At 32.0% G+C, this 113,822-nt stretch overlaps 4 protein-coding genes and 1 long non-coding RNA gene across 12 annotated transcripts; 4 read left to right on the top strand and 1 right to left on the bottom strand.

The window, feature by feature from the left end:
• Positions 1-15,513: 15,513 nt before the first annotated feature.
• Positions 15,514-18,753, top strand: LOC143073451 (cAMP-regulated phosphoprotein 19-like). The gene is made up of 3 exons (XM_076249011.1): positions 15,514-15,668; positions 17,255-17,353; positions 17,956-18,753. Exons 1-3 carry the CDS (start codon positions 15,594-15,596, stop codon positions 18,145-18,147), a joined length of 366 nt encoding a protein of 121 aa, XP_076105126.1. The 5' UTR covers positions 15,514-15,593; the 3' UTR covers positions 18,148-18,753.
• An 8,883-nt stretch (positions 18,754-27,636) lies between these two features.
• Positions 27,637-58,049, top strand: LOC143073449 (sorting nexin-2-like). 2 transcript variants are annotated; one of them, XM_076249009.1, is made up of 13 exons: positions 27,637-27,735; positions 31,533-31,562; positions 33,107-33,188; positions 34,283-34,506; positions 35,286-35,387; positions 35,949-36,090; positions 36,487-36,565; positions 36,934-37,126; positions 42,242-42,335; positions 43,552-43,757; positions 44,363-44,506; positions 52,413-52,565; positions 54,195-58,049. In XM_076249009.1, the coding sequence occupies exons 1-13, from the start codon at positions 27,655-27,657 to the stop codon at positions 54,243-54,245; spliced, it is 1,581 nt and encodes a 526-aa protein (XP_076105124.1). In that variant the 5' UTR covers positions 27,637-27,654; the 3' UTR covers positions 54,246-58,049. The 2 variants fall into 2 exon arrangements, with proteins under 2 accessions (XP_076105124.1, XP_076105125.1); XM_076249010.1 differs by lacking the exon at positions 31,533-31,562 and having other exon boundaries at positions 27,638-27,735.
• A 1,292-nt stretch (positions 58,050-59,341) lies between these two features.
• LOC143073450 (uncharacterized) lies at positions 59,342-67,949 on the bottom strand. The gene is made up of 3 exons (XR_012977503.1): positions 67,683-67,949; positions 65,932-66,104; positions 59,342-59,590 (listed from the first exon to the last, which is right to left on the bottom strand). It is a non-coding gene; the product is annotated as an uncharacterized LOC143073450 (long non-coding RNA).
• Positions 67,950-67,962: 13 nt separating this feature from the next.
• Positions 67,963-81,344, top strand: LOC143073447 (long-chain fatty acid transport protein 2-like). Of its 6 annotated transcripts, none has more exons than XM_076249004.1 (11): positions 67,963-68,065; positions 71,031-71,455; positions 72,261-72,371; positions 72,907-73,119; positions 73,349-73,508; positions 74,320-74,440; positions 75,336-75,527; positions 76,478-76,577; positions 77,235-77,433; positions 77,771-77,868; positions 79,529-81,344. In XM_076249004.1, exons 2-11 carry the CDS (start codon positions 71,083-71,085, stop codon positions 79,837-79,839), a joined length of 1,878 nt encoding a protein of 625 aa, XP_076105119.1. In that variant the 5' UTR covers positions 67,963-68,065; positions 71,031-71,082; the 3' UTR covers positions 79,840-81,344. The 6 variants fall into 6 exon arrangements, with proteins under 6 accessions (XP_076105119.1, XP_076105120.1, XP_076105123.1 ...); XM_076249005.1 differs by lacking the exon at positions 67,963-68,065 and adding an exon at positions 70,135-70,165; XM_076249008.1 differs by lacking the exon at positions 67,963-68,065 and adding an exon at positions 70,180-70,320.
• A 12,949-nt stretch (positions 81,345-94,293) lies between these two features.
• LOC143073446 (uncharacterized) lies at positions 94,294-109,166 on the top strand. 2 transcript variants are annotated; one of them, XM_076249000.1, is made up of 8 exons: positions 94,294-94,966; positions 95,485-95,557; positions 96,508-96,627; positions 104,352-104,399; positions 104,913-105,215; positions 106,425-106,517; positions 106,920-106,950; positions 107,742-109,166. In XM_076249000.1, the coding sequence occupies exons 1-8, from the start codon at positions 94,298-94,300 to the stop codon at positions 108,673-108,675; spliced, it is 2,271 nt and encodes a 756-aa protein (XP_076105115.1). In that variant the 5' UTR covers positions 94,294-94,297; the 3' UTR covers positions 108,676-109,166. The 2 variants fall into 2 exon arrangements, with proteins under 2 accessions (XP_076105115.1, XP_076105116.1); XM_076249001.1 differs by lacking the exon at positions 106,920-106,950.
• Positions 109,167-113,822: the final 4,656 nt, after the last annotated feature.

Raw genomic sequence — 113,822 nt, 5'->3', positions numbered from 1 at the left:
TAAGATTATAATACAAATGTTGATTGGTGTATCCCTATTTTTTACATTTTTACCTATTATGTCTGATTGTTTTGTTCACAGATGGTTGTCAATATAATGGAATTTGATGCGACTGTCATGCAAGTGAGAGGTTTAGCTAGCTATTAAAACAGGTTTAATCCACAATTTTCTACATTAGAAAATGTCTGTACCAAGTCAGGAATATGATAGTTGTTATCCATTCGTTTGATGTGTTTGAGCTTTTGATTTATCCATTTGATTAGGGACTATCCGTTTTGATTTTTGAGATCATAATTTTTTATAATTTTACTTTTTCTTTTAAAAAGTGATAATCAATGCATGATTACTTATATACTTGATATACTACAATCAGGTAATCAGATCTTTAAAATAAAAGGAAAACAATATATATCAGATCAAATGAAGGATAACAGTACTGCAAAATAACAAATGACAGTATAAAAACATTTAAAAAAAGTCACAAACCTAAAAGGAATATACGTTTTCTGGTCTTGCTACAACAACCGTATGGTATATACTCACTCATATAAGTCGCATACATACGTAAAAACTTGTTGTCAGAAGTATTAATCAGCCATTTAAATATGCAGCAATGTTACAAAAATAAAGTATTGGCTTGTGACAAAATAAAACTTGGCTGGGTAATCATACAGACGGGATCCAAATTTACAAGAGTGGATGAAAGGGTACATTTAGGGTACGTTTAATCATTTAGAATGCAAAGAGCAAAACGCCATCAATCATTAAAAAAAACAGGTTCATTCCAAATACTCTGGTTACACTTAGCATACATGGTCCCCAAGTTCGAACCTGGGCATTGGTATCGTTAGTTATAACTGGTAAAACAAACCAAGGTATTTTCTACCTATGTACTTATATTGATTATGAGGGTCGGTTGAAAACAAAACTATACGACGAAAGAGATGATTTTGACTTCCCAATTTTCAATTTAGACCAAGAGTTCCAAATGGTGAAGTTGAAATCATCACTTTGTAAATTTTACGGACGCCATCACGGGTTTGTTGACCGTTGTGGAACATCCGTTTCACAGATGATATCGGATATGTTCCTTATGTCGTAGCGACAATCCCGGTCCCTATTCACGAAAGTGACCTACCGAGTATAATTGTAATAATTGTAATTGTAATTTGAAATAATATGAGCAACGCGACGGGTGTCGCGTGTTGAGCGGGATCTGCTTACCCTTCAGGGACACCCGAGATCAGCACTAGTTGTTAGTGGTGTTTGTGTTGATGTTGTATACCCTATTTGTGACATTTGTACCTATTGTGTCTGTTTGTTTTGTTCACACATCGTTGTCAAGATAATGGAATGTGTTGCGACTGTCATACAAGTGAGAGGTTTAGGGCTATATAACCAGGTTCAACCCACCATTTTCACATTTGGAAAGGGATTACTATAAGTTGTAATAACTTGTTTCCCAATCCACTTTAAATCAATATGTTTAAACTAACCCCGCTGCATGTATGTGCCTATCTCAAGTCAGGAAACAATGAGACAACTCTAAATCCAAGTCACAATGTATAAAACGTTAACAGTTATAAGCCAAAGTATGGCCTTCAACACGGAACCTTGGTTCACACCGAACTGCAAGCTTTTAAGAATCTCAAAAATACTAATATTTATAAAAAGTTAACAATTATAGGTCGAAGTACGTCCTTCAACACAGAGCCTTGGCTCACACCGAACAATTATCATGTTGTAAAGAGACTTTACGGAAACACTTGCATGATGAATTATATAATTTGATATCAAGTCTAATATGTTTTGCAAGCAACATGCAATATGTATATTACTCAATGAGATATAAAGATTTACTATTTATAACAAGCAACATGCAATATAAAAATAACACATTAATGTATCTTTAATTATGTCATTTACACATTTCCTCACATCAAACAGATCAAAGACATACTGGATTTAATCATCAAGTCGCTCCGAAATACAGTTACTGTTAGTGTAGTTGCTTTGAACACTTGGTTTTTTTTTTCTTCTCAATATTTTTAATTTCCAAAACGTTATTATATTGGTGTTTATTTAGTTGTAAACTTGTAAATTAGTTTATAATGGATGGATGCATGTGTGTTTTAAACCACGTGCTAAACGGCCGTGCAGCAAAGTATCAATTTCAAAGTATTTTTTGTTTGACCCGGATAGGATATAACTAATTACCTTCCGCGGAAAAGTTGGGCACACTACTAGAAGACAGACGGGTGGGTTTCTGTTCATATAACAAACCAGCACTTAGCTTGTTTTACAACATATATATATATATATATATATATATATTGAACAATTATGTTGATACAAATGATTCTTCTTCACTGAAGTGGTTTGCTCATTAAAGCTAATTCTCTACCTTATAAATCTTTCATTTAATGACTGTCATAGATCAATAGTGTAGGAAGGTGCCTTTAGGTCTAACACCATAATTATGTCAAATATTGACTATGTACATCTTTGGCATATAATCGTTGAATTAGATATAGTTAGGGTTAATTCTATACAATAAGCTGAAAGTAACTAATGCGGCTATCTAACAGACACTCGAACAAACTAAAGGTAATATACAAAGCAACAAGATTAATTATTTCTTAAAGTTACTACCGTAGATTTCAGACAATGGCAAGGACGATTGTAGGAAATTTATGTCGATGATAATCCCAGAAAAGGACCGGTTGTTTTATTCCTATTCCAATTTTCCTAGCAAAATTTGAAACAAATGCTTTTTGAATTTTGGTATCTTGTTGATGATGAAATGTTGTTCCGAAATTATGTTTGGCTTTAAGTTGATACTTTATGGCGATTCCGTGCGTTTTGGTATTTCCTTTTTAATTCTTGGTATGTTTTTCTGATGGCACAGTTGAATTTAAGAATAATTTTGAAATATCAACATACGACAAAAAGACGATTTGAATTCAGTCTGTTTGGGATTTCAGCTTACTCAATATGCAGAATATTTCTCCAAACTTGTATCTTTCTATGCTATAATTTTTTTTCAGTGTGTTTTTGCTTACATTAAAGCTACTCGTGTTCTTGGTGGTGGGGATAATGACAACTTATCATGCTTACATTAAAGCTACTGGTGTTCTTGGTGGTGGGGATAATGACAACTTATCATGCTTACATTAAAGCTACTGGTGTTCTTGGTGGTGGGGATAGTGACAACTTATCATGCTTACATTAAAGCTACTGGTGTTCTTGGTGGTGGGGATAATGACAACTTATCATGCTTACATTAAAGCTACTGGTGTTCTTGGTGGTGGGGATAGTGACAACTTATCATGCTTACATTAAAGCTACTCGTGTTCTTGGTGGTGGGGATAGTGACAACTTATCAGTGTAATGCTATACTTGTTCGTGTAATTCCGTTATGAAACTGTTGATATGTATACCCCTTCTATAGGATGTTGACAACTATATTTTGTTATAATAACCTTGCCAAGAATTTAATATGACTCAGCCATAAAATAAAAATATTGCAATTAATTTCAAATAAGTGCCCTTAAATTATTAATGATATCACAACAAGTGAAATTTTGCAATTAAAATCTGATTTAGTACTGGTTATAACGTGTCATTCCAATCATCGAATGCACTGATTGTTGTTTTATTGCAAGTTGTATAATTCTAGCCTTTGATCGAATATGATAGACAGGAACGTTTTCCGGATAGAATTCCTGCTAATGACATTTCAAATAAATTGTAATGTGGTTATAATTATACAAATGAAATGTCAGCGGTTTCGAATCAGACATGATGAGATATGGTCACTGAACAATAAACATTCAGTTGAGGGTAATAGGTCCAAATAGTTGGACCAACATGCACATGCAGAGACACGTATAGTTGCTTGTGTACTTCAGTCCTATACATTTATTATTTCTGTCTCATGTTCAGCAAACAAAGTTTTTTTTCATAAGGAAGCAAAACTGCAGCATAACTGAATGACGTTGTCTTTGACCATTCTTTTCCAAACATGCCAAGATAAAATACAAAATGGTCTTGGCTTGAATCTTAATTTTTATCTTAAATTTAAATGATTGATTGATTGATTTTTGTTTTACTTCTGTTCATGCATAGTGAGGACATAAAAGAAAAATAAACCCATGGCAGTATGTGGGTTATACAAAGTAGGGTACAGGGTCATCCTATGAACCACTCAATGGGATGTTTTAAATGTTTTTTACGTTCAGATGTGTGTGAACGAGGATGTTCGGATCGGTTATTGTTGCTTGTCAATCCCAAACAGTCAAACGACCGTCTCTTTGACTGTTGCTGTTACTGTTTGATGGAAATGTCTATCGATTACCATTTGTGTATACCCTAGCTGCCTCTTGGAGTTAAACAAAATCACCATATATGACGCACACTGATATATCTAATGATCTGATATAACATTTTTAAACAAAAAGTGTTTCGGTTGCAATTTTTATGTCCCGTTTATGGGCATTATGTTTTCTGGTCTGTCCGTCCGTTCGTTCGACTGTTCATCCGTCTGTCCTGCTTCAGGTTAAAGTTGTTCGTCGAGGTAGTTTTTAGTGAGGTTGAAGTCCAATCAACTTGAAACTTAGTACACATGTTCCTTGTATAATCTTTCTAATTTCAATGTCAAAGAAGAGATTTTCGCGGTCCACTGAACATAGAAAATGATAGTGCGGATGGGGCATCCGTGTACTTAAGACACATTCTTGTTTATTATTTTTCTAATTGACAGGATTCGTAACTAGAGTTATGTCATCTGTACAGAATTTGACATTTCTTAATCTGGAAATGTCAGGTTGCTTAAATCGAAATCTTTGACCAGGGTTTTTTTTAACAGATAGTCAAACTTGATAGATACCTTTATCCATAAAGATATTTTTATTTTAAGGAATAAGTCACTGATTTAAACAAATAAAATAAGAAAACGCGTTCTGTGGTTCTGTGTAGTCGTCATATTTACTTTGTATTTTCCTTATCATATCCTAAAAGCAGTTTTCGCGTTATCTATCACCAACATTACTCTTTTGTATAAAGAACACAGTTTTTATATTTGTATGATTGAATTAAGTATTCGACGATTGGTATTTTCGTGGGTGTCAGATTACAGATCCAACCTGAGGTCAAGTCAGCACTTCGGATGTTTGTGGCGCTTTACTTCATCTTTGATATCAGTGAATAGTTTTGTTTGAATGGCACCAATTACTCTGTTGCCAGTTGTCTAGAATTGATTGAAAATTGACTTTTCATGACACTGCTCTCTTGATTACTTTCGGAAACTACCCTATCAAAGTTGATTTCTAGACAACCATGTTCTATAAAGTTTCTGATTACTAACGTTACCAGAGTCAGATAACACAACTACGGCAAACATAATTGTGATTTGAATTATTCAACTCGTTTCTCTCTTCCTCTTTGACAAAAAGGTTCCAATTACGACATTTATATCAATTTTAGCTGGAGAACTGTATCTTAATGGTCTTTCTTCTTATAGAGATCTGACCAATTACCGACATCCATATATTGTCTGGTTATTATATTATGGTTTGTCTGGATGGTATATTATTGTTCTCATCTTAGTCAATGGGTCTAAATTGAGAAGATAAGTGCAAAACAAAATACTAACAAGTTTATTTGTATTTCAAATATACACATAATTTACTCTGATGATGATTGGGTGATTTGTAATATTGGAATTCAGAAAGTAGGAGAAACTTCAAACAAACCGTTAGTTAGATAATGCTACAAACACAAAACTTTCTTATTATAAAATTATATTAAGTCTGATGTCACTGATCTTTTATTTGATTTCATCATTCGAGATATCTATTTTTGTCATATTTCCGTACACGTGAACGTGGGTCTCATTTGGGTCTAAGCATAACGCGGGATTGCCGATTTTTGTAAGCGTGACACGTGAAAGTCAAATTATTGTGTCGTGAAAACGGGAAATGAGAATTGCTTACGTATATAGTGTAAGCGGGATACGGGAATCTGCATAAACAGTAAGCGGGATCCGGGATCGGAAGCCCCCAATTAGACCCCCGTGAACGAGTCATGTAGCTCTTCGTGTGTTCCAATCACTATTATAATTCTATATTATAAATATCGGTCTATTTCTGAAATTAATTCTTACATACTTTTGATTTTTTAACCCTGTCTGCTAACATTGCCCATGTGAAATTTTAAAATTGTTTGTATAAACATTGAACGATAAAAATATGTGACGTATATAATTTTCTAACGTCAGACAAGCGAATCAATGAATGATAGATGTTTTTGTGTTCTGTTAAATTGTTCCTTTTAAAAAAAAATGTTACACGATGATGACTGCTGTACCCATATTTTGACTATATTATTTATTATGTCTGTTTAGTTCACGCGTCATTGTAAATATAACGGAATTTGATGAAACTGTCAACAAAGTGAGAGGTTTAGCGCTATAAAACCAGGTTTAATCCACCATTTTTTACATTTGAAAATGCCTGTACCAAGTCAGGAATATGACAGTTCTTGTCCATTCGTTTTTGATGTGTTTTGCCATTTGATTTTGCCATGTGATTATGGACTTTCCGATTCGATTTTCCTCTGAGTTCAGTATTTTTGTGATTTTCCTTTTTTCTAACTAGATTGCACTTGGAACGTACCAAAATAAAAGAGTGTTTCAATAGAAATAGAAGTCAATATTTGTTAAATTTTAGTTGAATAATCTTCAACAAAATACATGTTTGTGTTATTTTCTGTTGGTTTTTCATTCTTGAATTTTTATAACTATAGACCAACAGTCATTGAATTTGATTTTTGATTTTGACAAGTACTTTGAGTAAGGGTTGGCAAATGAACTAGTGATTCTACATCATGTTGATATGCTTTACTTGTTTTTGACATTGCACAAGGTCATATGTTTCTCAGACTGTTTATGACGTCTTAAAACTAAATCTGTTGGATGTATATTGACTGATACTTAATCCAGTAGATGCTTACTGATTGATACTGTAGTCTGGGAGAACATAACTTATTTATTAGTTGTAATTGGCTTTGACCTAGCTTTCAGTAACTGCGAGTTCTCTTATATCGATGCTTTGTGTCTATTGTTTTTGATTTAATGGTTTACGTCATACAAGTACTTATTTTTCGTTACTATAAATACTTCAAAACTCATATATGAAATGGTGTGGCTTACATCGGTGGAACAGATGACGATGTTATGAAAGTAGTTTGATGACTGGCAATATAAATGTGATGATTATGTCGTGTTTGTTTCTTTGACGCATACTAAACAGCTCTGTTTATTCACCTCTCAATACCTTTTTGTTTTCTCGGATGTTGGTTGATGTCACACATATTTTCCAATCAATGTTTTATTATAGATTGACAATATTTTAGAACCCTCCCATAGTCCACAAACATTGTGCATATTATTAAAGTTTAAAAAGAAACCAATTAAAGTATTGAATGTCCTGCAGTTTTACAGAAATAAGAAATAAAACTGGACAAACTTTGCTCAAATACAAATCATAATGAAAAACAACAATTGTACACTTTGTTTACGGAAAAAACACTTTTCAGAGACTTTATATTAATATAAATCACAGACGATATAACAGAGTAACTACAATGTACGATATAAAATTTCTTATAGAAGTGTGATGGTATCTGAAATATGTTTCGGTCAATTCTTTTATTAACTAGAATCCAATATAATAAGTGATTATAGAGTCTTGTCCAGGTTATAAATCGTTTGTTCGTTCATTCTGATGACTGCTGTGATACTTATCAAGATGCCCTCAGGTCTAACAGATATTATCTTAGTACTACTTGGGATACGGTAAGCATTTAGTAATAAACGATGGTCATTATTGGCCTTATATTTATGGTAATATTGCTTCGATCGACAAATACAAGAGTTGATATTAGGACAAATAGCTGTCTAAATAACCGACTCAGGATAAAATCTAATAACAGATTGGATTGTTTCTGTTTCTATTGGGTCGGTTAATTATTGTCTCTATAGTCTATAAAACAGGTTATCTAACTTGTTACTGTAAATATGCCATAATTTTTATTCTGTAATTTTTATTTTGTGTTTACATATTCATCATTATAATGCGGCTTTCTAAATGAAATTAAAAATATAAGTTTATTCACATAAATTGATTGATTGATTGAATTTAACGTCATACTTTAACATGAACCCTACATTGTACTTGACCAACATGCTAAGCTGAATTGCAAGATTTGGAAATAAGTAAACGGTTCTTTCAACAGTCATATCTTATCGGATTAATACCATAGTTATTTCATAGAGAATAATATATTGTATTGTTTTTTCGACGTAACCATAACTCTATCATAAAGAAATTATAAGTGTGTGTAAGTAAAACCTTTTCTATGTTACTCCAGATAAAAACAAACGATGTCTTATAACTTGGCGTTGTGTTTGTAGACTTCAAACTGAGGGATTACAATCTATCCTTTTAATTCAACACAGCACAATGTGTAATTACTTAAGATTCTTGCGGTGTTTGTGTCATTTAGTACAGTTTATATTTCCCCAATCTTTAAAGTTGTATGTAACTAGTTTTAATTCTTGTGTTTGTATAAGTTATCAAATAAATATGTAAGAAAGATATTCAGAATGTAGAACATAAATTCTGTACCAACTACCAGTACAAAGATATGTATGATTGATACTGTTCAGAACAGAGTATACGACAATAACCTCTCATTAAAGTCTTCTTTATTCTCAAGTCTTGGTGGTTTTTTGCTACAATATTAAGAGAAACGATACCACACACGTTCCTGGTATTTTATTTACTGTGTCGTGCAGATTTTTGTACATTCAGTGGTAAATTCTCAGATCGGATTTTATCAACTTTGTTCTACCACTTCAAGTAGAGCTGTCACAGGCTAATTACTTTGGGTTGTTCTGATAGAATAGATTATAGAAACGGGATTTTTTTTAAAGAGACAACCCGACCAAAGAAATTTCTTGCTGTACATCTGGTAAATTTATAGGATTTCGTTGAACGACATATTGGTCCTTTTAAAAGGTTGTTATACGTTTTGGAGGTAATCTCGTGCTCTATTGTAACGAATGGACAACTACTGAACCTCAAACGGAGGTTTAATAGATCAAAGGTTATGGTTTTTTTTCATGTTGATTTGAATATCGTCAGTATATGGTGTACTGATTTCGCATGTTGGGGAAATGTTAGAACTTCTCCTGACCTTATTCATACAATTTCCTTTTATTAAGTGCGCCAGTGGAGTATTCTCACACAGCTTCCTAACCTATAGTAGAATAACTACGCTAGTGGAGTATTTTGACTTAATAGATATAGGAAGATGTGGTGTGGGTGCCAATGAGACAACTCTCCGTCCAAATAACAGTTTATTAAGTAGCTTTCTCTAAGCTATAAGATATAACCGGCCTTCATTAACTGTACTAGTAGGACTTTTTTTAGCGACGTCGATATACCGGTGGTTTAGGGACGAAATCAAAAGTTCAATGAAGGATAAAAAACTTAATTCAAATAGTTTTTTTCACTGACCCCCCTACCCCCTATTAACTTAATTTGGGAAAAATTGATTGACCCATATGGATATATGTAAAAATCAATGTCGGATAACCAAATCTTGCAGCAGTTCAACCCCCACCCCCAAACTATTTGAATTAAGTTTTTTTATCTTACATTGATTTTTTGGTGTCGTCCCTTATTGTTCCAGTGTTCTATGGATCGACAACAGACTTTAGAACATCAGACATTTAGAAGGTTCCCACTGCTCTATATAGATCCTTATATAATCAGACATTTAGAAGGTTCCCACTGCTCTATATAGATTCTTATATAATTGATACATAACAATCAGAGGTTATTTAACTCGTATGATTGCTATTATATTTTCACGGTTCTCTCCAGATCCAAGACGTCTGTCTGACTTCATAGGATGATAAAATGTCTTCTTGGTCAATAAGTTGTGATATTATCTATCAATAATGATTATAATTGAAAATAATGAATGCTCTGAAGTTAGCTATAATTAGATCTTCACGGAAAAGTTTTAAATACATTACTTAGACAGAGATTAATATCAGCTAATAAAAGCCGACCGAAACCATAAACAAGATTATAAATACTACAATAAAGAACCATATTAGAGTTTTACATTAGGAACATTAATGCTGCTATTTGTCTTATTGAAATTACATCCCAGAGTATACAACAATTTTCTTTTCACTATTTTGTTATGATGAGCTTTCATAAAACTATATCAATTTTATCAATATTTCCCCTCGCCTTTAATAAATTTATGATCGGTATATATCAGGGTGAACCAATTCTATATTCATTTTATCATATTCTCCAATAACTTACAAAAGCAATGATGATTCTCATTACATTTTCAAGGACTATACTTTAACTTTACCGATAAAAACTCTTGGTTCGGTAACTTCTGTGAAGATGGTAAATCTCTAACAAGCAACTATATGGGATGTGTCTTTTGCAAGAATATGAATTAATTGTTCCCATTGAGACAAATGGCCGAAACCATAGAAGCTCTGCCAAACTCAGATATCTAAATATTAATGAACGATTTCTACAGCATATACTTTAGTCAGTGGCAGTGGCAAGCCGGACAAATAGCATTTGTACGGGTTTTCGCTATTTGTCCGGCCAAAAATGTAATGATGAAGATATAACATCGTGTTTTGAAGGTTTTAAATAAAGCACGAGTTGTTTTAAAATATATTATCTAACATCATTTTATGAAAAAGATCTCATTCTAATAATAAAAAAAACTATACATTTGATTCAGATTTTTTTGTTCTTATATTCTAAAGGAACTTGGGTTAGGGAGGGCAGAAATGATTCTCTCTTTTGTTCTTCTGCCTATGAATTTCCTGTAAAGCAAATAGTCGAGCCAATCATTATCGGCTTCATCTTTGAATCCAAAAAATCCTGAATTTATTGTTTCTGTGAAGTTTGGTTAAAGTAAGGTCCTCATATGATTATGTACGATCCTTCATTTAAATTGTTCGGCGATTTTTATTTCATTGGAAATTAGAGAAAAGGTCAGGCACGTGTAACCTGTCCCCAAAAGTAGGTTTGTGTTTTCGATAAGATTTTTTTAGAAAAAAATGTGTATTAGATACAACAGAAAAAAGGGGGGATTCCCCAACCCTGGTGTCTTATTCCCAGTCCAGGCATATCAGTATGTTTATATATCTCCGTTGTAGTATAACTGAAAATAATGCATCCAAGCAAGTTTGATATAGTACTTTTTTCCGAATGCGTCCATAAGGTAAATGGGGGTAAATCATCAATTTCACTTTGATTTCAGGCTTATTCCTCACAGTTAACTTAACATGTATACGCTATTATTGTTCTGGAATCACTCCTGTAGACATTTGTTTAAAGCAATCACATTCTCTCTATGACATCTCTAGATATAAATCACGATCTCCAATTCTCAAAACGTCCATTGCATACGCACGTGTGTTATCCGACACCGCGTATGTTATCCGACACCTCATCCGGGACACTTTCCGCGTCACATGACACTTTTATTGATATCGAAGGTTTGCGCATCTGCAGACGGATGGCCGGACGAATAGAGATTTTTAACTATTCGGACTAGCCGGACGAATAGACACTCCGTATACTTTATACCCTACAAAGTTACGGTTAGACAAACACACCAGACTTTGTACATTATAAAGTTATGGAATGGCAAACACACCAGACTTATAAAGTAATGCAAATTGAAAGGCAACTTTTTGTTAGCTTTACTCAATACACTGAGGGAAGCCATAAAGCAACCAGTAATCGATCATACACTGAATTAACCAAAAACCGAAAACTGACTGTTTTATTTAGCTTGTATTCGAATAATGTTTCTTTCCCACGTCCTACAACTATATTAAAATGTCTTTGTTTTTTTGTTCCCACATCATTAGACTGAAAAGTAGCCAGGTAACTTATTTTTATCCGAGGTTAACGTTTGAGACATCCAAGACTATAAAATGGCCTTTCAAGTCCATAACAAAGAAATGTTACGGTCAATATATAAGGAGCTACATTTTAATAGAAGAAATTAAAACATTTATGCTTTGTGTTTTATTTGTTAAATCAATCATGACTGTTAGACACCAGTCACAGCATTTCACCTTTAAAGAACAATATAAAAACGAGGAGGAAGATACCAATGGAATAGCCAAACCCATCAGTCGAAAACGAACATACTGTCATGGCAAACAGTCGAAAAACAACCGAAAGACAAACAAAAGTGTACAATAAACAACGAAGAAGACAAACGACTGAGCGACACGAACCCAAGCAAAAGTGTAATATATATATTAAGAATTTCATACCAAAATTGTTTCATTGACATTTGACACTTAAAACGTATTAATCATTCGGTTTTTTTTTCTGATTAGCTAAAGGGTGTTCGGGCATAACAATATATAAAAAAGAATATGTGGTGTGATTGCCAATAAGACAACTCTTCACAAGAGACTAAATAACAAAAAATAACATCTATTGGTCACCGTACGGCCTTCAACAATGGGTAAAGCCCATACCGTAGAGTCAGCTATAAAATATCTCGAAATGACAAATGTAAAACAATTCAAACGAGAAAATACCTGCCTAATTAATGTACAAAAACAAAGTGTATGAAAAACAAATAATTATTAAACACAACAAACGACAACCACTGAAGCAGAGCTATTTGGTTTTCTTCCGATTTCAAATGGTCAGCGGAGTTAATTTTTATGCTACGTACAATAATGTACAGAACGAAACATTCGAATAGTAAACTACTTTAAACTTTCCATGATTCTCTACTTCAGATCAGACTAAAACAACCAGCCATGTTATATAAAGTTATTGCACTGATATTGGAATAAATGATCGAGGACACATCGCGAAAGCAAATTTGCAGAAGTACTAATATTGTTGGGCTGAATTGGAGATGAGTTATATGTATAAATATATATGGTGAGGGTCCTCAAGTTGGTTACTTATTCCTTATTCGTTACCCATTCGTAACTTATTCCTTATTCGTTATTTTACCTATTCGTTACTTATTCCTTGTTCCTTATTTGTTACCTATTCGTACTAATTCCTTAGTCTCTAATCGTAACTTAATCAAATTTAGTATGTTTCCACCTTTTCGTGCTTTACTTTCTTATTTATCTTGGTTTGTAGAGGTGAAATTACACTTTTGACGCGAATGTACTCGTTTTTGAGCTCGACTGATACCCTGTTACTTATTGGTTCCTTCTTCGCGTGAAAAACGTATGTTACGTTGTACCTTTAAAGAAAATTCTTTTCGATGTTTGTCTTGTGTCTGTTCTTAGAGCTGACTGAGTAACCATATTTTAGCAAATGATGAGGTATATAGAAGAAGAGCGATAACTCTATTTAACCTTGTAGTATTCAGGGCTGCAATATAAAAATTCTGTAAGTTTAAAAATATTTATCAATTATAGTTTGATATGGGCGTTTTAAATGTATCCCGATACAATTTCATCGGTTAAGGAAATTAATTATTTTAAATTCACACTGTTTTGTGTACTATTTTTACCTTGACTGATCTACAGTTAATACACCAAGATAGTGGCAGTGAGGGTTGATTGAGAGCTATATTTTACTATTTTACTGACTAAGTCACTTTGTTTTGAAATATCATTGACTTTCAGGTTCACAAAGTATAAATATGGAACATACGCTTTAAGATGTTTTATGTTAGAAAGTTCAATATATAGTTGTGTATCAACATTCCGGCAGCAACTGCACATGTGGTGTATATTCAAGTTCCAAGTTGATAATATTTCATGAAACAGCGTTCCCATTGAGTTGTTTTGAAAGGCTCGTGAGTCATTACACTTGTAAGGATAAAATGTTATTCACTTAATGAGAACAATTATTCGACTGCTTCGGATGGTCATACGGATTAAAAACGTTGTACAATGAATTCTGTATTTTGTAATTCAGTATATAACAATTCGCCATCGTGTAATGAAAGGTTGAAACGAATCCATGGAATCTGTATTTTGTAATTTCGAACTTTATCTGTTTCAATAAACACAACACATATGTGAAAGCAACAAAAAAAGCTGGATACTCATAACGGTCATTTACCAAAATTTTATTAAACAGATTCCAGTGGCGGATCCAGAGGGGGGGGTTCCGGGGGTTGGAACCCCCCCCCTTTTTTGGCCGATCAATGCATTTGAATGGGGACATATAGTTGGAACCCCCCTTTTTAAAATGGCTGGATCCGCCCCTGGATTCTTGATTTTCTTTCTTCTGGTTTGAGATCCAAATAATAATAATGCAAATATAACGTGAAAGTCCGAGTCAGCCTTTTCCCGCCATATTTTAAAAATCAAATATCTCGAAAAGGAGCTCCTTGGCATATCAATATTTTTAGCTTATTTTGATCCATATATATCTAATGCTCTTCCGGATGTAAAGTATCAATTTTAAATTCTTTATGTATTTTTAATATTTCACTTAAGGATGTATATTCTTCTGACGTTTCAGTCTCGTTGAAATCTCGTTCTAGAATTATTTCCAAAACATGTGATACAAGTGGAAAATATCAATGAATTTTAAAAATATTATAATTAAACATACTCTGTGAAAAAAAATGTGTATTTACAATGAAAAGTTTTTCAATAATCAAGTTTTCAAATTTTAAGACCAATCAAGTCAGTCTTTTTAGCCAGAATTTTGTGAAAATAAGTGAGGGGTACAAAAAATGATTTTATAAGAATCATGCACATCCTCTATCATTGTTGTTTTTAAAATTTCTTAGATATGTATTTTTTCAATCATTTATAACAAAAATAAATGAAATATTATGCTTTTTTTCTTAAAACTGAGAAAAATCACAAATTTACAAAATTGACAGAACGGTAAATTTGACACAAAAAAGCATCAAAATATGATAAAACTTTCTTAAAGTAACACCTACCTATAATTTTTTTAAGTCAAATTTATTCAGATTGGTTCACTTTATCCTTATTGAAAGTATGAAAAAAAGTTTAATCGTGGAATTGTGATTTTTTTTTTCACGATAATAGCCCCCAAAAAGGTTAAAATTGATGAAAAATGGAAAACTGATCAAAATTGGGTATTTTCAAAGGGCCGTAGCAAATGAAGTGCACCACCATATGATTTTTTTTTGTCTTCACTAATTATTTTTTTACAGTTTTCTTAACCAAAAAATCAGGTTAAGAAAAAAAGCTTAATTCTAGAAATTTTTTGCTCCTCAGAGGTGTACATTCTTAAGTACATCCATAAAGTATTGCGTGCTTTGTCTTGTAGCGAAAATTTAATTGTAATAATACTGCATTTATAAGTGTACTTTAAAAAATGTTAAAATTAAATTAGTTCCTCTCTACTCGTTATATCTTTTAGGTTTTGGGCTAAACCACATACTAAAAGAGGAAAATTAAATCTTTACTGTTGATTGGTGGAAATTACAATACCGTGTGAGCGCCTCCATCTCCGATTGTAAAATTAGTGAGAGCCGTTCAAAACAAGATAAACATGTCATCGGAAGGAACAATAGATCGAAAAGAGCCAGAATTTGTTGCACCTGAACCCACAACAATGACGATAAAGGTAAAACATTCACATTTGTTTCGTTCTATGAGCATGATGAGTAGTTTCGATGCAAAAAGTGATCATTTTTTCATCATTTTTGTTTTGTTTTATTTTTCATTTCTTAGGTATTAATTTTCATGTTAGAGTTATTTCTTTCCACACACGCTATGAGGTTTAAAGAGTAAGTAAGTAATATTTTAAGTTGAGGTTATTCTGATCATTATTTTGTAGTGTATCAACACTTTTTTCTCAAGTCAATATTGTGGAATTTGGAAAAGGTTTTACATCACAGCAAGAAATACCAGACAGTTGTTAAGGTGATAACTTCTTCTCATGATACAGTATATCCCAAACTTTATTCTGACAGCCTGAATGTCCCACAAACAATGTGAATCGTTCTGTCAGAAACTTTTAGATTTTTTAATTGACAAGATAGATTATAGAAGAAAAGGTCAAATTTCTTTTTTCCGACAGACATACATGTACCCTAAAACAGTTTGGCAGACTGACATTGCCATTTGGTATCCTGTTATCCATCAGATTTTTTAGCTACATAAGCTACAAGCACAATCTCTTCATTGACATTGCCCTTATACTTGAAAAAGGTAAAAGTTAAACAAATAATTGCATTAATTGTCTTGCAGAATAAGTAAAAAAATAATTCTGACCTTATATGGTAAATCATACGTAACATGTAGTTGTTATATACAACATCATCTTTGTAACTCCACTGTAACAGTGGGGCGATCCAGTGTTCTCACTAGTGAGTTTAAGCTAGACAAAATAGAGAAAGATGATGTATTTACAATGTTTGATCAATTTTTAACTTTTCCTTTAAAAAGACAATATGTTTGCTTAGTTGATACACAATTTTACAATCTTGATGTACACCTAGGACTGACCAGTTTTGAAAATGATGAGTTCAAGCAGATTTTCATGGACTAGCTTCAGTTTTAAGGGACTTAGAAACTGAAATGGCAAGATATATTACATTATTTGCTTGTTTGATGTGAGGATTTGTGTGTACCTGCTGTAAATTCATGATAAAGAAAAAGATATTAAAAAAATCAAACAGTTTTCCTAATTTTTAATATTATCCATTTCATGTAAAACTAGCTACATTGATCATTTCTTAGTAGTTAAATGTTGTTAGGATAAGGCTGTTGTGGCATATTTCTAAAAAAAAAAATGAGGATAACCGATATTATCAGCTTTAAACACACAGGTACAATGTAATACATATAAAAAAAAAGATGTGGTATACATATGACAATGTATAATTGCAAATGAGACAACTCTTCACAAGAGACCAAGTGACACGTACAGAAATAAACAACTATAGGTCAGTGCTCAGCATGCAGAAATGAGCAAAGCCCATACTGCATAATGAACAGTCAGCTATAAAAGGCCTTGAAATGACAAATGCAAAACAATTCAAACAAGAAAACTAACTTTACATGACTTAAGCTATTTACATTTACTTGCATTAAGTGAGGACTTCCATTTTCTTGACCATCACATATAATCTTTCGAAATCAGCTTATAGTTACACATCAAACAGAGAAACATGATTAACTAACATCTAATTATTGTAATTTTGATAGGAGAAAATGATGATGGAAGAAGCCAAATTAAAAGCTAAATATCCCAATGTGAAACCAGGTGGACCATCAGGACTATTGGCAAAAAGATTACAGAGAGGGGTAAGTAGAACTATTCAAACTAAGATGGACTGTAAGGACTATTGCCAAAAATAATACAAAGAAACTGTAGCATTGAAGAACAACTCTAATTAAAATGCATAGTGCTGTACAAAACAAGATGGATAAGGCATTCCTTACAAAGACTGAAAGAGATGGACAACTTATACTTGAGTGTGAAAAAAGAAGATATCCCTACCAATGAAGACAAAAAGGACTTAAGGTTTGCAGTCTGTCTGTCTGCCTGTCTGTAATCATGCAAAATTATAACTAATCTGCTATAGAAAATGATGGATATATGTATGTACATGATTTGGCATATCTTTGTAATCTTTGCACCTTGTTTGGAAATTTTAAAATTGTATCAGCGTCTGTGGTGTTCGCTTAAATTGTATAAATTTCGAGATTTACAAAAAGTTTCTCAGTTTGAATATTTTTACATGATTTATTTGACATCGTGCTATTATTGAAGAAGGATATCGGTAATCCGAAATATCTAATATTTGTTCATTTTATAGTTATTTAATGGTGATGTTGTACCCTTTTTGACTTGTTATACATGATATATATATATATTTAATATGATTATTTTAATTCTTTTTTAGCAAAAGTATTTTGATTCCGGAGATTACAATATGGCCAAAGCTAAGATGAACAACCCAAAGACCCCTTTGGCGCCCACAGAAAAGATGATATTACAGGAATCAATTGGTGATGCTATCCCGACGCCAGAATCCTTACCTCCTAGAAAACCCTCCATCATACAGAGTAGATTAGCAGAAGGAGAATTGTCATAGATGTTACATTCATCCAGAGTCATAGAAATCAGGGATGCCACAATATTGGTAGATTTGAGTGATTGACAGTAAGGGCACACAAAGTGTATTGTCTGTCTGCTTCCACTGTATGCTTGCCAAGTTGTTCAAGAGCATCACATTTCTTTAAGGTCCCTATATACAGTATTTCAAGAGTAAAACAAAAATTACAAACACATTTTCAATTATTTTTGAGAAGTAAAATGAATTTTCAGGGTATATATAAACATGTACATTTTTGATCAATTTAAGTTATTCATTTTCAGAGAAATAGGTTTAAATAAGGAAAAATGAGTGGTGTCAGGCCTGTACAAAAGTATGACTGGTCAAAAAGTTCTTTAAATTTTCTAATCAGAGAAGCTTGTTTCTTGATTGCCATTACTTTTGGATTCTTTTACTGAGTCCTATTCTGGCTTGAGTTTAACAATAATTTATTATTTGATAAGTACTATTTAATATATACAGAATATATATAATAAATCCTATGCTTTAAACACCAATCATTGTATAAGTTTATGTTCCAATCTTCTGGGTTTATTTCTCTCATTAGAAATTTACGCTTTTAACAATATTGTACATATTCTATTTCGTTATACATTGTGTATTTACAATATGTTGAGAGATATATATGAGAATGTTTAAGAGAGTAAATAATTACTGTTATTTTTAATCTTGAAACTTCAGGCTAGTAGATTCAATGTAGGAAAAAGTTGTTAGTTGAAAAGTAAATTTGTAAAATAAAACCAAGATAACGGGATACAATTTTAAAAAAAATGAATTTTGAGGGCACAGGTTCTTAAAGTTTGTTTTGGTTAAGAAGACAAAAAATATATATTTGAATGCTACACATACATGTACCACTACCATATTTAATTGAGAACTGATTGAATTAAAAGTAATTGAAACCTTACCTGAACAAGTTAACTTATCTACCATCATTGTGTTCCTGTTATCATGGTCAATTTGAGAATCTACCAATGCTTTGTGCTACCATGGTAACAGAACAAGTTAGAAAATCTGCCATTGGTTTGTTCATGTTACCAAGGTAGCTGAACAAATTGAAAAAATCTGCCAGTTTTGTTCATGCGACCATGGTAACAGAACAAGTTAGAATAGACCATCATTGTAGTGATGTTGTTTCTCTGACATTGACTAACAATTGACAGAATAGTGCAATATTTATTGAAGATCAAATTGTCCCCAAGATTTGATATTGTAACTAACAAAAACATCCAATTAAAATAGAAATATGAAATGGGTGAATGTTGAAGTGCACAAAAGTATTTCATATTTTAACAAAAAAAAAAAAAATGATTGTTTTTGCTGTTACATGTAGTTTTGCTTTAAATTAAGCTTTTGAATCTGAGGCTCACAGTCAATTATGATTCCAGAAGTCATTTTTTCAATCAAAAAGTCAATTGCTAAGTTACTATATATCAATTAATAAAACATTAAATCATTAAATATTGGTATTTTGCATTGTTTGTACATGTATTTATAGGGATTGTGTTTCAAACAATACTTTTGTATTGGGAATTATGTATTCTTTTCTTTATTTTTTGGTAAGAATTCTGAACTTTTTCTAATTTCATTTTGTTCAAGGAGATAATTTGTTTTTGTTTTTAATTATGTATCAACATGACGAACAGTTGTAATTAATTGTCATAATCATGATAATGGGATACTACTTATACAATGTAAATGTGTAACTGTTTGTTGTGAACTGAATAACAGAGATAAATGAAAGCTTTCATACTTTTTATACCAATGATTATTGCTTTTTAAGAGTTTTAAGAACACATGTAATCACATTAAAATTTCATGAATTGAAAAGATTTCTACTGCGAAAATAGATTTTTTATAGTTTGCTTTGAAATCACAATTATATAAACACTTAAACAGATAAAGAATTGAGTAAATGAAGTTTGCAAATAAATAAAGATTATCATTTTTTTCAAAGTCCTGTAGTGTGTATATTTGGTATTCCAAGTATTATTCAAATTCTCAGTTGATATGCAAAACAAATTTGAAAAGGATAAAAACATTCCTCAAACCATGACACAGAAAACTCCAAATTTTAAAACTATTACATCAATGACCTTATTCAAGATTTATATTTTTGACTCTAAGCAGAGAAGGAAACAAAAACAAAAAATAATTTTTTGAATGTTATGTATCTATATAATAGATCAATACCTTTCGGCTCGGAAGCAGAGAATATTATTTATATGACCTTGTTCTCTTGTTATTTATGTTTGTATGTATTTAGAGTATGCATGGTTATGTTGTTAATTGATTGATCATTTCTTAGCCCATTTATAGATTTACCAAGCAAATGTTTTAATTGCAATGGCATTTCCTAGATGAGATAAAAATGTATTTGTGAACTACTGTAATCTTTTTATACATTAATGGTGATGACGTAACTATTTTGCAAAGGATTCGAAAAAAACCAAGGTGAAGGTTTCTAGATATTGAAGACTAATACAATCTTTTGATGTATGAATTGCATTTGCCATTCATCAAATTTGTTCTGGTAGAAATTTCTGAGTAATTGGTTAGTGTAAGTGCTATTATTTCTATTCTTGAAAGAGACCTTTTTTGCAAAGACCATTGCTTATTGTGTTTATTTACAAACATTATATATATATTTGTTAAATTTAAAAGTCATGTTTGTTTATGTACATACAGAATCATATTGTAATTATAAATATGAAACTAATTTTAGTTTTCTTTGCTTAAGGCCATATTCATAGAAAGGAGCACATAAGTTCCTTTATATTGTCCACAAATGATATGCTTACCTGTTTTCCTTAGAAATTCTGTATATCCTAAAAACGTATAGCAATAGGTTAACTCCAATTGATTAATGTAATATATGTAGAGTGTTAATATCTGTTTGTCAGAATTTTTCTTATTTAGACCTCATTTTCATGGTCAATGTAATGTCAACTGCCTCAGTTAGCTTATGTTTTTGCGCTTGCTTCAAGTGCTGCAGGTTCTAGGTTTGATTACCGGCCTGGTAAACCCTAATACTTCAAAATTGATATTTTGCATTAAGGAAGAGCAAAAGGCTTATAAACAACACAAAATCAATAAACTCCAAATCAAACATTAAATGAAACAAAATAAAATTGAGAATGGAAATTGGGAATGTACCAAAGAGACAACAACCCGACCATAGAGCAGACAACAGCAGAAGGTCACCAACAGGTCTTCAATGCAACGAAAAATTCCCGCACCCGGAGGCATGCAGAATCAAACACAGAAAATGCTGCTCAGATTCAGAATTGAACAAGAATGTTGTAGGCTCCAAATCAAAGAACAGAAAAGCAAAAGGTTATGAAACTTACAATATAAACACAAATTTGCTCCAAATAAGACAACAAAAATGCAAAAACTCCAAATTAGACTGAAAGATCAAAAGGCTTATGGTCAAAAAGTTAAAGGGCCAAATAAATTAAACAAGGGAATAACAGGCACTGGATCAACGGTATATGTAATAGAAGGAGAGAAAAGGTTGCAGTAACAAATTATAGAATCAAGAAACAAGAAAGAAAATGCTAGGAATCAAAAACCAAAAGCATCGGTCACATTGAAAGTGAAACAAAGGTAAACTATGTGATTGACAAAACTCATTCTTGTACAGGCAAAAACCATAATTAACCTATTTTTATGCCTCACCTACGATAGTACAAGGGCATTTTGTTTTCTGGTCTCTGCGTCCGTCTGTCCCACTTTAAGGTCTTAGGTACAATCAACTTAAAACTTAGTAAACATGTTCCCTATGATATGATCTTTCTAATTGCTAAATTAGATTTTTAACCCCAATTTCATGAACCACTGAACATAGAAAATGATTGTGTGATATTCAGGTTAAAGTTTTTGGTCAATGTAGTTTTTAATGAAATTGAAGTCCAATCAACATGAAACTTTTTTTACTCCAATTTCACAGTCCACTGAACATAGAAAATAATAGTGTTAGTGGGGCATCCGTGTACTATGGACACATTCTTGTTTAAGCTTTAATATGAAATCAAACTTACTTATAGAAATCTAATTGCATGTGCTCACTATCTATTTATCTATGTTTAAATATGGTTCTGTGACAATCAGCTTTCTTCAGAGGTCACCTCTAGAAAACAATATGTAAGAAAAACTGACATATTAAATTATAGAAAACTTGACTTTATAATTTCGATATACATTTTAGTATGTCATAAATCAAATATGAGAACTTTAGTCTAATTGGTGAACATTAATTTGACAGCTAATCCCCCCTGCATGTTCATTGTACTTGACCTCATTATCACAATTTTGTTGTAACAAAATCTTTGTTTTGTTTACATAATTTCATCATGGATACCAGGACTAAATTTAGTATATACGCCAGACGCGCGCTTCGTCTACAAAAGACTCATCAGTGACGCTCGAATCCGAAAAAGTTAAAAAGACCAAATAAAGTGCATTGAGGACCAAAGTTCCTAAAAGTTTGGCCAAAACATAATAATATCAATGTGTACTTCAATCTTAACATAAGTGCTGTTTTAAAAGCATTCTAAATTGACTTTGAATACTAGTAATCAATAAAGAACGATGTTGGATCAAACTGAGAAGGTATGCAGTTGAAAACAATATTCTGCAATGTCTGGTGTGAAATTAAGTTTTTGTGATACTTTCTAAAATGTAATTCGAATTAGATTATGATTAATTTATTGATACTGCGAAAGAAAAGTTAACATCGTTTGTCGTTTTGGACAATCGAATTTTCGAGCAGTGCAGTTCGTTTTAAAATTTACGTTCGGACGTAAAAAGAAGTTTTCAATTGAAAAGTGAGTTAAACTAACCCAAATTCGAACTACGTGTGAACGTATATCATTAGTTAACTTGATAGAAGAAGAGTTGTATGTATCATTTAGTGTGGGGGAGAGGTCGGTGTTTAGCTTCTCATATAAGAGACTTGAACAAAGATACGTCAAGCATACAAGAAGAGGACTGAAAGTATGGCCTTTCGTCTTACAAGAGTTTCTATTAAGGGTCGTGTCAGATCACTTCATCTCGCCGTTTCTCTATTCACCAGTCATTGACACTGATACATGTAAAAAAATAACCTACTTTTTCACTTTGCTTGAAAAAATAAAAAATAAGATATCATGATTGTAGTTGATACTTTTCTTTTATTTGCGTCTTATTTGTCATTTTGACGTCTATCCTACTTTTGAATAAAAGATATGATGTGGTGTATGTTTTATAATATTGAATCTACAACCAGAGACATATAATACAATTATTTTTTAAAGGTTCGCCTGAATTTCATTTGAACATTTTCAGTAGCCAGTTTCACACAGTAAATTGTACACTATTAATTGTACGAGGGTAAAGAAAGTGTTGGACATTTCGTTTACTATGTTAATTCCAACTAAAGAGAATGGAAATATCCGACGTTATCTAATGCTGAACAAACAAGAATTAGAAGTACATTAAAAACAGACACCGCCATAAGAAAAACAAACAAAACTGTTGTAACTGACGCCCCCATGGTATATCCCCCCTTTTTTTACCTCACGGTTTGTGAGGTTTTCTCGATAAATTATATTTTACTCAAATAAGGTCCTTTTCACTTGATTTTTTTTATTTGCTACATATCATAAGATAGTCCTAGTAATTTAGTCGTCTTGAAGGTTTTTTCGGCTTTCCGAACACAGGCACTTGTTTCTATCCATGGGAGGACCCACTCGTAAATATATGTTGATAGTGGGTCTTCCCATGGATATAATAAAAAAAAAATGATAATAAATTTATAGAGCGCCCCATATAAAAAATAAAAATTACTCTAAGGCGATGTACATTCAGCATGGTAATTAAAACAAATCAAAGACAAAAACATAAAAGTACTAACTTAAAATATAAAACAAAAATGCCTACCATAATATAAAAGGTCGATACAAAAAAAAAATTGTAAAACAACAAATTAAAAAATAAATAGCAATCTAGGTTAAAAGTATGCAAAACAAGCAATAATCCTAAAAAGTTATACAAACAAAATGCATTAAAAGTTTATACAAAACTACATGAACTAGTAAAAACCCGTAAAAGAGAAAGGAAAAAGTCTGATTAAAAAGCAATGCGATAAAAATGAGTTTTTAGCTAAGATTTAAAACACTCTAAGGACTTGCATTGTCTTAAACTGTTTGGGAGATTATTCCAAAGAGATGCCGCTGCCAAATCGAATTGTCTTTCACCGTACGTCTTTGTCCGCACTTTTGGAACGGTAAGGAGTTTAGTTGAGCGTGAACGCAGAGATTGCTTTGGTACGTGCAAATTGACCAGTTCCCGAATGTAAGCAGGACCAATGCCATTCAAAGCGCAGTATACATAAGTAAGTATTTTAAATTGTGGTCTGTATTTGACGGGTAACCAATGTAAATCGGCAAGTATCGGCGTAATATATGCTCATGTTTTCTTGTCCTGGTGATAAGACGAGCTGCTGTATTTTATACTTTTTGTAATCTGTTCATCGTAGTCTTGTTAATACCGTTCAGAAGAATATTCCCATAATCAAGTCTGGATGTTACTATACTGTTCACTAGTGTCTTGCAAGCGGATGTTGTTATATAGTTGCGAATACGTCCAATGCTACTGATGTGAAAATGACAAGATTTTACTATGGCAGAAACTTGCCGTTCCATCGTAAGATGTTAATCAAAGTACACACCTAGGTTTTTCACGCAGGATACACTACTTATCACTGTATTGGCGACTTTCAGTTGGAGAAGTTTGGTACACTTGCCTTCGGGTGTTTCGGTGTGAATATGATAAGTTCGGTTTTATCTTGATTAAGTTTTAGCATATTTGTTGACATCCATGAACTAATGATGGAAAGACACAATTCAAGTTTTGAAAAATAATTCACCCAGTTGTCTTGCGGCTTGATAACCATGTACACTTGTGTATCGTCCGCATAGCAGTGATATGTCATGCCATGACGACGGCATATTTAACCTATTGGCTTCGAGAAAAGAAAGTACAATTTCGGGCCTACCACGTAACCTTGTGAAACGCCGAATGTAAGATGACATTTCTTCGATGTAGTTGTTCCAATTACAACACTCTGATGTCTTTCTGTCAAATACGACTTAATCCATTCGAGAGCGCAACCAGTTATGCCATACGCAAACGACAGATGTTCCAGGAGAATTCTGTGATCTATGACATCGAATGCAGCGGAAAGGTCCAAAAGCACTAATACCACTGATGAATGTTTGTCTAAAGCTGCATTTATATCATGATGTACTCTAGCTAATGCTGTTTCGGTTGAATAGCGTGGTCTGTATGCTGACTGAAGTGGATCACACAATGAGTTAGAGTCCAAATGAAAATTTAGTCTCATCAACTACCTTTTCTAGAGTTTTTGAAATAAAAGGTAAATTGGACACCGGTCTGTAGTTTTTGTAAATTTCAGAATCAATTCCCGGTTTTTTCAGAAGAGGTCTCACAAGAGCCTGTTTGAAGTCTGACGGCACGATTTTCTCGTCAAATGATGCATTCACGATATCTGAAATTAGTTACACGACAACATGGACAACTTCGGAACACTGTTTCAAGAGGTTGGACGGAATAGGATCAAGCTCGCAGGACTTGTTAGGTGCCTTTTGTATGATAGTTCGAATCTCGTCATTGGTTGTGTGTTTAAATGCCGACAACAAAGGTGTACCAGTGAATTCAACATCAGCCTGTAGAAATGCAATGTTGTCACCCTTCACAACGTTTTGGTCCCTTAGCCCATCTCTTATTGTGACGACCTTATTGACGAAAAAATCAGCAAATGAGTTTGACAGTTCCGATCCGAAGATGAACTTGGCAACGGGGTTTGTTGTTGTTTACCCATTATATGTTTTTTTAGAAGGGATATAGTTACGATACTGTTGTCAGGTCATTAAAGATTGCATATTTTGGCGTTAATATTGATTCACTTATAGGGTCTTTGCATCGGAACTAAACACATTTATTCAAAAACCAGTTGTTGGCATGACACGGGTTATGTTCTTCTCATATATGTTATGATGGTATGATACTAAACCCCTCACGGGAAGGATTGTGCCTGATGTTCATATGATGAAATCATAATCTTTCAGTCAGTTTAATTGAAGTCTGGAGCTGGCATGTCAGTTAACTGCTAGTAGTCTGTTGTTATTTATGTATTATTGTCATTTTGTTTATTTTCTTTGGTTACATCTTCTGACATCAGACTCGGACTTCTCTTGGACTGAATTTTAATGTGCGTATTGTTATGCGTTTACTTTTCTACATTGACTAGAGGTATAGGGGGAGGGTTGAGATCTCACAAACATGTTTAACCCCGCCGCATTTTTGCGCCTGTCCCAAGTCAGGAGCCTCTGGCCTTTGTTAGTCTTGTATTATTTTAATTTTAGTTTCTTGTGTACAATTTGGAAATTAGTATGGCGTTCATTATCACTGAACTAGTATATATTTGTTTAGGGGCCAGCTGAAGGACGCCTCCGGGTGCGGGAATTTCTCGCTACATTGAAGACCTGTTGGTGACCTTCTGCTGTTGTTTTTTTCTATGGTCGGGTTGTTGTCTCTTTGGCACATTCCCCATTTCCATTCTCAATTTTATTTGTTAGTTTAAATAACTGTTTGTGGTCATTTCCACAATTCTCAATTTTGGAAGAGTACGTTATAGGTTTCCTTGGCGATATACAACAGTTTACCAACAGTTTTACACTTTTCCTTTAAAATTTGATAATGAACTTCCAATTTCGAATCTCGCCATTTTCTCTCCGCTTTTCGCTTATCTCTTTTGGCAGCCTTAAGATCGTCTGAATACCATTCTGTATTAGGTATTAAAATAACTGATTTGATCGTGACTGGGGTGTTTATCAAAGATATTCGTTAAATTATCTTTATAACGTTCGACTAGTTGCTGTACAGAACTATCTATATATTCCAGAACATGAAAAAGAATATACAATGTCCTTCTTAAGTTCCGTCATATCGATCTCTTTACATTTCGGCAAACTGAAATATCTTTGCGCATACTCTTTGGTTTCTTGCATACTAACATTACATTAACAGAGAAATGTTCACCTACTAGATTACCTTGAGCATCACTGATGTTCGGACGCTGAACGTTTGGAATTTCGTTTAGTATCTGCCTGGATGACATGGATAGAAACAAGTGCCTGCATGCTTTGTTTCCGGAGACGGTCAAGTCAGTACGATTAATTGGACAACTGAATCATTAGAATTCGTTTTTTTTTTTTTTTTTTTTTTTATTATCTCCTATTTTAGGTTTCTGCAAAACATAAAGTCATTCTGTGCAAAGTCAGCTTAATATACAAATTGTAAATACGTCTAAATCATCGTTTTGTTAAAACTAATCCGTATAATAATCCATCCTTGTTCGTATCGCATTATCATTCCGAAAATTGTATGGATTTTAAATGATTATATCACGTGACAATAAAGATGGCAGACGAACGAGAACCACCCCCGATGGAGGAATCGAACGAAAACAACGAAGATGACATTTTTTCTGAAGCTATAGAGGTTATTTAACTGATGCAAATCTTAACCCTTTTAATCATGAGAACGAAATCTTACTTTTACTTCTAATTGACATCTAAAAACAGGAAATAACACCCGAATGTTTTCCTCATAGTCAAACCGGCTCCTTTGACAAACTGACGTTTATACTATTTTTAGGGTGTTACTCATAAGCACATCATGCTTTAACGACATATATTTATCTATATAAGAAAAAAAACCATATTAGTTACCATTTATTACCATGACACAGTTGTTTGTTTGGAATGACAATAATTGGCAAGGTTGTTTCTCAAGTTCCTGGTATATGAGGCAGGCATTACCTGTGAAAGGGGACGAAGTCTGTATTTTTTTTATTTTTTTTTAATTCAGACATATTTTAACTTCAAAATCTGTTAAAAAAAAACAGAAATACTGTAACATTTTCGATTTTGGTTTTGTTGTTTAATGGGGATTTTAGTTGTTGTGTTATTTAAGTTATGACGTCATATTCAATGTAAACAAATAAACACGATCATCAGGCAACGTTTATTCATATCAAAGACAAAAAATTATTAAAAATGAAATTGGTATTGTGTTTCTTGAGTTCCTATATTTACCAGACTACTTAATCAGTTAATGTCTCAGACTTATTTGACAACGAGACCAGAAGAAGGAAGTAGATAGTCATGATAGTGAGAAAATGGAAAGTCTGGAGAAAAAAAAGTTAAAGATTTCGAGTTCATTAGTAGAATAATAATTTCTGGAAATTTTCCCTATTTTTTTTTTTTTTTTCATCACTTTATAATAAAATTGAGAATGGAAATGGGGAATGTGTCAAAGAGACAACAACCCAACCATAGAGCAGACAACAGCAGACAACAGCAGAAGGTCATCAACAGGTCTTCAATGCAATGAGAAATTTTCGCACCCAGAGGCGTCCTTCAGCTGGCCCCTAAACAAATATATACTAGTACAGTGATAATGAACACCATACTAAACTCCAAATTGTACACAAGAAAATAAAAGTTAAAATAATACAAGACTAACAAAGGACAGTGGCTCCTGACTTGGGACAGGCGCAAAAATGTGTGGGGGGGGGGTTAAACATGTTTGTGAGATCTCAACCCTCCCCCTATACCTCTAGCCAATGCAGAAAAGTAAACGCATAACAATACGCACATTAAAATTCAGTTTAAGAGAAGTCCGAGTCTGATGTCAGAAGATGTAACCAAAGAAAATAAACAAAATGACAATAATACATAAATAACATCAGACTACTAGAAGTTAACTGACATGCCAGTTCCAGACTTCAATTAAACTGATTGAAAAATTATGTCTTCATCATATGAATATCAGGCAAAATCCTCCCCGTGAGGGGTTTAGTATCATACCATCATAACATATATGAGAAGAACATAACCTGTGTCATGCCAACAACTGGTTTATTATTAATAAGTGTGTTTAGTTCCGATGTAAAGACCCTATAAGTGAATCAATATTAACGCCAAAATATGCAATCTTTAATGACTTGACAACAGTATTGTAACTATATATATCCCTTCTTAATAAGTTTACTGTAATCTGCAGGTTTTCTATAGAAAAAACACCTTATGAGGTTGTGCATTTGGCAAGTACATGTAGTTATAAAAATAAAAATTGTACCTGTTCAAGTGAATTTAGGTAATTGCAGGTGTTATGATCCTTAAGTAATTGTAAAATGGTATTTTATAATTGCCAAATTGGTCTGAGAAATAACTTGAGAAGGCTTGATCTTTTCCATTTCAAATGTTAATATGTTGTCTCTCATGTCCAAATGAAGGTCAGGATAGGTTTTAATGATTTAAAGTTTTGTTGATGAGTTGGTATGGTCCTTGATAGCTTTTGATAAGTACACTAAAAGATTAAGAAAACCCATGTTTGCTTTTATTTTAACAGATTTTTGTCTTATTGATTTTTAATAAAACATGTATTGCATACCTGTCAACCTGTGATGATGAAAATGCAGGTCATAACCTGCATTGAAGAATGAAATCTTAGGTCATAACGCGTACAAACTCTTTCGAGCTGAATTTCAGTATTTAGGGGACATTTTTTTATAATTTAAATCAAAGTTTCCAAAATATGTCCACTTGGTTAAGTAATTTAAAGTTTTATTAATCATTATTTCATTGCACTTTGAAAAGCTTTTGATAAATTTGTGTCACACTACATACCTTATCTTCTTCGGTTATTTACAGTCGAACCTCGTTGTGTCGAAGTCGAAGGGACCGGACCAAAGTATTCGACTCATCCGAGGTTCGACTCAACCGAGGTCGAGTGTGTCGTCATAAATTTTGAATGTATGAAATACAGTATGAGATTTTTGTAAACTAGATACAATGAACAGTGTGCCTTTTCCATTCAATCCCCATTTTTGGTCCTTCGTAATAATTAAAAACACAAGTGCAGATACAAATGATACACAAATATTTACAAAGGTCAGTCGCTATAAATTATGAAATCACACGCGGCACGCAATAAGTTCTGAACGGTCTCTGATGAGGTCGTCTGCTTTACATTAAATTATCATGAATTTATTATAATTGTCCTAATCTTTTTATCTATTGTAATTATTGAAGTTGACATCTAACGATTCATTTAATCTCGGTTTGGGTCATTTAAATTCGTTTCGTTTTTATCTCAGGTGAAAAACGTTCAACACACTAACATTCCTCTTGAACGATCAACAAAGGTGTTAATTAGCGGCCACCATAAACATGTCATTTTAACTGTTATACAAACAAGTATGTTAACTCAGCTTTAATCTCTTTTGAAAATTATTAGTTGACATAAGAAATACATCCGACTTAAATTTTTATCATCATGATCATTAGGTCTGCATCTTTCGAAAATTCTTACTTTCGAAGTTCGAGACATCGGGGTGAAATTACATTAATTTTACTTCGACGGGACTATAAAATTTACTCGACTTAACAGAGTATTCGAATCAACCGAGTTCGACTCATCAGAGGTAATTATGTATTGATCAAACGGGAATTTTACCGGGACCTCGAGATTACTTCGACTCATCCGAGTTTTCGACTTAACTGAGTTCGACACAACGAGGTTCGACTGTATATTATTCAAATTTCTACAAGCTAAGTATTTCACCCTCAAGTTGTGAGTGGCTATGTAGCCTTTGCTCATCATCTATCCACTGTGCGATTGGAATTAGAGTATAGTGAAATAAAGTTAACAACAGTTAAAGGAAGTATAGATGAAAAGAATTCTTATTATTTATTATAGATTTAATCTGTTTTACCCCAAAAAACGTAAATGTAAGGAAAAATTTTGAATGGAGACAAAAAAGGGGAAGAAACGTTAACTCCAGTTGAAAAATGTTTGTAAAACAACAGTGAAATTTATTTACGACCTAAAGCTAAGATAATTGGTGTTAATTAAAAGTGTGTTTGACACCAAAGCTGCCAAGTCAACCCATGCACTTAATGTGTAACTTAATTTGACAGTTTACACAGCAACTGTACTTCTGTTGATGAAAGAATTTGCCAGTGTTTCTAAGGAAAATCACTTATGAAATGGATCTCAAGGCTAAGAAATCCAGGTGAAAAAGGGTCATTTTCGGAATTCCCAGATAATATAAACAAGCTATATTCCACTAGACCAAGTTATAATATGATGTCACTTTTCAGACCAGAAAACACACTGTTTTTTCCTGAAGTAGTGGAGCACTTTATTATATTTGAAGAGTTCACTATTCTTCCCTTTGTTATTTTAGCCAATAAAACATGAAATATACTGATTTTAAGCTTTGATTTCAGAAGAAAACTACTGATGAATCAAAAACTGAGGTATGAAAAATATGCACTATCAAATATTCCTCTCAATACCAACAGTCCTATCATGTATATAATAGTCGATGCAAATTTTTAATTACTTGATCTATACATGTATATATGAGATCTAATTTATTTATTTGATTTCATTGGTGAAACTTATAAACTATATTCCTATAAATATACAAGTGTATATTTAAATAAAAAACAGCATGCTAAATCATTACAGCTGTAGGTATTTAATCATGATAACTAACATGCAGGTAAAAATCATAAATCCCATTGCTATACATACAATGACATATACACATGCACAAAAATGTACATGTGACAAGGAAATAGATAAAAGAATATGTGGTATGAGTGTCAATGAGACAACTCTCCATCCAAGTCACAATTTATAAAGGTAAACCATTAAAGTATATGTTACATTTATCACCAACAATTACCATGATTTTAGGAATCTTATATTAACAACATGTACAAAATCCCTTACATCATGTACATGATCAAACCTAAAATTATTTAGATACTTTCACTTTTTAAAAGTTTATTTTCACATTATTAAACACAACTTATTAATTACTGATATTTTGAAACTATCTAGAAGGTTAAAGCCTCAGATGTATACAAGATTTGATATGATTTTTAGATTTAATATATAATATTACGAACATTGTCTCATTGGCACACATACCACACCTTCCTATATCTATAAACATCAGTCATATAAAGCTTCTAAAGCCTGGTTGGTATTAATATACATATATATTGACTATACATGTATGTTTTACAATTTTAAAGTTTTTAGAATTGTAAAATATTGTATTTCCTTTACATGTACATAGTTGTGCTTTAAAATAAAAAAAAATCTGACTATATATATATATATCTGTTTCTCCAATATGCAGCTACTGTTAATTGACTTGTGTTAGTTGTCACTTTGACACACACATTCTACATTATAATTTCCACTCAATTGTTGTTACCATGATATTCTGACATTGCTTTGCCCATACATACCATTGCATACCACCAGAAGTCATTTTCGTGTAATTTCTTTTCATTTGTGTTATATACATGATATATTCAATATAATATTATTAATACTGACTTGTGAATTATACATGTAAGTTTCATGGTTTGTGGAAAAGTTATAGGTTCAATTAACATGATTAATAGTACAAATGTATTCTGAATTATTTGCTTTTCCTCAAGTCTTTGGGATTGAGAAAGAAATAAATCAGTGTGCATTTCATTAAACTTGGGGTTGAATGGAACAAGAGATCCATGCTGATTGCATAAAGACACATAATGCAAATAGTATATGAGTAGATACTAGTTTTACAGTATTATATGGTTTATTAAATTTAGACATTTGACTTTAACTAATTCATTGTGACAAAATATAACAGATTTAGAAGTAATTTTAAAAAAAAAAACTTCACACACTGACAATAAGATGTTAGCTATTAAAATGGAGAAAGTAGGAAGCACACCTTGTAGTTTATACTATTAAGTACTTAACATTCTTAGATTAGGTTTTTTTTTTCTTACAGGAACAACCAGTTGAAGATTCAAAACAAGAACCAACAAGAGTACCAATTAAAGCAGATATAAACACCGATGATTTGTTTAGTGGTAAATTGTTACATTATTAAGATATTTTACAAACTACAAAGAAGGAAGTTTTGATATGTGTCACTAAAACAACTTTTAAAGGAACCATACATGTATAAGACATAAACAATGATAAATATCAATAAAAAAATGTCGAGCAGCTTTACATAGTTTTTACTCAATTAATATATCACATTGAACATCATGAACATTGTATTTTATAATCTGTCCAAGTTATTGACATAAGACTGAAAGTAAAGTTTATAAAAAATATGGATGTTATGATGCCTATTTGGGCTGTGTTTGTTGGTAACTGTAGTGTAAAGGTAATTTTTAAAGGGAAATGATAAAGGGTTAATGATGCATTGCTCTTAAGTTTAAGTTGTAATCTGCTTCACTCCATATGTAATGCTAGTTGTTAATGATTACATATATTGTACATGTACTTCCCTAGCTCAACTGCTTAAGGCTGACTAAATATTTACTATCAAGTGAAGAAATCCCGTCTCAGCTGCTTAAGGGGGCTCGCGGGTATAAATTTTTTTTTTTTTAAATATAGGATTTCACTTTGTTTTTCTATACATGAAATTTATCATATACTTAATATAAAAATGAAATAAAAAATGGGGTCACCATTCATATAAGCTCACAATCTGCCTCCCAAAGAAGGATACATTTTTGTTTAGGTCCTTTTTTTCTGTTGAACTAATAGGAGAAAAAGAGGTAATATTGAAATAAAAAAAGAACTAAATAATAGAAATAGCTTAAAGTTTACAATAGTTAAGTCCAAGCACAACTTATTTGAAAAAAAATATTAAAAAAGATAAGTAAAAAAAGATATTTCAATTTTAATGCCAAAAAATGGCATTTTTTGCATCAAAGGGAGATAATTTGCAGCTTTTTTCAATGATATGTATAGTTTAAAAGTCACCTGGGGCCAAAACAAATTGATTTCCTGGGTAGATTATTGACCATATCATAAAGTAACAATTAATAGTGTAAAAACTAGAATTTATAATAAAAAATAGTATTTAAAATTTTTCTGAAATTTTTGTACCCTCAAGCCTCCTTAAAGTAGGTATACATGCATTGACATGTATTTATTTATAAAACAGGTGAAGGTGATGAGGTCAAACTTGATTCTGAGGAGGAAGAAGAGGAGGAGGAGGAAGAAGTCCCTGAACCAGAACCTTCGAAAAAGGATGAGTCCAACCCTTTTAATTCTGTAGAACCTCCAAAGCCTACAGAGGAACCAACACCTACTCCTCAAATATCTGTGTCCTCACATAGCTCCTCGTCAGCTGTTAAAGTAACAGCTTCTAAACCTTCAAAGGAAGAGGTGAGTGTTGTATAGATATATAAAATATACAATGAAAACTGTTCCACATGTTATAAAAACAAACAATTTCTTTTGCCACTATAGTTTTTCAATTTCTACCATATCAGTTATAACACTTATACCGTGTATCCACTGAATCTTAGTGTTATACCAATCAAAACCTTTTAGCTCATAAAGGCATATTAAAGATTTATACTACAACTAGCAAGATCTAAAAAAAAACATGGAATTTTATAATATACATGTAGGTCAAAACTGGCTTTGAAAACCAACACTTAATACTACTTACACATGTATGGCTTTATCTTTTAATACAATATCACAATGGAGAATCTGGATATTTAAGGTTACAGCCTCTAACCAGTAACCACTTATATGATTTATCTGAAACATTCAAGTTTCCTTCAAGTGTTAAATCCTTCACAGTCAGGTTATTCAATATCGTAATCTCTAGAATTTTTATATTTTTTTTCAAAAAAAAAGCAAAAAAATCATAGTTGCTAAAATAATTTTGAATAATTGGTAGTATAATAAGTATAGAGGTTTCATATTTTGAAAGTCTAATCCTTTTAAGCAATCCACAACTTATAAGCCAACATTCTGAAACCGCCATGAAAAGTATGTTACACTTACATTCGTTTGAGAAAAATTAAATAAAAGTTTTATTGAAAATAACATATAAAATTGAGAATGGAAATGTGGGATGTATGAACCTACAGACGTAAGAGTGGCAACCAAAGGCAAGCATTGAAAAAGATTTTTTTTCTCTATATTTTTAGGAGGAGGAAGAAGATGAATTCACAATAGATATAAAAGTATCAGATCCCCAGAAAATGGGAGATGGTATGGGTGCTTATATGGTGTACAGAGTTAGAACTAAGGTATGATAGTCATTTAATATATAAGAAACATTTTATCTTGATTTGTGCTTACTGGGTACTTTTCCCATTTGGTTTTGAGATGGGGATAGTTTCTTAATCCAGTTTATTTCATACTTTTTTTTTTAATATTTGATTAAACAATGCACATTATATATTGCTATTCCTATACATTCTAAGCAACAATATTTATACACCTGCTTACAAGGAGGGAGTTTAAAAGTTTTCCCAGATCTGTTAGACACATTTTCAGCAACTACAAGTCATATCTTCTCTATGTAAGACACCAAGCTCATATGGATATGTCATACTCTGAGACAGTATTCAGTTTCTGGTGAAAATTTATTCTATTAAAATGCACAAACATGCACTTTACTTCATATATTTATCAGTAACTACAAGTCATAGCTTCTTTATATATTAGTCAAAGTGGATAAAAGCAATTATAGGCAACAGTAAGTTTATTTTTAAGAATTAAATCATTATGTAATTTATTGAAAAAAAAACCTCTTACTTTGTATGACATAAAAAGCTTATAAACACTTAACAATTTATACAATTCAGACTTCAGTACCTGCCTTCCGTAAAGCTGAGTTAAGTGTGTTACGTAGATTTAGTGACTTTTTAGGACTGCATTCAAAGTTAGCAGAAAAACATGTTTCAAAAGGTGTTATAGTACCTCCTGCTCCAGAAAAAAGTGTTATAGGTAAGAACATGACAAAATTTGAGTATACAGAATCAGATGTAAAATATAAGTTATTATGAAAAGAGATATGAAACTTGAACATGTAAAATAAAATATAGAATGAAAAAAAAATCATTTTAAGGAATGTTATTTTGTTCAATAGCTTTAGTAAAAATTGCTAAGGTTCCAAACTCCCTCAGGCAAAGCTGATCTTAGCTGAATTTTGCTAATCTTTTTTAGTTTCATTCTGGTCATTTAGCTGCTAACATTTCTACATACATATTCATACATCTCTTGCTTTCAGTCATTTTGGCGTTCTGGATGAATGTAAATCTAGAAAAGCTCTCAGTGCACTAAATTTATTAAGTGTTTTTCTCTTTTTGATTTGTTAAGACATACTATTTTATTTATTTCAAGGTATGACCAAAATAAAGGTGTCTAAAGATGATTCAGGATCATCAGATTTTATAGAAAAGAGAAGAGCTGCTCTTGAAAGGTTAGTATTCACTGAAATATCCTATATGGTCAAGGCTAAAGGCTGGATAGTGTTCTGTATAATTGGCTTCATTTTCATGGTTCATTGCATTGGTCTGTTTCTCAGATACTATAAGCAATATATGTCAACTACGTTTAGATTTGGAATGATTTTAAGAGAGACATGTCTATCTGGTAAGGTTCATTTGAACTTGACATTATTTACATAGATCATTTATTATGCTTAGTTCATGTAAAAACATTTATCTAAAGACTTTCAATACAAAATCCATCATAGTAAAGCAGGCAAACCATTAAAGTGTGTTCACTGTTGTTAAATAATATATGTTTAATATTGATCAATACATTGTATGTTTTATTGGAAAATAGATTCCTAACCAGAACAGCATCCCATCCTTTATTGAGAATGGATCCAGATTTCCGTGATTTCTTAGAACGTGAGGGAGATTTACCCAAGTCTACTAATACATCAGCTTTAAGTGGTGCAGGTGTGATGAGATTGTTCCATAAAGTAGGAGATGCAGTCGATAAAATATCATTTAAAATGGACGAGTCAGATGAGGTAAGGATAGTCACAACCTCTACAAGATAGGGAAAGGCGGACATGTTTGTATGTATCATCATAGGGGAGACAACTTTTTTCTGCTACATTTTAATAACATTTTTACACTGTTCTCTCTATAAACCTTTCATCTAAACACTGAAATCTGTTATCTATTCGATAGAGATTTAATATAGTAAAAGTGACTCAAGCTATCATTATTGATAAAGAGTTGATAGTTACCAATGTGCTGTGCTAGCCCTGTAGTATTCCTGGTTGAACAAAACCCATAAATCTGCATTGAATTCTGGAAAACTGGTACTTTTATTTTGACTTGGAGCCGAAAAAGGCTTTTTAATCATATAACTTGGTTATGGTGACATACATTTTTTACGATAACTGAACTAAATTTTATTTGATAAAATCTTTTTATTTTCAATTTTCAATTTTTATACGACCGCAAAAATTGAAAATTTTTTGGATGTAAATTGGTATGATGTTGGCGCCTGCGTCGTCATCGTCGTCGTCCGAATACTTTTAGTTTTCGCACTTTAACTTTAGTAAAAGTGAATAGAAATCTATGAAATTTTAACACAAGGTTTATGACTACAAAAGAAAGGTTGGGATTGATTTTGGGAGTTTTGGTCCCAATATTTTAGGAATTAGGGGCCAAAAAGTGCCCAAATAAGCATTTTCTTGGTTTTCGCACTATAACTTTAGTTTAAGTAAATAGAAATCTATGAAATTTTGACACAAGGTTTATGACCACAAAAGGAAGGTTGGGATTGATTTTGGGATGTTTGATTCCAACAGTTTAGGAATTAGGGGCCAAAAAAAGGGCCCAAATAAGCATTATTCTTGGTTTTCGAACAATAACTTTAGTATAAATAAATAGAAATCAATGAAATGTAAACACAAGGTTTATGACCACAAAAGGAAGGTTGGGATTGATTTTGGGAGTTGAGGTTCCAACAGTTTAGGAATCAGGGGCCAGAAAGGGGTCCAAATAAGCATTATTCTTGGTTTTCGCACCATAACTTTAGTATAAGTAAATAGAAATCTATGAAATTTAAACACAAGGTTCAAGACCATAAAAGGAAGGTTGGGTTTGATTTTGAGAGTTTTGGTCCCAACAGTTTAGGAATAAGGGGCCCAAAGAGTCCAAAATTGAACTTTGTTTGATTTCATCAAAAATTGAATAATTGGGGTTCTTTAATATGCTGAATCTAACTGTGTATGTAGATTCTTAAGTTTTGGTCCCGTTTTCAAATTGGTCTACATTAAGGTCCAAAGGGTCCAAAATTAAACTTAGTTTGATTTTAACAAAAATTGAATCCTTGGGGTTCTTTGATATGCTGAATATAAAAATGTACTTAGATTTTTTATTATTGGTCCAGTTTTCAAGTTGGTCCAAATCGGGGTCCAAAATTAAACTTTGTTTGATTTCATCAAAAATTGAATAATTGGGGTTCTTTGATATTCCAAATCTAACTGTGTATGTAGATTCTTAATTTTTGGTCCCGTTTTCAAATTGGTCTACATTAAAGTCCAAAGGGTCCAAAATTACACTAAGTTTGATTTTAACAAAAAATGAATTCTTGGGCTTTTTTGATATGCTGAATCTAAACATGTACTTAGATTTTTGATTATGGACCCAGTTTTCAAGTTGGTTCAAATCAGGATCCAAAATTATTATATTAAGTATTGTGCAATAGCAAGAAATTTTCAATTGCACAGTATTCAGCAATAGCAAGAAATCTTCAATTGCACAGTATTGTGCAATAGCAAGAAATTTTCAATTGAATAGTATTGCGCAATAGCAAGAAATCTTCAATTGCACAGTATTGTGCAATAGCAAATATTTTCAATTGCACAGTTTTGTGCAATAGCAAGAAATATCTAATTGCACAATATTGTGCAATAGCAAGAAATTTTCAATTGGAGTTATCTTTCTTTGTTCAGAATAGTAGTTGAATCAACTTAAATCATTGTTTTATACAATATACAATGTATATTCACTTTTACTACCAACCAATCTTTACCATTCAGTGATAACAAGCACTTTATTTTACATTTTAATATTTTATAATGTATTTAAGAGTAGTTGTTGCTTCAAACTCCATTAGAAATTTGAATTGATATCAGTTTTGGAAAAAGGGAAAGGGGATGTGAAAAAAAAGGGGAGGGGGGTAAATTTTTCTCATTTCAGATTTCAAAAATAAAAAGAAAATTTCTTCAAACATTTTTTGAGAGGATTAATATTCAACAGCATAGTGAATTGCTCAAAGGCAAAAAAAAAATTTTAAGTTCATTAGACCACATTCATTCTGTGTCAGAAACCTATGCTGTGTCAACTATTTAATTTTAGATTTAAATAAGTTTGAAGAAGAAATCTTTAATTGATTTGTAAAATCTTGACATTTGTTTTGTGTAAAAAACCCATATAATGTCAAAAATTTGATCACAATCCAAATTCAGAGCTGTATCACGCTTGAATGTTTTGTCCATACTTGCCCCAACTGTTCAGGGTTCGACCTCTGCGGTCGTATAAAGCTGCGCCCTGTGGAGCACCTGGTTGATTTACAGTAAATGTCCTGATTTTTTTTATATATTAAATAAAAATAAAAGAGATGTAGCATGATTGCCAATGAGACAACTATCCACTAAAATCTAAAATCCAAGAGACATGCATGCTATCAACTTTAGTTCACTGTGTGTCTTTCAACAATGAGCAACATCCATATTGTAAAGTTAGCTGTAAAAGGCTCTGACTTGACAAAATTAGAAACAATTCAAACAAGTAATTTGCCAAGACAGCACCAAAGGAAAACAACTGTAATACAGGCTAAAAAAATATAGCAGAATTAAATATGTTTGTGTGTGCTCAACTCCTTCCCTAAGATGAACAAGGCTAACAACCCACACAAGAAAAACAGTGTAAATCAGTCGAAAATTGACAATCTGTTTATCACTTTTTTTCTTGGGCAACTTCAATGATGTTGGCTAATGCTGTCATTATATTTTCAATCTACTTGAACCAGATGAACCATTCTTGTTCCAGTAGCTTGAGAAGGTTAAGAAAAAAGATATAACTTTTTCTCCCATGACATACTTCTGTCCATTCCATAGATGATGAATATGCTAACGTATTTGTCTAAGACATATTTCTGTCCATTTCTGCCCATGGATGACCAGTGTAATAAGGATTTGGAGGTAAACCTACCTGTTGTTTTATGTGTTTGCTGTAACCATACTTATGTTGCATTTATAGTCAACACTATTTTTTATATAGATTTAAGTAGTTTTTTGTCTCGCCTGTTGCAGAACGGCTACATGGGAATACTCAACTTGCAACCCCAGGGAATTTACCTATTTGTATATAGTGTAATTTTTCAGTTGTACACATTTATCTGACCATGACCTTATTTTAATGGATCATTGTTGAGGTTAAGTTTCTGTTATACCTGTAGTAAGGCTTTGATCTAAAAGATTTTTAAGATGACATTCAATTTGTCGATAAAGCAGGCGAGCCGTTTTAGCGTGTGCACTCCCTTTGTTTTTTTTAATTCATTTTTTATTATTTTTTTTGTAAATCATGTTATTATTTGTGAAACTAGTCTTTGTTTTGATAAAAACTTAAGAAACTCAAGTAGGTATGCTGATTATCAGATATTTATAACTTTTTTTACACCAGGAAGAAGGATACATGTCTAATTATAGCCAATGAAGTGATAGTTATTATCAAATTAACAGTAGAATCTACAAAATTTTATTTATTTCCTAGTTTGCACATTATATGTTGTTACAGTCTGTAAATATATATGTACATTATCCATGACCATATGGTTTATAGTGCATGATAGAATAAAACGTATAGTGAAGCCTGCACCCAGAGGGTTGAATTATAGTCCTTTGATTATGGGACTAACTGATCACAATGTCAAATGTCAATTTATAAGGCCTTGGTGCCAGAGTGGTCTTCTGTAGTCCTACAATTCTGGGACTATCTGATCACAATGTCAAATGTCAATTTATAAGGCTGGTCTTCTGTAGTCCTACGATTCAGGGACTATCTGGTCACAATGTCAAATGTCAATTTATAAGGCCTTGGTGCCAGAGTGGTCTATGTTCCCTATGACATTAACCTTTGCAATTCACATCAATCAATATTAAGTATCTTATGTACTAGTACATGTATTTAGTCTGTTCCTAACTGTATTTGTTTATTTTGTTATATACATTTTTTTTCTTATTATTTAATGTTCCCCATTTATTTGGTAGTATATTCATCATTACTTGACCAACAGTTCCTTCAATAGATAAGTTAGTATACTTGTATATTAAATAAAAGTTATTGTAATTATTATAAGTAAGTGTCTATTGTTCTTAATTCTGTAAACTAGGTATGAACTTTGGTTGTAGTTGTTACTGAATACTAATTCTGTAAACTAGGTATGAACTTTGGTTGTAGTTGTTACTGAATACTAATTCTGTAAACTAGGTATGAACTTTGGTTGTAGTTGTTACTGAATACTAATTCTGTAAACTAGGTATGAACTTTGGTTGTAGTTGTTACTGAATACTAATTCTGTTGTCTTCTCTATGGTCGGGTTGTTGTCGCTTTGACACATTTCCCATTTCCTTTCTCAATTTTAATCTCAGGGAAGATTTGGACCAAGGGTCCTGAAAGGGGGATATTTGCTGATACTTGAAAGGTCATTGCCCGAAATGGTAGATTTGGATTTTGGTTAAAAAAAGTTTTTTTTTACAGAAATAATACAGTCATTTCATAGAGTTCATGTTGCTTTATCACCATTTTGCATTAATTTTTGTTTTTAACTGCTTTTCTGGTAACTTTTATTGACCGCCTTATGGCCTTATCATTCATCTTTTGGTTTCTGGTAGATAGTGTCTCTTTGGCAATCATATCACATGTCTTTGTGTTTATGTAGCCTCAGTAATAGAACATTTTGCTATTGTTTATTTACTACAATAAATCCATAATGATATCATGGTACTGGTGTAAAATTAGCAGGCCATAAAAGTCACCATAGAATTAACTTTCTTATAATATATCAAATTGAAATGTAAAACGTGTATATGTACTGAAAGCCTCAGATGTTTCCTTTTTTTTAGTGGTTTGATGAGAGACACCAACAAGTAGAAAACTTAGATGTACAGTTAAGAAAATTACATTCCAGTATGGAGACTTTAGTGCATCATCGGAAAGGTAAGAAAACTAAGATATATACTTGGATTCATCTTATAGATATAAGAAGATGTGGTATGAGTGCCAATGAGACAACTCTCCATCCAAGTCACAATTTGTAAAAGAAAAGCCATTATAGGTTAAGGTACATTCTTCAACACTGAGCCTTGGCTCACACTGAACAGTTTAGCTACAAAGGGCCCCAAAAAAGTCCAGTGTGAAACCATTCAAACGTGAAAACCAACTGTCTAATCTATATAGAAACACTGAACTACATCGTCAAACAACTACTGAACATCAAGTTCCTGACTTAGGAAAGGTGCAAATAAATGTCACGGGTTTAAACGTTTTAATATGTCTTGTATAGTGCATTCAACCAACAATATTGATCATAATCAAATATAGAAGTGTATTGTATTCTTTGAAACAGACTAATCAATTTGTCTCTCATTTTAAAAAATTGAAAGAACATAGAAAGCTTAGACCCAATAAAATCACTTTATAATTTTATAGTTTAGAATTTACCTTTTAGATTTTTTATAATGATGTCTTTTAGTACATATATTATTCATTCATAACATCACAAATACTGACATAAATGGGAACGATGGCCATCTTTTCTCTTATAGCTACCAAGCTTTTTGTTAAAGTTGTAAATATGGTAGAGGGCTTCAGAATTTTTTTGAAAATGCACTTACCCACAGGATTGTTCTGTTACAATTTTACTTTCCAGCAGCAGTTTTCACTTTGCCATTCTTAGTATTTTTAAAGTGTGAAAAAAAGCTTGATATATGAACAATTGAAAAACAAACAACTTTATTTGAAAACCTACGTTACTGTTTTAGTCTAACAATTTCCCTTTCTTTGATGAATCAGCCGAGATAAAATATTTATATGCAAACTCATAGCTTCATGACCTCCATTACTGTTTACTGGTAATAACTTACCATTGCTGAAATCCCAAGGAAACAAGTGATTACTCCAGGGAACAAGTTTCTAAACTAGATTTTGTACAATAACTGACTTTGTCAAACAAGAATACAACACACCAGAAAGTACCACATACAGATGATGTACTGATCCGAAGGGAAAGTTGTACCTGTGTTTTCGCTTACCAAACCTTTTTCTTTACTTTCCCCAGGAAACAGGAAATGGGAAATCCGAAGCCCTGTGATAAAACTATGTAACGGTTAGTGCCAAAAACAACAACTAACAATTTATTTTTATTTTTTGACAGAGTTAAGCCTAACCACAATGCACTTCTCCAAGAGTGCAGCCATGCTAGGGAACGCTGAGGAGCATACTGCATTATCACGAGCCTTATCACAACTAGCTGAGACAGAGGAAAGGATAGAAATAATACAACACGACCAGGCCGATAATGATTTCTACCAAATGGCAGAGTTACTGAAAGATTATATTTCTTTGTTAGGTTCAGTAAAAGTAGGTATAATTAAGTGTGACTGACATGCATACTGTTAACTCATCTTAGCCATATTTTAAAATTATACTTAATAACAAATGAAAAATAGTAAGATTGAATATTCAGGATGAGAACAATGTCTTATAATAACATATATGATAATGTTAGTTAATAGATTTAAAAAACAATATACGTCAGAACCTTTCATGAAAGTGTTACAAATACTGTGAAGACAGTCAAAATATTAAACTTTTCACATAATGCAATTATAGATAGAAAATATATGATATAGGTATAGAAAATGTTGCTGTTGGGTAAAAGTCATTGAGAAAGCAACCCAACAATATTGTTCACCAAGTAAGGTATCTTGATGTCACTATACAGTTAAGAACCAATCTCACATAGCAAACTATGTGTTGAAGGCCTTACTTCGACCTCTATTTGTTTACTTTTTACACATTTTGACTTAGTTGGATAGTTATCCCATTATAATTAGCACTCATACCACATCTTATTTATATCTAGACAGAATCTAGACCAGTTGTTGCTGAAATAAACATACAAGTAAAATTTGTCAAAAGAAATCCTATAAAGGTCATTATTTCATGTTGTATTCTATTAATAGGAAGTTTTTCATGAGAGATTTAAAACTTACAAAGTGTGGAAGGAAGCAGAGGCTACATTAACCAAGAAAAGAGAAAATAAAGCAAAGTTAGAGTTGGCCGGTAAAAATGATAAAGTACCACAGGCACAGAATGAAATAACTGAGGTAAAAACATTAACAAGAAAAAGGAAAATAAGGCCAAGACAGAATTAGCTGTTTGAAATCACAAAGTACCTCAAGCACAGAATAAAACTACAAATCTAATAACAACAACAACAAACTTTATTTTAAGAGGGTTACACAGTTAGCTATATAGCTAATCTTCCCTGAGGCCCTATGCAAACATATACATTGCATACATTAGTATAAAAAGTCAAGTATGATAATAACGTTCAATACAACTTGATAAAATGAAAAAATAAACAATGATATAATTAGTTTTCATTATTATTTATACAGCTAGGTTCAGTGTTCTCCCCAGAAATTTTGGATAGCATCACATTTGGCGTAAAAAAAAATGTTTCCATTATGATATATGCGTTATTGTTTATTACAAAATGTATTATTGTTTGTATGCTATAGGTCCTTATTTGGTGAATAAAATATTCTATTCAACCCTATTCTTTGTGTCAATATTGTTGAATTCATGACTGAGAATACAATTAAACTATAACCATAATAACAGTTTATGTTTTCTATATTCATTTATAGTTCCAGAAATATTTTTCCTCTTGGGCCAAATAAAAATATATGTGTGGTTCCAGTTACTCTACCTACCCAGTTTAAAAAAAATCTTTATCATGTCTATGAAATATATTGGTTCATGGTATTCAATGAATCAGTCCCAGTTGTTTCTTTTTATCAAAATGATATATATTCTTAACAAAGTTATCTGACAAATAGTCTGCTAATGCTTAGTTTTCTCTTTAGGTATCATTGTTTTCTGTTTACTGTGCTATTTGTGCAAATGTAGTTATTATTGTAAAATACAGATTTTTGTCATATCTGATCCGGTTCCGATCATTAGTTTACACTAAAATATTAAATGGCCGCCGAAAGCATTGAAAAATACAAAAATAAATAATGTTTGACAAGAGATTTGGAATGAATATGGCGTTTTTAATGCATTAAATGGATGAAACATTACTAAAGCCAATAATGATCCTTTTCTAAAGAAAGACCAAAACTTATTTAGCTCATAATCAAAATTTTCACTCTCGATTTACAAAAAGTGATAGGAAGAGAAAGAAAGTAATACTACTGTAATATTTTGCATACCACGTGGTATTAATCTTGTCACAAGTGACAGCTTGGGGTATTCCTATCCAAACAGTTATCCCCCAAAGGGCAATTAACACTTTTTTAATCACTCTTAATTGTCTATTGTCCGACTTGAAGGGATTAAATGTGATATATTTTTTATGATCATAAGCGGTAATTAGATGAAAGTTCAAAATTAAGGACATGGCTTTGCCTATAGAAACGAGAAAAATAACATCCTGAAAATAATTATAGCGTCGCGGGAAGAAAATATAGCATCGCGGTACCGCGACGCTAAAACGGCCTGGGGAGAACACTGAGGTTGATTTCAATAAATGATCTATTATTTTGTATTTGAAAGAATTAACATTAGTAATATTTCTTAACGGTATCAGAAAATTATTCCACAAGAATGGTCCAGAATACATAAAAGATTTTTTGAACAATTCTGTTTTTGGTTTAGGGAGTATGAGGTTTCCTTGAACAGCATTTCTCTCGGGGTATGGATTTCTGTCTGAAACATAATGAAACTTGTTAGTAAATTATGATGGGGCATCATTTTTAATGCACTTAAATGTCATCACAAACTTGTGATATTTTATTCTCTATTCAACTGTCATCCAGTTTAAGTGTTTGAATAAGGGCTCGGAAGGAGCGAAAGGGTCTGTTTCTAGTATTAATCAAGCAGCTCTCTTTTGTAATTTTAATATCCTATTTAAACCCTCACTGCTACAACTACTCCATACTATACAACAATAATCAATTAGTGGCAAGATATAACCATTATAGAATAATTTTCTGCAGTCTAGATTTAGAAATTTCTTAATCTTTAATAGAAGATAAAGTCTAGATGAAATTTTTGAGCAGATCACATCAATTTGGTTTGTCCATGTGAGGGAAGGGTCAATTTTAATGCCTAAGAGACTTTTGCATGTGGAAGATTGTATCACTTGATTGATAATAGTTCAACAACTCTCATTGTAATGTGGCATTACTCTTTGTTTTGTTCCAATAATCATATATTTTGTTTTATTTTTATTGATGAACATATTGTTATCATTACACCATTCCTCAACACCATGTAAATCTTCTTGTACCTTTGACTGTAGAGTTTGATAACAGTCCGATATGCGGTTTAAATAGAACAAAAGAATTCGACCTCTTGTGTTTAGAAGGTAGAAAAGTGTAACGAACTTTGTATACGGTTGTCAAGATGTCACAAAAGTTACTTCCGTAAAGTCATTATAAATATTTGAATTCACGTTGTTTAATTTTCATATTGTACAATTGTTCACAATGCAACTTGCAAGCAATCGTTTTTAAAATGACCATAAGTCAAGCTGTTACGTCATTTAGGGGGTCTCCTTATAAACTGCTACTTTTTTTTGCTCGACATAGAAAAAATCTGGGAAAAATTACAAAAATTGAAAAATGAATTGTCAATCGTTTAAGACCATTCCCAAAGTGGCACACCTAAATTTGACATTTGGACGCAACTTCAAAGTCATGACGGGGTTTTGTTAATTAATTTACGCATCGAACACACCCGTCCTATATATATGTAACATCACATGACTTTTAAGTGATTAAAACTATTTTTTAAAAATAATATTTGCATGCTTGACATGTTTTTTTCTTAAACAATTACAATTACACCGACAGTCATAATTTTTGTATTATTTAAAAAAAGTTTTGTTACACATTTTGTTACACCTTAGTTATGTACAGTAACCCGGATTGGTTGACCATTGTGAAGTGGAGTTTTTTGGGTAGCATAGATTTATATCGTTGTATTCCTTTTGTTTGTGTTAACCAATTGTCGTTCGGAATTATTTTTTATACATCATTTATTGATCTTACAATTCTTGTAATGTAGTTTGCGTCTTATTTCTTGAGTGTCATATTTTGGCTATGTTTGTGTTCGATCATACAGTATAAGTCGGTAGTTGCCCGCGAATGGATTTTTTTTAATTTCTTGCGACTCTTTGCGTCTTATTTGCTGATCGTAGTTGGTTTTTTTGTTTTGTGTCATGTGGAGATATGGTGTTATTTTGTTTTTCTTTTGATGTGTTTGCATCTTAAATTGGGATTGCACTGAGTTATTTCATGATTTCTTTTGTGCTATATTTTCGATACATTTTTAGTCTATTTTATAGCATCTTACAATTGTCCGACGACATAATGTGATACTTTTTTTGTTCGCCAATATTATTCATACGTTTCATACGTTTTGAATTTACTATTTATATCTTATTTTTTTCTTAATAATAGTTTATCTACAGTCGAAAATTTGCTAGACATTAAGACTCTTAACTTATTTAACAGTTTAACATTAGACTCAATTTTATTGTATAGTCGAAAATTTGCTAGACATTAAGAGTTTTAACTTATTTAACAGTTTAACATTAGACTCAATTTTATTGTAGTAATTTTCTTGAATAACCGTCCCACTGTTAGTTGTATGTTAGTTCTTCACAACTCAGAAACAGATTCAAGGATATCAAAGTTCCCTTATATGATTTTTTACCGTATATGGCAGCTCACTCTATTTGTCTCATACATGCTCACTATTACAAGTCACAGAGTCGGATTTAGGGGGCCCATTTTCAGAAAAAAATTGGTTGGTTATATAGGGAATCACTGAAGCGTGACGGAATCGCCCCCCCTCTTTTTAGACAGTCAGTGGGCCCCCTCTTATGAAAATTTTATTTGATCCGCCACTGAGTCAAGTACTATAGTATACACCGGTGTCTTCATATTTCATGTACAACACATGCGTATATAGAAACATGCAACAATACTCTACCAAAGCAAGCCAGGAAACAATCCATCAACAAGGAAGTAAGTTAATCCTTGAACTTCAAAGGGGGTATGGTTTTCTTGTTTGAGCGCGAACATTTATTGTCCAATTCTCCATCAATCAATTTTTTTTCTTTCAAAACTTAACACTATAAGGTTTTAGAAGATCAGAATTCATAATATTTAGACGATATTTTTTTAATGAATCTTACCCCTCACTCTTTTTCACAATTTGAAGTTAAATTTTCGTTCCCGTATGTAAATAACTAGCACAAAGACTTTCATTATTTTTTATTTTTTTTATTCATTTGAAGACTTCCATCGCACTGTTAAAACCAATATTCAGTGACCGATCCAGAATTTTACATTAGGAGGGGGTGGGCGCTGACTGAGCTTAGGAGAGCTCGCTCCAGTCCTGCTTCAGTGAATCCTGTTTGTTTAAGCTAACAAATTTTTCCGACTAAAGCCCCAGCTCGAATCTGCCTATATGCTTGAAAACGTTGTTCTTATACATACTTACCTCCATGTCATTGTCTCAAGTCTACAGTCTCTGCACCGAACACTTACAATCGGCCAAGCCGTTGATAAGACGGTGCTTAAAAGAGCAGGGGCTTGGGTTAAAAATGTACTAACTAGACAGTCTTTGATAATCTGTTACAGTTTTGTGCAAGAGTTAGTCCTTTGTTTTTTTTTAATAATAGCACAGAACTATTATGATATTATGGAAAATATCGAGTTTGCTTGATATTGACAAATCAAAAACTCAAGTCCCATACTTAATGTTTGGGATGCTTAAACCTTTGACATATTCTGTAAGTTTGAAAAATGAATATACTAAAGACCTTTTTGGATGTTAACATTTACGGTTGACTGGCATATTTTATGTAGAATGTACAACCTGATTCATTTTAAAAAAAATGATGATTCTAAAAAATAACGAAAACTAAGCATATGTATGCTCTTTTAACTGTTCTTGGACAGGGCTCCAATTTTTAAAAAAAGTTCAGATTATCAAATTCTTTGAAGAAGAAGAAAGGGAAACCAATGGCACTGCTATATCATCTCAGAAATTATATAAATTATTACCATCAGTATTGCAAGGCTATATAAAGGATGCATTTACATCTCTTCTGTTATGGATACGTTTGGCAAATTCTGTATATAAAAAAACAAGTTCCTTTTGTGGCATAACTTAATTCATATAGATTATTTCTCCTACATATCTTTATATATTGCTTTCTTTAGTTCAAATTGGAATCTCAGATAAGCATCTGGTACTTTAAAACCTCTCCTCTCTGTTCCATGTCTCTGGTCGACATGTGTACTTCAGAATAATTCCTGGCTGTCAGATGTATAGCAGAACTTTCACATAACTTCTTGATAAAACTGCTGTCTTACTCCCTTTTCAACACTGCAAACAAAAAATTGAACAGGCAATTAAAGAGGGGGTTGCAACCACATGTTCCCCGTACAAACGGATCGGAACTAAGAGCTCTTTCCCGGATCTGGCACTGGATTTATAAATCAGATGCGTCACAAAATTTAAACATGTTATTAAATATACTAGAATATGAAATAAAGAAAAATATAAATAGGAAATGTTGAATTATCATTTATGTCTACGAAACCACAAGATCCTACTTAATTGGCCATGTTTTCAAATCATATCAAATGTTTTCATTGGTCTTCACTTGTTAGAAAAATGCACTTCACTTGTTAGAATGTACTGAAGTTATTGTTAGCTAAATTATCAATGTTAGGTTATTGCATATTCTTTAGAGCTGTATCTTGAACTAATGATGAATTGAAAAAGAGGGAATGGGTATACGTACTAAACATTTGTCTGTATTTTCAACTTGTCTAACAAACATGTGAGAAACACTAGTTTTAGAATACGAAATATTTCTCATTCTGTAAACAGATATTAGTTTTCTCGTTTTAATTGTTTTACATTGTCTTATCGTGGCCTTTTATAGCTGACTATTCGGTATGGGCTTTGCTCATTGTTGAAGGCCGTACGGTGACCTAGAGTTGTTAATGTCTGTGTCATTTTGGTATCTTGTTGACAGGTGTCTCATTGGCATACCAAATCTTATTTTTTTTATATTGTAGGATTGTTAAGGTATTTTGGTGTTTTACCCCCCCCCCCCCCCCTCCCCCACACACCTTTTTGTAATATACACCACAAAAAACATTTAGTTAGGATAAAGAACTAATGATCAATAGCCCAATAATGTCAGGCTCGAGAGTTTCATATCATTTACATTCAACATGCTTATCAGATTTATTTTTACTATCAATGTTGAACCATTAATTTTTATCGGATTTTTTTTTAACTACCAATGTTGAACCGTTCAACATTGAAAGTAAACAAAAATTAGATAAACAATGTTGAATGTAAATGATATGAACCTCCGGTCTTATATTAAAGGACAATATATAAGACTTCTGAGGTTCATATCATTTACATTCAACGGTTTTATCGGATTTTTTTTTTACTATGAACCGTTTAACATCAATAGTAAAAAAAAAATCCGATATAAAAACGTTGAATATAAGTGATATGAACCTCCGAAGTCTTATGTAATAGCACTACGGTAAACAGAATAATTGAAATTCAGTTAATTGAGTGTGGGAGGCTATTTTAATCCACTTTATGAGTGTGTATTATATAATGTTACAATGTAACAAACCTATCAAACACACCGTGAAAAATAACATTATCGCCCCTGGAAATGCTTAACAACAAGACACAAAAAACTGCTACCTTTTTTTGCTCTATATCACTTAATTATGAAAACACATTACATAGATAGGGAATACTGTGCTTGTGTACACGTTTGAATGTGTAGGTGGCACACTCAGAACGATCGTCTCTAGATTTTTTTTTTAAATTCGTCCTGGCCTTTCCGGGTTCACGTAGCAACACGTTTCTTTTCTTCCCAGCTATTCCTGATTACGAATTAATCCAAAACATGCATTTATCCCAATGCAACAACTATTAAACAACTCACCTATACCAATGGTGATCGTCTAATTCCTAGCTGATTCCTTTAATCGTACCTTTCTTGACGACACCCATCGTTGTAGCATCTACCATTGGAGGTAGCGAAATTACATGATTGACAGGAGAGCGAAATAAACAAGGGGAGCAATTTTATCGAACCGCATTCCGGACTGATAACAATTACCAGAAAGATGTAAAGTTGAATCATCAGCATATAAATCAGTGCAACAATTTTTCATATAGATAGGAAGGTCGTTTATGCATAGTATAAACAGAAGGGGTCCTTATATGGAGCCTTGGGGGCACCATACTTGAAAAAAGTTTTTCAGAATGAGCATTACCAATTTGTACTTGTTGAGTTCTTTCATTTAAATATGATTTAAAGAAAGAAACAGCATCATTATCAAATCCATAAATTTCAAGTTTTTTACAGAGAATATCATGATTTACTACATCAAAAGCTTTCTTAAAATCCAACAGGACTGCTAAGTTGATATTACCATCATTATCATCATCATAACAGGGAAGAGAGACCTATTTAGAATCCGTGGGAATGAGGGGAAGGGGAAGTGGGTCATATAATAAGTTATCTCTCTCTCCATTGATCATTAAAATAGGGAGTTGAGCAACAAGTAAAGAGATAAAATATTTTAAAGGTGGGAGTAATAACTATACAACAGCAACGGTTGGAAGTGATGACCTGGCACCAGTTAGTTGATGACTGTGACAACAGCTAGTGAGTGGTTGTGGTGACTAGGCAAAAGTTAAAGGGTGGCTGTGGTGACTAGACTACAGCTAGTGGAAGGAAAGATAACGCGTTAAAAGTTACATTGTGGCAATGAGGACTGGGCAACCATTACTTTTTGAATCGTTTATACAGTTCATCATAGGAATGTTGTATTTCAGCCATAGAATTAATGTGGTATAACAAACAATGTAATCTTAAAATGCCTAACTCTAAAAATATCTTTTAATTTTCTTAATTACGTGTTTTATTATATTCAGTGGTCAGAAAAAGTTGAGAAAGGAAAGGAAGACTTTGAAAAGATTTCTCAGACAATAAGGAAAGAAATGGGAAGATTTGATAGACACAGAGTAGAAGACTTTAAAACAACTGTAGTTAGATATCTAGAGCAGCTTATGGAAAATCAACAAAAGGTAACTGGCTTATCAAATGTTAGGGTTTCAAAAATATGACAATGAAATTGGTCCTATTATAAGTTAGACAAAAATTTTCACACATTGCAACTTTTTATTTCTTTATTTCTTTAGATCTGGAGATTTTATGTGAATTGAGACATTTATGGATCAGGTAGCAACTATTTACAAAATTGGATCTGAATCATATAGCAAATGATTACCTATACAAATCAAGTATACATGACTGAATTCTTGGTCTAGCATTTCCTGCAAAGTTTTTAGATTCATTCAAGACATTCTCAAATATAAATGAATGAATGCATTTTTCTTATATTTGAGTAAAGTAGAATTAATTAATTCATGAATTCCTTTTTAAATATGAATAAAAGGAGATGTCGAATATATGTCAATGAGACAGCAACCCAATGACTCAAAAATGCTGAAAGACATCAAGAGGTCAACACTCTCTCTTCAACAAAAAACAAGTAACAAAATCAAACTTGTCTCAATTATAACTGAAAGTGTTAAAGTTTACCATGTTAGATTTGTTTCTCTTATCAATTTCTGAAAAGGGATAACATAGCTTAGTACACATTGTAAAACTAATGAACAACATCAGTGACACACAGAAAAATATTAAAGTAATTTACAAGATTTATTCTGAGTAAAAAAAAGTTTAGCAACAAATAATTTTAAATCTACATCTTAATTTGCAATTTTTACATGACAAATTCTTAATAATAAAGATTAAAATATTCGAAATATTTTATTGATTTTTTTTTAATAAAATATTTTTTTCTAAACTTTTTGTTAACTCTGTATACAACAAATGGAAGTTTTTAACAACCTTGACTGGCTGTACAGCCCTTGCACAGTTGGTATTCTGTATATGTATATATATGTTTAAGTCATAAGAAACCTCAAATTAAAAAAAAATACACATATGTTTTTTATAACTAAATGGATAGTTTTCATTATACAACTTAAGTACATATACTTTTTTCTGAGGAAAATTCTTTAATTTGTCCACATTTACAAAAAGTTAACTTATTAGTAATTGCTTCCTTCCAGGAAGCAATTCGCCGACATATTTTCCGTATGCATAGTGACCTGAGCGTAACCCTCCTCGTAAAAATCCGGTGATCGCAATACGCATGGATCTGTCATTAAAATAAACAAGTATCTGATTGTACATGTTAAACACGTGCTAAATACCCATGCTTTTTGTTATTTGTTTACTATAAGGTGACAATCGGTATACTTCGGCTTCAAAACACGTCATTTAATGAGCAGCCATATTTTTTAAATCATAACAGACAGAGAGAGAAAAAATTGACGATTATACGATATATTTGCGTAAAAAATGAGAAAATCGTGCACAGAGGACTAAATCTATGATATATACATGCATTGGTTCAAGAATTGGATAAACATTTTTTTCCACCACTCACTCGTTTCATATGACTTTAAACAAGACATTTATATACAGCTAACAGGTTTTCATTACATTTATTTTAGACCAAAGATTTAATTAATATCTTAAAGTCTGTTTTATATATACTCAAATGGAGAGTAAATAGTTAACTTTATAAAATACTGTATGAAGAAAAAAATATCTTCTATTTTTGCTTTTAATTTATTTTACAGTTAATCAAATGTTGGGAAGCCTTTTTACCTGAAGCAAAAGCCATAGCATGATAGTAACCAAGGCGATGGGAAGTGCAAAGGTCACTCATGCAGGTCATGAACTATTGTGAACAAAAAACAATGATAAACTTTTTTTATAATTTAGTTTTTCAATTAGTTCATAGATGAACCCGTCTCAATAATTATGGGCATGAACTGTAAATTATGGGTACATTTGGGAAGATGAAAAAGCTAATATTTCTGAATAAAAGATATTGTGATATATAATATATATGTTAGTCTTAATAAACTAGTTGAAAAATATGTTTGAATCATGAAATTTGCATTCAAATAGTTCTCCTAAAACACTATATTAAAATAATTAGATACATGTACATGTATTACTGTTAATATTTCATGTGTTTAACCACAGATGGAACAATAATGGACCAAGATGTAAGGATTTGTCAATTTGTACAGTAACCCATCTGATGTCACTAGATAATTATATCTAAATTTGCATATTTCCATTTTTCAAGAAATTTTGTCACATTGAAGTCCAGAAGAGGAAAATATATGAAAGACTGACTCTTTTAACTGTATATTTCCTTACTTCAGAGCCTATTGCATGCAGTATACCTTATTTATAATATTCTTTACAGAATTCCTGGTTAAATATGGTAATCTTCCATAAGATTTACCATACATATTACAATATTTATGATACAGAATGGTTGACCTTGAATAATACATATTGCTTTTAGTTGTAGAAATATTTTGTCAGCATTAATAAGCACTTTTCAAAGCAGTAATTTAAAAAAGAAATTACACAAAAAACTGTGATTATAAATGTCATTATGTTCGTAAAGCTGTGTTATTTAGAGCTTTAGAATTAGAGCAAATAAAAGCCAAAATCATCATATATAATATATATTAAATTGACAGAAATGAATAAAGAGAAAAAGGTATGAATTCAGTTAGATGAGTAAATAGTGTGATCAAGAAATCATACCCAAAATATTTCTGTGAAATAGCAACTCATTTTGAAGAACTGCTTAAGGCATGCAATTGGGACATGAGTTATACTGAAGACATTCTACAATTTTAGTTTTAACTATTTCTGTATAATTAAGCATTCCGTTATGTTTTAATATTTTTTTGGAAAATTTTGTATCATGTTAAGGAAAACAAAATGGGACTAAGTTAAGCATGTGTAAAATTTGCATATTTTATGGATTTGGATGAACTAGACCATTTATTTCTGACTAATAGATTTGAATTGATGTGAAGCATATTTTGTTACATTGTTTCAAGAGATTGTGTTTATGTTAACTGTTTGTTAGTAATGTTGACTTTGTTCTGAATAATACAAAATATTGTCAAGGAAATGCATTGTATGTAAGGATTATTAACTGTATGTCTAAAAACATGTAGAAATTATAGATTTTGGTTCCCTATGTAAATGTGTGACAACATAAATAGATAGAAGTAGACATTGAATATTTCAAAATTTATTATTAATTTATTATATTTTATATTTCATACTTGATTTGAATGAAAGACAAAATTATATAAGCATAGGCCTAAGATTAATTGATTATTTGAATCATTTTTGCTTAAATGTGTACTGCCATAATTGTCCTTTATAATACTCTTCTTCATTAATGGATACCTTATTATCTTCCAACTATTAACAAAAAACTAGTTAAGCAAAAAAACTAGCTATGTTAGACCACGGCAAAGAAATATAAGGTAAAACAAATTTGAAAGTATCATTTTTTCTTTCTCATTAAAAACACTAGATATCCAATATTCCCATTTTTAACCAATACAATTTTTTAACTTGCATTGTTATTTTTTGCAGCTAAAAATTGTATGTAGACTCAGATTAGATTAACATTTTGTTCTTAAACAGATGTTTCATAATTTTGTAGTATAATAAGGCACATGTGAATACTGTAAACCAACTAACTTACAAGTGCGATTTATTTTCGCTACTTTCGCTTGAAGAAAAATAACACAAATATAAATTGTCTTGAAAATTTAAAACCTGGATCTTTCCTGGTCTAACAACATCAAGTGAATATAAAAATAGCGAAATTAAATCGAAATTTTGATAGAAAAGGCTAAACACGAAATAAAGTAACCACGAAAATAAGTTGGGTTGTTGTCTCTTTGTCACATTTCCTATTTCAATTCTCAATTTTACAGTAAAGGAGAAATAGTTAGATTAAACATACATTCATTAAATGAGGAAATCTAACTTTTATTTTGTTTTAAGTATCTTAACTGTGGTAAAGATAAGTTTAGATGTTGATTTAGTTGTCATTAATTCAATTGTATATAATTGCATTAGAAAGCACACATAAACAAGAAATTGCTGTTCAACATATATTTAAAGTGCTCACAAGATACAAATTTAGTACCTGATAATTATTAGTTGGACACACGTACGGACAGGCAAGGTGAATACAATATATGCCAGACTCAGCCTTACTCTGAGTAAAATATATAGTCAGCTTAGGTGCTGTATAATTTAACCATGCACAGTTTTTAGTGTTTAATGATTTGTTTTTGTTTAAGGAGGCTCGCGGGTATAAGATTTTCAGAAAAAAATGAAACATTTATTTTTCATTACAAATTTTATCTGTTACCTTAAGTAGTTGTTACTTTATCATATGGTACAAAAAATCAATTCGTGTTGGCCCCAGGTGACTGTTTAAAATGTACATATTATTGAAAAAGCTCCAAATTATCTCCCTTTGGTGCAAAAATGCCAATTTTTAGCATTAAAATTGAAATATATTTTTTAAATCATCGGCGACCTATATTTTTTATTGTTGTTTTCGAATAAGCTGTACATAAACTAAATAATTGTAAAATTTTAGCGATTTCTGTGATTTAGTTCTTTTTTTATTTCGATATTACCGCTATTTCTCCTATTAGTTCAACAGAAAAAAATGACATCAACAAAAATATATGTTTCTTTCGAAGGTAGATTGTGGGCGTAAATGAACAGTGACCCCATCTTTTTATTTCATTTTTCTATTAAGTATAAGATAAAGTTCATTTGTAGAAAAATATAAGGAGATCCTATATTAAATAAAAAAAAAATGATTTAGACCCGCGAGCCCCCTTAAGTGCACAAGATAAACAATAAGCTTATAATAAAAGTAGGTTGTATGTACATAACTCACACTTGAGATTTGAGCCAAAATACCCAGCCTCTGACTGTCATCTCTTTAAGCATACATTACATTTCAGTGAAAGATTTTTTCCTTCTAAGTTTTTTAGTTTTATAATGCAGATATGGTGTAAAAAGCATCCCAACTTTTGATAAGAAAAATCTTTACCAGTGTATAATTAATTGCCTTTGATATTTAAACAACATTGTAATGAAACAAAGATTTTTCCCTCATAAAAATACTAGTATTTCAATGTAGAACAATCAGTTATTATAGTAACCACATCTCCATAATATGGAAACCTCACTATGAGATTGATTGATTTTCCTTTTATACATGTTGAGTTGTGACTGTGTCTTATTCCAATGTTATAAGCTTACATACCATACATATAAATATCTGCCAAGACACTATGCCATTAATATCAAATTTGATAATTTTTGGCAATTTTAACCACATCTGCTAAAAGTTTACCAGAAATATGGAATTCCAACTTTTATCATATTTAAACAGAATATACAAAATTCATTAAAGTGTTGTATTCAGACAGAATTGATAGATTAAAAATCATCACTAGATTGTGTTTAATATGGCTGTTTATTTAAGAAATGTAAAGTGTTCATTTACGTATATGTGTATTCAACAATTTACAATAACAAGAACTTTGCAAATAAATTGATTATTTTATTTATCCCAATCTTTGTACTTTTTGTATGTTTTAAAATTGCATAATTAAGATGTGTATATTTCAATCTTTATTACATTAAAGTAGGTATAACATTCAATGTGTGCTTCAAAAGCAGGCATAAGTTACAGTTCATGCTTCAATGAGCATGATTAAGGGATAAGATGCTGTAGAAGAATGGAAAACCAAACAGGGCAATTATATAAATGGTTGTTTAATGATGAAAACTGACAATATTCTGACTGAGTGTTAAAAAAAGGAATATAGAAAGAAATATTTTTTCGAAATATACAGAAAACTAGAGAGAAAAAAACAGCATCATCCTACTTAAAATAAGGAGTCCTCTATATGACAAGCTTTATCTGTAATACATATGACTAGTGACATGATGAAATCATGTAGGTTAAATTATGTGATGTCACAAACAAAGTTAGAAGGATTGCTACTTTGAAAAGTAAAGGTCTACTAGGATTTAGCGTTACTGTAGTTTGTTATACTAGTAAAATATATCATTTGATTGATAGTAGTTTGCTTATTGTCCAGAATGGGCCTTGGTGGTAGAAGTGGTCAAGTGGTTGAACTGCTGTATCACTAGCCTGTCAACACTGAGATTGTCAGTTTGAATCCCACACAGCTTATATATATTTAGGCGCATTTGACTCCAATCATGATTGACTAAGATTGTCTGTTTTCCTACCGAAGGTCTGTGGTTTTCTCTCGGACTCTGGCTTCCTCTGCCCCCCAAAATTTTTTTAAATATAATAAAAGGCTGAAGTTTCGACTACCCATAGTAAGGGCATGTTTACTAGGGGGGAAGAAATGTTGCCTTGAAACAGGACACATATTGGCTCTTTTATTTTGTAGAATGAGGCACTCCTTCAAGTGCCATGGAAATATTCAAGACTCATAACTTGAAGAAAAACTAACCATGAAAAGACAAACAGTGCACTAAACACTATATAACAGCCTGAGCACTAAAAACCATACCAACAATAGGGGGAGACGTATGTTAATTTCTGTGTCATTTGGTCTCTTATATAGAGGTGTCCTATTGGTAGTCATTCCACATCATCTTATTTTTTTTGTATAGTTTAGAAATGTAATATTAAAATCAAATGATCAAATTATCAATTGTAAGAATTATTTCAGAAAATAAGCACAAATTATAAATCTCTAATATAATAGTCCAAGACTTCTGTTCAAAATCTGGCATTGAATCCTACATTTATGTACTAACCAAACAAAACAATGAAGCCAATCTGCTTTCTATGCTGATTGAGATAGCCACAAACACATCATTTTAATTCTTTCATTTAATAAAAAATTGAATAAAATATCACAGATTATGCTAGATCACATGAGAGCAATACTAGGTTCAGATGAGTATTTTAGTTGAATCCTGTCCATGAGAATATGATGATACTCATACAGCAGATCTCCAATGACGTATTTGAATAACATTGGACATTTGACACGGATTTCTTCCTCTATTTGAGTGTATGTCTTTGTACCTTTGTTCTTACTGTGGATTTTCCAATCAATAGAAACTAAAAATAAAAACGATATACAAGTCATAATATATTTATCATTTTAAGTGCTAGGTAATATTAATTTACATATTTTAATATGTGTACCGGTAAGTTGGAATGTCGTGTCAAAGAAACTAACAATTGTTTTTACATTTGCCATTTCGGGGCCTCTTGTAGCTGACTATGCATTATGGGCTTTGCTCATTGTTGAAGGCCGTACGGTGACCTATAGTTGTTAATTTCTGTGTCGTTTGGTCTCTCGTGGAGAGTTGTCTCATTGGCAATACTACCACATCTTCTCTTTTATATGACAAGAATTAATTAAACAGTAAGTGTAGAGGATTACTCAGTTGTTCCTGAATCCAATACATTAAACAATAAGTATAGAGGAATGCTAAGTCGTTCCTGAATCCGTTAAACAGTAAGTAAAGAGGAATTCTAAAACGTTCCTGAATCCATTATGAAACAAGTATAGAGGATTCATAAATCGTTTCAGAATCCATTAAACAGTAAGTATAGAGAAATGCTCAGTCATTCCTGTGTCAATTAAACAGAAGGTATAGAGGAATCCGCAATCGTTCATGAATCAATCAAACACTAAGAAAAGAATCAATTAAACAATAGGTACAGTGAATTTCTAAGTCGTTCCTGAATTCTTTCAACAGTAAGTATACATCATTCCTATACTTATTCTTTAATGTATTGGATTCAGGAACAACTGAGCAATGCTCTAAACTTACTGTTTAATGAATTCAGGAACGAATCACTATACCCATAATTGTTTAATGGATTCTGAAACAACTGAGCATTTCTCTTCACTTACTTTTACATTGATTTGTAAACGACTGAGCAATTCTCTTTACTAACTTTTACATTGATTTGGAAACGACTGAGCAATTCTCTTTACTAACTTTTACATTGATTTGAAAACGACTGAGCAATTCTCTTTACTAACTTTTACATTGATTTGGAAACAACCGAGCAATTATATTTACTAACTTTCACATTGATTTGTAAATGATTGAGCAATTCTATTTACAAACTTTTACATTGATCTGGAAATGACTGAGCAATTCTATTTACTAACTTTTACATTGATTTGGAAACGACTCAGCAATTCTCTTTTCTAACTTTTACATTGATTTGGAAACGACCGAGCAATTATATTTACTAACTTTCACATTGACTTGTAAATGACTGAGCAATTCTATTTACGAACTTTTACATTGATTTGGAAATGACTGAGCAATTCTATTTACTAACTTTTACATTGATTTGGAAACGACGAAGCAATTATATTTACTAACTTTTACATTGATTTGGAAACGACTGAGCAATTCTTTCACTAACTTTGACATTGATTTGGAAACGACTGAGCAATTTTCTTTACTAACTTTTACATTGATTTCGTACCGACTGAGCAATTCTCTTTACTAACGTTTACATTGATTTGGTACCGACTGAGCAATTCTCTTTACTAACTTTTACATTGATTTGGAAACGACCGAACAATTATATTTACTAACTTTCACATTGATTTTGAAACGACTGAGCAATTCTATTTACTTACTTTTACATTGATTTGGAAACGACTGAGCAATTCTATTTACTAACTTTGACATTGATTTGGAAACGACGAAGCCATTATAGTTATTAACTTTGACATTGATTTGAGAACAACTGAGCAATTCTCTTCACTAACTTTGACATTGATTTGGAAACGACTCAGCAATTCTCTTTACTAAATTTGACGTTGATTTGGAAACGACCAAGCAATTATCTTTACTAATTTGACATTGATTTGGAAACGTCTGAGTAATTCTCTTTACTGACTTTTACATTGTTTGGAAACGACGAAGCCATTATATTTACTAACTTTGACATTGATTTGAGAACAACTGAGCAATTCTCTTCACTAACTTTGACATTGATTTGGAAACGACTGAGCAATTCTCTTTACTAAATTTGACGTTGATTTGGAAACGACCGAGCAATTATCTTTACTAATTTGACATTGATTTGGAAACGTCTGAGTAATTCTCTTTACTGACTTTTACATTGTTTGGAAACGACTGAGCAATTCTCTTTGCTAACTTTTACATTGATTTGGAAACAACTGAGAGAAAAAAATTCTCTTTACTAACTTTTTACATTGATTTGGAAACGACTGAGCAATTCTCTTTACCAAATTTGACATTGATTTGTAAACGACTGAGCAATTCTCTTTACTAATTTTGACATTAATTTGGAAACGTCTGAGTAATTCTCTTTACTAACTTTTACATCGATTTGGAAACGACTGAGCAAGTCTCTTTACTAATTTTGACATTGATTTGGAAACGTCTGAGTAATTCTCTTTACTTACTTTTACATTGTTTGGAAAAGACTGAGCAATTCTCTTTACTAACTTTTACATTGATTTGAAAACGACTGAGCAATTCTCTTTACTAACTTTTACATTGATTTGGAAACGACCGAGCAATTATATTTACTAACTTTCACATTGATTTGTAAATGATTGAGCAATTCTATTTACAAACTTTTACATTGATCTGGAAATGACTGAGCAATTCTATTTACTAACTTTTACATTGATTTGGAAACGACTCAGCAATTCTCTTTTCTAACTTTTACATTGATTTGGAAACGACCGAGCAATTATATTTACTAACTTTCACATTGACTTGTAAATGACTGAGCAATTCTATTTACGAACTTTTACATTGATTTGGAAATGACTGAGCAATTCTATTTACTAACTTTTACATTGATTTGGAAACGACGAAGCAATTATATTTACTAACTTTTACATTGATTTGGAAACGACTGAGCAATTCTTTCACTAACTTTGACATTGATTTGGAAACGACTGAGCAATTTTCTTTACTAACTTTTACATTGATTTGGTACCGACTGAGCAATTCTCTTTACTAACTTTTACATTGATTTGGTACCGACTGAGCAATTCTCTTTACTAACTTTTACATTGATTTGGAAACGACCGAACAATTATATTTACTAACTTTCACATTGATTTGGAAACGACTGAGCAATTCTATTTACTTACTTTTACATTGATTTGGAAACGACTGAGCAATTCTATTTACTAACTTTTACATTGATTTGGAAACGACGAAGCCATTATAGTTATTAACTTTGACATTGATTTGAGAACAACTGAGCAATTCTCTTCACTAACTTTGACATTGATTTGGAAACGACTCAGCAATTCTCTTTACTAAATTTGACGTTGATTTGGAAACGACCGAGCAATTATCTTTACTAATTTGACATTGATTTGGAAACGTCTGAGTAATTCTCTTTACTGACTTTTACATTGTTTGGAAACGACGAAGCCATTATATTTACTAACTTTGACATTGATTTGAGAACAACTGAGCAATTCTCTTCACTAACTTTGACATTGATTTGGAAACGACTGAGCAATTCTCTTTACTAAATTTGACGTTGATTTGGAAACGACCGAGCAATTATCTTTACTAATTTGACATTGATTTGGAAACGTCTGAGTAATTCTCTTTACTGACTTTTACATTGTTTGGAAACGACTGAGCAATTCTCTTTGCTAACTTTTACATTGATTTGGAAACAACTGAGAGAAAAAAATTCTCTTTACTAACTTTTTACATTGATTTGGAAACGACTGAGCAATTCTCTTTACCAAATTTGACATTGATTTGTAAACGACTGAGCAATTCTCTTTACTAATTTTGACATTAATTTGGAAACGTCTGAGTAATTCTCTTTACTAACTTTTACATCGATTTGGAAACGACTGAGCAAGTCTCTTTACTAATTTTGACATTGATTTGGAAACGTCTGAGTAATTCTCTTTACTTACTTTTACATTGTTTGGAAAAGACTGAGCAATTCTCTTTACTAACTTTTACATTGATTTGAAAACGACTGAGCAATTCTCTTTACTAACTTTTACATTGATTTGGAAACGACCGAGCAATTATATTTACTAACTTTCACATTGATTTGTAAATGATTGAGCAATTCTATTTACAAACTTTTACATTGATCTGGAAATGACTGAGCAATTCTATTTACTAACTTTTACATTGATTTGGAAACGACTCAGCAATTCTCTTTTCTAACTTTTACATTGATTTGGAAACGACCGAGCAATTATATTTACTAACTTTCACATTGACTTGTAAATGACTGAGCAATTCTATTTACGAACTTTTACATTGATTTGGAAATGACTGAGCAATTCTATTTACTAACTTTTACATTGATTTGGAAACGACGAAGCAATTATATTTACTAACTTTTACATTGATTTGGAAACGACTGAGCAATTCTTTCACTAACTTTGACATTGATTTGGAAACGACTGAGCAATTTTCTTTACTAACTTTTACATTGATTTGGTACCGACTGAGCAATTCTCTTTACTAACTTTTACATTGATTTGGTACCGACTGAGCAATTCTCTTTACTAACTTTTACATTGATTTGGAAACGACCGAACAATTATATTTACTAACTTTCACATTGATTTGGAAACGACTGAGCAATTCTATTTACTTACTTTTACATTGATTTGGAAACGACTGAGCAATTCTATTTACTAACTTTTACATTGATTTGGAAACGACGAAGCCATTATAGTTATTAACTTTGACATTGATTTGAGAACAACTGAGCAATTCTCTTCACTAACTTTGACATTGATTTGGAAACGACTCAGCAATTCTCTTTACTAAATTTGACGTTGATTTGGAAACGACCGAGCAATTATCTTTACTAATTTGACATTGATTTGGAAACGTCTGAGTAATTCTCTTTACTGACTTTTACATTGTTTGGAAACGACGAAGCCATTATATTTACTAACTTTGACATTGATTTGAGAACAACTGAGCAATTCTCTTCACTAACTTTGACATTGATTTGGAAACGACTGAGCAATTCTCTTTACTAAATTTGACGTTGATTTGGAAACGACCGAGCAATTATCTTTACTAATTTGACATTGATTTGGAAACGTCTGAGTAATTCTCTTTACTGACTTTTACATTGTTTGGAAACGACTGAGCAATTCTCTTTGCTAACTTTTACATTGATTTGGAAACGACTGAGAGAAAAAAATTCTCTTTACTAACTTTTTACATTGATTTGGAAACGACTGAGCAATTCTCTTTACCAAATTTGACATTGATTTGTAAACGACTGAGCAATTCTCTTTACTAATTTTGACATTACTTTGGAAACGTCTGAGTAATTCTCTTTACTAACTTTTACATCGATTTGGAAACGACTGAGCAAGTCTCTTTACTAATTTTGACATTGATTTGGAAACGTCTGAGTAATTCTCTTTACTTACTTTTACATTGTTTGGAAACGACTGAGCAATTCTCTTTACTAACTTTTACATTGATTTGGAAACGACTGAGAAAAAAAATTCTCTTTACTAACTTTTTACATTGATTTGGAAACGACTGAGCAATTCTCTTTACCGACTTTGACATTGATTTGTAAACGACTGAGCAATTCTCTTTTCTAATTTTGACATTAATTTGTAAACGTCTGAGCAATTCTCTTTACTAACTTTGACATTGATTTGGAAACAAAAGAGCAATTCTCTTTACTAACTTTTACAATGATTTGGATTGATTGATTGATGGTTGCTTTACGCCGCATTGATTTGGAAACAATGTAAAAGTTAGAAATAAGGTTTAGCGCTATTCAACCAGGTTCAATCCACCATTTTCTACATTTGAAAATGCCTGCACCAAGTCAGGAATATGACAGCTGCAGTCCATTCGTTTGATGTGTTTTATCATTTGATTTTGCCATTTGATTAGGGAATTTTCGTTCTGAATTTTGTCAGAGTTTAGTATTTTTTTTTTTTATTTCACTTTTTACATTGATTTGGAAACGACTGAGCAATTCTTGTTACCTTGTTACCTATTTGGCATTTGGGCGTAGTTCAGTAATCTGTTTTTACTTAGCAATCAACAGATTCCACAGTTATATTACACTTACTGCCACGGTGTACTAGATTTAGAAATTAGATTTGAACTTGAGTAACAAACGGCCAACTGGATTCTAGCAGTGTTATCAAATAACAAGATTTGTTAATGTTTTTGATTTTTAGTTTATCTTTATGTTTTGGAGTTTAATTAAGTGTGACGTCCATTTTCACTGAATAAGTACACAATTTTAATTAGGGGCCAGCTGAGGACCCCACCGGGTGAGGGATTTTCTCGCTGCATTGAAGACCAATTAGTGACCTTCGGCTGTTGTCTGCTCTTTGGTCGGGTTGTGGTCTTTTTGACACATTCCCCATTTCCATTCTCAATTTTATTGTTAAATATACTAACTGTGTAATAGATCGAGGAATGTATTGACTTTGAGAGACACTGATCGATCGACAGGATTTGCCACCATATTAACCAGCGTTGTCGAATTTCCGAAGGATAACTGTTCTGTCATGTAAAACTCTGCAAAGTCCAGGGTCATCTGGGAATGTCTGTTTAGTATTTGTATTTCAACCCTAAAAACAATAAAGTGCATATCATACATTTAGAAATTCGATTTGATCAAACGAAAACACTTATAAAAAAGACGGTTCAATTATATTTAAATTGTATACTAGTTTCATTTAGACGAATTTATTCGAAATTTGATTTTGGTCTAACAAAACAACTCTCTTATTATGTGATTTAATAAATAAAATCCTCATGAATATACGAAGATGCAATTTTAAATAGTTCCTAGTGGTCATACATGTAGAAAGTAAAATAACAACAATACCGAATTCCGCGGAAAATCTAAACGGTCTGTAATCAAACATGTGTCAAATGGCAAAATCAAAGGCTCAAACACATTAAACGAATGGAAAACAACTGTCATATTTCTGACTTGATAAGATGAAAAATTGTTATAGAGTACGTTAACTTATCATGCTAAAATATTCAGTATCCAATCAACACCTTTAAGATTTTTTCTCCTATGGAATTGATGTACATCCTGCTAGCCTATTAAACTTTGTTATCGTTGGGATTGAAATTAAAGCAATAGGATGGACAAACAGATACAGCAAGTCATAGCAGTACAGTACACTCCGAATTCAAATCTATGGTGTTTAGTTGTAGAGAAGCGCGATTGGTTCAATGCAGCCCTAAACTTAAATCTTTTAATAAAATGAACGACTAAATTTATTAACGCCATTTCGTAGACTTCAGAGGACAAACTCTTGTTTGTCCACTTAGTTGTTCGGTCCTGTGGCTATCGTTGATAATGTTTGTCCACTTAGTTGTTCGGTCCTGTGGCTACCGTTGATAAAATCCAGCATATATGATAAAACATGGGAAGGGTGTTAGCTATCCCAATTCAATACATTTTTGAAGCTCAATCATCATTATGGGTATAATAACTATAAAGATGCATGTAGCCAGAAATTTCCAAAAAAGGGGGGGGGTGGGTGTCGCTACAATCATATTCAACTTTTACAGTTACAATTTAAACAGAATGTCGGCTTTAACAGTGCTAATTTGTTTTCAAATGTGTTGAGGGAGGGGTGTGTCAAAAGAACCCCTCGAATCCCCCTGGCAACGGTATGGGAGGATAGTTTAGATTCAAAGAATGTTCCCCAGGTGTAGGATCATTTAAGAGTATATATATATATATATATATATATATATATATATATATATATATATAAATGTCTAAGAATATAACTAAAACACACTAATTTTAGTTATATTCTTAGACATTTATATAATTTTAATTCAGTAACTGTATCAGTTTATTTTCACAAACTGATCCACGCTTAATTAGATTGAATGTTGATTGTTGCTATTTTTAGACATTATATATATATATATATATATATATATATATAAGAATACATGCAACCTATAGAAGATAGTTTAGATTCTTTTAATATTCCACAGCTATATAGTATGAGAAGAAAGGTTATCGGAACAACTTGTCAAGGAAGTTATAGGTCGTTGTCAATTTAAAAACTTTAAATAACTTAGGTTGAGTTTAAAAGAGGGTGTCTACAAGGTAGGTTCTGTAAACATTCTTCATCTTTCCGTTTGCCATAAATCTATAATGAAATACTTACACTTTAGGGTGCAGAATGAGAAGGTTGACTGGATCTTTGAGGAGGTAGAAAACATCGTTGGGATCCGTTTCAACAAATCTAGACAAATTCTGGACATCAACAGATAGATGGAATAAATAACACACAACAGATACACTAAGAATCCAATACAGAGTTTTCCGTGTTATAATTGGTGATCGTTTATGACTTTTTGGCATATTTCATAGTCCTTTTTATAATAATTGATATCATTTTAAGTCGTTCCCTCGTATTTACTATATTATCGTCCGTACTATGTGAACTTTGAACCTAATTATCATGTTTGATAACAGTATATACCTTTGTACGAAGCTCTCTTAGATTTCAACTTTATGACACAGGTTTATAGAATCCATGTTGAACAGGTAAATCATTTGTTCGTGTGTATTGCTTTGCCCAACTATTTGCTTTCTGACTTATCTTAATACTAGTAAATTCTTTATTTGAAGTTTGTATTAAAATTCATCACAAAAACGTGACTGATAAATAGAAACAATTCTATATGCATTCATTCTAATATTTTATTTTGTTGTTACTGATGTTCTATTTTAGAATTGATTGACATATTTCAAACATGAAAAAAAGGTTATAACTTGGTAACTTACCGCGTCCGTAAATGTGTTAATCGATATATCAATGTGCTGCTGTTCCAAAAATGTTTGCCTCATATCTTTATATTTCTGACAAGATATAAAAAAATGTTCATCCATCTCTACTTTAGTGCAGTATAAGTCTCTTGGAATGTTGGGTTTATTATATCTACCCCGTACGCATTCTATATGTTAACAATGAGCAATGACTTATACATAGCTCTGTAATTCTATTATCTTGGTAAGTTTGGTTTCAAGATTTAATGGAACACAATTTGGAACAAAAATATTACTGAAGATCTTATAAAGTCATATGCATGCATATGATTTTTATTCAGCAAGATAAACGAGGACTAAACTTGAATCTAAGTCAGCTTTATTATCCCAAAGTTTACCTGTTAATGACTTCTTTTTTTGTTGCTGCTAGTTTGTTTTACGTTTTGTTGTTGTTGTTTGTTTTTCTAGTGAGGGTGATTTATCTATGCAAACAAAGGTTTATTACTTTTCCCGAGCTTATCTCCTCTTTTCGGTACTGCTTATTGGTTTGATTGTGATATGTTTTTAACTTTGTCAGATGATGAAAAATTTATATTTTTGTTCAAAAATGAAAATGTTTGTAGTTCTGTTGCCAAAACCTGCAATAATATTTTATTACGACGAAACAGTATCTTATACTGTTAAAAACAAACTGTTTCAGTTATTTTTATTATATGTACATGTATCAGGTTTTATCCTTGGATGTGCATGGTGACATTGCACTTTTATGTTTTGTATAAATAACAAAACTTATGTTTTAATTCTGTTGTTTTATAATTGTATATAACAGTCTCTCATAGTTCTTTTAAGAATGGCACATGCATTCTAAATTTTATATTGTGTACTTGATATTATATTGTGTTTATACTTGTATGTATGTGGTGAGACTTTAATAAACTATTGAATCTTGATTAAAAAAACCTACGTGCCATGTAAAATGCATGATTATAGGGTGGCGCTAGTAATTTTAATTTCCACAATATTAACTTTTATCTGAGTGGTGTCCTAAGGTAAACATATTAGTGTTTTTGAAGCCAATTCTTGCAAAATTTGTTGCGTCTTCTTTTTTCCTAAGTCCTACAAGATTTCCATATGGTTGGAACAGGAAAAGGTGTTTCAAAAATGCAATAGCATATCATCAAGTTATTGAATATTTAGAGTATACACCCCACCCCCTCTGGAAAATAGCATTCAGTTGCAATTGAAGTAGTATTTTTTTTTTAAATACATGATCCGTGATCGGTGGAATTTCGAGTATTGAACAATACGGTTGTATACATTATTATACTATATGAATCCCATCAAATTGGTGACCAACTCAACGACATAACCGTTGTTATTGCATTTTTATATTGCCGTTAACTTGTCTGAATTACTGGGATGTATCAATTAGTTATTCAAGTTATTTATTGCAAACCTAGCCTGCAGACTATATTAACTTGAAACCATGATTGATTCTCGAGTGAAATATTTTTTTTTTCAGAAACATATATACCATTTGCCTTTAATCCTTGCTTTTATAAAATTTCACTTGATCAGACCATATCTTATGTTTAGGAATAACTTAAAAAAAAACTTTATAGACACTGAAAAAATTGTATGTATACCTTTTTTTTCTAGTATTTTTTCAACTTTTTTCTTTCGTACAGCCAAGGATTTGTACTATTCAAATCATTGCATAGTGATGATACACATATAAAATCATATAAACCGTGAGTGAAAAAAATGTTCATTAAAACGTAATCATAAAACTTTACGGAAATGTCATTTGTTCCGTCTAGGGTAAATTTTGTAAATATTTATTGACTTCCGGTCCTAAAAGGGGCGTCCTTTCAAAAAGTAAATATTAAAATTCTAGACACATAGAGTTCCAACCACTGCGGGCACGGCACAAAGGCGTTAATACAAAAACAATATTTATTTAAGTTACCGAGACATAAAATAACTATTCTACAGTTAATCATGAGATGAGGTCATAATGTAGGACGTGATAGGTCATTGTTTTCCAAATTGTAAACAAAGATTTTTTTTGATAGGTTTTAATTGACATAAAAACGAGTGTTTTATTCTCTAAAATATCAAACTAGTAGATAACAATATGATTGGAAACTGAAACTAGTATCTGTATCGTTTACTCTAAGATATAAATTCTGCTTTTTATTCGACTAAATATAGGTAAACAAATTCAACACAGGTAATATGCGGTCACAATGTAGACCTACATATGTACATTTACACTACAACTGTACAGTGCACGTTCATATGATAAGTCAACTCTCTCATACAGTCATTGATAAGGACATTTAGACTAACAGTCAAGTAAGTTTTCATAAGGTAGGATTTCAAATACAAGCAGATGATTGTGTAGTCCAAATAATTATTTAGATATTTCTGTATTTCTTTTATTATAATACCAAAATGCTTTAAAAAAATTCCCCTGCAAGGCTATGCAATGATTTTCTTCATCTATTAGTGAATTTTTGTTAACTTGGTGCTCACTGCTGATTAAATCAACACAGTGAGGAATAACATTGCCATCTGAGAGAAAGCTATACCAGTTGGTGTCTACGTGAAGCTAGGTACATTGTAGCTAGCTACCACATAACTGGCTTTAGATGGCATTACAAGCAAAATGATAAAAAAAAAGATTTCAATATGTAACTTGTTATGGTTTTATCTGTAAAATTTCTATTTATTTTTGTAGATAGTATAATTGCTTAGGGTAAAATAAAGACAGAAACAGCTACTGATTGACAATGCCGCCAACAGGAAAAGAGGCAGCTTTGTTAGGAGTAGGAGGGGTAGTAGGGGTATCATTGGCGGCCTGGAGAACTCTGTTCCCATGGATTGGCTATGATTTACCGATATTGAAACTAGGAAGAAAATATGGAAAGAAAACAATGACAGATGCACTTAATGGACACTTTCTTGTTGATCTTTTTGAAATCTCTGCAAAAAATAATCCTAAAAAGCCATTTATAATATTTCAAGATAGAATTTTTACCTATGAGTTTATGAATGAACAAGCTTGTAGAGTAGCCAATATAGTCTTACAGATGGGATTGAAGCTAGGAGATACTGTTGCTATTCTTGTATCAAATGAACCTGCATTTGTTTGGACATTTCTGGGTTAGTATGATGCTATTTTTTATTGACTCAAGAACAAAGAAGAAAGCTCAATTAAGATATTTTAAGGTCTGTTATAAAGTAACACATTGTCTTTTATTTTGTGGGTCTTTCAATATGAACCAGACATGTTGTGTGGACCTTTCTTGTTGGCTTATAAATCATGATTAACTATGTGGACTTTAAAAAAAACCCAGAATAATTGATAATTGATAATTAATTAAATATTGATATGACAGCACACAATAAGAATTTTTGAACAATGTAGTAATAGTCTGGTTATTACACCAAGAAGTGTTTGTCTTTCAGAGCATCCATATTTTATTCATTTTTATGCCCTATTTGTAGGCATTATGTTTTCTGGTCTGTGCCTCTGTCAAAACGTTTGTTTGTCTGGGCGTTCGTCCATCTGTCCTGCTTCAGGTTAAAGTTTTTGGTAGAGGTAATTTTTGATGAAGTTGAAGTCCAATCAACTTGAAACTTAGTACACATGTTCCATATGATATGATCTTTCTAATTTAATGCCAAATTAGAGATTACATCCCATTTTCATGGTCCACTGAACATAGAAAATGATAGTGCAGATGGGGCATCCATGTACTTGGGACACATTCTTGTTTACATGTAACTTGTTTGAGGCATTGTTGTCAGATGTGCTATCTATATTAGATACATGTATACTTATCATTAACTTTCACAGGTTCCTTGTACACAGATAATTACATTATTATGTTGTTTATATTGTCATGTCAACATGTACAAGTGAATGCAAAGCTTATCTCTTTTATATGTTATTGTCTTTCCACAGGTTTGCAGAAAATTGGAGTTGCAGTTGCTTTGCTGAACACAAATAACAAACATAAGCCACTACTACATTCTATAGAAATCAGTGAAGCTAAAGTACTGATTGTTGGTCAAGGTAATGTCTTTACAATGACATCATAGCTAAAGTACTATTTAAAGCCAAGGGCATACATAAGAACAGAAACCACTGAGGAGCTATATCACCAAAAAGGACAAAAAAATAACATAATCCATCTTAGGTCAACATAACAAATTCCTTAGTAAATCAATCAAGTTAAAATTGTTGAACAGACCAATTAGACTAAAGAAAAAAATGTTTTCAGAACAATTATAATAAAGTCTCATATAATTCATCACTTCAAGTTTAGAAGGATGTTTTATCAGACTGGCTTATATACAAGTGCTACATGTTTAAAAATGTGGTTTAAGTCATATATAAAAATTGAAATGGTTGCCCTCTAACAAAGCATACAGTACAAGGAAAATAACTCCATTAGAAATAACATCAATAAAATTATCTTTTAAGAAGCATACTTTAATGGTGGTTCAGATCTTTTTCAGCAATGTTATTTTGAAATAGTTCAGGAAGTACAGAAATTTAACCATATTTTTGACAAATATTTTAAAAATCCAAATACTTTTTTCCTCAGGAAGTGATCTGTTTCAAAATGTTGATGATATAAAACAGGAACTGCCGATTCCCGTCTACCTGATGGGAACAGGGATAGGAGAAGCACCAGTAGGGTACCAGTCATGGGACCAGTTGATGTTATCTGCTCCCCATGCAGAGATAAGCCGTACTATGAGATCAGGGATGAATCTATTAACTCCCTGCTGCTACATCTACACCTCAGGAACTACTGGTAGGTTTTTGGGGTAGAGATTGCATAAAAAGCAATCAAAACCCTATGGGACTGACTGAATATCAAAAAGATGTAGCAATATACTTTATTGAATGAACAACTCCACAGCATAATTAAAAAAGTTAAAAAAAAAAACAAAAAAAAACACAACAACTCTCTGACAATTAAAATTAATTAACTTTTATTATGCTATTGAAAAAAATACACTGTTTCTGTGTTTGTGTTTTAGGTCTACCCAAGCCAGCAATTATAAACCAAACAAAAGCTTTAGGAATGAGCAAATTTTTATACCTTGGTGGACTGGAACATGATGATATAGTGTATACTGTTACCCCTCTCTATCACAGTGCTGCTATACTGGCCTTGTTTACAACTATGGATTGTGGTAGGTATCACATCAATTATACACTGTAACCACACTCTTTCTGAGTGATGTATGATGTTATATATATCACTATTTACTAGTGATTTGCTGATACCAGCTGAATAGATATGTGGTGAAGTTTGATTTTTTTTAAGTTGTCCAATGATACAAGCCTATGTTTAATGTTTAATTCACAGTGACTGTTGTCTGATGTTATTCTACTTTAACTGTTGATACTAGCTGACATTTGGTGTTATTCACTGTTTTTCTGATGATACCAGGTGATTATTGGTGTTCTGATGATACCAGGTGATTATTGGTGTTCTGATGATACCAGGTGATTATTGGTGTTCTGATGATACCAGGTGATTATTGGTGTTACATTGTATTCCTAATTGGTGTTATTGGCTGTTGTTTGGGGAGATCAGATAATTTAAGAGTGATATTTGGTGTTGACTGTTGTTCAATTAAATCAAACAATATAAAGGTGGTAATTGATGTTGATTGCTGTTTGATGAGACCAGACAATGCAAGGGTGGTATTTGGTGTTATTGACTGTTCAGTTTGATCTGCCCTGTAAAACTGCTAATTGATATAAATGACTGTCATTTATGAGATTATTACCATTGTTGACATTGTATGCTAAGATTATTGGATGTTTAATCTGATATTTGGAATTATTGATCTTTGTATGTGAAGATTTATAATGGATGTAATCCCAAAGTAATTTGTGTATTGACTATTTTTAATGAATCACCAGGTATATGGTGACATTGAATGCTTCCGATGAGATCAACAGGATTTTATGTAAAGTTCTATAATGTCGTTTTAGGTAGTACAATGTTACTAAGGACAAAGTTTTCTGCACATCATTATTTTGAGGACTGCAGGAGACACAATGTCACAGTCATTCAGTATATTGGAGAACTTTGTAGATATTTGCTAGCTGTACCTGAGGTATGTTTTGATGTAGTTTTGTACAGTTTTTAGAGTAAATAACTTTGAGCATAACCCCAAAATCAGAAAGTTTTTGTATCAAGGTATCCAATATAGTTTTGTTATACTTCCAGTATTAAGGGTTTTAAAGAAGATCCATTTTAATTTTTTTAAATTTTTGATAAAATTGAAGTTCAAACTGTATTTTTGTACAAGTGAACATATTTTTCAGATTGATGAAGATATTTCTTGTTTCCTTTCAGGTGCTAAAAACTGTTTAGTTGTTGCATTAAGGTTAACACAGTCAGTGATATATGGTGTCTGCAGTTAATTTAGGTCAATAGAATGAAATTCAAAACAGTGTGGCTGTGGCCATTGATTGACACATTAAATTCATCCATTGGCTGGGACAATTTACGTGAACGTTTGTCTGTAACGACCACTGTTCACGACATACCTACGATAGACATTTAAACTGTGGGGTCACCAAGGTTTTTAACGCCTTTAATTATAAAATAATTCGAAAAATTAATCAGAAATAACCTTTATGTTTAGATATATATAATTGATATAAATCAAAAAATCGTGTTATTTCTGATTAATTTTTTTGAATTACTTTATTAAGGTGTTGAGAACCTTTGGTGACCCCATAGTTTAAGTGTCTTTAAAAAGTACACAGTGATCAATGGTCGTTACATACAAACGTTCACCTAAATTGTCCCAGTCAATGGATGAATTTAATGTGTCGATCAATGGCCACGGCCAAACTGTTTTGAATTTCATTCTAAGTAATTTTCTTTTTGTAATAATAATCTAAAAAATTTTGGAGATAGATAATGATCACAACCTTGTAGCATCATATACCTGATCAGAAAATATTTGCCAAATTACAATAATCCACTTTTTCTATTTTCAGCATCCAAAAGATAAAGTCCATAAGATAAAGGTAGCTGTGGGTAATGGACTTAGGAAAGACATATGGGAGAAGTTTAGGGATAGATTTAATATACCCCAAATTGTAGAATTTTTTGGTGCATCAGAAGGGACAGCTGCCACATTCAATGTTAATGGTAGGGTTGGTGCTTGTGGAAGACTTTCTCCACTTCTTGTAAGTATGTCTTTTCATGACCCAAATAGGACAATAGAATAATTGTTACCCCATCAACTTGTAATTTCATGCGCTATAGAGGACTATTGTTTGTACACGGAACTCGCATACAATGTTTTTTTGTTTTTGTTTTTATCTATTATAAAAGCTTTCAAATATCAGATTGCAAATCTTTGATTAAAAACATTTAAAAAAAGGTAGTTTTCAGTATAGAACTGACTGACATGAATGTTCTGTGCTGTCATACTTTCTGTATATAATATGACATTGACTTTTTGAAATTCAGTTTATTTTTTATTGTCACAACTTTCAATCAGACTTAGCTAGTACTGGATATCTTAATTCATAAGTAAAAAGGACTAACAGCCATAAAAAAAAAATTGTACTTGAAAATTGGATTTCTATTGGTGTATATTTCTAATTTAGAGGTAAACAATAAAAAAAAAAACAGTAAGCATATAATCTTTGGCATCAGAATCAAAGTAGTTATGGCAACCCAAAAAGTCACATTTTTCTTATGCATGTATAATATAAATTTGAATTGACTTTAAAATTAATTTTAGACACTGACATAAGTATGCATGTTCTAACTTAAAATTACATAGCTTGTCTTGATGAGCAACACTTTCTGTTATATTGCATGCTCTTCATATTTAGTATTAATGATCTCATATGAATGTGAGTTAAGACTATGCATGTGTAATGCTTTTTTTTTTTTAAAGCAAACTGTTATCTTTTTACCCTGCAAACCTCAGTCATTATAGTTCTGTATGAAAGATCATTCAGCCAAATACTATCAAATTGAGAATGGAAATGGTGAATATGTCAAAGAAACAACATCTAACCAAAGAGTAATAGTATATAACAGCCAAAAGTGGGTCGTCATTGCAGCAAGAAAATATTTTCCCTTATAGTTTAATAAACTTTTTTCTTGTTTAATATTTTTTTAGTCAAAACTACATCCCTCAGGAATGGCTATTATCAAATATGATCGTTTGAAGGATGCTCCATACAGGGATAAGAATAACAGATGTCTCCCTGTAGAATTTGGTAAGAATTATGATAACTCACATATAGTAGTTCAAAATCTGTATTTTGTTAAATGTGAATTTTAATTTCACATATATGAAAAAAAAATATAGGTTTGTGTTGTTCTACCTTTTGACCTGTAACAAAACGAGATATTTGGTTATAAGAAATTTGTTTTGCTTTTTCTATTGACATGTCATAAAGCAAGCTATTATGTTATATGTTATTGTGTTGTTTTGTCTGTTGATATCTCATAATATACACTTTTTTGGTGGCAATGAGGACAATATCAGGGCCCCCAATGAGTCTTCAATGAGCCTAAATTGGTTACAATTTTTTGTCTTGTTTTGTCTTTTGAGAAATCATAATCCAAATATTGTGGTGCAGGTTATTTGTTGCCTTGTCTTTTGACATGTCATAAAGCAAGTGATTGTAATAAATTGTGTTATTTTTTTTCTGCTGATATGACAAACTCCCAATATATTTTGTGACAATATTTTGTTTTGACTGTTGACATGCCATTATCCAAATATTCAGTTACTGGAATGAGTAGGTGTTGTGTTGAACATAATTATGATGATTTAGATATTATATATGAACATTTTAAGTATTTCCCAGATGGATATTTTATATTTATTATTTGTATTGACAAGGTACATATATATATTTTTTTACTAGGTGAACCAGGGTTGTTTATAGCAGGAATACCAGAATTTTATAAAGATAAATTTTACAAAGGTCCTCAAGAAGTGAATGAGAAGAAAGTCCTGAGAAATGTGTTCAAAGATGGTGACTCATTCTTTAACTTTGGTGATTTGATGTACATGGACAAAGATTACTTTATTTACTTTCAAGACAGAGTGGGGGATACATTCAGGTATTTTGTTACAAGCACAAATGACAATGTCTGGTTTAACATGAAAGACGACAAGTTGTAAGTGATACTGTATCCAGTAAATATTGATTTTATTTAGTTTTTGTATAAAACTCTTTTATATTATAAGACAGTAGATGTCAAATGATACAAATGTGCTATGTCATTGGGATGCTCCTTCGTTTGTCAGAATTATTTTGTTTGTGCTCGAACAACAAAATTTTAAGGGAGGGGGATTATTAAAACAATGCCAGTTTCTTCTATCTGTCAATATGATGTTTGTCGGTACATATAGTACATGGTTTGTCAATCCATCTTTAGTTTATGTTTTTCATTTCAGATGGAAAGGAGAGAACGTGTCAACCAATGAAGTAGCCAATATTTTAACTTCCATGGACTTCATTCATGATGCTAATATTTATGGTGTAACTGTTCCAGGTAAGCATCAGTTATTCTGATGTCATTAATTGATAAGTGCAGGACTAAATGCATAATCATAATACATAAAATGAAATAGCCAAATATACCAATACATGTAACAACATACCTCAGCAGCCAACACGTAACTTCTATGAAGAAAAACATACAAACAAAGACAAACATCAACTATATCATTTGATGGTACAGATACTGTGGATTCATGTGTTGGATACTAATTTTCGCGGTTTTCATGAGTACACAGGAATTACCAATTCAAATCTCCAACAAACTTTTGTATAGGTAAGTATGCAGATTTGAGCAAATCCATAAATCTAATATCTATGAAAATGCAAGTTTTCCTCAATTAACTGAAGTTGGTATCCACAACAAAAATAAATCCATAGTAGCCTGAGGTGATACAAACTCATAATGTGATGTGGTTTAACTGGTTTTATTTAAACACAATTCTCCTTCTTGTCTATCTACACCATATGTGTTTTTGTTATTAACAGGTAAAAGATCAAATATTACAATGAATAGCTTACTATCATGGGAAAAGTGTTTTGCCTATTGTTGAAAACTATACTGTGACCTTTAATCATTGCTAACCTTCCAAGTCATTTGGTTTCTGATGGAGAGTTGTCTCATTGGTTATCATACCACACTTTCTAATTTTTATATTGAGGTCAATCAGTCAAGGACATAGTTATAACGTACTTAATATTAATCTTTATAAGTGCAGAAATGGCACATCCGTTTCCAAAATGGTAAATGAGGACATACATAGGTTTGAATCCAAACTTGAGTATATGATAACATATAAGGACAGAATGATTTTTTTTTTTAATTTTGAGCTCAATATTATGAAAATATATGGTTTGGTGAATTTTAAGCTTGATCACCAAGGTTCTTGTGTTCAGTTGTTGAGGTCTATTCTTGATGTTGGTTACTGATATTTGTTTACTATTGTCAGTGTTTCAGGTTGTCAACTGTGGTAAGTATTTGATGTTGGCACTAAGGTCAAATACTGAGGTGCTTCATTGAGGTCAAATACCGAGGTTTATCGAAGAGGTCAAATCCTGGGGTTCACCATTTAAGTCAAATACTGAGATGCATCATTGAGGTCAGTCAATTATGGTCAGTAAATGAGGTCATTTGGTGATCTGAGTTATTGTTGTCAGTTATTGGGATTCATCAGTACCTGAGGCAGCTACCATTTGATTTTCTTCAATCTATGGATTTTTTTGGAAATAAAAGTTTGTTTCCAGTTTTTGGAGAAAAAAAATAACTTGTTTTTGACCCTGAGAAAAAAAATGTTTGTTTCACCCTCAGCTGCACTATAATTTGTTATGTAATGCTAAAATTGTAAGAAAAAAATTGTTGTCCGCTTGTCGCCAAAAAAATAGATTGTTTTTCAGCGAAGGAGAAAATAAAAGTTTGTCAGGACAAAAAATCTGTAGCCCCCCCAAAAAATCAACTGATTGCTGCCTAAATTGGGTGCTTCATTAAGGCCAGTTGATGTCCTATTGTTGTCAGTTATAGAAGTCAGATTTTCTCTGGTGACAAGAATATTCAAAATCCGTTTGTTACTTCTAGGAAAATTGTGTGACTTGATTTAACCTTACTGGAATAGATCAGATATATAGGCTTATATTTAAAATCAAGATGTTTTTTGTAGGTCATGATGGAAGAGCAGGAATGGCAGCATTGCATTTAAATGAAAGAGAGAAGTTAACAAAAGAAAGACTGAAACAAATTTATGATCATTGTTCTGAAAATCTACCCAGTTATGCCAGACCACTGTTTCTAAGATTGGAGGAACAAACAAGAGTCACAGTGACCTTCAAACAACACAAGGTTGACCTTGTCAAGGAAGGTTATGACCCCAGTATCATATCTGATCCTCTGTATTATTTGTCAAATGATGCTAAGACTTATGTCCCATTAGATGCAAGCAGTTTTGGAAGTGTACTCAAATCAAGACTTTGATATATAATTTACTGAACAAAAAGGTTGTTTAATGCTATTAATCAGGAAGTAGAACATATTGAATATTAAGCTATGTAATGAATTGTCCTGTTGTAAGGGGAAAGTTCTTGAAGATATTTTATGTTTTGAATATTAAGCTATACAATCAATGGTCCTCTTGTAAGGGGAAAGTTCTTGAAGATATTTTATGTTTTGAATATTAAGCTATACAATCAATGGTCCTCTTGTAAGGGGAAAGTTCTTTGAGATATTTTATGTTTTGAATATTTAGCTATACAATGATTGGTCCTCTTGTAAGGGAAAAGTTCTTGTGTTTTGAGTATTTTGTAAAAGCAAATCAATTGTGTTGTTAATTGGTGTACCATTAATTCAGGGATTATATTTTTATTAATGTTTATAATATGACTACAGGCGAGTCTCGCAATAATATATTGCATAATGGTATCTGATACATATATCTGTATGAACCTTTAACCAATAAATCCGAAATTGGATATGCCAGTCATTTAAAACCAATATATCAGATGCAGATGTAATTATTATATCATTATGATTGTGTCTACTATAACTCCATTTTAGGAGAAGACTAGAATTTTTACGCAAGTTATAAGAATTAAATTTTGTAACATTCTAGAAATATATTTTATAAATTTATTTAATATTATATATAACTTTTATTGAAGAAAAACATGTGAAAAATTGGTGGATAATTTATATTTGTATGGTTGTATATGTTTATACTATTGGTACATTCCTTTATTTTAATCAGTAAGACTCACTGCATGACGTTAAAACTTTACCTCATAATTATGCTATTACCATGATAAAAATCAGTATTTTCTGTTATTGCTATGTTTAATTAGTATCTTCTTCTATTAAAATGTAAAATATGGGACTTTTAATCAATTAAAATGGGGAAAATCATTACCGTGTATAAAGTCCCATTTATCAATAGATAAGCAACTTAACATGTTGGACAGGTATTACTTAGAACGATCAATTTTAATTCCTTCCAAATTAATCTAGAGATTTCTCCAATTACCAGACAAGCAGAAAAGAAAAAAAAAACACCATTGATAACTGATGTTTACTACAAAATAGAATGGTTAGATTCGTCTGGTATTTTTTCTGATCATGTTTTGATTTTTTTTTCAAAATTGCCTGCTTCTTACAAAGCATGGCACTTATTAGACCAGTTTAAGCCTTAAAAAAGGAAGTGATAGGTCTTTTCTATAATCAAGGAGAGATAATAAGATGAGAGGAGAGACATAAATGTATTGAACAAAATATTCATTAAACTTTGTGGTAATAACTTTAATTGAATCAGATTTACACCTTGAAAAAAAATGGTCCCATATTAACTTTTATATTCTTTAAGCATGAACAATATAATGTATTTAAAAGCAGTATAACTTATAACTAATTCAGGGTTTTATTATATTGTTTTCATTATGTCAGTTGTTGATTTTTATAGATTATTTAAAATAAATTAAAGCAAATAGTCATGTTCGTCTTATTAGTGAAACACGTGTAATTGTACTCCTTACAAAAAATATAATTAGATATTGATTCTTATTTGACAGATGAACAAGGGTATGTTTCGAAATGTAACCACAATTCTGTCTTCTTTTTCTTGAATTATGACAGCACCGAATAAGACTTATCACTGAATTAGTCCTTACCATGGACAGCATGATATATGCTGCTAATGGCACGATCTATTTACTCTATTAAATTACCAGTCTGAGGGGTTACCACCAGTTTATAATTGGTTTGATATAACTCAATCTTTAGATTTCTATAGGGCGCTCTGTGGAGTTTGTATTTTCGTTGTATTTTATTTTTGCCATGTTGTCAATTTCTCTTTATTTTACTAATGAGTTTTTATGCCCCTCCTACGATAATAGAGGGGCATTATGTTTTCTGGTCTGTGCCTTCGTCCGTTTGTCCGTTTGTCCGTGCGTCCGTTCAGGTTTACGTTTTTGGTCAAGGTGGTTTTTGATGAAGTTGAAGTCACATCAACTTGAAACTTAGCACACATAATCTCTATGATATGATCTTTCTAATTTTAATTTCAAATTAAAGTTTTGACCCCATTTTTACGGTCCACTGAACATGGAAAATTATAGTGCGAGTGGGGCATCCGTGTACTATGGACACATTTTTGTTTATTTTCCGTTGCTATCCTTTGTATATTTTCAATGCACTTTAGAAAATATAGGAATCATTTCAACATTTATTCAAGTAAAGTATGTATAGTTGTATATAGCTACTGGTCACTGATTAATATGATGGAAGGTGTTTGAAAAAGAACTTCAAATACACAGCTAAAAGAGCATGTCTTTTATATGTTTGTGTGGCATAAAGTACACGTTTTACTGAAATGGCAACCTTCCAAATATTGGAAAGAAAAACAATTTGGCACTAACAATCATAAAAAGATAAAAAAAAAAAAAATATGAATATGTAAACTTCTTCCCGTCAGTGAAGATTTCATGGCAAAATGGGTCTCGGAATTGAGATCAAATTTCCAACAAAATCCAGCTGAGAAAAATTAGAGAAAACAAAATGCCAGCAAGATCTGATTGACCGTTATGGAATATATGTGTCACATTATGATAACTGATATCTCCATATCGTAATGACCACAATTCCGTCTTAGTTTCCTCGATTGTGACATTACAGAACGCAACTAATCACTTGATGTTCAATAAGCAACACGACGGTGTCACTTACTTACCATTTCAGCTTATCTTAAATATCATGAGAGTGCATATGAAAAACACGTAATTTTTAGGATAAAATTGAGAATGGAAATGGGGAATGTACGGTCCAAAGAGACAACAACCCGACCATAGAGCAGACAACAGCAGAAGGTCACCAATAGGTCTTCAATGCAACGAGAAATTCCCGCACCCGTGATAATGAACGCCATACTAAACTCCAAATTGTACACAGGAAACTAAAAGTTAAAATAATACAAGACTAACAAGGCCAGAGGCTCCTGACTTGGGACAGGCGGGGTTAAACATGTTTGTGAGATCTCAACCCTCCCCTATATCTCTAGCCAATACAGAAAAGTAAACGCATAACAATACGCACATTAAAATTCAGTTCAAGAGAAGTCCGAGTCTGATGTCAGAAGATTTAACCAAAGAAAATAAACAAAATGACAATAATACATAAATAACATCAGACTACTAGCAGTTAACTGACATGCCAGCTCCAGACATCAATTAAACTGATTGAAAAATTATGTCTTCATCATATGAATATCACGCACAATCCTCCCCGTGAGGGGTTTAGTATCATACCATCATAACATATACGAGAAGAACATAGCCCGTGTCTAAATACATTGATACGTTAGGAGTTATATAACAAAAAAAAGGAATAATTAGTTATCAAAGGTACCAGGATTATAATTTAGTACGCCAGACGCGCGTTTCGTCTACATAAGACTCATCAGTGACGCTCATATCAAAATATTAATAAAGCCAAACAAGTACAAAGTTGAAGAGCATTGAGGATCCAAAATTCCAAAACGTTGCGCCAAATACGGCTAAGGTAATCTATGCCTTGGATAAGAAAATCCTTAGTTTTTCGAAAAATTCAAAGTTTTGTAAACAGGAAATTTATAAAAATGACCACATTATTGATATTCATGTCAACACCGAAGTGTTGACTACTGGGCTGGTGATACCCTCGGGGACGAATTGCCACCAGCAGTGGCATCGACCCAGTAAAATTTAGCATCATGTACATTTAAAAATTGATGAACTTAAACTTATGTTTACTATGATCATTGAAGCTTTTGCTGATTGATGATTAATGACGAATTCAATTTGAGTTATTATGCTTTCCGATAAACGTTATAAATACTATCTTACAACCCTTTATCCACACAATTCAATCTATTAAAACCTTATTATTAATTGTTCAAGTATCCTTAATATAAATTTTAATTTTATTCTAAACACAAACATTCAAACATTCTCATTGAAGGGAAAGGTCACCAAAAGCATAAAATTAAAACATTTTTTTATTGGAATATTGTTTGTTTATATTTCTATTACGATATGTCATAAAATATATATATATATATTTTTTTTATCTGATTGAGAATAGAGACCTTAAACTAATCTTAGGTACTTCAAAACATGTTTTCACATATCAAGATTTACTTAAACAACTTGCTATTGAAATATTTGCTACAACAGCTTTGTAGATACATCTTCGTATAGATACATAAACTGAAGAATGGGGACTAATATTAAATGTCTGTAAGATTGACAAGTGTACTGATTGTACAGCTTACAAAAGGCAACAGTGGTATACCGTTGTTCGAAATTCACAAATCGATTGAGTAAAAATCAAATCCGGTTTACAAACTAAAACTGAGGGAAACACATCAAATATAAGAGGAGAACTACGACACAACACTAAAATTATTAAGCACAGAAACGAACTATAGTATAACAATGGCAATTTTCCTGACTTGGTACAGGACATTTTAAGAAAAAAATGGATGATTGAACCTGGTTTTGTGGCTAGCCAAACCTCCTGCTTTTAAAACTTGATAAATCTTTAAGTTATACAGTATTATTTATGATATGACAAGTGACGTTGATAAAATCAAATAGTCAAAATCATTTATCAAAGTTATTAAATCAGATAAATAACATTTAACATTTATCCACAAGACACAAATCCAATTAATACTGTTTAATATGTTCCTTGTTTTTTCCATATTTTTTCAAGCTTTAAACTTTTGCACTTTCGTCAAGTAAGTAGATATATATTAACGTAGGACGTAACATCCTGCATTGATATTTATCCTATAAAAGTCTACTTGTATTACTAAACAAATCAATTGATAAATACAAGTAGGAGTGAATGGCTCTTCAAATAATTGGTGCGTTTGTGCTTAGAAATTAGATTTTTTGAAATCTTACAAGTAGATTTAAACATATCAACGCGGACCTTGTTGATAGCTAGGAGTATAGATTTTGGGAATAACGTTGTTTATCATCTTAATAACGTGTTATATTATTCTTTTATTCTTTTATTCTTTTATTCTTTTATTTGTCTTTATGAATATAACTTTTACTGTTTAGTCTGAATTTTTGTGATATCCATTTGATGTGACTTTTACTTATACATCCCGTCGTTGTGTTATTGTTCTATGGTAATTCTTGTATTCTTGTATTTCATTTTTGCTTATGTGCTTTGTCCATAAGACTTTTTGTGTTTTTTTGTTACATATTTGTTTGTTTTATAAGTAATGAAGATTATAAAACAATGTTGATTGCTTAACTCTATTTTGACATTTTCTGTTATACCTCAGACGTAGCCCCTAATTTTTCGGGATCAATGTTTCTTATTCATTTTGCAATTTAGCGATTTTGTTATTAACTTGATCATGAGTTTTAAAAAAGAAATCGAGAAATGTGAAAATATCATGAAAATTGGAGCAATACCATGTGAGAACGTTTTCAACTGGACAATAAAAGAAAAAAGCATATCCAATGGGATAGTCGTAAAACTAAGCAATAGTTATCAAAGGTACAAGGATTATAAATTAATACGCCAGACGCGCGTTTCGTCTACATTTGACTCCTCAGTGACGCTCATTTCAAAATAGTTATAAAGCCAAACAAGTACAAAGTTGAAGAGCAATAAATACCCAAAATTCCAAAACGGTTGTGCCAAGTACGGCTAAGGTAATCTATTCCTGGGAAAAGAAAATCCGAAGTTTATCGTAAAATTCAAAGTTTTTGTAAAAATTACCATATAATTGATATTCATGTCGACTCCGAGTGCTGACTACTGGACAAGAGAGAGCATATTTTGTGCAAAAAAGTAGAAATAGATAATTAAATCATCTTACGAGAGGAAATGTTATAAATAGCATGTGGGAAATCCTCTGAGGGGCAAAACATAGTATGCAACATTATGGCAATCTGTGCGGAGGTATAAAATGTCAATGGTTGCATCTGTAGAAAATATTATATGACAAGATCTGTATAAGGTTATTGATAGGTTAAAATCATGAGATCATTTAGAGACTCAGAGGGTTAAATAATAGTTATCAAAGGTACCAGGATTATAATTACTCACACAAACATAAAAAGCGTGCACTCACAGTAGTGTCTTTGAATCCTTTCTCAAACCATCAACACAATTACAAAAAAAAACAGAAAACAACCAAAAGAAAATTATCAGCACATAAAACACTGAATAGAAAACTAAAAACTAAGCAAAACAAAGGATGATCTCAGGTGCTCCGGAAAGGTAACCATATCCTATATACAACCCTTTATTAAAACTATATAATTCAATTGAATTTAAACAACGAATTGTTATTTCTAACTTTACATAGAGAGCTTTTTGAAGCACTAGAGAGAACAAAAAATCGCATTAAACAAAAAGGTCATTAAAACATTATTTAAAAACGTAGCATTCCTTTACGTGTAGGTATGTTTAATCCCTTGTGTCTGTGAGAACGAACCAATTTCGACATGCATAGTGGTGATACGGGACACACATTTATTTATTTGAATAATGGTACAAAGACACAACGTCTGATATTGCTTCAACCAAAGTTTTATTTGTCGAGTGAATTGATCTATAAACTCTTTTATTAATTTTTGTTAATAGGTTTTGTCCTTTATTAGTTTTCTCCGTCCCCTATTGTCGAGTCCCTAATCAAATGGCAAAATCAAAAGATCAAACACATCAAACGAATCGATAACAACTGTCACATTCCTGACTTAGTATCGGCATATTCTTATGTGAACATTGGTGGATTGAACCTAGTTTTAAAGCTAGATAAAAAAAGAGGAACGAAAGATACCAAAGGGACAGTCAAACTCATAAATCTAACACAAACTGACAACGCCATGGCTAAAAATGAAAAAGACAAACAAAAAACAGCACACATGACACAACATAGAAAACTAAAGAATAAACAACACGAACCCCCAAAAAGCTAGGGGTGATCTTAGGTGCTCCGGAAGGGTAAGCAGATCCTGCTCCACATGTGGCAACCGTCGTGTTGCTTATGTGATAACAAATCCGGTAAATAGTCTAATTCGGTAGGTCACATTCATGAAAGGGAAGGGGATTGTAGTTACGACGTAAGGAACATATCTGATATCATTTGTGTAACGGTTATTCCATAACGGTCAACCAACTTGTGATGGCGTCCGTAAAATTTACGAAGGAATGATTTCAACTTCACCATTTGGAACTCTTGGTGTAATAGCTTCCTTGTGAGCAGCAACCCTCTATCAAGAAAGTCATGATAGGAAATGCCGACCCTCATTGTCAATTTCTAGATGTAAGTCAAGATATGAGGCCGACTTAACTGTATCTGTGGTATCCTTTATCTCTAGCTCGATTGGATAGATGCGTTTCACATAGTCACCAAATTTTGAATTATTTAGTGAAAGAACATCATCTATATAGCGGAAAGTAGAGTTAAAGGATATTGCTAACTTCTTATCTTTCTTCCTAAGAAGTTCCTGCATGAAGTCAGCCTCATAATAAAAAAAGAAACAAGTCGGCAAGTAGAGGGGCACAGTTTGTTCCCATTGGAATGCCGACAGTCTGTTGCAAAACACGTCCTCCGAACGTAACAAATATGTTGTCAATCAAGAAATCAAGCATCTTGATAATATCAGTTTCAGAGAATTTTTTGTTTGAATCAGAGTGGTCCTTTACAAAGTAGGATTTATCCCTCCCTAAGACAAGATACTTCATCTAAGTTGGCCATTCTTTTTTATAAAGCAAAGCAATACCAACTCTTTCAATTTGTCTCTTAGTTTGGAATGTGGAATACTAGTGTAAAGAGTAGAAAAGTCAAATGTTTTAATACTAATACTGAGAGTTAGATTGTATGTACTCTAAAAGATCTTTGGAACTTTTAAATATCCACATCTGATTCACACCCCCTCTAGAATAGGCAGTTTCACAATAACTTTGAAGCCCGTCTTTGATTGCTGATAAAATGGATGCTAATAATTTAGAAAGAGGTTTCGTGGAGCACTTGGAAGACCCAGCAATATACCATTGTTTGTAAGGACACTTATGTAGTTTAGGTATCCAATACAGTGATGGAAGATCCAGTTCTTCATCTTTGGTTGGAATTCCAAAGGAACACAGAACAGACCTATGATTATCCAGGATTTCCTCTTTGGTAAGTGTTGTGAGGGTATATGTTGAGTTTCCAAGTGAATTGTCAATACCTAATTCGTTTATCAAGCAGTTAATGTAATGAGTTTTACACACAAAAACGATGTTGTTTGGGGCTTTATCTGCGGGGACAACAACATATTTGTCATGGAGGTAGGATAGGTGTTTTGCAACATTTGGGTCTTTAAAGATTGACGTAGCATGGGCATTGATAGACCCATTCAGTTTCTTAATTTTGATTTGTATCAACGACCTCACTGCCTTAATCCATTCGGAAAGAGTGTCTACGTCTTCCTTCTCGCGCTTAGCCCATTGCCTGGCATAATCCTCAACTGAATCCATCAACATTTTAAAGTTGTATTTCCAATTGATGAATTTAGGCTCACGATATTTCGGACCTTTCGATAACACATTTCGTAGAGAAGTGTTATTAACAATGTTGAGGTCACCGGTAATAACGTGGCCAGCAGGATTATATGTGAATTGGGAACTAGCACAAGTGCAATCAGGAGGTTTATACTTGAAGTCGTCAATATCGAGATCCTGCAAAACGTGTTTGTAATTGAAAATTTTAGTTGCTATAGGTTTGGTATAGGTATAAGAAATGATTGGTACAGACTGGTCTTTGAAATAAGAAGGTATTTTCGATTGAACTAATTTATGATGAAGGATATTGCCTTAGTTGACGCCATCGATACCTTTGTTGGCAAAGGAAAAATTAAGGAAAGATCTTTTCTCTTTTTCATCTTTGCCAAGGCGGGCTGGCTTAAAAAGTCTGTGACTAGCAATATCCGAAATTATAGCTGTAATTTTGTATTGGTTTGAATGAGGGTTTGTAACAGTGGATTCCAAACATAAATTGAACAGAGAATGAAGTTTTGAAAGGGGTAATGAATAAAGTTTCGTGCGAATGTGATGAATACCTAACGGCTTTTGTATAAATGGCAGCAAGTCATTAATAGATACATCATGCAGAGAAGGTGATGTATAATGACGATGTCCATGACTGCGTCTACGTTGAGGAGTCGAGTTGAAAATATTCATCACATTCACCGAGTTACACGAAGGACTAGATAGAATACCTATACCATCAATTTTGTCATTGCAACCATAGGGTGTCGCAGTTCCCAATTGCCTAATCCATTAGTCCTCTTTTTGTCTACGGAGAGTCGTTGAAAGATTAGGATTGTTAGAGCTATGGTATATCTTTTCGATAATGCGAACTGTCATAGAAACGATGGAATGATCGGGCTGATTGAAATGCTGGTATAGAATGTCGTTAGCGTTGAGGTTAATGTCTGATCTATGACCGCACATACGTTTGTTTAGCCTTCCTTTCGTTTCACCGACGCAAAGGTTGCACTCTAATCCGTAGACGACATTTATCGATTTACAATTCAGATCATCGTAACTTCTGGTAAAATATGACTTCTTGGTCAAATTGCTAGTGAATTCAGCATCTGTAATTAAAATTGCACAAGTTTTGCAGCCTTTGGTCTCACATTTCGAAATGCGACAGTGTTGTACTGTGTCATCAAAAACCAAAATGTCTTTAAGGAGAACTGAACATGGCTGTATATCTTTCATTTGTATGACAGTCGCATCAAATTTCATTTTTCTGATAACATTGTGTAAACAAAACAAACAGACATAATAGGTAAAAGACAATAACAATCAAAACCAAAGAGTCAACAAAGACTCACAAAATCAAAGGACATTTACATCAAAAGTTATAAATAAAAAATAAGAAACAACACGAACTTTGTTCTTGCGAGGCACTCACGGGAACACAATTTGATATAGAGACAAGCGTTTGGTTTTGAAATTTCCTACACGAAGCATTTGCCTCAATGTAGTTATGACCCTGTAATAAAAGTGAGGTAAGTATTCCTGAAACAATATACCTCAAGTTAAATGAACTCAATTTTCAGACATTTCAAGTATATTTAAATAATATTTATACTTTTATTATTAAAAGATTTGGGAAGTGTTTCCCGATTTTGTTTTGGAAAAAAAGATGAATTTATGAAGAATCTGGTGCCATCTCATACTTTCGATTAGACCAGCTAAGATATTTATTTTCTATACATTGCAAGTCAAACTACCACAGAGCAAACCATTTATTTTTGTGATTATCAAGGCTGGGTTATTTATTTTCAAAATCCTCCTGCCCCCTTCAGAATATCAAATGGTCGTCCCTTTAAGGAAGATATGGCCAGGCAAATCTAGATACTATTTTTGTAAGATTTATGTTACTCTGTTTTGTCTCTTGTCTGGGGGAAGTTGTAACAGTTTCCTCGTGCTAATACATTAAAGTTCTGATGTATACATTTATTCATAAGAATACATCTTTTAGTTCATATATGCACTTATATCATGTATATTGTATTGTAACATTTTTGTTTCATCTAAATAAACTCATCATAGATACCAGGATTGAATTTTGTAATTACGCCAGACGCACGTTTCGTCTACAAAAGACTCATCAGTGACGCTCGAGAAAGGCAAAATAAAGTAAGAAGTCGAAGAGCATTGAGGACCAAAATTCCAAAAAGTTTTGCCAAATACAACTGCCATCATAAGATCAAAATGTTTCTTCCAATTCTGGTCAATAACCCGTTATAGATTCCTACAATTTATTCCTGAGGTAGAAAATCCTTAATAATTCAAAAATTCTAAAGTTTTCTAAACAGTTATTTTATAATTATGACCATATCTAAGTGTGTTTATTGAAATTTTTATACAGTCCAACTTGATTATTGGCTCTTTCAGTTAAGGATTTCTATAACAATTTGGAAAAGAAATTGTTTGAACCTTAAAAGCACAGAAATTAAAACGTGCACTATTTTTAGAGCAAGTAAACAGGGAAGAAAAAAAATGTGAAATCATATATGCTTTTTAATGGTATAGAATGGATGGATGCATACACACTATGCTTGGTGTCACTCCAATATAAAAATCTAGGTCAAAGAGTCTGATTTTAATGGTAGGTCTTTTCTAATTTCAAAAATAATATGAAAGAAACATAACATACATTCAGTGAATAACTAGTTGTTTTTTATACTTACAACTGTTTACAGGGGATTGATTATATATCACTCATCGAATATTGTAAATGTGTACCTATATTTTCAAAACAAATCAGCCATTTTATTCAGTAATGACATTTTCTTTCAAAACCAAAGACAACTATTAATTAAAAAAGTTGGGAATGTTACCCTTTTATTCGTAGTGACGGGTGAGTTTACACATGAAAAGGGGGAGGGGCTGAAAGTTACGCCTATATTTCTAAACCCAATGTGTCTATCTATATATAAGTATAAGAAGATGCGGTATGAATGTCAATGAGACAACTCTCTATCCAAGTCACAATTTGTAATAGTAAACCAACAAGGGCCAAAGTATGGTCTTAAACACGGAGCTTTGGCTCGCACCGAACAGCCATCTATAAAGGGTCCTAAAAAATGACTTGTGTAAAACCATTCAAACGACAAAAACCAACGGTATTATCTATATAAAAAACGATAAAAACGAAAGGAATAATGAGGTCATTTAAGAAATTGTTTGGTACAACTTTTGGGAATTTTGGATCCTCAACTTTGAATTTGTTTGGCTTTATAATATTTTGATATGAGCGTCACTGATGAGTCTTATGTAGAAGAAACGCGTCCGCCGTAGTAAATTATAATTCTCGTACCTTTGATAACTTTTTTTCTAAAATCCGAAAAGAAATGAAGAAACTATTGCACACTCTAAGACATAATGATTCTCCAAGTATTAGGAATGGTTTAAGATGAAAAGCTGTAGGAATAAGACTTTCATACTTATGAATTGATAAACATTGTTTCCTTTGTGAAATAGTAACGCTTTAACACGAACCGAAAAAGACTTGGCCGAACAAACTAGATTTATCAACATGTAAAATAGCATCATAAAATTACTTATATGAGCAGCCAAATTATGTGAGGTAGAATCATAATATTTTTGTAATATTCACTCCTTTAGTATAATGTATTACCGGTTTATTATACAAATAAAACAGGTCTCGCTAAAAAGAAATAGCGATCACCACCAATAAAATAACTGTGGAAAGTTTAGGCCGAAACAAATGCATTCTTTCAAAATTAGACAGACGGACAAACGATGAAAACTCAATTTGCACCGAACTGTCGTCGCAAGGAAAAAGGTGAAAAATTGAAAACAACACGTTTAATAATTCTATGCGTCCGAAGCGATTTTCTGGAATTACCTTCATCAGGAACGCTCAAAGCCAAACATTTGAAATCCGCAGATGTATTATTACCAAAACCGTTAAGAGCTATATGGGCGTTTTTCAATAAAAGCGTAACTTTCAGACCTAAAAAAAAATGGAAAATCAACTTGTCTAAAATTTAATTTCAAGAGTTATTTTGAATACCTCTATTATAGACCTGCTTGTAAACAAAAAGTGCAATCTTAAATATTCTTTAAAATGATATTATTTTCATAATTTGTGTACTGTTTCTTCTAAACACACATATTTTTTGCAATTTTAAATGTTTCCTATAGACATTCCAGTTTGTTTAAATCTCATTTTTTTCTGAATTGGAAAACCATTTTTATCGTTAAAGATTAGACAGTACTTCACATATGAAGGTACAACTCATGTTACGTAGTGGACATTTTGATGGTAGTGGTAGTGTCCACTACGAAACGTTTTTCTCCCATACTTGTTTCGTAGCGGACCGTTTCGTAGGGGAAATATTCGCATGTTTTATTTTTTCCTTCACAATCCCTATATTGCAATAGTAACAAGACTGATTGTATTCATCAAAGCATTTATTAAGCTGTACACTGATATTTTTTTCATAATTTTAAAACCAGATACTGAAGGAGATTTGACCCGTTTCGTAGTGGACATTAACAAAAATACGGTATCACTCTGGTCCATTTGATGTGCTCAATTTTTCTTACCAACAATTTAATTGCCGTTATAAAAGCATCACTTCTTTTGTAAGACCTTAATGTTTATATCTCTTGCAAACAAAAATTACATTGATTTTATAAAACTGTTTATTGGCAAATTTTAATGACTTCGTTTCGTAGTGGACATTTTGTGAGGGACACACCTTCTGAAATTAAAAATCTTATATTGAAAGCTGTTTATTAAAATATGTTGACACTGAACATACTTTTAAATTATTAAAGAACTTATGTAAAGTAAAAATAACATTTATTTCTTCATTTTTTTACGATATTTTAGAGTATGAATGTTGAACAGGCGGTCTAGGGACATGCCATTTTGGTTGTTTTGGACCATTCAGGAGTCAATATCTTATCAATCCCTCTAAAAATAAACTGTTTCTTTGCTTAAAAATGTTAAATCTAATTCAATGTACTGACTGCACAAAAAATTACTTGCAAAGATCAAACATATTTTTTTTAAAGTGGCTGGGACAAGAAAATACGTTTTTATTGAAAAACGCCAACTTTGCCTGAGGGAGTTGAAACCTTAGTTTCTTAATAATTTCAAAATTTATAAACGGACAATTTTAGTAAAGTTTGTTAAATCATGTCTGTACCAAAATACTGACTACTGAACGGATGATACCCCTGGGGACTGTGAATTTGAGTCACTGATGTAATACTATGTCAGTAAAAAAGGCAACGTACCGAATGAGACGAGGGAAACAAGATATTAGGAAGAAATTTTTATGAAGGTTCTGTACAACTTTGTTGATGAAGAATTTTTTCATAGAATAGATCTGTTTCAATACCATCAGAGAAGGAGAAACTACACTTGATTGCGTATTTCATGTCAATTTTTTTCTATCTGGCCAGGTTAGGTAATCCCCAAGAAAACTGATTATGTCATGAGTGCATCTCAACTGAAAATAATTTAATTTAAAATAGTATGATAAGCAATATTAAAAATCGCAAAAACTGTGCACATCAATTGATGAATTTTCCATTAAATCCTTAGTCTGTTAAAAGAAGCCAAATATCAAATAAAATATGACCCTTTCCAAAGCATGCGTATTCTTGTCAGTGAATTCAGCCTTTTTCTTTGGCTTTTAACTAGTTAGGTTTGTATTGTTTGGACATTACACTTATTTTTGTATATTCCTTCTTGCTTGTGTATACTTTATGGCAAACATAATCAATGAACCCCTTTTTACAAGAGGAAACTGACGTGTAGCGTAATAAATGCTGTTCCTTGAAAATATACAAATAATTAATGTATTGATGACAACCCCTTTCATTCATATTTCAGGTCCTCAACATGGATGAATATACACAATATCTAAAGTTGTTATCTTTCGTTTTTGGAATTTCAACCGATGTGATACATCATTATTTTGAGATACGAATTTTAAACACTTTAACGTTTCATATGTTTTTGAATAATAACAAACACATACTTTTCCACGAATATATTCCAACAGTTCAATGCTGTCAGTGTTTCCTTCTGTCAGTTGCCGCACCAAACAAGCGTGGTTGTCTCAGGAAAGATCAGTTTTCATCCTTGTTTGACTCGAGTGGACCTGCTGCACCGAATCATGCCAAGAAGAGTATACATGGATCAGTTTCCCAATATTGTTTATGCTCCCTTTCCCCTGTCAGTAATGTAAGTATTGATGTTATGGATATAACGCTAGTTTGTGCCTTAGTTCGAAAATGTTGTCCATCAATACCTGGTAATCCCGTATGGTTAGAAACAATTCGAGACACGAGAAACTACCTAGTTCATCTTCCGTCAGGTCAGCTGTCATCACAAGAATTTGAAAACAGATGGATAATTTTAGAAACAGCTGTTATAAATATAGCTGGCGTAATTGGGACAACATACCAGAAGACAACAAGAAAACATATAGCTGGTCTCAAAATGGATACTTTGTCATTAGAGGGTGTGAAAGATATAATCAAAGATATCAATGACGAAGCTAAACAGGTATTAGATACAAACGGTTGTCGGTCAATGTTTTCACATATTTGCTATGTCAGTTTTAGAATAAAACAAGAGACACATCATGCCAAATGCAGGAACACCATTACATTTAAAAATATGTTACAGAACCATCATCCTCATGTTTGTGACTCGACGAAATACAATCGTATGCTGTCATTAAAGATAATTCAAATTTGAACTAACATTTTCGAACATTTCATTTGCTGTTTTTAATTTTTTGTAAAAGAAAATAACCTTAAACATTAAAACACATCAATGTGAACTAAAACAAATAAAAAGGCTTTACAAGTATAAAATAAAATGTAAACCAAACAACAATTTTTAAAAATCAGCCTTTGTTTATATACAATAAAATATTTGTATACCTGCAATAGGATTTACTGTGAATAACATCTACATTGAAAAAAATCGTTAAATAAGATATATGATAGAATTTTGCAAATCTATTCGTATATCTGTCTTAAGCATAAAGGTTTTATGTATCCATTTTCCTTTCATAGAAACTTGTTGGCGTTTTGAGAATGTTAAACGAAAATAAAGATGAAATCATGAATGCATTGGAAAGCCAGTTCGGTTAGTATCTTTGTAACACATGTAAAATCGAAGCCAAAATTGTGAACATGATGAACAAAATCTCAACAATAAATGACTTTCTGTGGAATGTGTGTGTTAATTGTATGTTTTAAATGATCTTGTAGTTATGTGTACTGTATTCATGTCACTTAGTGTAGTCATATAAGCGGTATTCCTTACACTGCTAAATAAACGGAAGGTTTTACTAGCCTGAAAACCAGGTTCAACTCACCATTTTTTGTTGTTATCAAAAAGTCCGTTTCTATGTACATTAGCGTTTGTTTTGTTGCAATTCAGTGTTTCCGTTGTACCGTTGTTTTCCTATAATCGTTGATGTGTTTCCTTCGGTTTTACTTTGTAATCCTGATTTTTTTTCGGTTAATCGATTTATGACTTTAAACAGCGGTACACTATTGTTGCTGTTCAATAGTAAAATTGTTTTTGTAAGATAAAATGAAAAAAATACAAAACAAAAAACAAGAAACTGTTCCTATTTAAAAATGTACAATTGCAGCGAATCGGATTTATACTCATATGCCTTTTCAATGTTCCACCTGTGTTTTTACATGAATAACCAATCATTTGAAGTAATGGCAAGTTCAAAATACCTTTTGAAACGATAAAAATAAAAATGGAAATGGGGAAGTTGTCAAAGAGACAACAACCCAACCATAGAACAGACAACAGCAGAAGGTCACCAACAGGTCTTCAATGCAGTGAGAAATTCCCGCACCCGGAGGCGTCCTTAAGCTGGCCCCTGAATAAATACTAGTATATACACTAGTTCAGTGATAATGAATATGCAATTTTCACAATTTTGAGTTTTGTTACAGTATCTAAATAAATGTATCTATTAAATTTTTTAAGTTGTTTTGATAAAATTGGTTTTTTTTACAACTTACATGTGTACTTGTAAATATTAATACATGTTTCTATTTTAAAAATTACAGAAAAACTGTCAGTTGACATCCGAAATCTTACTTTTGAAGTCCAGATTACAAGAAAATCAATTTCCCCGGCTTTATCTCCAACTTCATCTCAGTTGACTGTAGAATGCATGACAGGTGCAGGTAACAAATTCACCAATTATGGCATGATATTGGTTGCAAAAATTCGATATTTTTCATTTAAATGCAATATTTTATATGTAATTGGTATATTTCTTCATTTAAATGCAATAATTCTTTTATTTGAATGGTATATATTTTTCATTCAGATGCAATATTTTTTTATTCAAATAGTATAATTTTTCATTTGAATGGTATATTTTTTCATTTAAATGCAACTAGAACACACCTATACATATACATCTTGTGAAATGTTGTAGGATGATTTTTGTAAAAGATATTGTGTATGGAAAATTTCATAAAAGGTATCAAAAGCCCTCTCCCTTTTTCCAAAGTCCGATATTTGTTTCCTTTCTGTTAAATTCAATTATTTGCGTGCGTCTGGCCTCAGACCACAACTATTCTTCTCCTTTGCTACAATGCTTCTTTTGGTAAAAGTCAAATAAAATAAAAAAAATTGCACCATTTAAAACATGAAATAAATGTAACTGATTATATATAGACCATTATTACTCTAATAAAATATGCTTCTAGAACAATCCATCAGTGCTCATTCTTTTGAGAGCCTTATTAACATGCCAATGGTAGGATATGAATCATGTATAAATGACTAAGACCGACTAAGGATAATTCGAGGGGTGGTCGGAGGGGTCCTGATCTCGAAATCCTGGGCTTAAAACCATGAAATACCGAGATGCAGAATTTAATGAAATTCATATCCCGAAATCCCAAAATCGAAAAATATATTCCCGGATCCCGTAAGGATCAATCCCCAAATCCCGAGCTTAAAAACACCCGATCCCGACGCCCCGAAAAAAGGTCCTGCCTCCCTCTAATCTCTACCTTACTTTCATTTTTGCCAAATCACTATTTTCCCTTTCAACAATATTTTTTTATGCCCCATTTATGGGCATTATGTTCTCTAGTCTGTGCATCCGTGCGTTCGGTCGGTCGTCCGTCCGACTCCGTCTGGTCCGCTTCAGGTTAAAGTTTTTGGTCGAGGTAGTTTTAGATGAAGTTGAGCATGTTTTACTTATTTTAAGATATATGCAACTGATATGACCCCTTAAATAGTAAACGTTTCAAAGAAAACAGTGGACAGAATACAGAGAGTCTATATATTAAAGAAGTATAATCGTAGTTTACATGTAGATAAAAGCGAAAAATAATTGTCCTCTCTAAGGATGTATAATGGTTGTGGTTATTGCGATCTAAACGGCATGATATGAAACGCGAAAAATAATTGTCCTCTCTAAGGAGGCATAATAGTTGTGATTCTTGCGATCTAAACACCATGATATGGAGAACGCTCTGAATGGCTTATTTATTTTTCATTTTCGTTATCCATCATACGATTGGTTGTGTCAAATTTTTTACTTATTTTAATATATATGCAACTGATATGACCCCTTAAATAGTAAACATTTAAATAGTAAACATTTCGAAGAAAACAGTAAACAGAATACAGAGAGTCTCTATATATTACAGTAGTATAATCGTAGTTTACATGTAGATAAAAGCGAAAAATAATTGTCTTCTGTAAGGAGGAATAATAGTTGTGGTTCTTGCGATCTAATCACCATGATATGGAAAACGCTCTGATTGGCTTATTTATTTTTCATTTTTGTTATCTATCATACGATTGGTTGTATTTGTGCATGTTTCAAACCGGAAGTCTTATCTATGACAAAAAGTCAGTCCGATGACGGAATCATATCCGGACTCCTTTTTTGTCGTTTTTCTCCCGAAATAACTTAATCTGAATAATCATAAGAATGGATGACAAATGCGACTATGCATGTTACCTATAGGACACAGATGCATGGTGATTGGTTTATTGTGGAAGGGAGAGAAGCGACACACAAAATTAGGTCTTCTCGTTTAATAGTATAGATATTTTTTTATTCAAATGGCATAATTTTTCATTTTAAATGGTATATTTTTTCATTTAAATGCACTATTTTTTCTTCAAATGGTATTATTTGTCATTCAAATGCAATATTTTTTATTCAATTAGTATAGTAGTTTTTTTTTTATTTATAATATTATGCAATAATTGCATGATGGGAAATTGTTTAACGTCAGAAGGTCGCAACAACGTTTGTGATTGGTCGAGTGACCAAGAATTAAAAAAGGGCGCGTCGGAATATCGCCCCTCTAATTAAATTTGGCATTCGTGCGAGTTCGTGCACTGGCTGTTAATGCCAATAATGGCCCGGTCGAGCACAAAATGCGAGTGACATGTACTAATAATTGATTTGACACACAACCTGTCCTTGGACAGAAACAAATACCTGTGTGCACATGGGAAACACGCCTCCAATGAAAACCTTTTCTGACGAAACTCCCCTACAGTCTACAAATTGAAATAATAAAAAATACATAGCTAGTCCCCTTCCCCCCTCCCTCTAAGTCAAGACACATGACGTCCTCTGATGCTATATATCATTTTTTACTTTCCTTGATCCTAAGAGACACTGCAGGAAGGCAAACATAAAAAAGAATGAAAAGCTTTCCAGGACGTTATAACTATTTGGATTAAGCCCCTCTTTTTTGCTACATGTAGGAAAAAAATCACCGAATTACGACAGCCGAACCAGAGACCCACAAAAAGAGACCTGAGCTGTGATGTTACATTTAGAATTCGTTGCTGAGCTTTTTTAAAGTTCCCATCTCCGAATCCCTTAAATAGAATTTTTTTCAAGCCCCACAGTAGTTCAATAACTTCTCTGTGTCTTTGCATGAATAAGTATGCAGGGCATATTTCAAAACATATTTTTCTTCATGACTTTTAAATGATGATTTGAATTTCAATACTGCATTGGGAAAAGGGGGGGGGGGTATACAAGAAACTTTATTTTGTGACACAGTATATAATATAATAAGATATCCAACAAATTGTATGATTGTACGTTTAGCTATTATATATAGACCCGTACAGAATGTATGCAATAAGGTGCATTTAAATGGGGCGGATCCAGAACCTCGGTGTCTAGGGTGGGGGTTGGGGGGGGGGGGGGGGTAGATTTAGATATTTGTATAGAGATGTATATGTGCGAGTATTGGCAGTAATGTTTATAGTGTGTGTGAGGAGGGAGTGGGTTTAGATCAAAGATTGTTTTTATTATTTTTTATCTTTTAGTTTTTACCATTTCACTCTTTTCTTTGTCCTAAACATGCGTGAAATATTTGCCACTGGACACAAGGCAACCAAAAACAATCAACGTATTCTTTATATTTCATCATTTCTTTATTATATTATCTAAAGGTTTGGTCCCGCCCCTTATCTATTTTTTTGCACATTATTCTCTCTTTGTAAACCCAATTCCTGTCCTGATAAATGGTGACTCAGACTAAAAAAACATGTTTAACCCCTCCGCATTTTTGCGCCTGACCCAAGTCAATGATATTAATGAATTTATGAATGTTGATATATTAGTGTGTGAGCTGTGTTATAAAGTTTTTAAATTTTACTAGATAACATTTTTGTTCGCTTTGGGGATTCCGTATATCGTCAGCTTATCGGAATTCCAATGGAGACTAACTGTGCACCACTTATTGCGGACCTGTTTTTGTATTGCTATGAGTTACAATTTATGACAAAAATAAGCAAAGACCCATCGAAACAACATCTGATAAACAAATTTAATAATACTTTTAGATATTTGGATGATATTTTGGCTCTCAATAATGACGACTTCAGTATGTATATTAAAGAAATTTATCCTGTTGAACTTACTTTAAATAAAGCTAATACTAACAATGACCACTGCCCTTTCCTCGATCTTGATATCTATATCACTAACGAAAAGCTGAATACTAAAATTTATGATAAAAGAGATGATTTTTCATTTCCTATCGTTAATTATCCATTTTTAGATGGTCACGTTCCCTTGTCACCATCTTACGGTGTTTATATATCTCAACTTGTACGATTCGCTCGTGTATGTAACAATGTTTTAGATTTTAACGAGAGAAATTTATGTATTACTGAAAAATTATTACACCAGGGTTTTCGATATCACAAACTAGTCAAAACATTTACTAAATTTTATCATCGGTATAAGGACATCATTCGTAAATATAGCTCAACATGCAGACTTCTTATACGTTCAGGTATTTCACATCCAATTTTTTATGGAAAGATTCTTTATAAAGCACAAAGGTGTCAGTATTCACCTTAAAAACTAACAAAACCTTTGAATAGACTTATTAAGAAGGGATATAGTTACGATACTGTTGTTAGGTCATTAAAGATTGCATATTTTGGCGTTAATATTGATTCACTTATAGGGTCTTTGCATCGGAACTAAACACATTTATTCAAAAACCAGTTGTTGGCATGACACGGGTTATGTTCTTCTCATATATGTTATGATGGTATGATACTAAACCCCTCACGGGAAGGATTGTGCCTGATGTTCATATGATGAAATCATAATCTTTCAGTCAGTTTAATTGAAGTCTGGAGCTGACATGTCAGTTAACTGCTAGTAGTCTGTTGTTATTTATGTATTATTGTCATTTTGTTTATTTTCTTTGGTTACATCTTCTGACATCAGACTCGGACTTCTCTTGAACTGAATTTTAATGTGCGTATTGTTATGCGTTTACTTTTCTACATTGGCTAGAGGTATAGGGGGAGGGTTGAGATCTCACGAACATGTTTAACCCCGCCGCATTTTTGCGCCTGTCCCAAGTCAGGAGCCTCTGACCTTTGTTAGTCTTGTATTATTTTAATTTTAGTTTCTTGTGTACAATTTGGAAATTAGTATGGCGTTCATTATCACTGAACTAGTATATATTTGTTTAGGGGCCAGCTGAAGGACGCCTCCGGGTGCGGGAATTTTTCGCTACATTGAAGACCTGTTGGTGACCTTCTGCTGTTGTTTTTTTCTATGGTCGGGTTGTTGTCTCTTTGGCACATTCCCCATTTCCATTCTCAATTTTATTAGTAGACCATCCATGTAGGACGATAAGCTGAATAAATATAAGAACTACACCGTCGGACGATAACAGTTAAGGGACAAGTATTTGATATTCTAGGAAAGGGATTTTGATTGATTGACGTTTAACGCTACTTTCAACACTATTGGGCTATTCCGTGGTGGTCCGTTTTAATTCATGGATGAAGGATGGGGAAGGGAAGAGAGGGCATTATTATTCATTTTTATCTGTCGCTAATCATGTCTTTTTTTCAGCTCTTACCAGGCAATCATATTCATATATGAAATCCTTCTCCCCCCACCACCACCCCAACAAATTAATAAATATCAAATAGTTTTCCACCTATTTAACACAAGTTTAAATTGATTGATTGTTTGATGCTAATTTGTAACGCCCAGTGACAAATATTTCATACTTGTTCAGGAAAACACGTGCTTGGAAGTCAGGTATATATATAATATAAAAACGAAGAGATGGGATATGATTGCTAATAAGGCAACTATCTACCGGAGTTCAAATATGGAGTGGATGTAAGGAATTACAGATCCATTTACAATAAAAGTTTTTGAAAAGTGGTGGTCCAAACGTTTTGACTATCGAAAATTTTAAATAGAAATAATAGTTAGGAAAAGAAGATTTTTAACTGCCAGTGCACGAACTCGCACGAACGCCAGATTTAGTTAGAGGGGCGATATTTTGACGCTTTTTAGTTCTTGGTCACTCATGTTTAGACAGAAAGGAGAGAAATCCAAAAAATACCGACCAACCACAAACGTTGTTGCAAATTTGACTTATGACGTCAAAGAATTTCCCATAATGCAATTAGTGCATATAAATTAAAAAAAAAACTACTTTACCATTGAATGAAAAATATTGCATTCAAATGAAAAGTTATAACAATTGAATATAAAATATTGCATTTAAATTAAAAAATATTGCATTTAAATTAAAAAAATATTGCATCTAAATGAAAAAATATTGCATATAAACGGAAAAATATACCAATCAAATAAAAAATGTTGCAATTAAATGAAGAAATATACCATTTAAATAAAAAAAAATATTGCATTTGAATGACAAATTATACCAATTAAATAAAAAATATTGCTTTTAGACGAAAAAAATATTGCATTTGAATGAAAAAATATAACCATTCAAATAAAAAAATATTGCTTTTAAATGAAGAAATATACCAATTAAATAAAAAATATTGCACTTGAATGACACGTCATACCATTTGAATTAATAAAAAAAAATGCAATTAAATGAAAAAATAAACCATTTAAATAAAAAAGATATTGCATTTAAATGAAGAAATGTATCAATTAAATAAAACATATTGCATTTAAATGAAAAAATATCGATTTTTTGCAACCAATACCATGCCATAACCAATCGGTTTTTTTCATTATTGCATTTAGTAGCTAATGTTGTAAGGGTACATACAGCTTATTTATAAAATATTTTTTCTATTATTTAGTAAAAATATGGGCATAGTCTATGTATTTGTTTATTGATGGTGTATGATATCTATAGAAATTACTAAAAACAATTTAAAAAAAATACTTAAATCTTCATTTTGAATCTATGTATTCTTCTTTTTATCTTATAAGTCTTCACAAAAAAAAGTTATGTTTTCTGTTCAGTGAGATCTGTGTTTTTTTTTATCATTAAGAATAAATATCTTCATTACAATGATTACTTTTTGTTATTGTCATTTTTATATTCATTTTATTTCGCCACATCTCGAAACCGCTTCAAGAATATAGTGTTTGTCACACTAAAATGATCTTCGTTACCTAGTTTCGAGCAGATGTCAACTATTCAGATCAACACTGGTAGATCGAAACAGATTTTCCAACAGGTTTCTACTGAAATCGATAACCCTTGTAATGTCTAAACACATAAATCATAAAGGTATAACAAAAACCAAACAGTTGGTTATGGCACTTGGGTCATTGCAGAACTTCAATATGTTTTAATCAAAATTTTGACCGACTCTATTAGATATTCAACTTGAAACATCGAAACCGTAGAAGTCGGAGATATTAAAGGTCCTCATTGTAGATCTTCTTGACACAACACCATTACAAATCCAAAAGTGCTAGTTCAATGTGACCTTTTCATAATGTTTTATCGAATAAAATCGGAGACCGTAATAGCTTACGATTTTAAATTTTATGACCGAACAGCTATTACTTCTCCGTAGAAGATACCAGATAAAAACATGAAAGGTAAGAATTTTACTAATACACACGATGCACATTTGTTATGACCAAAGAGATATTCAAACTTGAAGCCAAACTGACTGGCAAAATAACACAAATAGTAAATGATAAATGCATGGGATATCAAACTATAGCTTTATCAGGTTTAGAAATAAATGCTTCAAACTAAACAATTCAAATCAAAAGTAATTTGACCTTAAGGTATCATAAAGGCCAATGTCACCTCCGTGAAACCAATTCTACCTAGCAATCATACATTGATTTGTCTACTTAGATTGACTGATTATTGTTTGCTTAACGTCCAGTAGCAATATTTCATGCATGTTCAGGAATATTTTCGATCAAGAAGGGCAAGTTTCAGAAATTCCTTTAAACACTTTAAACAGAGCTTTACGTATTTTCTTTTTTACAAAATGTGCCTTACAAAAGTAAATATATATAGCGGCCAAGAAGCTATATAGTCTTTAATTTTAAAAGACTTTTCTAAACTTGAGAAAGTCTTCTCCATAGACATATTCTTTTGAATAACAGGTATTTTGATATTAATTTTAGATGGAGCTGGAAAAAAAGATGGTGCTTTTGGAGATGTTAAAAGTGGAAGTAAAGTATCTTATTCAACTTAACTTATATTTCAAATTTGCTTCCGTATCAACGGACTGGTATAACAGTGCTGTATGTCTTTTATTCTTAGAACTTTGATCTATATCAAACTTTAACATAAAGTAAAATTATTGCTTTAGATAATGGAACACACCAGTGCTTTATGTTTATAAAAGGGACATCCATCGCCTTTCTCATGATATGTAGGATATTGATTTGACTCATCGTTGACTTATAAGAAAAACACGATGGGTGGCATTTGAAGAGATGAAAATGTCGCACATTCAGGGCAAAAATAATATTGTTATTTAAAAGAGCAAAACAAAATTGTTTAGAAAGTGCTAGATGCTTTAACAAAATATCTTAAATAGATATTGGAAATTATACGGTTCATTTAAATTTGATGCTTTGATTGATGTTTGATGCTTGACAGCGACAATTTCGTATAATCAAATATCTGTACAATGTAATATAATTTTGCATATTTTAATTAATCTTCAAAATAACGTTCAGGTTCAACAACAAAGTGTTATGTTCTATGGAAATTTGCCAACCCTGGAAGCTGGGATATGGAAAAAGTGGTGAAAACACTTAGATCTGTATCTGCCCTGTTGAAGGAATGGTTTGAAATTGAATTTGTGTATGTTGGATCATTGGTGATTGAGACCACAATACTCGAATCTATTGTTGTTGATGAACATACATTTGTCTCTGCCATCAAGTCTTTTATATCAACCATTGTTGACCTCTGTGATTTAGATTCTCCTACAAGACAAATCATTGATGTACTTCTGGATGTACAAAATTTTCCTCATGGTATGTTATTTAAGCTATTGAGGCGGTTGAAGATAGAATGTGGGTTTGAATAGTTTTTATAGTAACAATTTAAATTTCTCAACAAAATTTAAATGATTTCTAATAATCTTTTACACGATATTTAAGGAATGACTGTAATATTTTTTCTGTCTATGAAGAAATAACATAATAAATTGGTGCACACTGAATAACGCGCGTAGCGGGTTATTTAACAGTGTGCACCACAATTTTCATGTTATTTCGAATAGTCAGAAAAAATATTACAGTCATTTCTTATAATTTAATTCTAAATTCCATTTTAAACCGTAGAAAACCATGAAAAAACGTTGATGACGTCACGGTCACATGACAAAATTATGTATATGGGCTCATAACAAAATAACGTCAGCCAATCAGAAGACGCGTTACATCCAAAATTAAATTATAGATTTATGTTTGTTTTACTTGTAGCTGTGTCATTAAATTAATTACATGTAGGCATACTTGATATTTTGGGGATATTATTTGTCGAACCGTATACATGCTACTTAGTATTAGGATGCATTAAAAAATATTTTCCGCCTAGTGTTTTGACGACTGCCCAAGAACCTAGTGATTTTTATTTAATGATGTCTCATCCATGAGTGCTATAGATCTTTATCCCAATTTTCGGGATGATTTAAAGCTTGCTTAGCTATTCAGATAACGCCTATATCCGTGCCACTAGTTATAACTATTTAACTTGTGTATTGCCGTCACAGTGACGTAATGGTGAAGCAGGAAGCCATTTTTGGATGAACTGTACTTTAGTGTTATAATTATGACAGTGAAACCACCTTTATCTATAGAATGAGGTTAACGATACCAAAGGGACATTCAAACTCATATTAAGTCGAATAATCGGACAGCAAAACGGTTGTAAAAGAAATAGACAAACCGACATATAACAGTATAAAAAATACAACATAGAAAGTTAAAGTCTAAGCAACACGAACCCCAGGAGTGATGCTTCGGAATGGTAAGCAGATCAAGCAGATCCTGCTCCACATATTACACCCATCAAAAGTCGACAAGTTTTGTTAAATGCGTTTTAACAGACATGTCTTCTTATTATTCTTATAAAATTATTTCACAACTGATAATGCATCATGTATAGTCACTTATAAATGATATCAGGGAATGTATGAAAAATAGCATGTAGTTATTGATAATCATCTCATTTGTTTTCAGTTGTAAAATCATCGACGGACAATTGTTCAGGGTGTTTAAAAAAGGGAGAAAAAATTAATGAAATGACGAAGCAGAACCAATGTTTGTTGGCTTGTAAGTAAAAAAGATGCTATGTTTTTTTTTGTATTAATTTGTCGCAGTCATAACTTTGATAATTTCTGTAAGCAATATGTAGGTATTTACTAAATAATCACTGAAGGAACTGTTTTAACTGATGCAATATGAAAGCTGGGTCTTTCTGTAGTAATCAAAATCCAGTAACTGACAATGCCGATCATTTAAAGATCATTTTCTTTGATTCATATGCATCATCCTTTTGTTTGTTGATATTTCTGGTTCTGATAGTATCTTAAGCTTGCCAATGTCAAATAACTTTCATTCTATAAAGCGAGAATTTGAAGCATTTTTCATATGACTATAATGTTTTTATTTGTTTTGACTAAAACAGATTAGATGGTAAAAATATATGAATATGTTTTAATTAACTTTTTTCAGTAACATCCAGTTTGAATTACCCATCTTTAAAGTAAGTAGAAATTTAGAGACTGCTGAAGCCCTATAATTTTAACATTAACATTAGGTCTGTCTAACGACATGATTGTCAATGAATAACTTCAAAACTATTGGTAGTACACATGATATTTTGCATATTTTTTGGGCAAAATAGATAGATGCACATATAATTTTGTTTTGACAATTGTCTAATCGATTTTACAAAAACACACAATTTTTAAATGTGCAAATTTTGATAAATGGATTTTATTATTGCAGTCAATTCTTACGTTAGGTAGAATGTCAATGAAGTTTTGCACAGTTGTGACTGGTATTTAGATATAAATGTTTGCAAATTGTTAAATAAAATTTGTGGAAAAAAAACCCGTAGTTTTTGTTTACTGTTTACTCATAACACAATTCGAGAAATAGTGTTTGTAAAAGAAATAACAGCTACAGTATGTCTAGATCAACAATGAAATATTGGACAGTGTTGTGCATGATAAGTAAATTTGAATACTATTGATTTGGAATTCATAATCGGAAAATTTTGGAATAGACTTAGTTTATGTTTAAGAATCAATAATTGAAAACATGTGTTTGTGCTTAGATTTCTCTAAAAACTGATATATTGATATTTCCTGCTACTTAGTTTATGGTACCAAAAATTGAATATATGAGAAGAAATTTCTATATAAACATTGTTTTGGTTTGAATAACATGTTTTGGGTGAAACATATGTTTTGCCAGGTTGTTTTTTTTTTGTTTTTGTTTATCGTTATGAGTATTTGACAAAAAATTAAATGTTATATTGTTATCTTTTAGTTGTTTCTTATGTCAGTATGACGTGGCAGATATCACTGATGTGTACTATTGTCAGGAGTGTATAGGATGGATGTGCGAAAGCTGCTTCCAAGTTCACCAAATAAGTCGGATATCACAGAGCCATCGTATCATGAACTTTCCTCATATAACACAAGTTTCTAAAGAGAATACACACATATTCACATTATTTCACTATGCTACGCTCCCAGGATCTGATATAAAAGATATAAAATCGCTGGCATCAGGGAAATTAGCTATTGCAGATTATAATAAAAAAAATATAATTTATCAATTGAACGAGGATAGCTATTATGAAATAGTACTACCGTTTGCTCCTTGGTATCTATCAGTCATAAATGACCACTATATCGCCGTTTCGTTTAGAACAAAACATTCGATTGGCATTGTAGATATTGCAAAAGGTGCTATTAAACGTGTCATTTCTTTGGAAAAGCATTGCACTGGCATAACCTTTTTCTCGGGTGTTCTTTTCGTGACTGCAATGAACAGTCTTTTTACAATAGACATCGAAGGCAATCCTCTTGCTTCGGTAAACATAGACAGTTTAGACAGTGAGTTCAATAACTACATTTGTATCGGTAGAAACAGCAAAACATTTGTTAATGATTATATACATAATCAAATTTTACAAATAGATGAATTAGGTGATACAATTTCCATCTTTCAATCGAAACATTTTAAATACCCATGTGGTCTTACAATCGACGACAATGGCTACGTTTATGTGGTATGCAGCGAATCAAACAATGTGTTCAGGATAAATCCAGAAAATAATGAAATTCAAATAATTCTTACCGCTGATACTTACAGTTCCGGTGACACAAAGGTATGTTTTCAAAATGACACAAAGCTATTGGCAATTTCAAACGGCAATATTGTTTCTTTTTATAGTAGCGTAAATCGGTTTGGTTGAAACGTCTAGAAAATATTACATAGGAATTCATTTGAAATCATGAAGTTCTAACCAGTCATACATGTCATAATAACCTGTTTTAAAACTTCTGTAAACTTTTCCAGAACTGTCCTAATCCAGAACGCCTAGATTGCTTTGAGGGTAAAACTGTAAGAAATAGCCCTACGGAAGAACTATACGACACTGTTCTACATTAAAACTGTCAGACAGTGTTGTAAAATAAAAATTGAAAACAACACGTTTAATAATTTTAAGTGTCGAGAGAACTGTATTACAGATTTTACAAAACATATTTAAATTGATCAAAACTGTATGACTAAAATAAGTTAAACCATTGTGGTGACGTCAGCCTATTCATTTACCGTGGATTCTTTTTCTAGAATCAACGCTTCCTAAATCCGTCGCTGAAATGGACTCACCAGATTATATTCTATTGTTTCCTTTGTGTGCCTAATAGCATTAAGTTTGAATTGACTAATTTCCTGATTTGTGTTCACTAATGGAATTATTTATAAAAACTTACCTTTATTTTTTTTTAATTTCTATATGCCTTCACTGGGAATCGAACCCGTCCATAAATTTTGTAACTTGTTACTGACCTTAACATATCGACGAAACCTCTGGGCTACCAATCGGTTACGATTTAAAAGTCTATTTTATATATATAAATGAACATATGATATACATCGGTACAACGGACACACATGGCTTGTACCTTTATATATACATAATAGGTAATCGTATATTATGAGTTGGTAGCCACGAGGTTTCGTAGTTAAGATAAATGAGTTAAAGCTAAGGACTTGTCTGTTTAGGTTCGAATCCCTGAATTCTCTTTGTTGTTCCAATAGTTTAGATTTCCAGTTTTTTGTTCTTGTTTTGAATGTTATTGTGGATATTTTGTGTCAAAAAGCGATTTTGGTCGTTTATTATCGGATAATGGTTGGCTATTCCATATGTTTGAAACAAAATGAAACAAAACAAAAATGGATTGCATAATATTGGTCCATTTTTGTTTTATAAATTAATATTATATGATTTCATCTGTTTTACTACATAATTTTACAAATTTTAATTCGCAAATTCCTATGCTAGAAAATCGTAATATGTCTTGAATTAGGCTTATTGCTAAAAATTTCGGAAACATACTTATTATATGCATAGGCGGATCAAGGGGGGGCCTGGGGGGTCCGGCCCCCCTTTCGTGGGAAAAATTTGGTTGATTATATATGGAATCATTGAAGCATGACTGGAGCGGCCCCACCCGCCTTAGGTCAGTCAGCGGGCCCCCTTCTTCTGGATCCGCCACTGATATGCACTATATATAATGTTTTTGTCGGGTTGTTGTCCCTTTGACACATTCTCCATTTCCATTAAGATCAATTCAAATAGAAATAAGTTCGAATATATCTTATTTTGTAAAAACAGATAACATTCGGATGCCTGATGATATGAAGATCTTTAAGGGCAGACGTGTTGTGTTATAATATATTTGTATTTTTTTAACCATTTAATTGTGATATCTAATTTATTGTAATGGATCATTTGACACTATATCATGGTTATTTAAACTCACTTACAATACCTTCTAATTAAGAATAGGCTTTAATTTTCAAAAGACATTATCACAATAGTTTAAGTGATAGATACAATGGATAAGCGTTGATTCATGAAAAACAAACCATTCGCCCTGCGGGCTCATGGTTTCTTTTTCAAGAATTAACGCTTATCCATTGTATCTATATCACATATTAGCTGTTGTCACTTTCATACGGAAACTGTATCTGTGAATGAATAGTTTGAATATTGTTTCTTAAAATTTGGACTATGTAACAATTCATTCAATATCTAGCTGTAGATATACAATTTCTTGTAAATACTCATAGTCATAAAAGATATACGGACTACAATTGTTTCAAAACAATCACATATATGACTTATAATTACCAGTATTTGCATTAAATAGTTGATGTATGTAATAAGGTTTAATTCTTGTAGTTTTTCTTCATAAAGCTCATCAAATGTTTGGTTCGTATGATTCTTATGCTTTCAAATATTCGATGTTCAGCGTTCCTGACAAAAGCTAATCCAGATATGTGCTTCGGTCACATGAAATTTGTAATGTATACAAATTTGAGGATACAAATTATTTATTCTGGTAATAAATTTTGTTAATCTAAGTTTCTTATATTGTTAAAAGTTAATCTTTTAATTTTAATTGGATAATAAGTCCTATCGGAGCATTTTATACTGTAGTAATGGTTTTAAATGACTGATAAGTACTAATTTAAGTCACTATGTAACTGTGTCATGTGTGGGAAGAAGAGTAATTAATGCTGAGAGCATTGCTGTTATGTTGGAATGATTTTAGTGGATAATCATCAAAACACTGCACTTTTTATCGAAAATATGTTTTTGTATTTGTTTGATTGTTACAATAGGTTCTTATTTTGCACAACTTCTGAGCGACTTGCGATTTTACTCATATCAACTGAATTCATATAGAACTTTCTTAACGAGAAAATAAAAGCCTCTTTCAAAGTTTGTTAATTCATGTTTAGATATTTTGATCATCACAAATTGGTTGCTGAATATTTTGACTCTACGCTTATATTTCTTTTGTCTCAAATAATAGTGGTTACGTTTTGTTTAACCTTTAACAGTGATAATTCAGTGCTTTATCGATTGGTTGATACATTTTCAATCTGATAATTCTTCAATGATTATGCATTTCCATCTTGACAAAATGACATTTAATGCAACGAGAAGACCATAATTCCAACTTGCCTGTCCTTTCATGGCACCTGGTAGCGTCCTTACGGAGTTCGTGCAATTCCCACTCACTTTTATAACGTTTGGTTAAGTTTCCTTTGAATATTATCGTGAAGCTACGATCTAAAAACAACTTGCAGAGGTCCGTCTGCTAAACAAACTCATCAGTGACGCTCAAATCCAAAAAAGTTAAAAAGGCTAAATAAAACTAGACGTTGAAGAGTATCAAGGACAACTATTCCTAAAAGTTTTGCCAAATACAGCTAAGGTAATCTATTTCTGAGTTAGAAAAAGCCTTAGTATATCAAAAATTCTAAACTTTTGTAAACAATTTATTTATAAATATGACCATATCAATGATGATTTATGTCAGCACGGAAGTGCTTACTCTACTAGGCTGGTGATACCCTCGGGGAATTAAAACTCCAACAGCAGTGGCATCGACCCAGTAGTTGTAAATATACTCATCATAGATACAAGGATCAAATTTTGTATCTAAAATACTCTCTATATAAATATAGTACACAAGGTAATTGAGGAATTTAATTTAGTAGTTGTTAAAACATCTTCCTATCTGTAACAGAAAAGAAGTGCATTTTGAGGTTTCATGATAGCAGCAAACTTTGATATCATTACTCTTTCACACTAGTTTTTTGTTTTAGAAATGACTTATTTCACATTGTGGCATTTTGCTTAAATCACACGTCTTACCTCTGAAGAAATAGAATAAACACTTGATTAAGCTTTTGCGTCCGTTTTTTTCTTTGCAATCAATATTGATAAGAAACGCTTATACCTTAACATCCAAAAAGGCTTCTGTTGACGGTTGTTTGTTTTTCATTGTTTTTCTACCTTGATGATATTTTTTTCTGATCGATTTTTTATTTCTCTCTTTGTATCTCATTCCTCTGTTTTCTTTGAAGTTTGGCTTGTTGTGGGAAATCCTTGAATGTCGATTGTTTACAGTTCTGATCAATTTATAGTTAAGACGTGTTAAGGTTGATGTTGAATCAACACATTGACGACATGTGTTAGATGACGATAAAGATCTTGAGCAGCAGAAATGACATCATAACCAATAATGACACATAGCACATGAACTGAAAGACTGAAACAATTATATGACCGTTTTTTTGAAAAAAAGTAACACACTATAACAGACCTTTATTCTTGATTACGAATGGAATGGAATATATGGATTGATTGATTGATTGTTGGTTGCTTAACGTCCAGTGGCAAATATTTCATGCATATTCAGGACGAGAACAAGTTTACAATAAATACAATATGTAGGTCTTGTCATAATAGAGGCCGTTCGGGATGATAGTCGGGGAAATTTGGACTGCCATTGGAAAATGAGGGTATATTGGATAGGGACAGAAATTTTGCCTTGCAACAGGTCACCTACGGACCCCCAAAGAGTTGTTGCAAGGGTTCTTAACGTGCAAAGAGCGTGGCACTCTCTTTACACGAGGCATCGGATTTAACGTCCCCAATCTGACCGGACGTGACTGCGAACTTGATACATCCCGCAGAGCCAACGGACGCCCCACTTCGGCAAGCGTTTTACTGCCGGTCGGAAGAAGACCAAGTGACCATATTTCTATTCCCCAGTCACCCTTGGGGTTGGAATATATGGACGTATTGGTTCATAAATAACAATAATTATTGCTATCGTGCAATTCAAAGTCCAATAATTTATAGAATGTTTTATCGAACCCAATTGAAATCGTATAATCATGTTTGCAATATACAGAGTTGTGAGAGATGACATGCAGACATTTGTCAAATAAAAAAATGTAAACTAAAATCCTTGTGTTCAATGAATATAAAAACACATTTGTATGGTAGGATTGCCATTGAGATGTTTATCCACAGAAAAAACCCGAGGATAGAGATGTGAATAAGATAAATTGAGCATGGAAAAGGGATTTGTCGAGGAGGAAAAAAAACTACCAGAGAGCATAAAACAGCCCAAATGCACATTAACCATTGATGTCTGCAACACAGCAACAAAATTTCACACCCAGAGGCGGGCTTCAGCTGGCCTATAATCAAAATATGTGTACAAGTTAAGTGAAAATGGACGTCACAATAAACTTCGATACATATAAATGAATTAAAATTATAAATAAAACACACAAGACTACACAAAGGCAACAGTAGTTTACCGCTGTTTAAAAGTCATAAATCGATTGAGATTAACTACAAGAGGAAAACAAAGTAACAATAGGAACACAGAACTACTATAAAAACTAACGCGAACATACATAGAAACGAAATATTTGATGACAACTGCCAGATTCCTGACTTGATACAGGACAATTTAAGAAACAAAGGTGAGTTAACCCTGGTTTTATGGCTAACCTAACCTC

Source organism: Mytilus galloprovincialis, chromosome 4 (genome assembly GCF_965363235.1).
Source record: "Mytilus galloprovincialis chromosome 4, xbMytGall1.hap1.1, whole genome shotgun sequence".
In the NCBI taxonomy this organism is placed as follows: domain Eukaryota; kingdom Metazoa; phylum Mollusca; class Bivalvia; order Mytilida; family Mytilidae; genus Mytilus; species Mytilus galloprovincialis.
Note: the sequence above shows the minus strand (reverse complement) of the source record. Positions and strands in the feature narration are given on the sequence as shown.

Coding starts and splice junctions, on each gene's coding strand:
- LOC143073451 (XM_076249011.1), top strand. CDS start 15,594: ATGTCATCGGAAGGAACAATAGATCGAAAAGAGCCAGAATTTGTTGCA. Junction 15,669..17,254: donor CCACAACAATGACGATAAAG/GTAAAACATTCA, acceptor TAATTTTGATAG/GAGAAAATGATGATGGAAGA. Junction 17,354..17,955: donor CAAAAAGATTACAGAGAGGG/GTAAGTAGAACT, acceptor ATTCTTTTTTAG/CAAAAGTATTTTGATTCCGG.
- LOC143073449 (XM_076249009.1), top strand. CDS start 27,655: ATGGCAGACGAACGAGAACCACCCCCGATGGAGGAATCGAACGAAAAC. Junction 31,563..33,106: donor CTGATGAATCAAAAACTGAG/GTATGAAAAATA, acceptor TTTTTCTTACAG/GAACAACCAGTTGAAGATTC. Junction 44,507..52,412: donor CACAGAATGAAATAACTGAG/GTAAAAACATTA, acceptor TATTATATTCAG/TGGTCAGAAAAAGTTGAGAA.
- LOC143073447 (XM_076249004.1), top strand. CDS start 71,083: ATGCCGCCAACAGGAAAAGAGGCAGCTTTGTTAGGAGTAGGAGGGGTA. Junction 74,441..75,335: donor ATTTGCTAGCTGTACCTGAG/GTATGTTTTGAT, acceptor TTCTATTTTCAG/CATCCAAAAGATAAAGTCCA. Junction 77,869..79,528: donor TTATGGTGTAACTGTTCCAG/GTAAGCATCAGT, acceptor TGTTTTTTGTAG/GTCATGATGGAAGAGCAGGA.
- LOC143073446 (XM_076249000.1), top strand. CDS start 94,298: ATGGATGAATATACACAATATCTAAAGTTGTTATCTTTCGTTTTTGGA. Junction 96,628..104,351: donor AGAATGCATGACAGGTGCAG/GTAACAAATTCA, acceptor TATTAATTTTAG/ATGGAGCTGGAAAAAAAGAT. Junction 106,518..106,919: donor GAACCAATGTTTGTTGGCTT/GTAAGTAAAAAA, acceptor AACTTTTTTCAG/TAACATCCAGTTTGAATTAC.